The sequence below is a fragment of the Caretta caretta genome, chromosome 9, assembly GCF_965140235.1.
Source record: "Caretta caretta isolate rCarCar2 chromosome 9, rCarCar1.hap1, whole genome shotgun sequence".
Classification (NCBI taxonomy): domain Eukaryota; kingdom Metazoa; phylum Chordata; order Testudines; family Cheloniidae; genus Caretta; species Caretta caretta.
This window is the reverse complement of record NC_134214.1, coordinates 81,943,871-82,081,902: the sequence shown is the minus strand read 5'-3', so window position 1 is coordinate 82,081,902 and position 138,032 is coordinate 81,943,871. Positions and strand designations below refer to the sequence as shown.

Below are 138,032 nucleotides of genomic sequence, written 5' to 3'. Positions count from 1 at the left end.
GTTCCATGAAAGTGCCCTTACTCATGCAAAAGTTTCACAACCACTGAGAATCGTCCCAGACCCGCAACACTATGCGGTCCCACCAGTCTGTGCTTGTTTCCCGAGCCCAGAATCAGCGTTCCACTGCACGAACCTGCCCCATTAGCACTATGATGCCCACATTGCCAGGGCCCGTGCTTTGAGAGAAGTCTGTGTCCATGTCCTCATCACTCACGTCACCATGCTGACGTCGCCTACTTGCCCGGTATCGCTTTGCCAGGTTCTGGTGCTGCATATACCGCTGAATAATGTGCGTGGTGTTTAATGTGCTCCTAATTGCCAAAGTGATCTGAGCGGGCTCCATGCTTGCTGTGGTATGGCATCTGCACAGAAAAAAGGCACAGAATGATTGTCTGCCCTTGCTTTCACAGAGGGAGGGAGGGAACGGGGGCTTGACGATATGTACCCAGAACCACCCGCGACAATGTTTTAGCCCCATCAGGCACTGGGATTTCTACCCAGAATTCAAATGGGCAGCGGAGACTGCAGGAACTGTGGGATAGCCACCCACAGTGCAACGCTCCGGAAGTCGATGGTTGCCTTGGTACTGTGGACACACTCTGCCGACTACATGCACTTAGAGCATTTGTGTGGGGACACACACAATCAACTGTATAAAAACACTTTCTACAAAACTGACTTCTATAAATTAGACCTAATTTTGTAGTGTAGACATACCCTAAGACACTTAAGCCTTGTCCACACTACAAAAATTACCCATTGCTGACAACGGGTGTCACCAATGAGGGAGCTGAATTGGTCCTAAGCAGCCCTTTAGATGCAAATGTAGCCAACAACAAGGCATGCTAGATCCCTTTTCAGAAGCCTCCATTAAACAAGCCTTTGCTTGTTGGAGTTTCACTGAGGATGATTTTGGCTCAGTATCTGTGAGCCTAAAATGTTTTTGACAGACAGCCAAGCACCTGTTTTTACAAAGGGACTGTAAGATGTTTGGGATGGAGCTGTAACACACAAGTTTCCCACAGCAGGTGGGGGCTGGGTTGTGTGTTCGAAGCGGCTACTGGAAATAAAAACAGTTCAGGAAAGATTATCCTGAGGTGTAGCCACTTATTTGTCTCCCAACAAAGCATTAAACCATCGCAGAATTCCACACCCTTCTTGGCCACGTGTAAGACACAATGCATGTCTCATTTACAGTCCACTCTGACAGCCAGCATTTCTGACTGAATACTCTCCTATATTGGCAGGCACTGTTACCAAGTAACAGGCAACGATGACTCAAGGAACTGAGAGAAATCTCATAACAAATTGTTCCTTTAACAGCACTTCCAGTCACCTGTTACTGAACCTCTGCAGGGTTTTTTCTGTTCTCTTTAAGCCAGGAAATTCTATGTTTTATGGTTAGCTGATGTATGTTATGATGCTATCAGCGTGCTGTTATTGCCACACAGCCTGTTTTACTTGGTGCTGCTGAAAGATGCCAGATTGACAACCCTAGAGGTCCTCTGTTTATCCATGGAATAGGAACAGCTCAGACAAGGATGGTATAAGCTTCCCCCTTGCTGTCTCTCCAAAGTGCTACAGTTCTGACCTGAGTGAACTGCTTCTTTGCTCTACATCTCTGACCATCCTTATTAACAAGCATGATAATTGAAATGATAGCTCTGTAGTTCACTTCTGCAATCCCCACATCTTTGTGTACAGCAATATTCCAGCACTGCTTTGGAGGTGTGTACTATCTCCTCCTGTTTGTTTGCAAACACTTGTATTGTGATGCCAGAACGTGTTGAATTGCAGAGTGAATCACACATGCTGCTCAGTGTCTCAGGAACACTTGGGGCTTTGGGTTTCTTTATTATTATTATTATACTGTTTGTAAACATCTGCATAAAGATGATACTGAGATTTTTTTAATGTTCTAGAATGAGCTTTGCACTTTACAAAATTCATATTCTTATTCAATATTTGTATTACAGTAGTGTCCAGAGGCCTTGCTCAAGATCAGGGCCCCACTGTACTGGAAGCTCTTCAAATAAAGACATGGTCTCCGGCCTTGAAGAAATTACAGTTAAGATGACAAATGATATAGGAAGGGTGGGGGTAAAGGGCACAATCAAGCTTTTATAGACATAGCTACTGTGATCTCATCAGATCTCTTAAGCAATGTTAAGCTCTTTAATACGGGTATGGGAGCTTATCACGGAAAATCTAGGTAGGCTGTAGCAGGGGTGCTGGAACAATTTGTATAGTTGTGGTGCTGAGAGCCACTCAACCAAACTGTAAACCCTGTATCTGATGGAAATCACTTCAAGGCTGAGCAAACTTACTAAACCAATTTCTTCTGCGGTTGTCCGCAAATTGCTGCCAGCTACCAGACAATTTTCTCAGGTTTGTTTGTTGTTTGAAATTATTTGCCAATTTTTTTCTGCAGACTGAAGTATTTGCAAAGATTAGTTGCATGATCTTACATTGTATTATTTGAGAAACAGCAGGTTATCATGTAATTATCAATTATGGCCCTGATTTGCCTTTCACTTTGGACTCAATCCTGCAAGGGAAGTAAGTAGGAGAACTGGCAGGGGTTGTGACTGCTCTATTTGGTGGAAGGGTATGTTCGTTCACCCTTTGCCACAGAGGTTTAGAATCTTGGGGTACTTTTGGACCTGACCCTGCTCTTGGTAGCAACAGTGGCTCATATTGCTTTTTTACTTTTCTGCATTGCTGAGGGTTTGCAGCCTTCTCTTGATAAGGCTGGTCTCACCACAGATATAGAGATACCTTTGCATCTCCAGGTTGAACTGTTGCACTGAACTCTACTGGGGACAAAGACAGCTTGGAAGTTACAGCTATGCAAAGTGCAGTGGCCGACTTGCTTACGCGGAATGGGTCATCTATAAAGCAGTATATGGCATGGGACCTACCTCTTGTAGGGACCATCTTTTCCCCTTGAGTACCATTGCAACAGCAAAAGTCCACTGAAGAGCCCCCTCTAGTGGTCCGTAGAGGTGCACTCTTGAGGACTGGAGGCAGGGCATTTTCAGGAGGGGTTCCTGGCTGTGACATCCACTCCCTCTCAGAGCAGAATGCAAGGCACGTCTGCTAGTCTAGCATCGAGAATATAAACCATTGCTAGGTTAGTTACTATGATTGCCTAGGATGTTACAGGAAAGGGAGGTATTGGTGCTACCATTTGTGGGCAGTTTATTGTGTTCCAACCACAGCAGTGGGTGCATAAAAATTATTCTATCAGTCCAATATGGGAGCACTCTGGGGTCCTTTCAAACACGGATCTGTCTGATGAGACCGTTAAGCACTAGCAGATACTGTAGATAGTGGTTTGTCCTCTCACCAATGGTCCGACCCTGGAGCAGACTTAGCAGGTAGCAGAGTTGTCAACCAGGTGATTAGACTTGCCACACAAATGAGTTGTGCACACTGCCATACCCAGCAAATGAACCAAGAGCCCCGTGGTCCGTAAACAGTTGTTCTGCTGGACGGGAGGGGGCTACTCTCCTTGGCCAAACAGGGAGGTGCTGGCCTTTTCCTGAAGGTGCCCTAGGCATATCTCACAGAGACACATCTGTGAGCTCTCTCCTGGCTGGGGCGTTTGTAGTGCTATCTGAAGAGCTGCGCTACAGCAGTAACAAGCTTTGGCTTTACAGGGTCATCTTCCTGATCCGAGCACATCAGTCAATTCTCTCGTCACACAACTGACACAGGACTAGCTAAGCGGACAGCCATGAATAGAAACCTCTCTCCCTCCCCATAACCAACTTCCAGTCATTCTGGCCAACTCTCCTGGGACTCCAGTGTAAACGGACGTCGGAGGATGCACAGCAGACGTGCTCCGACCTGCTACCACAAGAGCCAGCGTTACCCACCTTTCCAATATGCCTGCTGAGAACAGGAGGTAATTACCGGCAGAGGGAAGAAAAACACTCAGCTAGTGCAACTGCTTTCACCGCTTTCACACTGGCTCTGGCAGACAGACTTCATTTACACTTTGCTCACACTGTCAACTATCTGTCACTTCACTTTCCCTTGTTTCTGCAGCTCTGTGCTGCCGTCTCTTTCTTTTCTGAGCAGCTCCTATCTGGGAAACATCACATTTGCTTTGTATAGATGTACAATCTGCAGCAGTTCAGCTGCCAGTCAGACCTGGGATGTATGGCTGTCTGTTAGCAGGGAGGAACATTGGAAGGGCCACGCTGGGTCTCACCATTAGTCCCTCTAGCTCAGCATCCTGGTGTCAGAGGGTGCTATGCCTCCAGCTTTAATTCAGTCTCTCTGTGAGCATCTCCTTTACTGGGCCAGGCCCTAGGCTTCCACTTTTTGCAAGGGTGAGACCTGCAGCTCCATTACCCTGAGACTGGGCTCTCTGGCTTCTGCACTCCTTTTTCTCACCATGGCTCTCCAATGAGTTCAAATGAGTTTAAACCCCAGGTAGAGACTTTACTCCTATGGAGAGCAATTCCACCAGCAGGTCTGTGTAGAAACGCACATCAGCCTTTTCAAAACAAGCCAGCATTTACTAGTCAACTGGAACACAGGATTCAAGGATCCCTAGGCTAGTCCAGAAAAGCACAACTTCACGGAGAGCCCATGTGGGCAGTGTCACCTGCCTTCTTCTCCAAAACCTCCCAGATTTCATCTCTCTCTGCCCTGGGCAACAGCCATCATGTCTCACAGTCTGCTCACACCCAGCCCTTTGACTCAAGTTGCAGCATGGTGCGCGTGTTCTGCTTCCCTTGGCTTCCATCATTAAATGTTAGTGTCCGATGTTTGGCCTCCAGTGTATCTCTGAGGCAACTGCTTTCATATGTGGACAGTTCTTGATAGCTCATTCATATGAGTGCAGATATCAATATCCTATCCATTATCTCAAGGTCCCAGAGGATAATCTAACTTCACACCCAGTGGATAACAATACCAAGCAAGTGGGGAAACTGAGTCACACATTATCCATTAAAAATATTATTAAAATGTACCAATTCTCCACACCGGGTATAGCCCTTCCTAGGGTCCTGATACTAATTGTCTCACTGGTGTCCTTTTTTACCTTCTTTTCCACTCATCACTTTTGTTGTTGATGAGAAAAGGGAGAAAAAAAACAGATTCCATTAAGTCTCCCTAGGACCTCCCTATTACTCATCTATTTTACCTGGAAGGTGATAAGGGCCAGATCTTGTCAGATTTAATGGGACTTAGGTGTTTAGGCACTTCAGAAAATCCCCCAAGATGCCTAGCTGCATCTTTAGCACCTAAATATCTTCTAAATGTGGCCCTAAAATATGAGGCTGATGGGTGGCAGTACAGTCCAGCCAGCCAACCTCAACTGTTGTATCCTGTTGAATTTAGCCTGTAATCTCTTTGGGAGAAAAGGATCGTCTCTTCACTTGTTAATGGGAAGCACCTAGCGTACTTTTGGGCTCTCAAAAGGAATAAAAATGTGTGGCTATGTAGGGGAGGAATGATGTGCTGGGGGGCTGGATACAGGATTTTGGTTTGATCCTGTTTCTAGTTATTGCATCTGTGCTCCATTTCCCCCAACAAGTGACGTTTCCATCCCAAGGAAATGTTTAGAGAAAGTTCTGAGCGACTGGGATGACACAGAATGGCTGCTTGCTCCTTGGCTGATTTGGCGAATGTGGGACGAGTGGGGAGGAGGGAAGTGTAGTCTACTCCTGTGCTATAGTTTTGGAAAATCTGCCTCCCTCTGTTGTAATCATTTCACTCATTCACCTGCAATCTCTGACACCACAGTGTGATTTCTCTGCTACGGAGTGAAACACACAGCCCTGTTACCTTGACTTACTGTTCTAAAAAAATGGAACTCAACTGGCAAATACATTAATAGCCATAGGTGTCCTCATGCTGATTGATGAGATGTCTGTGCCAGCGTGTCAACGTAATTGATCTCTGGGGGCAGATTCATAAATGTGCTTATGAAACTAGAATCATAAAAAATTTCTGCCGGGACAATGTGGCAGGTATTAAGGAGGAAGTCACAAAATCAGCTCAAGTAGCTGCTGCACAGATTCCCAGAGCCTTGTTTAATTTTGTTAAGTGAATTTTATGCCAGTGAAAGTTGCCATATTGACAGCACCAGACTGATGTCTTTGGCTTATCCACAGAACAGAGGCATCATGGACAAGGGCAATATAAGCATTCCCTGAACCATTAGACCTGGCTTGGACAGATATACCTCTAGGAAAAGGAAAGTAGTTCAACTGTTGGCCCCTGTACGGAGACAATGCCAGAACTGTGGTTGCCCGTGTAACCTTAATTCAGCCCCCTTGTGCATATGCATTATGATACAGTCTTAAATTGCATGATCACCTATTATTGTTTCCACAGAACCCCTGACTCATTCAGTACACAGGACAGACAGTGCTTGAATAATGAGCAGCTATTCAATAGGATTTCTCCTCATTGTTCAATGTGTGGCCCCAGGCTATATTTATGGCACACTACTCAGACCCTACTCTGAAGACAGAATTATGAACTTCCTCAGGGCCTTTTCTATGGTGCTCATCCCTATAGTATCTGAGTCCTTCATAAACATTAAGGAATGTCTCTTTACAACACCCCTGTGAGGTGAGGGAGTGGTATTATGCCTATTTTACAGATGGGAAACTAAGGCATGGAGAGATTAAGTATTCACTAATTTCAATTACCCCAAAGTATCCATTAATGTTGGGTGCCGAGTGTGAGACACCTAGGACCTGACTTTTCAGAGTACTAAGCATTATATAGCACTTTATATCCTCAAATCACAGCTTGCAACTGTCAGTGCTCAGCACTTCTGCAAATCAGATCCCTGGGTCTCAGGTAAGGTACCCTGAGAAGAGGAACACACAATTAGTTACACCTGTAAAAAGTTCGGTTTAGATGAGGACGTCTGTGACAGAGGAAGGGGTAGAATCCAGTTCTCCAGGGCAGCAGTTAATTGCCTTAACCTTGAAGCTATCCTTTCTCTTCCTGCAGTTCCCAGCCTCATTCACTACATACCTTCCATTTTTGGCAACAGATGAAGCAGGGGGTCTTACAGACAACAGCCTCCTTCAGTACACAACCCTGATCCATCCCCAGAGCAGATCTGGTTTGTGCACTGAATGAGGTACTTACAGGCTTTGGTACAATGTATGAAGGCGGGCCAAGCCTAGGGTATCTATACAAGTATACTTTTCCCCTGTAAATCAGAACATAGTGATCTTGACCTTTAAATGCACCACATGGTTGGAGATGGAACTGAAGCAAAACCCTCTGATCTGAGCACCCCTGAGCACCAAAGACAGCTCCAGACCCCAATCTTGAAGCCCAGGCCCACCTGCATAGCTAAGCTGGCCATTTGAACGGGAAAGTAAAAGTTTTGTCAGGTGTCTCTTTGCTACACGGTAGAGGCATATTTATTCTCTGGGCTGTTCAATCCATCCTTTTAAATAGCCAAGTACACTGGGCAGCCACCAGCCAATGCACAAGGGTGAAAGCGGGAAACAACAAACTTCACACAGCTGGCTTTTCAGCTTTGAAGGTCAGCTCTGAAAAGCAGCCTGCTGGAGATTCACACTGTAATATTCCAGACAGGCTACCATTGCTCTATTTTTAGCCTCCAAGCCCTCTTAAAACAACAACATCAACATAAAAACCTCACGTATTCTGTCAAAAAGAAAAGACCCAAAATATTTCAAATCTGCTGCATATCAATTCATAATGCACCTCCCATCCCTGGGCAAACAGTGAGTGAGACCCCAAGCCTTTTCCCCCGCAGTTTCAATGAGATCGCTCTGAATTCAGTTTGACAGCACACAGCAAAACATGACCAGTTATAGTGGCTGCACTGCAATCTCTCATCCAAAGGTATTAAAGCAGTGCAAAAGTTGGAAAGCAGGATGTAGAGATAGGCCCAAACCCACACCTTGGCTCCCAACAAACCAGAACTTCAAGGAACTCACTCTGTGGCTCTGGCTATCCTTAATAATATGTGAAATGGTGGGTCCCAGATTGCACACATTATATTTACCTAGGTTAGACAGCCCACTTCTGCGTCCATCTTGATAGCTACAACATGCTCCTCAGAACAGAGGCTGTATCTTCTTCCTTGTGCGCAGTGACAAGCTGTAATAAATAACAATGTGATGACAATAATGTGATGACTATGCTCACACGATAAATGGCATCTGATAAATTGCATTCATTGTCCCCTTGTGACTTCCTCACCTGTAGTTATCCCCACCTGTCGATCCCTCCCTCAGAGCACTCATAGCTTTCCAAACCCAGCAAACAGCAAAATGGACAAAGCAGAATTTCCCCAACAACCCTGACCTGGCAGAGGGGAGGTGGAGATCATGACCTAAGCGGTCATGCTCTCTAGCCTCAGGTTCCATGATGTTCTGATCAATTGCCATGCAGACAGGGACAAGATGACCTACTGCATGTCACTTCCAACCCCAGGGTGATGGGGAGGGGGTCAGTGCAAAAAGCTCACGCTGTTTATAAGAAAAGGCACATCTCTTTTGTCTTCTGAATGCCACCTGCAATTATGGTTTTTACAGCTACTGGAGGACATACACACAGCGCTGGCTGGGCTTTGCACACCAAATTGCATTATGCCAGCTGTGATGTTGTGTGACTGAAATATGACCATTTGTATCATTAATATTGCCACGGTTAGATAGTTGCAACAAATCTTGTACAAAATATGTCATGTAAGGTATCAATGGAAAAGTTACAATCTATCAAATATGATTATCCTATTTGTAGGTATGTATCATCTTTGTATCTAAAGTGATGAATATTGACTATGTACCAATATTTCCAATGTGTTTGCTCCTGGGGTAACGCCCACAAGGGAGTTTATATTCAGTCTAGCCAGCACATTGTGAATGAACCATTCAAGTCGATGGCCCCTTAAAGAACACAATAGGACATAGAAGAAGCTTGTCCCCTCCTAGTGAGCCTTCCTCTGGACATTTCAGCCAAAATTTGGGTAATGGCTGCTCCTGTGAGTCCTCAAAGCATGTAAGGGCATGTGACTTGCTCATGTGATCCTGGACTCCATCTTGTGCCTGTAATTTTCCATGAACTAAGATTGAGAGCACCCCCTCCACATGGGAGAAGGTATAAAGGACCTTGGACGCATCTCCATTTTACCTCTTCCCTGCTCTGATATCTGGACTATGGACTTACACTAAAAGGAGCATATTGACTATGGACTGAGGACCTTCCAATCTTTTGGAAATCACCAGAGACTTTACAAGCCAGCAGTCTGTAACATCAGTGCTGCAAACCTGATCCAAGAACTTTGCAATGATTGCAAGTATATGACTTCCTAAACCATTTTAACTCTCCTCTTCTTTTTGTTATAAATAAACCTTTAAATTTTAGTTACTAAAGGATTGGCAACAGCATGATTATTGGGTGAGATCTGAGTTATATATTGACTTGGCTATGTGGTTGATCTCTTGGGATTAGAGGACGCTATATGTGATGAAATTGGTTTTCAGTAACCACTCATCATACAGTCCAGTGTCTGGGTAGTAAAGCAGGAAGACTGCATTTTGGACTTCTTGTTAACTAGCGTGGTGAGACAGAAGTTTACTTTTGTTGCTGGTTTGGTATATTTTACGGAAGAATAATCACCAGTTTGGGGTGAATCTTCCCTATTTCTCAGCAGGCTGTCCTGAATCTGGTATTCTCAGCTGTGACCCACTGAGGCACAGTGACACCAGCACCTAAAACTCAAGGGCTATCAGGGACCTGAATCTTGAGAGCAGGAACTAGTGTGTATATCTCTATACTGTATTATCTGTATATATCTACTGTATTATCTATGTTTCTTTAAGAAAGCAAAATGAGACCAGCCCTTCACTCTGTTTACACGTGGTAAACTATCTGGAGAATGCCGGTGGCCCACCTACTGCCATGCTACCCATTCTGCTCCTTTATAATGCATCAGCTCAATAAAATCCCAGAGAATCAGAGAGGGAAAAGACCTAGTCAATACCTACCCATGGCCAATGTCAGACTGTTCCCCATTGTGCCTTTGCCAGGACTTTGTTCAGTCCACTTTTAAATGATGCAAAAGATGGGGACTCCACTGGAGAGACTGGGGCTAATAGCCTTCACTGCTAGGACTGTCTGAGCCAAATTTGTCTTTAATGCGGTTACACTAGAGACAAATTTGGCCCTCTCCCCTGCTGTCTAGCCTATATTTTCCTTTGCTTGGCTTCATCCCAATACTCTTAGTTATATCCCACCCATTCAAGACCACTACAAGCAATGCCCTTTCCTCACCAGTGTTTACACCCTTTGTACCCTTGTGTTCACTGCTCATACACAGCTTTCATTGTCACTCGACCACACTTTCTCTGTCAGGCAACATATGCTCACCTCTGCTGGGTGGCAGAGACAGGAGCAAATTGCAGCAGTCCAGTACCAAATGCAGTGAGGAGGCCACATGAAGGGTTAAGAGAGCTATGGAGTACATTGCCTAGGCTATATAGCTACCCGCATGCCTTCTGAACACCCCTAGGCTGCTCCCCCATCTTCCTACTCCTGGTCCTCTCCATTATGGCATCTGAGTCACCTTGGTACTCTCTCCCTTTCCCCTTCCACTCATATCCCATACCTCTGCCAGTCCCCATACTCCAAGGGACAGTGTGGTACAACAATGATTCTGCCAAAGTCACAGATCTTGCCCAAATCAGATTTCTGTGGATATTTAATGAGATAATGGGGTCTATATCACTCAGCTCCCTCCTTAGAAGTCATTCCCTCCAGCTCCTTAAATATCTGTGCTGATCTTCCCTCTCAAACCAGTATTGTTCTGGCACAATAGACAGCTTCAGAACATGTTCTCATCCGAGTCCCCCGCAGATCACTGGGGGGATCCTGCGATGGAAAGTGAGGCACTTATACTTGCGCCAAAGTGCAAAAGCATCATAGAAATACAACTGATGAAACTGATCATCTTTTTTTTTTTCCAGTTGTAGTCTCATCCATAATGGGAGCAGTTCATGTGACAGACAAAGTGCCAACATTCTCATCTCAAACACACGCACCAAGACAATGACCATTCTGCACACACTCCGACATCCTCAGCAGCAGCGAGTGCTGCTGTCTAAAGCACCCGGGTTTTCCCAGTGCCGTCATTGTTTCCTACATATTCAAAAGGGAAATAATGTAAAGTGTACTTCTCCTGCCTCCCCCTCAAAACTGTTCTCTCTGCCTCCCTGGAGAATGGAAATGGACCAGTCTGTAGAATATTTCATGGCACAATGGAGGCTGTGATATTTACCAGCTGAATGATCTGGTTAGATGGATAAAAATTCCAGGTGGACATGATTATTGTTGGGTTAGAACCCACGATATGTTTGTATATATAGTATACAAACTATATAGTATACAAAAATAAAAGCAGTCTTTGACCATAAGAGCACACAGGAAATCTCCATGATACTGCAAAATGCTGCCCAGCGGTGAACCTAAAGACACCGAGGAGAAATGGGTTTAGCACTTTTCAGCAGAGTTGATGGGCTTAAATTCAACTCAAAGAGCTGAACACCACAGCAATGTGGGAACAGATCCAAACTCTCTCAGGTGGGCTGGACCCAAAGCTCTAGCTCTTTTGGAAAGTTCAGATTTGACTTTCAACTGAAACTCAAAACATCTTTGCGGCCTCCAAATAGACATGGATTTTTCAAAATGGAGTGTCGTGGCTTTATTTTGATTTTGTGACAAAAATGGTAATGGCTGGTCATATGTTTGCATCTTCTGGGCTGAATGAGTCTTTGCATCCCTGTATGCAATCCACTGTGATTAGTCCAACTTGTTGGCTTCATTTTGAGTTTTGCCTTTGTGATCATGGGATCAACTGAACCTGAAACTCAAAACAATCCTCAAGGACTGGAATGTAAGGTGTTCTGAAATTGACAGAAGTCTGACAAGTTTTGTATGGCTGTGTTTCCGGCCTTGAAAATGACAGCTCTAGTCTCCTGGTTACTGGGAACTGCAGAAATCAAGGCACCAAGACTCAGTAGTAAGGGACATAACTATGATCATGGCTGCTTTTCACGATATCCACAAAGCCCTTTCTAAACTCCCACAGTCCTGTCCCAGACTACCCTGGCCTTAGTGTAAATCCCTAGGACATTGCAATCACATTACTGTATCTTTGTTATAATAGTGGCTACAATAGATACTCCTGAGGGTATTCTGTGCCAAAAAATTAAAAATTCTGCACACAATATTTTAAAATTCTGCAAATTTTATTTGTCAAATAAATGCAGCGGATCCAGCATGGCATTGGGGAGCATAGGCCACTGGCTGCACAGAGGTGGGAAATCACAGTGCAGCTTCCCCCAGGGACATGGACTCAGTGATGAAGCTGCACCTAACCCAGAAACACCCCAGGGCCCTGCCCCTCTGTGCTAAGTGTATGAGGTGTAAGCAGGCAGGCAGGCTCAGCAAGGCAGGATGCAAGGGCTTGGTGGGCTTGGAGAGGCTTGGTGTGGGTTGAGAAGGTTCTGTGTGGGGTAATCTGGGTGCGGGTGGCTCAGTTGGTGGTTCTGGTTGCAACACTACTGGGACTCTGCAGGGGGGTACAGGTGAAAGTGGTTGGGATTCAGTGGGGGGAGGGTGTCTAGATATGGGGGGTATAGAGCTCAGCAGGGGGGTCTGGGTGTGGGGGGCACAGTGATGGGGTCCAGATGCTGGGGGAGTGGGGCTCAGTGGGGTGGGGATCCAGGTGCCGCTGGTTGGGGCTCAGTATGGTGCAGATCTGGGTGCAGGTGGCTTGTCAGGGTGGTCCAGGGGGAGTGGGGCTCGTCAGGGGGGTTCTGGGTATGGGGGGGTGGAGCTCGGTTGGAGGATCTGGGTATGAGGGGGTCTGGATGGATGGGGGAGCAGCTCCCTGTACAGTGATCCCTTCCTCTGCAGCTGAGGAGCAATGGGTACAGGAAATGTGGGGGGGCAGGGCGGAATTTGCAGAACTTCCTACAGCCGATGGAGAAATCTGGGTGTGGGTCTGACACAGCCCCAGATGCCATGCAGGGGAAGAGGAAGTCCTGTCTTCCCCAGCCCAGACAGGATTAGCAGCTGAGCCCAGTGCAGGGTAGGAGCCACCAGCTGGGTCTTCCCCAGTCCCGCCCCCTGCCCCACAGTGATTTATCTCTCTGCTGACTGCCCTGGGCACCTGAAAAATACTGCTGGGGAGGGTCACATGACCGCTCTTGTGGCTTCCCTTTGCTTCCCCATCAGAAAGTCATTTTTCTGTGGGGAAGCAAAGAAATCTGAGGGGAACATAAATTCTGTGCATGTGCAGTGGTGCAGAATTCCCACAGGAGTAAATAGAGACTACCATTGGTGAAATCCTGACCTTATTGAAGTCAATGGAGCCAAGATTTCACCCTTTCACCCCAAGGCTTCTTAACACAGAATTTATTTATTTTTGTCACTACTTGCTGTAACTAGGAAGTAAATACTCTGAGCAGGAATAGAGAATATCTGTGATTGCATGCAAGGCCTGGCTCCTTTGACTGATCAATACCTTCCATACGTTAATTTGTATCTAAACTAAATCCCTAAGCTAGTACGGTGAGGAAACATCAAAATTGCATTTTAAAAAATGCCAAGCTTATACTATAAATACAGGAGATTCAGAGCTGAAGCATCACTTAGATCTTGACTCATGTCACTAGGGGCGAAGCAATTATTTAAAACTACATACATATAATCTCCATGTACCTACAAGGAACAGGATCCTCAGGCAATTGCTAATGGACAGAAAGACTGTTACCTCTAGGTTATCAGTACAAGGAGGTAGGTCCAGCTCCTCAAACAGACTCAGGCATCTAATTACCATTGAGGATCTGGGCCATAGTGACCAAGAGCCTCCGCCATCTGATGTCTTTTAAGTGTCTTATGTCCAATGGATTTTGGTGACTTCGCTCTGTCATTCAGTAGACAAACATCCACATCCACATCATCATAATCGGCACTCTTGGGCCTGCTTGATGCCTGGCTGAGCAGATGCCAAGTATGGCATGCATCATTGGGGATTGAATATGCTCCTTTCCCCCACCCCTCCCAGAGGTGGGCTCTCTTCTCATTGGGGTGGAATACAGTGATGCCTGGACTGTACCTGCTCTGTAGACAAACTGAGGACATGGGGCCGGAGTCTGATCTCAGCTACACTGGTACAAACTGCAGAGTAGCTTGTTTCACCTCAGCAGGGTTACTTTGGATTTTGGCCGATGTCTCTCAGACTAGAATCAGCCCCTTCAACTACAATCCTGTCAGTCTTGCCCTGTTTACCAGCACTGATTTTATGCACACACATGAGAAAAATGTGCATTATATCCTGTTCACTGATCAATTCTTTAATGTATTTATTAATTAAACTGAAGTCATTTGGTGAATTCAAAAGGTACTTCTGAAACCATTGAAACATCTCACTTTTGCTGCTTCTCATTCATACAAGACTGACGCCTTCCTGGAAGATCAGCTTTAGTCAAACTCAAGTGAATGGACTCAAAACAAGAGTAACTGAGTGAAACTCTATGGCCTGTGACATAGAATCATAGGACTGGAAGGGACCTGGAGAGATCATCTAGTCCCGTTCCCTGCACTCATAGCAGGACTAACTATTATCTAGACCAGTGGTTCCCAAACTAGAGTCGCCACTTGTTCAGGGAAAGCCCCTGGCGGGCCGGGCCAGTTTGTTTACCTGCCGCATCTGCAGGTTCAGCCAATCGCAGCTCCCACTGGCTGCGGTTCGCTGTGCCCAGCCAATGGGGGCTGCGGGAAGCGGCGGCCAGTACGTCCCACCCACCTTATAGTAGCTCCATCTAGGTTGCATTTCCCTAGTTTGTTTATGAGAAGGGCATCAGAAGCTTTACTAAAGTCAAGATATACCACGTCTACTGCTTCCCCCCATCCACAAGGCTTGTTACCCTGTCAAAGAAAGCTATCAGGTTGGTTTGACATAATTTGTTCTTGACAAATCCATGCTGACTGTTACTTATCACCTTATTATCTTCTAGATGTTTGCAAATTGATTGTTTGATTATTTGCTCCATTATCTTTCCGGGTACAGAAGTTAAGCTGACATACAGTTCAGCCTAGGTGACCTAATAGTCTCTCAAGCTTGGTGAAAACAAATAAACTTGAAGCCATGTCCCCCCGCACCCCCAATTACTTTTATACCAAACTTTAGCTTATATTTGTTAGTATGTATTTCTAGAAAGCTTTGACTCACAGGAGTTTATCATGAAAACAATCATGAATATCTTATTACAGACAGTAAAGTAATGCTCCTCATTCGTGATTGCAGAAGGTCTGTCATTAACACCCAGGCCTTTGAGAAAGAGGAAAGGATGTTACGCTTGTGATAATGCAATGCTTTTTCTTTTTATGGCTCTTCATTACCAGCCTCTCTCCCCTGATATAAAAAACTGGATTCTGATTCAGCTCTAATCAGTGAATGGCATCCTCACTGACTGCAGGGCAGGGGGAAATAGAAACAGTGCCGGTTGCCAGGTGTTTGTTACAGAGGAGGAAACAGCAAAGATGCTCTGTTTAAAGAAAACGTAGAGCCTGATTCCATTTTCAGTTATGCAATTTAAATCTGAAGGGACTCCACTGATTGCAATACATTTATTCCAGACTTATACCACTGTCACAGAAAGCAACATCTGGTTCAGGAGCTGTATTTTTCCTTTGTTTTGCCTGCTTTGACAATGCATCCTTTAAACCTTTCAATGAGTGGATGCTGATGGCTCCCTATCGGCATCCTTGGTATGACATAGACCACTCAGAAAGCCCTCCCAACCCTGAAGATCCACAGTAGAAAATCTTTTGGGATTGGCCTCTTCTTATTATTGTGTCCTGCTTGGTGAGTGTGCTCACTAGGGCTTAGCATGAAGCAAAAACCTGCCTTTGTGGAAGAGGAATGATGTTTCATTAAGAAACACGAAGTGTCAGCTAATGAACAGTCTAGGACACTGGGATGTCACTTCCTGGGCTCCCAGACACACTTGCGTGAGAACTGTATTGTAAAATAAATGAAGTGGAACACAGAAGCCAAATAAGAAAACTTAGGGAAGCATATAAGCATGGGGACAGGTTTATGAGCCTAGTCACATCCACCACTAATTAAGCCTGAAAAAAAGAGATCTCTCAGAACCAGCCCTCCATTAATTTTCATTGGTCCCTCGCTTCCTTTTTACTGCCAGACAACGTCAACCCAGCTTTATTTGTGAGCTGCCAGCACTGTCGAGGAGCTGCTTGCTGCCTTACTTCCTCTCAGACAGCACCGTTAGCAGTGTGGGCACATTGGGCATATCCTACCCAATTCAGATTCACAAAGGAGCCAAAAAGGGATTGGCTGATATAGGTGACAATTATAACTCTGGCTATCATAACAACAAACATTTTGGAAGGGATGCTAAACCTCCTGCCCCCGTGCTTAAGTCAATGTTTCAGTGCAATCAGGATGAGACCTGATGTGAGGGGCAGATTATTCTACATCTGCCTACTGGAGGGTTATCTGGTACTAGCCCTCATTGGAGACTGGGTACTGAACTAGATGGCCCCTGATCCAGTGCATTGCTTATGTTTTCTATGTTCCTATCCACAGCATGATCTCATTTAGACTAGTATAAAATCCCAGATAATCTCACCAAATTCAGTAGTCATCTCCAGTAGAAGCGCTCTTAGAATTAGGCCCTATCATTTCTGCATGCTGCAGTCAACAGACTCAGAGTGGCCCTTTTAATATGCCAATTTCAGGTCCCTTCTTAGAGTTCATCAGCCCCACTGATCTTTTTCCAACAACTGGGAGTTTACCAGCATCAGTTCCCTTGTTCTCACGTTCAATGATCCATCAGTTGTGCTGAGACTGGTGCCTTGAATGCCAAGAAGGACAAAGATTTTGGGAAAGTGGAGTGCAGTTAGAGCCAGGTTAAGGCAATACAAGGCCCACAGCACACTACGATCTTGAGTCTCCTGTAGTTCTGCACAAGGAATAATACTTTGCATGTATTTGATTAAATTCTGCCCTCATCTACATCAGTGCAACTGCATGAAAGTCAACTAGCTTGAACCAACGTAACAGAGACGCAGCATTTGGCCCAGAGAGTCCCTTTCGTCTGAAACTCCCAAAGCACTTTACAAACAGGAAATATTATTAATACCATTTTACAGATGGTGAAAACTAAGGTGCAGAGAAGTTAAGTGACTTATCAAAGAACAGAGGGAAAATTAATAGCAAATCTGGAGTAGCCTCCAGGTTCACCTGGCTCCTGTTTGCCTAATATAGCGCAGTATCCGTAATACAGCAGAGTTCACTGATGTAGTACTGTTTCTATCTCTCCTAGCCTTATGGGCATGAGCCCAAACTCAAACTGGAATTTATATGACAGATAAATCCATTTAAATATGAGCCTTTCTTATATTTTCAGCTCGTCAACAACCCAACATGTGAACCATTGATTGCACTCATAGGCATCAAGAAGATACTTACAAATTGGTGCAAACTGTGCCATAGGCTAGGTAACAGGTAGTTATTAGATAGTCAAAGGTGTCTGGATTTCCTATGCGGCAGAATGTACCTACTTCATGCATGCAACAGCAGTTTCTGACACATTGTCAAAAAGAAAAGGAGTACTTGTGGCACCTTAGAGACGAACCAATTTATTTGAGCATGAGCTCAATAATAATTGATAATAATAATAATTGGTTCGTCTCTAAGGTGCCACAAGTACTCCTTTTCTTTTTGCGAATACAGACTAACACGGCTGTTACTCTGAAACCTGACACATTGTCAGTTACACATTTGCAACATCTTTGCCAACAGACCTCACTTTTCCAAGCCATTCACTGGGGGAATCTGCCATCTCTGGATACATAAGAGCCTGGTGTTTGTGAAGTGAAAACTATATATGAGAGAACAATTTGCTTTATGCAGAACAGAGTGCAAAGGAGAAGAACCAACTCCCAAAGTCAGGAAGGCAAGGAGATTAAAACAGCAAGAGGTTACTGGAGGATCAGTCACGCTCTTCAGACTGCCTGAGCAGAACTTGTCTGTCCCTGCAGACCCCCTACACCAGGCACTGTCTTGCCCTTGCTACTCTCTCACGTCTCGCCTTTTCCCCATAAATGTATTCTTAGGGGAAATGTTTATTCTTATTAGCAAGGCAGAAGCTAGTTAACGACACCCTAGCATTAGTGTGATGGGAGTTGTCATACGGAATTGTTACAATTGCCAACAGATGACACCATTTTGTTGATGTTACCATTATTTGAAGAGAATGGTGAGAATTAGAAAAAGGAAGCTGCTAAGGGCAGGATTAGCTTCTGTGTAGCTTGGCTTTATGAAACATGGGAAAAGAATCAGTACTAGCTTCAAACCCTCTGATCCAATCCCCAGCTCACCATCCTATTTCAGGTCTTCCTTGAAGCATCTCATACTGACGACTGCTGGAGGCTGAATACCAGATCAATGGATCATTAGTTGGGTCCGATATGGCAAGCCCTCCATATGACAACTCAGTTCTCCAGGAGTAGAGTTACCACACCAGTGGAATGATGCTCCATGCTTCTATGAGTCTTGGAGCACCTTGCAAGTTATTTCCTTTCACAGGCAGCTTGCCTTACAAAGACACATGGAGAAGTCCGCTGGTAAAGAGATGGACAGCCTGCTACTTTACCTGTTGTGCCTGGGCATCAAGGGGTGGTGAGGGGGAAACTATATGAGAGATGGGATTAGAAAATTAGGATAACTGCTTACTGCTCAGCTCAAGAGTCTGGTAGTGGATTCACATTGGACACTGCAGCCAGAGTGCAAATGAATCTGACTACACTAGCGATTAATCCATTAGCTGAACCCCCTTTAAATACAATTCCCACACACAGGATCTAAACCTGGCTATTCTGAGTAATGTAGCTCAGGCCTGACCATTTACTGAACAGCTTTCCAACCTAGGATCCAAATCCGTAAAGTAATTAGGTGCCTAAATTGAAATCAATAGTAGACAGACATCTAAATACTTCTGAAGATCTGGGGCTAGGTCTCTACCCATGGGAACCAGAGTCATCAGCCTTTAGGCCACATTAGCATGAGCTCTGTTTAAATAATGGTTTACAGTGTTTTAGCAAGCAGTTTTACCCTTGTATAGACAAGGCATTTGTGACCAGACTTCACTAGAAGGACATATCTACCAACAGGGCACCTATCACCTTAACAACTTAACTTGTCCATCCCGTGCTTTGCTGCACATTGGGCTACCCGCATTTGCCATCCTTGCTTGTCAACTTCCCTTCTCTCCAAAGCTTCCCATTTAATGTTGACATGCTTGATGTCATTCAGTTGGCTATCACCCTGATAGCCAAACAGGATTTCATACATACACAGGCCTGGTCTACACTGGCAATTTTGCAGAAGTTTCCCGACATCACTCTAGTTCAGTTCTGCTACAGGTATCCAAAATGGGATGTTACTGGAAGATGCATGAGCTAGAAAGAACCCAGCTGCAGTTCCAAAGCTCAGTATGAGTTTATGGCAGTGAAAGTTAGAAAAACAACAATACATCTCTTTACTTGTAAACTAAGCAAATTCGATACGGGAGTTACCAAGAAACCAGAGCACCTCACAATGCCACCTCATTAAAGGGTGGCAGCATTGTTGAAGGCATGCAACTCAGCTGGAGCCCCTGTGGAAAATCTGGAGTGGAGTTTTGTATGGATTGTCTGAACTTCAGCTGTTCTTAAACCCTGATCAGAGACACGGATGGGATGCGGGGGAAAGAGAATCCATATGACTGGAAGGGGGTGAGATTCCACCACTGATAGGAGACTCTCAGAAGCTGCTGCAGCAATTTTATGACACCAGAAATCCCAGAACCTGAAGACAGTCGCTCAAAGAAGCAGCACTGGGCTTCCTTCCAGAAAGCTTCTCAAGCCCTTCATGTTATTTTTCACTGTGCTGAGATATAATTAGTTACAGTTCTTTAGTAACTGTCATTCACCAGCATGCTGGTTTTTCTTTCCTTCGGAATATGACTAACTCAGGAGTGATGATAAAGGCTTTGGTGGGAGGAGGAGGGGGAGGGGCATTCAGATGAAAACTTCAGGACCCACCTTTTATTTCATAGAAGAGTAAAACTTTGACAGTGTTTAAGAACCAGTTTCTGATTGGTGACGCATGCCTGGCAACCTCTGGCCACAGGAACAATTGCTGTACAATCTACAACAGGGGTTCTCGACCTTTTTCCTGCTGAGCCTCCCCTCAACATGCTATAAAAACTCCAAGGCCCAGCGGGGGGAGGGACACCTCGGGGCTCCTGGCCTGGTGGGGGTGTGACATTGCACTCCATATGCTTTATGAATATATGCTTATGAATGTAAATATGATGTAACTGGAATATGCTTTATGCAAAAGGTCTCTTGTAAGGTATCATTACAAAGCTTATAACACAAGTGTGTTCATCCTATTTGTTTGCATGTATTATTTCTATGTCTGGAGTTAGGCGAATAAGATATAAACTTGTATTACTGATGTAAACATATTAAGTGGAAGCCATTAAGGGTGCTCCAGAAACAAACAGTTGTAAATGGCCCTAGTTACTTGAAAGCCTTCCAGTGTACGTGTGGGCCAGCCCATGGAGAATGGAGTCTAGAGGTCTTACAGTGACATGTGACCATGTCACCTGATAATGAAATCCATCTTAAATCTGATACTTTTCCATTTAGAAGGAGGAGTGGAGACCCAGAGAGACAAAGATTTGTGCCTTGTGCCAAATCTATAAAAGGGGGTGGAGCAGGACAAAAGGAGCCAGTCATGAGAAAACCCCTGCTGACCACCTGAGATGTCTGCTGGAACTAACAAGGACTGTACCAGGGGAAAGGATGGGGCCCAGACTAGGAAGGAATCTAGTCTAGTCTATGAAAGAAGTTTATTGGAATATCTCTGAGGGTGAGATATTACCTATAATCAGTTTCTTAATGTATTAGGCTTAGACTTGCGTATTTTGCTTTGTGACTTACTTTGTTCTGTCTGTTATTACTTGAAATCACTTAAATCCTACTTTTTATACTTAATAAAATCACTTTTGTTTATTAATAAACCTAGAGTAAGTGTTTAATACTTGGGGAGCAAACAGCTGTGCATCTCTATCATTGTTATAGAGGGCAGACAATTTATGAGTTTACCCTGTATAAGCTTTATACAGATTTATTTGGGGTTTGGGTCCCATTGGGAACTGGTGTCTGGGTGCTGGAGAGGTAACCTACTGAGCTGTTTTTGGTTAAAGTCTGCAGCTTTCGGGGCCATGGCTGTGTTGCAGCAGGCTAGCGTGTCTGGCTCTACAAGGCAGGGTTCTGAAGTCCAAAGCTGGCAGGGAAAACAGGTTCAGAGGTAATTTCAGCACATCAGGTGACAGTCCCAAGGGGATTCCTATGACCGAGCCCATCACAGGGGGCCCTTGGGAATAGGCATAGTTTTACTTCTATTTGGTGTGGGGGCAAGGGCTGGTGGGGCTCGAGCCAGCTTCACACAGCGGGGTCCAGAGAGGGAGTGCCACCTCCACCCCCGACTCACTCAGGAACCACCCAGCCTGTTTGGGCTGTGGCGGGGGAGGGGTGCAACTAAAAAATATAACTCAAATGGGGGACTCAGTTCAAAAAGTTTTAAAAACTGCTCAGGGTGCAGGGAGGGGGTAGCCAGAGGTTGTGTGAAGTAAGGAGATAGCTAGGAGCTCTCTGCAGGCAGGGGAGTAGCTCAGGGTGCAGGCAGGGGATATCTAGGGGCTGTGTGAGAAGGGGGTAGCTCAGGGTGCAGGCGGGGGGTAGCTAGGGACTGTGTATGGGCTGGGGAAGCTCCCAGTGTGGCTCCCAGCTTCAACGTGTGGGAGGGGGCGCTAGGGCTCCCGGCTTCAGCCCCACACTGCTCCTGGCTTGGGGGCGAGGGGGGGATGTTTGTCGGCTTCAGCCCCATGCTGCTTCCAGCTTCGGGGGGGTGAGAGGACAGCTTTAGCCCTGTGCTGCTCCTGACTTTGGGGGGGCAGCTTCGGCCCCACGCCGCTCCCAGCTTTGGGGGGAGGAAGGGCACCGGCTTCAGGCCTGTGCCCCTCCAAGATTTAGGGCCGGGGCTCGGAGCACTGGCTTTCAGCCACAGGGCCCTGCAGCCTCCCTGAAAGGGCTCACAGACCCCCCAGGGAGCTGTGGGTCCCCGGTTGAGAACCGCTGATCTACAACACTGTCCAAATGTAGTTGCTTTGCTCCAGATACATAGATCCAAGGCAATGTAACTGGTCCTCCAAAAGAGCAGGGAGACTCACATTCATGCATGAGCGCTCTTACCATCCAATCCCAACTCACTGCGTCAGTATCAAAAAAAGGTTCTGGCTCTCCTTCTGGCAAGCGACAAGGATAGGAAGGGCTCTATCCCCAGGAGCCTGCTTTAAGGCACTCCTGAAGTTTGGTAGCACTTTCCCTATATCAGCCAAAGAGCCAGATACTATGGTAATGAGCACAGTGCAAATGTTAGGAAGACAGAGAAGATGAATGGTGTTTTGAGCCATAAAAGGATTAAACAACAAATGAATGTACTTTGTACCAAGTTCTGCTCTCTGTTACTTGGGAAGGCATATTTGGAGGGTGGAGGGGAAGAGTCCTATGGTTCTAGCTCACACTTAAATTACGCTTTCCAGGTCTACATAGCTGATCTCTAAATGTTCAACCTGAGAGGAGTTACAGCTGCTTGGCCCCTTTCAGGATCAGGTCCTCAAGCCAGGAAGATACTGATCTCCTAGGAGATCAGAGCCGGAGGAATCTCAAGAAGGAAGCAGGACTATGACTGCTTGTAAAAGCAGCACATTGTCCCCAGGGTCTGAGGTACAACCTCTCTGAGTTTGTGTCATGATGAATCTCTCCAATTTTCTTCACAAGCCAGTGTCCTCTGGGGAACAGGACCTAGCTAGGGAATCACTTCAAAAAACCTGGTGTAATGGCAAGGAAAGGGGGCAGAAATAAGACACAGAGCCTGGTGGGACCAGTCCTTGAAAAGGGAAGTGTTCAGAGCTTATAGATAAAGTTCAGGAGCGTGGATGGAAGAGGATGGAAAGGAGAGGAGGAAAATCTTCCGAAGATCTAGGAATCTTGGGGGGACAAGCCCGTACAGGGAGGAGCTTGGGGATACAGGCCCGTACAGTCCTAAGTGACTAAGCACAGTGCCTTGCATGGTACCCAAAACATGTTACCGATGGGTACCAGATTGGGAGCACTGGGCTTTTGCAAATTCTCCCAGTCTCATTTCAATGCATTTAGACATGCAGATAGTTTGTTACCTAACACAACTGCTTTTTAAACAGTTCCACAGACCTCTTAAGGGCCAGTCAGTTCAGTCTGAAGCTAAACCAGCCAGTTCTCTCTGCATGTTATTTCATGAACTCAAAGTCAAACATTGCATAATTAGTCCCAAAGCATTCCTCCCCCATTGTTCCAAAAGCCACCAAACTCCTAATAGCTGTTGACATCAGAAGACTGCAGCACTGAAAATTCACAGGCAAGCTGCAGACAACAAAAGAAAACCAAATAGAAAATACCCATTAAAAAGGATGCAGCAAAGCGGTCACCAAAATATTCAGAATGTTTGATGTCAGTTCGCTGCTTTTAAAAAAATATGTGGAAAATAAACAGCTGGACACCCCTGCATGATCACTAGAGTGACAGCAAACCACTCATTCTAGATTCCAGCTGTTGCAAAGAAGCTCCTCTAGACGGACCCACTTGGGAAAGCTCAGAAAGGAGCAGACGTGGAAATCAACTGCTCTGGCACAGACCTTATTTGCTGAGCATTGCAAACAGGTGACAAGGGGTGCTCTCATCCCCTCAAATTGTAAGGGCTGTGTCCATAGTGCTATCTTCCTACTAGCAGTGCTTTCATTCCCATTCACATGGATTCTTTTAATTACATAAAAGCACTGACATTTCAAACCTTGCTCCACTCTTGGGGAGGTTTCAATGGGAAGTTTCCATAGACACCTTCTTGTCAATCTGTTTGAAGCACTCCCCGTCCCCCTCTTCTATTTGGCACTTTCACTCCTTCATACAAATGCTCAGAGCAGTGCCCCTAAGGGAGCCTGAAATGCTTCCAGAAGAGTCCTTTTAATGCAGCAGGTTTCTTTTGGCTTGTCTCATTGCCAGCACTTCCTGTGAGTAGGGACACATCTCACGAGACACAGGAACAGCAGCTTTCTAATTACTGCCCTTTTAACTGCAACTCTCAATCCACAGAACAGCAGCCAAGAATTGAACTGTGGACTCCAGAGAACACTGAACTAGATCCCTTGATTTCAGAGTGATTTTTGAAGGGTTTTTGTTTTGCTTTAAAATATCTTACTTTTTAAAAAAAAAACTAAAATACCATGGTCTTCAAATCGCAGGCTGCAGCTCTTGCTGATCTCATTGGCTTTTTGTTTTCTAAGACTGTGGAGGATTGGAGATGTAGTAGGTGGCACTAGAGATACCATATAAGGGAAACCTGATTGACTGAGAAGGAAAGTGATGTTTATTCAGCCTTCTTGAAACACCTACTCAACTTGAACAGGAGAACGCTTGGGAGAAAAGTTGTCTTTGTTAAAGATCCAACAACCCCAGTCTCTTCGGCTGAGGACTGAGACAGCTCCCAATCTCTGCAGTTTTCAGCAAAAACAAAATGTGACACTCCAGATATTTCTAAGCCAACCCCCCCCCCCAAGAAAAACACAAGCAGGAAAATAAACCCTTTCAAATATATTTTTATATCAGGCTTCTCTCCACCCCTCTCATGATACAGCAGAGAAATAAGGGCAAAAGCTCAGTTTATCCCCTTGCTTAAACCCACTTTAGGGTCACCTTAGTGTATCTAAATTTTGTTTTCTCTGGATATTTCACACTTTGTGAATCCTCTGCTACCTCCCTATTCTGTCTCTAAAGCCCTCTTCCCTGTGACTCTCTGAAGTCCTTTTCCCTTCCTGCTTTTCTCTAACTTTCCTTGCCCTTGGCTAAGGATGGATTATCAATCTAGCTGAAGCTGGCCATCCACTCTGTATTTTCACTCTCACTTAGTATCTCATAAGAAGAGAGATGGCACTTAAACCCTTCCACCCACTTCTCTGTGGTAAAACAGTCATGTCTGATCACAGGACAATAAGAGACCACACAAGAAATACAGAAGTTGGTCCAATAAAAGATATTACCTCATCCACCTTGTCTCTGTAATGTAACTTCCTGTCATTTTCCCTCCAACCTATTGTCTTAGATTGTTCACACAGGACCAGATCCCAAGAGGTGCTGAGCATCTGCCATTGTATATTGCTATAACTAAGAACATTACATGGCAGGTGGTTTCCCACTTATTAGTACTTGATTCTCAGTTTTAGGTCTTATACATGAGTTATAACATACGGGGTCCCGCAGGGATCAGTTCTGGATTCGGTTCCATTCAATATCTTCATCAATTATTTAGATAATGGCATAGAGAGTACACTTATAAAGTTTGTGAACAAAATCAAGCTGGGAGGGGTTGCAAGTGCTTTGGAGGATAGGTTTATAATTCAAAATGATCTGGACAAACTGGAGAAATGGTCTGAAGTAAATAGGATGAAATTCAATATGAACAAATGCAAAGTACTCCATTTAGGAAGGAACAATCAGTTGCACACATACAAAATGGGAAATGACTGCCTAGGAAGGAGTGCTCCAGAAAGGGATCTGGGAGTCATAGTGGACCATAAGCTTTATATGAGTTAACAGTTTAACACTGTTGCTAAAAAAAAAAAAGCGAACATAATTCTGGGATGTATTAGCAGGAGTGTTGTAAGCAAGACACAAGAAGTAATTCTTACTCTCTACTCCACTCGGATTAGGCCTCAACTGGAGTATTGTGTCCAGTTCTGGGCACCACATTTCAGAAAGGATGTGGACAAATTGGAGAGAGTCCAGAGAGGAGTGACAAAAATTATTAAAGGTCTAGAAAACATGACCTATGAGGTAAGATAGAAAAAATTGGGTTTGTTTAGTCTGGAAAAGAGAAGACAGAGGTGACATGGTAACAGTTTTCAAGTATGTAAAAGGTTGTTACAAAGAGGAGGGAGAACATTTGTTTTTCTTAACCTCTGAGGATAGGACAAGAGGCAATGGGCTTAAATTGCAGCAAGGGAGGACAAGGTTGGACATTAAGAAAAACTTCCTAACTGTCCGGGTGCTTAAACACTGGAATAAATTGCCTAGGGAGGTTGTGGAATCTCCATCGCTGGAGATTTTTAAGAGCAGGTTAGACAAACACCTATCAGGGATGGTCTAGATAATACTTAGTCCTGCCATGAGTGCAGAGGATTGGACTAGATGACTTCTTGAGGTCCCTTCCAGTCCTATGATTCTATACCAGCTCTTCACTTCCTCCAATCATGACAAAAATTAACCCTCTAGCACCCATTACTACTTTTGGCAGCTTATTCCATTGCCTGTTTTTGTTGTCACCAACTTCGTATATATCTAATCCAAATTGCCCCTGTAGCAATTTACTTCAGTGGACTTCGTGCTTCAAGAATAAATTGGTCCCCATACTTTGAATAACCTTTTCAATACATAGGCAGTTCCTTAGAAACCTCATCTTTTCTTGCATAGAAAAGACAGAAAGTGCATTCAACAACATAGCAGTCAAACGCCCATGGCAGAGGCGCAAATGTTTCATTCCCTTATCACGTATCGTTAAGATGATGAGCAACATTCAGTAAAGACTGCCAGAATTTTTAAATCTATATGTCGAATCGCAGCTGAAGTGGCTCAGCTTTTTCATTTTTGCTCTGGACTGAAGTGATTCCAAACAAATTTTAAAAAATGATCTGGATTTTTTCCAAGCTGATGGCCTTTTGCTTTGAAAAATATTGTGACTCAAACTCAAAATGAACAGTTTAAAAAAAAAAATCATGTATTTGGAAACTGTTGCCAAGAATACTACTCAGTTCTCCCTCTCCCACCCCGTCCTATCTCCTGCAATTTGTTAAACCACTATTGTATGGAAAATGAGGGGCTCTTGGGTGAGAATGGAGAGAAAAATACTGAAAAAGCTTCATGCTTAAGCAATGTTTGAGCACTGTTGTATTTTAACTGAACTTGAATAGATATGGACAAAATTGTCTGCTTAGAATTGAAAGGCGCATTACAATTTAACCTTATCCCAGGTTCTCTCTGCAAACAAACATTCAAGCACAGAAATTTTGCTAGCATGAATACATGACAGAAACCATTTTAGCCAACACACCAGGGATTGACCTGCGGATATCCCAAGCTAAAAGCAAAAGCTGAGTTAAAGAGCCAAGACACTAACTGGGGCTGTAACAGACCCTCATCCTCTGCAGATTGGGCAGAGGAGGACCTATGGTGGGGAAGCCCAAAAGACACACACATCCCACAAGATTACAAATAATCATGAAAAACAAAATTATAAGCTTGACTGGTCAAATATGTACCCAAAGTGAAGTTCAAATTATATGTGACTCAGGTGGGCCCACAGATCATCAGGGACCCTTACTAACACTCGTGTGGTGTTTACTGCTCAAACCCCAAAGTTATGCATGACAATATTTTCCAGCATGGTTTTGCTATGACAGCTGTAGCAGTTTCTGGACAAGGATTTGGTAGCTAACTCTTTCCCTAACTTCATTAACAAAGAATGATTCAGGTGCCCAGTGGAAATTGCTGGCAGCTACTTAGTTATTTTATCTTATATTAAAAACTTAAAAATGATTTAGAACCACCAAAATATGCACATAACAAGCAGTTTGTATAACCATATGTTACTGTTGTCTTCCCACCTCCGTTTCCCCCCTCCTTGTTTTAGGATAAGATCTCTGGGATGAGGACCACTTTCTCCTATATTTTTGTACAATGCCTAGCATAACAGGGCCTCCACCTTGATTATGACCTCTTGATACTACCATAAGGAATAGAGATTACTGCACCAAACTAGTTTTATTCTAGGGTTTCTGAACCAGTTTACAACTGTGTTAAATTGTCAGTGTTTGAAAGTATCAAACATTGCCACATGCTCTCTGTTCAGTGTTTGTACAACACCTAGAACAGTGGGGCTCTGCTCCATGACTAGGGCTCCTAGGCATTACTGCAACAGAAATAGGTTATAGTATGGAGAGGGTACTAGGGTGCTTCCCTTCAAAGCATATATCAATGCCAACAACAGTTAGCTAAAGTAAACGGTTCAGAGTAAAGAACAAACAGTATTCATTTAAAGATCAAGTCACTTCCCTTTGCAAAATATTCAGTCTCTAAAGGAATAAGGAGAAAAATGTGTGAATCTTCATGTTCTTAACCCAAGCTGTTGTCCGGTACACAACTGCAATTACTCCACTAATACCATATATACCAGGGGTGGGCAAACTTTTTGGCCCAAGGGCCACATCTGGGTGGGGAAATTGCATGGCCATGAATGTAGGGCTGGGGCAGGGAATTGGGAGTGCGGGAGGGAGTGCGGGGTGTGGGAGGGCGTGCGGCAGAGGAGGGGTGCAAGGTGTTCAAGGGGGCTCAGGGAAGGGGGTTGGGGTGCAGGAGACGGTGCGGGCGGGGACTCAGGGCAAGGGTGCAGGATGCAAGAGGGGTGCGGCAGGGAGCTCAGGGCAGGGGGTTGGGGTGTGGGGTGCAGGAGGGGTTTGGGGTGCAGACTCTGGCCCGGCGCTGCTTACCTGGAGCAGCTCCGTGGTGGCAATGGCACACAGTGGGGCTAAGACAGGCTCCTTGCCTGCCCTGGCCCTGCGCCGCACCGCTCATGGAAGTGGCTGGCACCGTAGATTCATGGACACTGAGGTCAGAAGGGACCATTATGATCATCTAGTCTAGTCTGACCTGCTGCACAATGCAGGCCACAAAATTTCACCCACCCATTCCTCTGAAAAACCTCTCACCTATATCTGAGCTATTGAAGTCCTCAAATCACATCCCTGCGGCACCTGGGGGAGGGGGTGCAGAGGGCTCTGAGCACTGCCCACGCCTGCAGGTACCTCCCCCAAAGCTCCCATTGGCCATGATTCCCCACTCCCAGCCAATGGGAGCTGCAGGGGGTGGTGCCTTGAGGCAAGGGCAGTGCATGGAGCCCTTTGGCTCCCCTCCCCCAGGGTCCACAGGGATGTGGTGCCAGCCGCTTCCAGCAGCAGCACAGGGCCCGCGGTGCCACAAGGGTGGCAATCCTGCAGGCCAGATCCAAAGCCCTGAGGGGCCGGATCAGGCCCGCGGGCCGTACTTTGCCCACCCCTGATATATACTGTAAACCATAACTATTCAACTCCATTGCAGAGAAAAATCTAATCCCGTTTTACCACAGCACATATGAACCAAGCTCAAAACAAAGCCAACTGACTGTGTAGGTGGAAGCAAATTGCACAGAAAAAGGGAGGAAGCCTCCAGAAGTTAATAGTGCACAATAGCAAATGCTAGCACGAATTCATATTTAGAGCATTAATTACATTTCAGGGGGTTATTCCTTTCCCTGAATATCGAGGACTAGAGAAGAAGGTTTTACTTGTCTCACGGACCTTTATTATTCTATTTGCCTCCTTGTACCAGTCAAATCGGATCTGTTTTAAAGGCCTTCTAAACTGAGCTGGCATGGTCACTTCAAACTCTAGGGATGCTAACTAGAATGTTCCAAGTACAAATACTAATTCACAAACAACGTTCCTCGTGCGTAAACTCTGTGGGGCAGGTACTCGTGTGTATGAACACATTGTGGGATTTACTGGAATATCAACATAATAGTATGGTGTGGGGGTTCCTACCTGTCACAGTTTGCAGAGATAAATGGGCTACAGGACCAGAATCTGCCACTCTCTCACTGAGCACTAGTTTTTTTCCTGGAGGGAGCGGTCTCATTGAAGCGAACTGGATTACTTGAGGAGTAAACCACTATTGAGCATGAGTAAAAATGGCAGACTCTGACTCAGAGTTATTTCAGCAGAAGCGTATACTATAAAATCAAATCATGAACCTTTCAGACCTGAGCTTTATTTTGAGGTGATCAGATATTCATTTCTCATATTTGTTTCAGACTACAATGGACCAAATTCATCTTGGATGCAAACAGGTAAAATACCTATTGAAATCAGTGGACATTACCCCCACTTGTTCTAAAGTAAAATATGATTCCATTGCTTATTGCCAATATGTGACCTACTAAGATAAGGAAGGGAATTTATTCTGATTTTAAATTCTTTTTTTTTTTAAAAAGAACCTCTCTTACTTATATAATTTACTTATTTAGGTCCATATACTCTGATCTGTAAACTCTTACTTATGTGAGTAGTCCTTACTCACCAAGTTTTCCCTTTAAGTGAAGTGGGTTAACTCACATAGATGGCAAACTCTTCCGGGTAGGGACTTCATCTTTGGCCATTAAGCTCAAAACACATGTATGGCACCAGATAGATTTTTAATCTTTTCACTTGGGTTAACACCAGATTAGTAAAATGAAGTATTGAGCAGCTATGTCCTGCAAAGTCTACCTCAGACAAAGGATTCCTTTCATAGCCCTTCCATTTCCACAGTCATCCCTTCCAGTCTATGTGAATGAAGTCTAACAATTAAAGGACTGGGCGAAGCTGGAGATTCGTGGGTACTAGTTACCAACAAATATTCTCAGAAAATTAACGTGGAGAGAAGAAAAAACAAAAGGGGCCCTGTTCACTCTTGTCAAAACTAACCAATTACTTTTATTTTTTGTCTTCGAGTGATATTCACACCAATCAAGGAAAAACATTTGGGCCATGTGCATGTGAACATACATGACCTTTATTGGAGACAGGTAGGGTCATTAATTATACAGAAGTAACATCACACCATTCTCTTCCAATTTAATCCCATTTAGTTTCCTTATAAATCTGTAGCAAAAGTGCACTTTTAACAGTTCTTTTAATCTATAGTATATATTCTTTCAATATTCTCTCTCTCAAATCAGGTATTTTATTTGTAAAAATGTATCACCAGATATACAAAATACATGTATAGTGTTCTACATCACTTTTTTGTGTCGACTGTTTAGATTTGTTTTTTAAACTCAGTGCGCTCTCCTTTTTGCAAGAGTTACTGATGACAGATTTCTGTTAGTGTCACTATCCAGGGGCTCAGGGTTTTTCTGCGAACAAGGGGAGAGGACTGCTAACCAAGAGCAATTTTCACACAAGTAGGAACAACAAGATGACAAAAAAGATTTTACTGTTACTGATTAAATCTCTGAAAATGAGAGTACTTTGCATAATAAAAATCAGGAATTGACTGTCCATACATTTTCTTCTGGAGAAGGAGAGGTGGGAGGGGATGGAACTTGTACCCAATTGGAATATGCTAATATTTACTAACTTCCATTTTAAAAAGAAAGGAATTAATTGCTAACAGGAGGTTTCCAGTTGTGAAAGGGAACAACAGATAATGAGTACAGCCACCATAAAGGACTGCATGTATATGATGGGTCTTCATGAGGACAATATTTTGGTAAAAATATTCTATTTATCCCATACAAATCACAGAATTGCATAAATTAAATGTCCTCATAGATAACAATCACCAGTGCGTACTACGAAGTGCTGTACTAAGACCAACAAGGTAGAAGACAGCTTTGGTGTTATTTAACAAGATGAAGAAAGGAAAATATCAATTTCCACTCCTGGTTTAGAGCCAGCTATGACAAGCTTTGGCACTGTAACAGGACTTTTCAAAAAGAAAATTACAAAGGGTTTCAGAGATTTCTTATAAATTCCCTTTCATCTTTTCTTTCTAATTATCCTTGAGATTATACTATATACATTTGTAATGGACAGTTTCTTAAATTCAGTCTTCATAAGACAAATATACCTGTCCCCTGTTAAGCAAGGCCTATAGTGGCATATCAAACCAGAGAGCATTTTCAGGGGCAATGATTCACATGACAAAACTAATGTAACCAACCAGATGAAGAGGAACTCTTTGCAAGATAGTGTGTTAACCATTGTTTTTTGTTTTTCTTCCTTAATGGAAATTTCAAAGACTAGGAACAACTGGATTAGTTATGTAAATAATGCTTCCCTTGGTTAACTCTTCACAATTAGTGCTGCTTCTGTGTATTATCATAGGCAGATACGATCCTGCATCTGTTTACTATATACTGAATGAAATGCTGAACAGATCCTGTTTCAGAAGAGGGCACTTTTGGCGTATGCAATAGCTCCAAGAAATACTGTAACTTTAAACTTTCTATAACAACTTGTTGCAAGACATGCACTTTTAAAAGCTCAACTGCTTCTTTGCTTGAATTTGCAGCATTGTGGCTTTGAGAGTCAAACTTTTGCTTAAAAAATTAAAAAGTACAACAGATTAGGTTAAATGTGGGAAAAAAAATTACATCTTCTGGAGGGGGAATAGGATAGTAAAAGTTAAAAATATACAAAAAAGAGTGCTATTAGTGTTATCTAAAACCAAGATGATACATACTGAGGGATTTATAATGCTGCAGAAATAGCTTTGTGTCTACCTTTTTAAAAATTACAGACTTGACGTTTCCAGTGTTTTAGCACTGTACTGTTTCGCATGTCTGAGTCACCAAAAATATCCAGCAACTGGCTGCTGCTCATATCTCAAAATATGTGTTCAGCTGACACTGAATATTCAAATCATTCTGCTAAAATACAGAAAAACGACGATGACAGACTCCAAGGTATAGCCTCAGGCTGACACTGAATGGTAAAGAATTCCACAATGCTACTTTTAAAACCTTTCTTCAGTTCTTGAACAAATAAGCAGCCAGGTTTCAAGTAGAGGTAACCCAGATTTTGGAAGCTAGCAATGTAAAAAAAAAAGCCCAGAAAGAAAATCAGAGCAAAAGCTCTTCTTGTTACAGAAGACAGCACTCATCCTCCAAGAAATGGCAGAGGTAAACCTTTCTTCTCCCTGCTGGATCTCTCATGGTCCTACAGCAATGATGAGGAATTGTTTCTGCTGTCACTGATGTCCTACTTGGGACATAACCTTGATCCCTTTTTTCTTTTATTTGTACACATTTATCATTTCAGTTTTAGTCTCTTGACTGGTAGAAGAGGATATATCCGGATTCTGAGTTTTTGGAAATGTCTGATGTTAACCCATAGAATTCTTCAATGGCCTGGGCATCAATTTTCTGCAATTCAACAAGACATTCAGATTAGACCCACTCAAAATAACCAACACTGAGCACACACCTCCCTCCCCCAATGAAATACTATTTTCAGTTTAGTATATGGAAGAAGTTGACTGAAAGCTACCCAATATTAATACACCAAACATTTCTTCAATAGATTAAACTGCTTAATTTGGAGAAGATTAAATCAGGATAAATTGATAAGACTATCAGATCAAAAAAATAGTGCACTGTGAAGCTACAATGCACAAACAAGGGCTCTATGAAGGCCTGCTCTAAAAATTCAAGCTGACGTTCACCTTCAGCTCTTTCTACCAACTGGAGTCTCCAACTTCCCTTACCCAAAGCCATGCAGCCGGCATGCAGATGAAAAATAGTCTGCTATTAACATAGGAAAATATCTCCACCAGATAATAAGGAGTACACACAAAATTTTTAGTAAATTCAACAGGCAGTCTAAATGAACTGCTACCTCGCAAGAGGTTACTGGGGCTTCAAAAATGAAGAGAACTCCTGCACTATTGGTTACTAATCTGGATCACCTATCAATAATGTAACACACAATCACTATTTTCACATTAACTCTGTAAGAGTATACCACAAATGGAGCTTGCTCTCCCTGGGATCTAGTACAATGCTGACCAGTGTGATGTTGAGAACCTCATGAGTATTTAGACAGGGAAATAGCTTCTTTTCAATTCAGGCAGGAATACATTTCTTGTCTACACAATTTAAAATTGAGAGAAAATTACTGCAGGAAAGCACAGCCAGAAAAATTAGCTTGCATTTTGCTCTCAAAGCGGCGAGGCCTATGGTCATTATCTCTTGTGGGTGTGAGCTCCGCGGTTGTGGTCCGTCTTCTGAGAATGAGTCATTTCTCATTATTAGTCAATAATTTCATTGTTCCAGGGGAATGCAGCTGTCCTGAGAGGCCAGTGTCAGGAAAAGAAGTCTCAGGCAGCAAGAGCTAATCCCATGTAAGACTGAATTTGATTTGGCAGTCAATGGGGAGCCAGTACAGAGACTGAAACACTGAAATGAATGCTCATGACCTCTGTTGCTAAGCAGACAATGGTTCCTTTAGTATTTTAAAATGCCTTTAGGTCACATGATCCACCAGGATAAGAGGATGGCCTGAGGTGGGGAGCCAAGAGGAAATCAGTCTAGAGCGACTGAAGCTGTAATCTCCTCTACTATCCCCAAAATAGAAGATTTGGGAACCAGAGAGAAACTAAGAATAGGAAAGAATCGGTGGGTGACCTTTAATACTATCCCACACAGCAGCAAAGATGGCCTTGGGATACCACAGAACCAAGATTCTAGGTCCAAAGAAGAAACTTTGGGTGGAGGAAACAGGGAACATTCTCTGCTTGAACACACAGAGGAAGGCCCCAAGCTACAACTTGTGTAAGGAACCTCATTAACACCAAAATGGCTATTAGTACTGAATAGGCAGGAGGTACAGTCCTTGGTATGAAGGAGCCTCTCAGAATAGGTAACATCTTGGTTCTGAGCTCACAGATCCATATGGAATCAAATATTCAGGACAAAAACAGTGGCCTTTTCTTTTTTTCCTTTCTCTACACTTCAGTTCTGAGGGAGAGAGCAATGGCACTGAGGCATCACGGTACTTGGGCCAAAGGGAGTATTTCCCTCATCAGATCAGGGGTCTCTTGGGATTCAGACTTCCACATGGCATTAAGCAAGGAATAAAGGCTCAATGCCAACTCAAACATCATACTGAGCTGCTTTAAGGGTGTATCCAGAGCTGAGATTCCTGGTCCTTTTGAGCCCTCAGGGTTAAGGTAGCACAAAAGGCATTTTTCAGTATGTGCACCTCAGTGGGACACAGGCAGCATTACATATGCAGGGCTGTTCAGCACGTTTTCACATTACAATGGGCATCATTTGAAGCTGGTTACCTTGCCAGCTATCCTATGAAAATAAAAGGTGCCCAGTACAGAGAAACAATTCACACACAAATTAACTGCAACGACGTAACTACACTATTCTAGCTATAATTAAAAGCAGGAGAGTTTAGTAACAACCTAAAACACAGCAAACAGAAAGGCAGCTGGAGAAATCTAAAGGGACTCCAATTAGACATCCATCAGGAACTAGAGTATAGCACTGTAGCTCCATATATAATGTTCAGGCTGAATGATCAGTACCACAAGGGAACTTGCCTGCAGCTCCAACCACCAAAGCTTTCTAGAAGTTTCCAGTTAAGAAAATGCAAAGTGCACAGGCTGAACCAAGCATATAAATTTATACAGTTGATACCCAAAGAACCACCAATTTGTTCCTTAGTATGTTTATGTGCATGAGGAACAAATTGGTTCTCTGAATATTGCCTGCACAGATCCAGCAACTTCAGCAACTGTTCTGGTGGTCTACTGTGAAAGCACTAGTCATAAAAATGAAAGCTGCCTGTATGTGCACTCAATTTTGAAGAGAATGTACATTACCTACTTGATTAGGCCAGTACTTTTCTTTTTCCCCACCCACCTTATGAGCCTGGGGCAATACACACTTGGTAAGTTGCAAGAAAGATGCAACGAACACAACATGGAATTACAAAGGATATGATTTGAAACAAGACATGCATTATGTCGTGTGAAAATCCAAATTCCTCAAATGCATGCGTTTCAAAATGCTCTGAAGTTCTGGGGAGAAGTATACGGGACAAATAAGCGTATATTTTTCCAAAGTTCTTTTCCCAGAAAGCCTTGTATATGAATATTCAGGAAAGAAAGATCAGTCATTCTAACAGAAAAAATACTCACAAAAGCATATTCACCAACAGACTTAATATAATTATCTGGCAGCTCTGCAAACATTCTCTGCTGTTAATTTAACTTAAATACCAACTAGTTTACCATGAAATCAAGTCTATTTCCACTATCTAGCATTTTGAATATAACCTGGAAATATTCTTATAGATTCACTTATCCCACAAATATTTTTAAATTCTTTGATAGCATAGCTATATATCCTAACTCATTTCCACATTCACAGATTAACAAATTAGAAACAGAAAATAACTATTTGATTACCTTGTCTCCTCCCCCTTCCATAGCAGGATTGTTTTCCACCAATATACTCAAGAGTTTTGTCCAGCCTAGTTTTAAAGTAACAATCAGTTGATGTTTCCACCAATTCTCTTTGGGAGACTGTTCTACATCTTAACTAACCTGATATTAAGGGTTTTTTTGTTTTTTTTGTTTGGTTTTTTTTTTGCTTTGCTGTTGAACCTAAATTTTCTTTTATCATTTTCTGGTCCACCCAAAACAATACCTTTCCCTCCACAACATTTACAACTCTCAAATAATAGTAAGAGTTATTGCTCTCCCGAGTAACTATTAGCTATGCTACTAATTCGTTCTTTTCATCTTTCCTCATAATTTGGGGGAACCAATGTGGATAGACACTCTCCCCTCTATTCCATATAGACATTTACACTGTGCTGCATCACTTTTGGTTGCTACAATGTGACAGCTTGCCAAGCTAATAGCATAGAAAAGTGCATTTACCCATATTGCTTTCAAGTAATTTGGCTTTGTATATTATTCTATTTGAAGTCATTTGCCTTTGGTATTTGACATGTGACAGGTTTTCACATATACTGTAATAATACACTTTTACCTAAATAACTTTCATTTACCTGATATTTTACTTGAAACTTGAACCTTCACCCAAGCAAAAATAAAACACGACTCTTTCACTTTTATTGCATTTAGCAAATCTTCAGACTAGTAAAAGAAGAGTAAGCTGCTTCCAATGTACATTTCAGATCCAAAAAATCACAGCATTTATAACAAAAAGGTGACAAAGCTTTTTGAAGTCTTACATTATGAAACCAATAGAGACAAAAAGATTTATCCTCTGCTCTTTTACAACTTGGCAAAGCATGCACAGAGGCTTTGGAGTTATCTGTTAGCAGACTCAGGAAGACAACTTTCTTCACTTTATATGTGTTTCATACTTAGCAGGTTAAATCTCCAGGGCTTGAAAAGTCTACTTGCCCACTTGTCCCTGGTGTGCAGGGACTTCCCCTGGCAAATAATAAGGTCTATGCCTGCTACTTCTGCAGAATCTAAGCTTTATTTTTACAAATTACTTTTTCATGCCTCATGATTGTGAACATATCTTTCTGAATTTGACCTGATGAAGTATTGAGTTTCCTGCAGTTTCTCTGCGATGCTAAGCAGCAGCAACATGACGGGAAACCAAAATGGTCAGTTTCAGAGCTACAAATCAAAATCTTGTGGGGAGCAATGAAACTGACAATGATTTCAATTTCACTCTGTAGTTTCTTGGACAAGCTAGAGCAGCAGCAGCAAGGAGCAAAGCTTTTTACAGGAACAGAGGACTCACAAAAGGAAACGGGATGGGCAGAGCTGCAGACAGACCCTGTTCCTGCTGCAGCGTAGGTCACCCCATCTCACTAATCATTACAGTAGTCAGGATGATTCCCAAAAACACATTATTCGGGGCAGTGTTGCTGAATCTGGGGTTGGAGGGCATAGATGGGGAATGGACAGGAGAGACGTTGCTTTTCTGACAGAGGAGGGTGGGAGGGGAGTTTCAAGTTTAGCAGGCACCTATCAGTTAGAAGCAGATATGAAAGACAGTCATTGAGTGGAGTTTCTTGGTAGGAATATTCTACACTCTTCCCAGTGGGACTGGACTTCAACAGGACTTTCATGCCTGGACTTCACTTATGCCAAACATTTCCATCCCTAATTTTTCAACTGTGACTTTCAGAACATATGGGATAGAAACTTGTTTTAAATGAAAACTCTCATCCTGCAGAAACTGATGACAAAATCCCCTGCCCTGCAGCCGCCACTCTCCTCCCCCTAATATGGGAAGGCTTCCCACTTGCCAGGGGATTTTTCAACTGCTGAATCTCCAGCTTTACAAGAGCTACATTCTGTATTCCCAATCCTGAGGAGCACAGTGAAGATTCAAGAGAGAAACAACTCACACAGACTATACTATTTTCAGATCAGTGAGATTATGAGGTAAACAATAAAATTTCAGGTTACTTTAAAGCATGACTCAGGTAAGAAAAGTAAATGAAAATCTGGCATCTTTGGAGGAGACAAATCTACTCTGTGTGTCTTCTAGACCAAGCCAGCACACATGCAAGAGATTAAATTGTATTCTGTTCTTACTCATGGTTCAGTACAGTTGCCATCAGTGTTTTCAGACAGAGAAATTTTGCTTTGGTCCATAAAATGAGCAAATCTGACATGGAAGACGTTGACTAAGAATATATAACAACATGGCTATTTTATGGCCTCTTTAAAAACCATACGTTTTTAAAGGGATTACCTCAGTGCTACTACTAATCAGAGTTTGGACTTATTTTAAGGAGCGATCTAAAAAAGGCCAAGAGATAAACCTTCATGTTTTTACAATACAGCTCAATGGGATATGCAACAAAATGCTACCACATGTGTGTATATATTTTAGATACATATGCAAAACATTTTGTGGAGTATAAAATAAGTTTATTTTAGCTAAAGTATATCTAAATACTCTGCTAAAGATCAAAAATCCTATGGATATCTTCAGTATCTAACTACCCATGTGATCACAAGTTTCTGATTTTCTAACTCTTTCCACAGTTCTTGCTACCTGTCTGCAGCAAAAATCAAGAATCCTTCCTTTTACATACTCTTAACCTACAAAAGAAGATGAATGGGTGTTGAATTTAGTGTTGAGCTACAGCCACCAGAAATATTTAGGATCAAGCCGTTGACTCTAGAAAGCAAACTGGTCTCAAGAGCGAGCCTGAGATATGGGAAAAAATACCCTGGTGTTTTACATTCTTAACAGGACAGTTGTGGTTGTACCAAATAGATGTCATCCTCAGTCTTCTGTCAAATGACTAATGCAGCCCCTCAGTTGAGCACGGTTCTACAAGTCAATTATATATACACAAATCTGCTCAGAACTTGATGAGGATGCCCCATACACAGATTTTGTTACAAATCTTTCATGGATGCAAAATGAATTCCTAGATACTGAAATAGGATCCCTGCACATAGCTGGAAAATGGTACTGTCCATATTGTTTTCACAACATAAAAGCAATCTGTATACCTACCTCTACAATGTCGTCGTCAAACAGCAACCAAAAGCCATGGCTCTTCACTATGGTGATATAATGTCCACGGTTTGGACCGCTGTCAGGAAAAATGTCAAAGATTTATTACACTGATGCCTACATATGAAAAACGAAACATTTGTAAATAACTCAAGCTATTATAGGTGGAGCTGATAGTGTCACCTATGGTTAAGGTTCACCAATACTTTCCAGTGTAAGACCTTATTTTCAATTGCCTATAACTTTGCCCAACCTTAACAGTTTGCCAAAACCTTAACACGCTGGGTATCTACCTCAGATTTACTTAAAAATAAAGAAAATAAAATTTCACCAAAAATGGTTCCATACAATGGTTTGGGTGAGAAGCTTTAGGGTCTCTGCTCTGGAGCAAGGATTTGATATTTAGAAACAGGAATGTGCCGTTTGCGATTCTCATGAAAAAATGCCCACATCAGCCAAGTTACAAACCTTTGGGGGAAAAAAATCTTAGTTTGTGCTTGTTAGAGACCTGTTAGAGTTTGACAGCTACATTCTCTGAAGATTCCATCTGTGCTGAGCATGCTTCAGACCAGAGCTGCAGGCAGGCACTCAGCTAGACTTTCTGTGCCATTGCTGCTTCCTGTTGTTGTGGCACTATCACCAGAACCGAGTGCAGAGACACCCTCTCGTGTGTGCTCTCAGTACTCTCCTGTTGGAAGTGTGGTGGAGGAAGCTGCCAGATCCGAATGCAGCGGGGACCAGAGCCAGATCAGATGGGTAAGGGTTGCAAAGGAAGTAGATTGGGACAAGGAATTTTTGGAGTGTAATAATATACATTAGCACTAGGTAAGCCACCAACTGCTGACCTCAGACAGTGAGGGAGCAAGTTAAGGATAAAACAAGAAACTAAATTCTCACTTTTTCTGGCTTTATTTTGTGTTTAATTTAGGATCTGAATAACACAAAACATAAAATAACATAGCTTTTTTAAAGGACTTTACTGTGTATGGGGAAAGTGATTCTGTAGCCCCATTCAGTGTTATGAACTTACTGGATTAACAATTTCTGCTTTAGAATGAATGTGTAAATTAAAGTGAAGTTATCAAAGCAAAATATTTTAAACAGATGTTTTAAAAAAATCTAAAATATATAGAAAATAAATTTGTACCTGGTCTATCCTGATATGTTAAGTTCCAGCCTGATACAAGTTTACAATAGAGCTGTGGAACTGCTAAAAAAAGCCAGTGTTTACAAAACAGCAGCTCTAGAGCACAACTGGTGACCCCTTCAATAAGGCAAAGTCACACTAACCGCCATTTCTATATATCATTACTGAAAGCTGTATTTATGCTTATTGGAATGTGTGTCACAGATAGCAAACCTAGGAACTAGCCTTGCAGACTCACAAGAGAAAGTTTGCAGGATAGGATCCTTTTTTTTTACATCATCAATATGTTGTATGAAAATGTATTTCAGAACTATATCACAATCTCAGAACCATGTACAGCATAGACAGCATAAATAAATTCAACAGATACCGGCATGTGTTTGGTTTTGCTGGCTCTCTAATTTCGACACTGATCCTTTGGAAATATTCTATACACCTTATGCAAGATTTCCAACAAGTTAAGATTTACCCCCCACTCCAAAAAAACAAAGAACACATAATCCCCGACCATCCCATTCTAAAGCCTGGTCTAATCTGAAGCATAATATCAGCATAGCTTCAGGGTTGTAAAAAAACATACCTCAACCGACATATCTATACTGACATAACCCCCAGCATACACACAGTTATGTTGACCCAAATAGTCTTCTTTTGATGTAGCTAGCTTTGTTCGCAGAGGTGTCCCTACACCAACAGAAAAACCTCTTCTGTTGGTGTAGGCTGTGTCTACTCTACAGGGCTATCCTGGCCTAGCCATGCTAGTACAGTCTCAACATAGTGTAAACATATCCCATTTTTGACTTCTGTGAGTAACATTTTATCTTTTCTTACATAATGCAGTGTTTGCAATGGCTTTTCTATTTGCATCAAGTTTTTTATAAAAAATATTTGTTTTTCAATTATTTTAATTCGGTTTTAATCATGCTGGATCAAACCTGTGCAGCTGATTTAAAAAGCAGTATGCAATCTAACCACTTGGTGGCACCAGCATTTTTAAAAAAAATGTAATGATCTAGCAAGTCGCAACATACAAACTGATTCTATTTTGAGAACTTTATAAGAATTGCTTTATTTCATTTAGCTTTCCTGGAAGCTTTAGCATGTTTTAAAGCTATATAAAAAGAACAAGGCTGAGACTGTGCATACTGAATAGAAAAATAGGCTGAAAATATTTTCAAAAAAATGTTTAAATGTAAAAACATGTAAAAACCTTTTTATTCCTTCAGTTAATTAGCTTAGATGTTGCTGAGATTGTTCTACATTGTCAGCTGCTGCAGTGGTATTCAAATGTACATGAATGACCAGGTGAGTTAATTTTCATGGATCAGGTTTCAGAGTAGCAGCCCTGTTAGTCTGTATCCGCAAAAAGAACAGGAGGACTAGTGGCACCTTAGAGACTAACCAATTTATTTGAGCATGAGCTTTCGTGAGCTACAGCTCACTTCATCGGCTGCATTTTCATGGAAACTCATGTAAAACTCAGAAACATACCTGCCACAGTGAACTACTACAGCCACAAGGTCATACATTCTGTCAGGGTTTGTAGCATCTCCTGAAGTATTAAAGAGCCGAAGCTCCAAGGGAAAGACTACACGATAGGAGAGTTTGGTGTATCGATGCAGCTGGTCCATGTATTTGAACCTTTTTAAGTGCAGAGCTAGAATCATGGGCAACTTCTTCACTCTCATTCTGGACCATAAAATATATTAAACATAAAACATCACATTAGAAAATACCCCTTACATTAGATAAACCTTTTAAAAGAAAATAATTAGAATTTGTGTTTAAACGATTAAAAAAAGTTTAATCGTAAATTCAGTTTTAATGAAGATGATTTGTGAAGAGCTGCTTTTTATACAAGCATTTTGGTACAAGTGGGAAAGATTTATAGCACAACTGACATCCACATGCAAGACAGCTGCTTGCCTATGCTGAACAAATCAGCTTTCATCATATCAGGAAAGTGGAAAATGGAATAAACCTCTGTCCTTCAGGCCTGGCTTCTATTAACTAAGAAATGAAAAAAAATAGATTTTCTACAACATCTGTGGCTGAAGGGGAAAATGTTCTGGAGGCGTCAAACTGATTACAACTAACATGGAAAAAGGAGTGATGTCTGGTAGTTCTTTAGGGGACGAATGCGAAACTGACCATTTGGGATCTCCTCTGATTGTAGGAGCTGCTCCGAATTTATATTTTCCCTGACATTTCCCCACCTAGAATGTCAGTTATTCTGTGGTTTCAAAGAATTGCCATTGGATTAATATTGTAAATTTACTAGGGCTGTCAAGCGATTAAAAAAATTAAACACGATTAATCACACGATTTAAAAAAACTGCAATTGCGTGATTAATTGCGCTGCTAAACAATAATAGAATACCATTTATTTAAATATTTTTGGATGTTTTCTACATTTTAAAATATATTGGTTTCAATTACAACACAGAGTACAAAGTGTACAGTGCTCACTTTATATTTATTTTTGATTACAAATATTTGCACTGTAAAAAAAACAAAAGAAACAGTATTTTTGAATTCACCTTATGCAAGTAGTATAGTGCAATCTTTTTATCATGAAAGTTGATCTTAGAAATGTAGAATTATGTACAAAAAAACTGCATTCAAAAATAAAACCATGCAAAAACTTTAGAGCAGGGTGGGCAAACTTTTTGGCCCGAGGGCCATATCTGGGTACAGAAATTGTATGGTGGGCCATGATTGCTCATGAAATTGGGACTTGGGGTGCAGGAGGGGGTGAGGGCTCTGGTTGGGGGTGTGGTCTCTAGGGTGTGTCCAGAAATGAGAAGTTCAGGGTGCGGGAGGGGTCTCTAGGCTGGGATTGGGATGGGGGAGCAGGAGGGTGCTCGGGGCTGGGACCGAGGGCTTGGGAGGGCAGGAGGGGAAATCAGGGGTGGGGCATCGGGTTGGGGCATGGGAGGGGGTCAGGGGTGCAGGCTCTAGGGTGTGTTTACCTCAAGCAACTCCCAGAAGCAGCAGCATGTTCCCACTCTGGCTCCTACATGGAGGCACAATTCTGCATGCTGCCCCGTCCGCAGGCACCACCCCTGCAGCTCCCATTGGCCCAACAACCCATGTGGTTCCTGGCCAATGGGAGTTGAGGGGGTGGCACTTGGGGCAGGGGCAGCGTGCGGAACCCCCTGGCTGCCCCTATGCGTAGGAGCTGGAGTGGGGACATGCTGCTGCTTCTGGGAGCTGCGTGGAACGAGGCAAGCCCCCAACCCCGCTCCCCTGCTGGAGCAGGGCAAGCTCCGGACCCTGCTCCTCAACAGAGCTCAAGGGCCGGATTAAAATGTCTGGAGGGCCAGATGCGGCCCCCAGGCCGTAGTTTGCCCACCCCTGCTTTAGCGCCTACAAGTCCACTCAGTCCTACTTCAGCCAATCACTCAAATAAGTTTGGTGACAATTTGCAGGAGATAATGCTGTCCGCTTCTTGTTTACGTCACTTGAAAGTGAGAACAGGCATTCGCATGGCACTGTTGTAGCCAGCATCGCAAGATATTTACGTGCCAGATGCGCTAAAGATTCTTATGTCTCTTCATGCTTCAACCACCATTCCAGAGGACGTGTCCATGCTAATGACAGGTTCTGCTCGATAACTCGATCCAAAGCAGAGCGGACTGATGCACGTTCGTTTTCATCATCTGAGTCAGATGCCACCAGTAGAAGGTTGATTTTCTTTTTTGATGTTTGGGTTCTGTAGTTTCCACATCGGAGTGTTAATCTTTTAAGACTTCTGAAAGCATGCTCCACACCTTGTCTCTCTCATATTTTGGATGGCATTCAGATTCTTAAACCTTGGGTCAAGTGCTGTAGCTATTTTTAGAAATAACACGTTGGTACCTTCTTTGTGTTTTGTCAAATCTGCTGTGAAAGTGTTCTTAAGACGAACATGTGCTGGGTCATCTTCCGAGACTGCTATAACATGAAATATATGGCAGAATATGGGTAAAACAGAACAGGAGACATACAATTCTCCCTCAAGGAGTTCAGATTTTTGATTCAATTTGATTCAATTCAAATTTAATGAATGTATTTTTTTTAATGAGCGTCATCAGCATGGAAGCATGTCCTCTGGAATGGCGGCCGAGGCATGAAGGGGCATACGAATGTTTAGATTATCTAGCACGTAAATACCTTGCAACCACCTGCTACAAAAGTGCAATGCCATGCAAATATTTGCCTGTTCTCACCTTCAGGTAAATAAGAAGCAGGCAGCAGTATCTCCCATAAATGTAAACAAATTTGTTTTTTTTAGTGATTGGCTGAACAAGAAGTAGGACTGAGTGGATATGTAGGCTCTAAAGTTTTACACTGTTTTGTTTTTGAGTGCAGTTATATAACAAAAAAATAATCTACTTTTGTAAGTTACACTTTCACGATAAAGAGATTGCACTTCAGTACTTGTATGAGGTGAACTGAAAAATACGATTTCTTTTGTATATCATTTTTACAGTGCAAATATTTGTAATCAAAATAATATAAAGTGAGCACATTTCACTTTGTATGCTGTGTTGTAATAGAAATCAATATATTTAAAAATGAGAAAAACATCCAAAAATATTTAATAAATTTCAATTGGTATTCTATTGTTTAACAGTACGATTGTGATTAATTTTTTAAATCGCAATTCATTTTTTTGAGTTAATCACGTGAGTTAACTGTGATTAATCAACAGCTCTAAAATTTACACTAACATATGTCCCCACCAAGAGAGAACATTAACATTTTCCAGCATATCCTAACCTTACCTCTTCTGTGCTTCCTGTTTACTGCGACACTGCTCACAGTAATATTTATATTCACTGCATAAAGTCTCAGTATTACTGAACCCCCTGTGGAAGTTGAGAGCAAAAAAAAAAAATGAATTACAAACACGTGGGAACCTTAGTCAAAACCTCTACTTAACACTTTACTATCCTGCTGCTATCACAGAAAAGAAATATACCCCAGATGAAGATTTCTCTCTTAAAAAAATTTCAGAGTAACAGCCGTGTTAGTCTGTATTCGCAAAAAGAAAAGGAGTACTTGTGGCACCTTAGAGACTAACCAATTTATTTGAGCATAAATAAACTTGAGCATAAACTTGTCCCAGTCTCATGTTGTGGGATCTAAGATTCCAGCCAAAGAAATTTGGATATGGCTCCCTTCAGAACATGAACTGGCCAGTATCTGATCATCAGTCAGACCGAGAAGTAGAGTACACAGCAGTATATAGGCTGTCATGGGTTTTGGTTGTACAATTATCTAGTTCACACCTATTGTGTGATATTTGGGGACATGTACAAAAATTAAAACTCATTAACTCTGGCCATAATTTGCCCACAAAAGCACATAAGCACCCCCCAACTCACTCATCATTAGTGCCATTAGCAGCTATTAAAAAGCTGGGTCCAATGGATGCATCTTGCAAAGTGCTGGTTTGATAAGCTTGGGCTTTGACAGGCTATCAGAGAGTGAATTCTAAAGCAGAGAGCTGTTCAACAAGAATGCCCTGTTGCCTGCCCTCAGAAGCTCAAGCATTCTTTGGCAAAGAGCAGGAGCATTTCAGCAAAATGCAGCAGCAGGATGACAAAGTAAAAATGTTTTGAAAATAAACAGCAATACTTAGTTTTGAGAAACTCTGAACACATGACGTAGCATTAACAGCCTTAGAAGACACAATTAAATGGATAATTCTTATAGTTTTGGTAGACTTTCTGTATAACAGGATCTTGAGCAGAATTTATTAGTTTACGGTAAGCTTGGGTCCTAAACTGCTGCACAACTGAATACCTAAGTAGCCACTCCATTCAGAATGTGTGCAGATGTGTTTCTTTCAACCAGATTCCTTTTCATTTACCTTAGGCAGTGTGTAATTGATGTATTTTGTTCCACATCAACCGATAGGTCCAGGAAGTCCTCATCTTTGCTACTAACCTTAAAAAAAATAAATACTTCATTGCGGCTTGGAATCTGGCAGGTTTAGAATTGCTTCAAGTCCCTGAAATGGTACAGATGTGATTGCAAGTAGGAAGCTTCAGAATTTGACGAATGTATAAATGCAGTAAGAGGCCCTTTCCTGCACTACTCAAGAAATACTGTAACAATCTGAAGTGTAGTTACAGTCCAAAAAGAGACTATGTAAAAAAAGAACCTCCTTGTACAACAACTTCCCCGTGTGCCTGCAAGTCATATTTGCCTATTTTACTGAAAAACCAAGTTTTTGCCACTGACAGCACTCAGACAGCTAGACAGGCTTTAAATGGATTCTATTCTACTTTGTACAGCAATACAATTATCTGCCATATTTCACTCTTCAGGATATGAGAGACAGAAAGAGCTGGATTTTCAGATGCTGGGGTGAGTGATAAGGCCTGGCCATTAGGAAAACAATCTTTTGACTTGTGAGCCAATCACATTTAGTCTCAAAATCCCTCAGAAAGAGCCCCATTTGGTGCCATTTTTTAGAAGTCCCTTTTTAGAGCATAACAATAATTTAGATTTAAAATGCTGACTAGTATTTGGAGCTATTTGAAAAAATGTTGCTATCCAATATTATACTAATTTTTCTTTTCCTCCCAATGGGGCTTTCATGTTTGAAATACTGTTAAACCAATGATTACATGACTAAGTACAAATTCCCAGCCCAAAAGTGGTTCTTTCGGTTTCAGTCTTTTTGCTCCCTCCTTCATTCTCAACACAGTAATTATGGATTAACAACAAGAAATGTAATCTTTTGACTTGAAAACACGTGGTTAAAACACAAATTCATGAGTACCTTTCCCAGACTTGAAGAAGAGGTTTGTGTAGCTCAAAAGCTTCTCTCTCTCACCAACAGAAGATGGTCCAATAAAAGATATTACCTCACCTACCTAGCCTCTAACATCCTGACACCAACATGGTTACAACACCATTGCAAATTTAAGTATTGTAAGTAAACGGTGAGTAACTCTTGTGGAAACACAACATACACTATGACCGTCACAAGAAATTACAACAGGACAAAAAGGCGGCTCATATCAGCCAGGTGCAAACTGCTTTGGTGGAAATGGGGAGAGGGAAGGAAAGGACCCTGCATTTTTACTAAGGAACATACCTTCATGAGCATTAGTTTGAATGGACAGCTGATACAGTCATAAAATAGGTTAGGTTCAATTTTTAATCAGAAAATGTTCAATTTCATCTACCCTAATAAATGAAAAAATTTGTTTAGAACTAGGGAAAATGGTCCAGTGCCTTTTAAAATCAAATAAAGAGATGTTTTGTTTTTCAACATACAGCTTCACAGTTAAGACATCTGGTTTCGTTGGTTAGTGTTCCCTGGAAGATTTCATGGACCCATGTCAGATCAGTCTTGTCTCCTTCCTCACTCTCAATACTGCCATTCTGGAGTTTGCCATTCTGTTTCTCCTGTTTTTTCTCTTCTTGTAGTAAGTCAGCAATAGTGTTTAGTAGGTAGTTTAGGAATTCATGTGCATCTTGCTGCATATAATTATCAAATAACTCTGGAAAGGAAACAGAAAAGATTGGGAAGAATGAAAGAGCATAACAACAATGCTATTGTTAAAGCACAAACTTTATAAGGCCACTCTGCTCTTGTGAAGCACTGCATGTTCTTTTCTATAATTTTTACATTCTTTTAGCCACTGCTATTAGTTAACAGTATTTAACTCTCTAAATCATTTCAGTATACACTATGTTAAAGATGCTATACAGAACAGAGCTGTAATTATGTAGTTTTACGTAGTTCTAGCAACAGATGTTTTGGACTTCAGGTTACTCTCTCTTTTAGAAGGCAGCCTTCTAAAAATTAATTAAGCTCCTTAAGTTAAGGGCAGTTGGCCTGGCAAACATGTAAAATTGGCTTCGTAGATTGTTTTGGGGAGTGAGGGTAAGATGAGTAAATTCAGATGTGCTGCAAGGGACCACTGGTACATGAAGTCCAATATCTTACCTCACGAGGAAAATGAAAAAAATCCTATAACAGTAAATCAATGATATCTTTTCAAGCCAAATCAGAGATTGTAAATTAACATGCACAAAGGCTCTTCACAACTAGTCCTGGGAAATAACTACTGGATTCCCAATACAAAGAGAGAAACTGATTACCCATTACTTTTTTCCTGCCCTGAATACAGCAGAGAAAGAGGGCGAGAGTGACTTTAAGCCACCGCTGAGCTTCCCTAATCTGGCCCTCTCTATGTGTGTACCCAGTTCATTGTACAACTTAAAGCATTGCCAGTGATGCTCTAAGTTGTAATGGCTTGTTACAGATCTCTATACTGGCATTATACTAGCACAGAATAGCCAGGGCATCAAAAGCTCCCTACCCGCTGTGTGATTGGCCGACATCAGGATGGAATCACTAAATCAGATGGAAAACCCACCTAAAATAAAGATACTTTACAGGGACCATCTACACACTCTTTATACTACACAAGTGGTGAAAATTCGTACCACATAAATTGGGGCATGAACCTTTTAAAATCCAGTTAGTAAAACTTGCTAAATGTCAGTCCCTAGATACACTTGAAAAGAGCTCAGGTTACTTAAAAATGAGCAGCCTAATATCCTAATATTGAAATTTGATCAGGTACTTCAGTTATTAATTTACCATTTTCTTTCCTCAACCGGGAAATAAATTTCTTGGGTGGGATGACCCCCACCTTCTTCTTTTGTGTGGCAATGCTGTTGAAGAGATCAGAGAGGCACGTAAGGAGGCTTTCCTTCTTCCGGGGCTGGACCTTGTATGCCAAAACTTTTTCCCGAAACGGACGACAAAAATAAAGTGCCTGTAGGACTGAGTTGCAGTAGCAGGTATTGCCAAACTGGTTAAAACAGAACAAGAAATATTTCCATTATTACATCTGTTAAAAAGAAACTAACAAAGAGAGACTGGGGAAGCTAAGGACAAACAACAGAGGGGTACAAAAACTAATATGTAGAGAAATATTTTTATGAAATTAAAAAACTTCATAACTACTTTTCTAACTGAGACATTCCATCTGAAATGCTGGAAACCTAAATCACAGCAGCATGAGAACCAAAACGTGAACGACAGATCATGACAATTTCTTTGTCTGAACATAGCAAACTGCAACACAAAGTGTGAAAAATGAGATTTTTAAAATTTTGTCTATAGTTATATAATAAAGTAAGGTTTTCTGCATAAGATTTTTAGCATGATAGACCCATCCAAATTTTGGTGTTCTGAGCAATCACTTATTGCAAAGGTATTGATAACTCACATTTGTAATTCTGGCAAAGAAACAGACTAATGACCTTTCTAATTAAATATCCATGTTAACTAGAGAGGAAGCCTATTTTTATGGAAGATGTTACCAAGGGCCTTCTAAAAAAACTTTTTACTGTTATGAGCAGGTATCCTCAATAGTTATAGTGAGGAACATTCATAGTACTAGGAACATCTTACTAATAGAAAAAAGTAAAAGGAAACACTGAAAGGATACTTACTGAATTTGCATTCTTTACAACCGCAGGAGAGTTTTAAATGAAAACTATACAAAGGTTCATCAGTCAAGATATTTTTAAAAGTGACTTTTGGGACAGAACTTGATGAACCTTGAAGGGGCTTCATTTTCAGAAGCCCTTCCAAAGTGGCTCAATTTAGACATGCAAAAGCTAAGGCAACAGAGTCACTAGTCATTGTTTCAAATCTTGGCCATAATTCCCATCGGATGGGAGTAATTGAAAGTAAACATTAGATCGAACTGGTTTCAATCTTGGAAGCCCAGATAGTGTGTAAGTAAATTTTCTCAAACAAAGTTTCAATTACCACAATGCTTTATCAAAGACCCTCTCTAAAATAGACCAGAATTACAGTATCTGGGTAAATTAGGCCAAGCATCTTACAGCTTTTAGAAAACAATGATCAAGAATGGTACATATTAATGAATAATGAGTATGTGCTGTGGATCAAATGGGAAATTTTAGCATTGATTATATGACCTAAAGATCAAAAGATTATCCTATATTTCAGGGGATTGAACTAATACTAGCAGAGTTTCATCTGGATCTTAACACACACCAATTTAAAGGTGGCATGATTGACAAGAGCAGCAGCTGGGTGGAACAGATTCTCCATTATGGGTGCTGAAGCAGTATTGCTTTCTCTCATTTCTTATGTAACTATGTTAATATAATACCTTTATCAAACTTACCAAGGATCTGGATCAAAGCAGTTATCTTATCTGCAAGTTTTTTTCTGGTGGTAATTTAGTTAGTATTAAAATTCTATTTTATTTCACAAGCAACCACCATAGTTAATTTTATTGAGGGGAGGGCTATGTGTATGGGGGATAATCCAATGAACGTCTGCTAAGAGAAGGCTATTCCAGGGTTTGCCACAGGCAGGTAAAACTAGCGAGTGACAGCATGGTTATTAGTCCTGCACAGGCCTGAAGCTGCAGTCACTGATAGGTCTCTCAGTGGCACCTAAGCCCATAATGTGGACATAAGGAGCAAAATGACAGGATGGTAACTGGTAGCATCACTGTATCCCTTGTGATCAGTTCTATTACAGTATTGTAACAAGGTCACAATAGGTGGATTCAGATTTTATGTTTGCCTGTGTCAGATACCAATATGCCTTTTGAGACAAAAAGTAACACATTAAGTATTTCCTGTTTACAATGAAATATTGGCAAAAACACATGATGCAGAGATATCTAAGAGCAGCTGTTTTACATCTGCCATATCTGAAGGCTGTGTCATTAGAGGACAGGGCTGATGGTATGTAATGTCTAGAGGCGATGTGTCCCAGATTGCTTAACAAGGAGAAACACTTAAAACAGTGAAAAGTTAGATGCTTTTATACAATGACATGAAATAGTTCATTTTGGGTGGTTTGGTTCCTTCTGTTTATAGTAATCTGTGCAATTTATTTTATAATAACTGGATTATATAACATTGTTTGTTTGGCTTTTTTGAGTAACAATGATTTCAGGTCTGCCTGTCCCGAGGATATTCTTGTAAATGAGCTCTGCATCTCAAGAGCATTCTGGGTGAAATATTTTAAACAAACATAATTAACATACAAAAAAACCAATTGTAGAATACTGATAATCACATTAAGTGGTACTCTGGGAATATGGCTACAGTGTACACCAGAATTTTGTATAATTACTGTAGCAGAACAACTGCAAGTTAATAGTCAATTTTCTGGCTGAGAGAAATTTAAAATTTAATCCATGCAACTCAAAAGGTTACAGCCTTATCATCGTTACAGTTGCATTCACATCACTTTACATGGTACATGAAATGAGAAACAATGGTTCAAAATTGTTAGTTACATGATCAAAATAAATACACAAGCTGAACAAACATTTAATTTATGTTTATTCTTAGTCCATCTCTTTATTAATAACCTATAAGACTGAATAATCAGCACATTCATGAAATCTGTAGATACAAAATTGGCAAGTTCTGGCAACACCAATGATGACAGAGAAATAATGCAAGGGTACCTGGAAAGATTAGAAACGCTTGCAGAAAAGAAAAATGAAAATCTTTTGGAAGAATATTAGCTCATATATTTGGGGGGAAAATCCCCAAAACATATTTAATGGCAGGCAGGATCCTAGAAATTAGCTATACTGAAAGAACAGGATGTTAATAGTGGACTTGCTGTCCATTACTAACCTCCAGTTCTTTCAGCATTGCTAATTTCTGGGTTAGAGTGTTTATGCTGTGATATGGCAGCAAAAAGGTTAATGTGATTTTTGACGGTACACACAGAAGAATCAGGTCACAACGTGTGGAATTAATAGGTCCTGCGTATACAACTCTGGTGTGATTAACTGTGTTGCATCCAAAAGTGTGTTAGGTACTTTATAAGCACAAAAAAGCACATACCTCAAAGAGCTTGTATTAGAATCTCAAGGCCAAAAGTAATAAAAACACCAACAGTGAAGTCCTGGCCTCATTGAAATCCATAGCAAAACTTCTACTGACTTCAAGATGGCCAAGATATCACCTCAAGTGTACTGAAGAACCCAGCTACTGACCTTGCCCTCATTTGTATTACAGAGACCACTTTCCGAAATAAACATTACAATTATAACATTTATACTATACAATTTTAAATAAAATATCCTTTTCAGTTTGTTCATGTTGTGTAACAGCTCTTTATAAAGAAGCAACAGTGAAACTGACTAGACAGTCAATTTCCCCTATATGAGCCCACACAGCAACAGGAAAGTTGTTTGTGTTTTTTGAACAGGAAAATGTCATTGTATATCCACAAAAAATGACTAGAGGATTCAGGCCAGTAAATAACATGAAATTACTTTTAACTAATTTTTTTAAAAAATCAAAACACATGATTCATTCAGTTTAACAAATCTTGCTTAAAACAAAATATTTAGCTCAAACGCTATCTAATTAATTTAAAATAATTTTAAATTACCCATTTACAGAGAATTCCCAACAGATGGCACTTTGAGGATAGCAGCCTCTTAAAATTGAAAATGTTACAGTTTCACAATAGATTAAAATCTGCAGAGGTCAAAACCTGTTCTGCAAACCCTTTTAGGTGCTCCAGCTGCTTTCACACTTTACCAAGAGGGTTGAGAACAAGCAGAGGAAAAAACATGAGGTAGTGGGGAAGGAATTTTTGACAGAGAAGTAAAAATCCAAAAAAATTATCGAAGGAAACATATTTTGTCCTTTTGAATATTGCATGTGGCCGGTAAAAGGATTTTTCTCTACTTTTAGAAGGCAATTTTTTCTTCTTCAAACTATTTATCACTTTGGTATATATGCTACAACAGAACATGCCTTCCATATTTTCCCATTATGATACAAATCTCAAAACCATTGGAATGGCCATTAACACAACACTTAATGAAGATAATTCAGTGCGTTTAGATCAGGGGTGGGCAAACTTTTTGGCCCGAGGGCCACATCAGGGTGCGAAACTGTATGGAGCGCCGGGTAGGGAAGGCTGTGCCTCCCCAAACAGCCTGGCCCCCGCCCCCTATCCACCTCCTCCCACTTCCAGCCCCCGACTGCCCCCCTCAGAACCCTCCCCCGTCCAACCCCGCCCCGCTCCTTGTCCCCTGACCACCCCGTCCCAGGACCCCCGCCCCCAACTGCCCACCGGGACTCCACCCCCAATCTGAACCCTCCCCCCACTCCCCGTCCCCTGACTGCCCCCCCCAGAATCTCTGCCCTATCCAACTGCCCCCCGTTCCCCGTCCCCCGAACCTCCACCCATCCAACCGCCCCGTCTGCCCCCCAGAACTCCCTGCCCCTTACCCAACCCCCTGACTCAGGCCCCCTTACCATGCCGCTCAGAGCAGCATGTCTGGGAGCCGTGTTGCCTGGCTGGAGCCTGCCGTGCTGCCCTGCATGAGTGCGCAGCCCTGCCGCCCAGAGTGCTGGCAGCGCGCTGAGGCTGCGGGGAGAGGGGGAACAGCAGGGCAGGAGCTAGCCTCCCGGGCCTGGAGCTCAGGGTCCGGGCAGGACGGGCCCGTGGGCCGGATGTGGCCCGCGGGCCTTAGTTTGTCCACCTCTGGTTTAGATTGTTGAGTGTCTGACAACATGATCTGCTACGGACAAAGCAAAGATCAATTAAATCAAATGAGCTCACAATGTGCAGCTGGAGGCAAGCAATACTTTAAGTAACTATATTAGCACTATTCAGTACATTAGGTTGTTTCAGTTCTGACGTGAAATAAGTGTCTAAATGATCCACTAAGGGAAGAAGGGGGAAGTTTAATTTACTGTGAATGAAGTTAACCAGAGCCATATTTTCAACATGAAAAATGAACTATGTCCTGTGACAATTGTAAACATTTTACTTTTTTACATCATATTATTAATAAAAGGATGTGACAGATTGAATGTTACATTTACCTTCCTTATGTTTAGGATGTCAGATTAATGCTTCTGGATAAGTGATGGAATAATGTTGCACTCTTTTCACAATCCTTAATTTAGTTCTATCATTGCAAATTAGGCAATTTTTATGGCCTTACTGGCCTTAATCACACTGTAAACATGAAAACTGACTGAAGTTATGGCAAACAGTTGTTTTAAACAGGAGCTCTCATGCTGATGCAAGCCTGAAAAAAGTACATTTCTACACAAAGGGAATTGACTTAGCTGGTATTTTTCTGTATTCTCTGATCTTTCCTCAACAGGACTGTCCCCTCTAAGCCCATATGAAAAACATGAGATTTGAAAAGCAAACAGATTGTTTTGGTTTGAGTCTTTGGGACTAAGACCCACCAAAGTAACAGTTTAATATCTGATACTTCTTCTCTGTTGGAGGACCATACCCTGCTTTTATCTACCCTATGATCTTATGGGCTTTTCCAGCTTTAATTACTCTGATCCTATATTTAAAAGTGTGCCCAAGTATGAATGTCCCACAGAATTTTGTAATTATTAACATTTTCTATTTCACTACAGTTAACTTTTAAGATTAATCTTTTAGTTAAAAACAAAATTTAGCATGCATGTTACAGGATGTAGTGCTTAAATAGATTTCTACTTTGTGCCAGAACTACCCATGGATAAAGGTCTAAAAGAGAATCCTGTCCATTTCAGAAGAGGAGGACTGAAATAGAAAACAGCATTTTAAAAATAGTAAAGCAAATTCACTCACATTGACCAAGCCAAAATAATGTTCATTCACAGGAAACTGTTCAGGACCAATCTCTTTCTCCAAAGCAGAGGCATTGGCGCCCTGGGGAAAACAAAAACCCCCACATATGACTACTAGGAAAAAATTCTCTAAAAAAAAAAAAATCTGTAATATTCATGCCATTTCTGGTAAAACAAAGAGAGTGAGAATGGAACTGTTAATTAAAACATTTTATATTATACATAAAGGTGATGTGAATGTAGATGTGAAGTAATACTTTAAAATAATGCCCATCAGCTTGTAGCTTAGATTTCAGGGTTCAATTAATACAATTTTTTAAAATCTCTTTCCAGGATTCTTAAGAAGTTGTGGGATAAGACAGCTGGACCAGAGCTAGCTGTTAATGTAATAGGTCCCCTTTTATCAAAAATTAATTCAACATTAGACTATTTGTGCATTTCAGATTTTAAAGAAGGATGGCAAAGCAAGTTAATATGTACCTTAATGAAAAACAGATATTGAACTTTGCTATACAATCTTTTAGTGAGTCTAAAATTAAATTTCAACAATTTACAATTTTACAGAGAATTTATTGGACTCCTGCATACTAAGTCAAATGTTATCTATTCTACAAGACAGTGATGTGTGCTTGCAAGGCTGGAATCAACATGGTAATGAGACACATTTTTGTTCAAATGTTCGATTCTATATCATTTCTAGAAACTAACTACAAACTATAACACAACCTTAACAATGCTGGTGCAACTAACTCTAGCGTAGTAAGCTTCCAGCAGAGGTGCTGGGGAGCATGGCGGTGAAGAACAAAAACAATTTCTTAATGCTGGACAATGGAAAAGCAACATCTTTTTTGGTTTATGTAATTCTTGTAGCATTAATTTTAAAAATCAAAGAAACTTTAAAATTTAAACCAGAAATGTTGCTCATTTTCAATATTTCCAAAGATATTACAAATAGAAAAAAAGTATGTGAAAATTATTGAGTACTGACTGGTCTTTTTTTAAAATCAAACAGTTGCAGTTGCCATATTTTCATAACAAATTTTAAATTATTTTGAAAAAATGATTTTATAACATTTGAGAGTTTCAAGAGTGTAAAAATATAATTTATCCCTCCCTCTCCACCCCAATCCCTCAATGTACCTGCATGGACCTGCTTGTAGGAATAGGACCTAAAACGTTATTTGCAGTTAGCTGTACAACTCCTAAAAGAGCAACACAGTATGGACACTTCATTTAAATTCATTTCATATTATCAAGATATCATGCTTTCATCTTAAAAACTCCACTTTATAATACCCCACTATGGGTTTATATTTAAAAGAAGATACTGTCTTATCTTGAGGTGAACATCAAAACTACAAACTACTGATCAAACTGAGAGATTTTTGCACTTGAATCTATACAAAAATTTGCTAGAGAAAAAGAGAGTTTTTCCACACTCACTAAGGAGATCTCAGATTAGTCAGTCATCCAGGAAGGTCATTTAAATTTAGTGGAGCATGTGCTGTAAAAATAAACAAGGAACTCAAAATAAATTCGCTGTGTAGATGGATTAAAGAAAACAGACGGAAGGGCAGGAAGAATGGTAGGCAAGATGGGTGCCATGAGAGAAAATAGATCTTTGAGTGGAGGAGTGTGCTACAGGAAAGGAACAACATGTCTCCCTGAATCATCCATTGAAGAAGTCAAACTACTCAAGAAATTGGATTACCAGAAGACACTACCTATGAAAATGTATTTGAAGACTGCTGAATAATCTAGAATTGTGCCTATCAGTTGCCAGGTTCCAATTTCAAGTCTTCTGTTAGCCTCCTATTTATAGCTCAAACAGCATTTTAAGGCATCTGAATCACTAAAGAAGAGTGCTTTTCCATAGCTCTTTTTTTAATCTAAATATGCTTAGACATGCTTTGAGTACTTTTAATAATCTCATAAAATCTTTTCAATGCTGTTCCAGCTTTTTAAAATAAATGTAACTGAAAGTGCAACTTAAAATATTAAGTTAAAAAAAAACGATGTTAATGAAATTTGACATTTGCATAGTGGAAAATCATAAAAAATTAGCAAATACAAAAGGTGATGTTCCAGCAGAAATATTCATTTGGCTATTTTGCACATCCTTTAAGCTTTTGATATGTGATGAACAGTGATAAACTAAAAGTGGCCTGCAGAGGAGAAAAAAATTAGGATTGTACCTTTTTTGCATCTTTATGATGTATAAAAGAGCACAGAAAGGATTCTCACCCTGTAGCTTCCAAGGTTTTAGTTTCTGCTCATATTTTACATTAGAAATTCAATCTTTTCTGCTCTGTTGTTCTCGTAAAGCATTATTGAGAGCTGGAGAACAGGTAGGATTAAGACATTAGAAATCCTACAGCTCTGGTGAACAGTCTTTACACGGTGGGTATGTCTACATTGCAGGGACTAGACAAACATATCTACGCTATGGGAAATATACCAGTATAGCTACGGCACTGTAACTATGCTGGCATAATCTGCTAGCAAAGATGCCGGCTACGCTGATGTAAGGGATTTTTCTGTCAAGGTAGAACACCACCTCCCTGAGCAATGGTAGGTAAGTTGACAGAAGCACTCTTCCATCAACCTATTTGCACCTATACTGGGAGTCAGGTCAGCATAGCTGCATTGCTCATGGATGTGGATGTTTCACACCTCTGACTGACAAAGCTATGTCAACCAAAATTTTAAGTATAGACCAAGCCTAAATCACTGAAACCCTGAAGAAGAATTAAACAAAACAAAAAGTTTAAGTATACTATAGCTCAGCCTTGAAAAGTGCTATTCACCCATTTCCCCACAGTTAGTAATGTTTTTAATGAACAAGTAAATACTATAAGCATTTTTACTATCAATCACTAGGACAAATGATGGTAACTTTGTAAAGCTGATATGACTAGTTATAAAAGGTAGAAAACTTACTATAAAAAAAATCTAGTTTAACTAGAGGTAGCGAAACGCTGCAGTCAGATTTCTTATTTCAAATCTATAGGGAATGACCTAGATTGAAGAAATAGAAAGGAATCACAAAACATAAGAAGCAACATGATTTGTGATAAAATTTGGCTAATACATGGTTAAGAAGCTTAGACTTTGACAGATTTACAAATGATCCTCTTCATACACATGCCTGATAGATCTCTAAGGTCTTTACTGCAGGACAGAGATCCCGTCACTGAGAAACACACAGAGAAAATTAACTAGGTTACTGCTGAGGTGTCACAGCCCAAAATTTAATTCCAAAAACTCATCAGCAACAGTCCTAGGTAAAACCATGCCTATGGGACACCAAAATGTTTACACTAAAATCTTCAAAATGTTAGAGTGCAGAGCTACAATAGACAGACAAAGAAGGCTGAAGATTGTACAATAACCTGGGTCATGATGTTATTAAAATATGATGCTTCTGAAAAGCTGAAATGACAGAAACAGTCTATCCCTTTAATGCTCGGATTTCAGAGCAGAGATCATGTTGCCACTACTTCTAATAGTTTGCAAATTAATTCTACTGTTAGATGACAAATTGGACTGCTTAAAAGTAGCCAAATTTCTACAGCACACATTGTTTGTGGCATAATTGACCTCAATTAGCATAGCAATTTGCTACACATTTTTCAAAGAAATGCTCTTTAACATTATCAGATAAATTCAAATGCTACAAGTTTCAAACATCATAAAATTGTGCTAATCAGCTTTAAAAACGTAATCTGATGGAGCAAGCACATAGTCATGCTCACAATGGCAAACTGGGGAAGGGGGATGGAAGAGATCTCCCTGGCACTCTTCCCCCCTGCCCAACAAAAGAAAAACAACCTAGGTTGTGCAAAAGTTTAGAACTGTACTTTGAAAGAATAAGTAAAGAGGCAAGACTTCTGTTTTATTTTTAACTAGAGAGCTGCCTTAGGACAGACAAATATAATCTGTTAATGAAGAACAGTACCTGGTTTCCAAACGTAAGTGCTGGAATTAGGAAGCTCTTTACAATTCAAAATTGAACTAAAGGGTTAAAAGTGCAAAAAGTATTACTAACTCTTACCATAAATTGTCATTTGAGAAGTCATAACTGTTTGTGCTTGCAGTAAATCTACATAGTGGAAAGTGTTATATATTCCATATATAGACAGCAATACAATAGCTTTGAATTCTACGGTGATAAATACAGGAAGAGAATTTACATTTGACCGGATGGCAAGCTGTTTGCTGGAAAACCAACAGTGACTGTGTCACCTATAATGCAGACATGCAAGATTTTGGTTTACTTAACATACATGATTCAAGCTGTGTATGGGGGATTAGGTTTGAATAAGCTATTACCAGCAGGAGAGTAGGGTGGGGGTAGAGAAAACCTTTTGTAGTGATAAACACCCATTTTTTCATGATTTGTGTGTATAAAAACAAACATCTTCTGTATTTTCCACAGTATGCATCCGATGAAGTGAGCTGTAGCTCACGAAAGCTTATGCTCAAATAAATTGGTTAGTCTCTAAGGTGCCACTAGTACTCCTTTTCTTTTTGCAAATACAGACTAACACGGCTGCTACTCTGAATCACCTTAGTACTCAAAAGCCTACGGTTAAGCCTAGTTAAATCAGATTTAGGATCTTAACACTGGCAATTCACACGTATCATGTTACCTTTTAGAATAACATTTAATGAAAGCAAATACTTTTATTTAAATCTGGTTCTCCTTGCTTTTTGCACAGGAACTCTGTCTCCCACCTCTGTATCTCTCTCACTTCTCAGCAGGCTTGTATTTCAAAGTAACGCCTTTGTAGTATAAATAAAGCTGTTAGGTGTACAAGATTAGAACTGATTCATTATCTACCACCCCCAGGGACAAATTATTCCATCTATAAAGCTTCCAAAAGGTACATCCATGAGACTTAGAGTATGTCCATGGAAACTTGTAATATAAATACCTTATCCGTAAGAAACTGTTCTGACACAGTGGTTCAGAGAGGAAGTACTGTGTAACTTTCTATAGGTAGCTATTTGAGCAGAAACTAAACATCAATTATAAATTCACCCAGTCAGCATAAATCTTCCATCCGAAAGGCTGCCTGATTCTAAGAACACATCCTCATGGTTTTGACTAAAGTGGTGATACTATTTACACCACTTGACAATCAGAAACAATCCACACTCACTTGTGCCCAGCAATTTCTAGCATACTGCAAATCCTACGGAGCTCCAAGGAATGGTAACAATCTGTCCTGATTGAGACCTCCCCCATTCCATTCTATTCTGTTATAAGAGCACAAATATTGTCTTATGGTTGGATACAAAGCCCGCTGAAGTCAATGGAAATCTTTCAACTGACAGACTGGCTTTGGATCCAAAAATGGACATATAATATATGTGATGATAAAATTAATATGCTGCTCTGAATTTAAAAATTATTTTAACTTTGTTACCTTAGCAGAATGACACACGGTCATATATCCACTGTGTGTGTGGAATTATCCATGGAATCACTATTTTAAATTAACCAATTGAGCTTCCGTCTATTAAGAGTAATCTAGGGAGGAATAATTAAAGCCTTTGAATATATTATAAATAGGGCTGAAGTAGTGAAATTTTTGAAAATTATATATTTTTAAAACCTATGTACGTGTATATGTGTATATATATACACACACACCTAAACAAACTGGTGTGGGCTTTTTTTTTGTAGCTCTGAGAACATTGGGGTATTAGGCTGGAGAGGTTTCTGAAGGTGGATCTGACCTAGCCCTGGCCGCTCCTTGCAGGGGAAGAGGAAGTGCCTTCCTGCCCAGCTGGGACTAGCAGCTGGGTAGCAGCCACTGGCTGGGGCGTCTCCAGCCCTCCCCCGCAGTGATTTACCTCTCTGCTAGCTGCTCCTGACACCTAAAACCATGCACTCGCACTGCTGGGGAGCGACACATGATTGCTCTTGCGGCTTCCCTTTGCTTCCCCATCAGAAAATCATTTTTCTGCAGGGAAGCAAAGAAATCTATGGGGGACATGAATTCTGCATGCACACAATGGCACAGAATTCCCGCAGGAGTAATACCAATCGTGGTGTTATAGACCTCTGTCATATCCTCCCATAGTCATCTCTTTTTTCAAGCTGATCAGTTCCAGTCTTTTTAATCTCTCCTTGTATGGAAGCTGTTCCATACCCCTAATGAGTTTTTCTTGCCTTTCTCTATCCTTTTCCAATTCTAATATATCATTTTTGAGATGGGGTGACCAGAATTGCATGCAGTATTCAACATGTGGACATACCACGGATTTATATAGTGGGTTTAAAATATTTTTTGTCTTATGTCTCTTTCCTGCTGCACATTGAGCAGATATTTTCAGAGAACTAACCACAATAATGCAAAGATCTCTTTGAGTGGTAACAGCTATTTTAGAACCCATCATTTTATATTTATAGTTGAGATTTTTTCCAGCGTACATTACTTTGCATTTATCAACACTGAATTTCAACTGCTTTTTTGTTGCCCATTAACCTGGTTTTGTGAGATCCCTTTGTAACAGTTTACAGTAAGCTTTGGCCTTATCTATCTTAAGTAATTTAGTATCATCTGCAAACTTTGCCACCTCACAGTTTACACCTCTTTCCAGATTATGAGTATGTTCAACAGCACAGGTCTCAGTACAGATCTTTGCGGACCCTGTTATTTTCCTCTCTCCAGATACTCCATGATGGATTTCCAGATGTCAGTGCTCCTAAATCAGTTTTAAAGGCTCTCATGACTTCACAGGAAGTGGTACTTATTTACTGATGTACAACATGCAGTAATTTGGAATGGAACTGCCAGTAATTCACACACATTGATGATATTCTGCAATTTACTCCTGGGGAGATTTTGCGCCACTGCGCATGTGCAGAATTCATGTTCCCCACAGATTTCTTTGCTTCCCCACAGAAAAGTGTCTTTCTGATAGAGAAGCAAAGGGAAGCTGGAAGAGTGGTCATGCACTCCTCCCTCGCATTGCAGGTACATCGTTTCAGGAACCAGGAGCAGACAGCGGAGAGGTAAATCACCACAGGATTGGGGACACCTGAGCCGGTGGCTCTTACCCTGTGCCGGGATCAGCTGCTAGTCCTGTCTGAGCTGGAGGCAGGAGAGGATGGGGCTTCCTCTTCCCCTGCAAGAAGTGGCTAATGCTGTGTCAGATACCCTCCAGAAACCTCCCCTGACTACAGGAAGCTCAGCATCCTCCCTTGCTTCCTGCCCCATCACTCCTCAGATGCGGGGGGAGGGGTCAGTGTACGAGGAGCTGCTCCCCCATCCTCAAAACCCCCGTGCATCATAACCTCCCATACCTGGAACCCACCCCCCCGCCAAACCTCACCCTGTACATTCAGACCCTCCCCAGCCCTCAGACCTGAACCCCATCCCACTGAAACTCAACCCCTGTATCTGGAGCCCCCCCACATCCAGACCCCCACCCCACTGACCCCCAACTAGCTGCACCCAGACCCCCCACTCCCTCAGCATCCAGACCACCCACTAAGACCTCCACACCCAGACCCCCCGCTGAGCCCCAACCACCTTCACCTGGAAGCCCCTGCAGAGTCCCATTCCCCTTATACCTGGAACACCGCCTTCCCCCGAGCCTCTGTGCATCCAGATCCCCCCACACCTAGACTCCCTCACTGAGCCCCTTCACAGATCCAGATCCAGATCCCCTTCACAGATCCATCCAGATCCCCTCCCACACAGAATCCTCTCACCCCACACCTGGATCTCTCCACACTGAGCCCCTTCACACTTGGATCCTGCCTGCCCCACACCTGGTGCACCTAGTGCACAGGAGCAGGGGCCCAGAATATTCCTGGGGCAGGCCCAGCCCCTGTGCTGTGTCAGAGTCGGGTGCAGCCTCACCACTAAATCTGGGAAGGGAGGAGCTGCATGGTGATCTCCCATCTTCATGCAGCCAGTGGCCTGTGCTCCCCACTGCCATGCTTGAACCTCTGTCTTTATTTATTGACAAATAAAACTTGCAGAATTTTAAAATATTGTGCAAAGAATTTTTAATTTTTCAGTGCAGAATTCTCTCAGGAGTAGCAATTGTATGCAGTCCTAGAATAAGTCCTAAAGAGCCCACCTAAGGAGGAGGTATGAAAGAGACTGATGGATAAAATGATAGGAAATATAGAACCCTCTGTTCAGACTCAAACTTTCACAAATTTCAGGAAACCTTTGCTCATTTAAAATACGGCATTGTAAACTGATGACCTGATCAACCAGCCAGGGAAAGTGAACTCATGTCCCAAACAATGGCACAGTTCATGGTGTGCAAGGAGGAGAGGACATATATACCTTTACACTATGTTTACTACATCGTGACTACTCTAACTTCCACACTTGTAAGCAGAACAGGCAAGGAAGAGGCAGTAATACACAACACCACTTGAACCACCTCAGGTACATTTTGCTATTTTAATGGCTCTCCCTAATTACAACCCACTGTTTAAGCTGTCAGCATCTCATAGCACAATGTCAAAAAGGTTCTAATACACAAGTCAGTGAATGTTTCGAACAACAGATTCATATGCCACCCCAGTGTGAGTTTACCTAGGTTTCCCATGGTTCCCTTGGGTGAGGGTAATAGTGCTCCACTCCATGGAACAACCTAGGGGTTTGGATCCTTAAACCAGTGGCTAGCTTGAGAATAATGGGTATATCAAGATTCTACATGTTACAGAAGCATCCCTGTGGAGACCAAGGGATACAGTATAGCTTCCAAGGCTCCCTCAGGATCCACATTGCCAATCCTTGTTGACAAGTGCTTCAAAACCCCACCACCTGAAAGGGATGGTGCAACAGCACAAACTACAATTAGAAATACCCCGCTCCCCCTCAGGCAAGCATGCTAGAGAGAACAGCTACTCAACTCCATTGTTTTTCTCTGTCCCTATGTTGAGCTCTATAGCTCCCTGGGACTTCTGAGGTGTCTGGAGCCAAAAGAGAGAAAGTAACAGCTGCTGCTCTCCCTCCTATTTGAGTTCAACCACAGTTGCTAGCTTCTGTGCTTCACAGCAAAGGGAGCATGATGAGCAATGATCTGACTTACTAAAACACAAAATCAGAGTGTGTATCTCTATCTCAACTTATTTAGTTTGACATTGGCCAAGAAGATATGCATATTTTTATTTTTTCATATACCCAGAAAATCTTATGGCTTCACTTTATAAATCCAAATGGAACAAATGATGCTTTTATGTGAAAGCATGGAAAGCATGTTAACATTTAACATAATGATCCAATTACAGAGACTCAGCTGACCTTGAATAATTTACCAGATATCTACTAGCCACAGACCAATTCAAATGACTGGTGATGGACCACCAGAATCGTCCAGGGGCCTGTTGAGAAGCTCAGCCCAATCCCTGCTAATGGAAATAGGAAAAGAATTAGCATTGGTACAAGGTGATGTCTCTTGACCTTCTATGGGATTTCAACCTTCTTTCATGACAGCCTCTTGTAATATTAGAGGACTCCACCATGCCGACTTAGGCAACTGAAGGGAGTTTCTGTTCTTGCCCAGCACCAGTGGATCCATGAATCGAATCACATCACATTCACTGGCCTCACTTGCAAATCTCCACTTCACAGAAGCATGCAGGGAGGAATGCACAATGTAGAGAGCGCATGCATGTCCCTTACACAGGCTCCCCAGATTTCACCCACTGTAATAGATCTATGTGTTGCCAAGAGGCAATTACTAGATAAATCATATGCATCCCTTTGGAGCTGGGACTAAAACCCCAGCTCCAAAACTGCAAACTTCTACCCACTTGAGTTAAAGAAGTTCTCCCCAATTGGTGGCAATAGTTGGTTCCTTATCCATCTTTTTGGGCTAGCCACTACAGGGAGAGACATCACATGTGTAGAGCCAAACTAGACAGCACCACCAACTGCAAAGTAAAACTACACTCCCAGACTACAGAGGAGAAGCCTGGAGTCTTCCCTAAGAAAGGTGTGTACTGAAAGACGTCAGTCATCTTGTTAAACCACTTTGTGTTTTGGGGTTTTTTTACACCTCGGAATGGGAACTTCCACAAAGAAAAGGCTATTGCCAAGCCTGGCTTCAAATTCAAGTACTAATGGCAGTAGCATAAATCTTCCAGAAAGGACATACTATATGATTTGCCAAGAGTTACATACAGTTACAATTTTTTCTAAAAAGAGTAATATTTGTTAGTGTTAACTATCTAATCTCTGATCTTAGAGTGGGGCTAACTTTTTGTTTCCTTTAACTGAATTTTAAGTAAGACAAGTCACACAATTGGAAACAAAAGTCTGAGTTAAAAGTTGAACTATTTCCCCTCATTATTTACTATTTTATCCGTAGATGTTACCTTCCCCATAAAGTTACCAGTATAACAAAGTTTTAAAAATATGTCAGTGAAAATGCAACAAGACAATTCTAAAGCTTCACTGATGTGGATCGTGTGTGTGGCTCATATGGCAACTGACATGTTTATTTGCAAGTGAACTGCACAAAATGAATAGTAAAAATACTAATTTCATTTCTTGCAAGTTGTTTTCTATGCTCAGTATTCAGTCTTCTCTCGCACCAGTAATAAAGATAATAATTAGGCCCCATGCTGTACTGATCTGGGAGACAAAAATAGGACTACCATTAATGTGTATGCTGAATTTGTGTTCTCCAGGTGTGCCTTGCTAGCTTTGCAGAGCAATTAGATGAGGCTCTAGTGGGAAGTGGCCTTAATTAGCATACTGTGATACACCAACATTACTGTTAAGTCCTTGTTAAGACACATCACAGGAATCTGAAATAGGAAAAGTTCAGATCCCTGCTTCATCACTCATTGCTATACAAGTGTTCTGCTGCAGTTCTGTCAATGCAAAAGCTACAGATAAAGCAATAAAACAAGCTGATTTCTGATTCAAATGTTTCTGTGTTAAGGCTCAGTTTTATGACTAGCAGAGGGAGGAAGCTTTTCAGACTGGCTGTACTGCCAGGGCTAATGAATGTCCTATAATATCTTGTTTCTTTCCTTGAAGGCTGTAGCATATGATTTAACATAATTTTAGAGTTAGGTGCAGAGACAACTGGGACCATACCTGCTCAGGTATGAGATTTTAAAAAACTTCAGCACAAGATCCATGTGTTTGTCCAAGGGACATAAGGGGATGTAAGGAAATGTCACCAATATCCTCTCCCATACATTCTCCTAATAAGTATCACAGCCATTTACACAAAAATTAACCTCATGGAAAATGTGACAAAGACATCTGTTGGTAGGAAGGGAGTTAAAGTCAAGCAGGCCCAGCACAGATTTTGGCTATGGCCTATGGGTAAGGTTGCTGGTCTGTCATGGAGGTCACGGATTCCGTGACTTTCCATGACCTCTGTGACTTCTGCAGTGGCTGGCATGGCTGGCTCAGGGGCTGCACAAGTCGGCCAGCTCCTGGGCAAGCAGCAGTTTGGGTGTGTGGCAGGGGGCTCGGGGCAGGGGGTTGGGGTGCGAAGCAGCGCTTACCTGGGGGGGAGGCACAATCAAAGGCTGTTACAATACATGAAATATTTTCCTTACATCCATTTCTAATGTTTGCAATAACTGTAGTTGGCACAGGATGTTCTAAATTGTGAATGGGAAGGAGGGTGATCACACAGAGGAAGGAGGGTGTCCATGAGACACTTGAGATATGATCCACACTACAAAAAGTTTGTGATCCCTTTAAGGAGGGTGGTTTGGTTAGGACTGAAACTCAACAGTACAAAGACAGAATTTAAATGATCAATTTTAATCTTCTATTTGTTTATTTTAAAGAGGTTGTATTGTCCACTGGAATGAGACTGGGAGTCAGCAGCTCCAATCTGGGAGCTATACATCCTGGTTCTACCACAGACTCATTTGAGTGACTATGAGCAAGTCATAACTTCCTCATGCTTTAGTGTCCCAGTCTATAAAACATAGATAACACCACAGAAGTGTTGTGAGGATTGCCTATAGAGTACTTTGAAGATGTAAAACATGTGTCACATCATTAGACTCCTAAAGAAAAGTTAATTCCCAAACATACCTTGTTTAAGTAATTAAATAGTTTATTCAGAGTCATTTTCACATTATGGTAGAAGAGATTATAATATTTTGGATTTACTAGACATTAACTTAATCATCAAAGGTGTAAACTTCAGTATATTGGTTTGAATTAAATAAAACCACTGCAACCAGCATACTGTACTAATGTTTCTGTATTAGTTGAAAATAAAACTATAGGTGAACTTGACAATAAACTCAGCCAAGGCAAATCAAATAACTTTACATTTTTGTATCAATGTTTACCATGAAAAATGCCATAACACTTTATGCTGTGCATAAATTAGGGATCTTTAAGCAAGCAGTCCTCTCTGGGGCGAAGCAAAGCAGTCTGCACCAATAGCACCGCATAACGGTTTTTGTAGACGTGAAAAATAACTTCTCCGTCTGAAACAAAAATGAGCATTCAAATAGGCAGAATCTACCTCCCTAAAGTTGGAATTTGCTGAGGACACAAAGGGTTAACTACCTACTCTTGCAGAAAGTTGTACCTCAAGATGAACACTGATATAACATGGGCATCTGCGAGTCACTAATCTATTACACCAAACAAAAGCAAAACCAATCCAAAAATGCATGCTTGTGGCCATAGTTACCAAGAACAAACCACTGAATATTGGAAGCATGACCTGAAGTTGGCTGCATGATCACAGGATCACTCAACCTTACGTTTGCCCTCCTAATCCTCTTACTCTGATGCTCAGCCTGTTGAGCTGGGGAATTTGTCCAGAGTACTACCTGGGGCTGAGTCAATCACATGCAAGGTGGGCAGGGAATTCTTCATCAAACCCTGCATCAAAGCAACTATCCAACCACTTCCCATGACCTTATTTTCACTTGTGTTTACAGTGGGGAAACATAAGTGCATGCATGAACATGTGTACTTTTCTATGGACTTGTAAGGAGTTTTCAAAACCTGTAGCTGGGAGGTTTGTTCTAGAAAAACTAGTAGCAGAGATTACTCCGTTATATTTATACTTTTAATTAAATCAGGCTCTTAGCACTATAAGCCGGCAACCATACCACACAGTATGATCCAGGCAGATCTCAAGTTAAGGAAAATTGGGTAGTCAGCTCTTCAGGAGACCACCTCAAAACGCTGCAGGAAGCAGAACTGGCTAGTTGCTAGGAAAGAAGAGTGGTGCCAAGTCAATAGTGAATTGACATCCCAGGATCATGATGCTACTAAACTTACTGTCATTTGGATGCAATGGAAAATTGAGGTTCTGACCACTTCCTGGTTATTAAGATCTATATGAAGAACAAGATCATTGAGCTTGAACACCCTGATCAAATTCCAGTTCATATAATTATATCCTGCCAACCTCAATTCCAGCAGCTATTTCCATTGGATAAAAGATTTTTCTGCACGAAGAAGAGTTCTTAAATGTTGCAGAGTTATCGTGTGCTATTGTGTTACAGGTGCAACGTTTTGCAGCAGAGGCAACTGTGTTTAGTGGTAAATTAACTGGCGCACGATTCATGTATTAGTTTTAGTTTATTAAAGGCGCTGCATAAATGTAAAATCCTTAATTACTGTACAGTCTGATGAATCCTATAGTAATAATACATACAAAACTCATGCTACTCTTATTCAACACATTAACCTGAGTGAAGGTTTGCAAATTTATTTAGAACGATTATACTAGCTTATGGGAGCTTCCCTCTTGGGACTAATGATTGCAAATGCAAGTGTGAAGTTTGACATTCTCCAGTTCTCTTAGTCCATCCCTCCTCACTTTTAAACACTTTAAAAGGTTCATGTGGGATCAGGGCCTAAGCAACTACTCAAAGAACTGACAAACTGGTTGTTTAAAGGAGGCATGTTTCTTGAATTGTGGAACAAACTACTATTCAGATTTGGCCCCATTCCTAAACTGAGAACCACCATCATGTGGTGCACCAAGTCTCGTGGACTTCAGTGGTCTCTACATGGGAGCAGGTCTGTACTGGTGTGATTCTGGGCCTATGTTTGGGGAAATCTCTTTGGGCACGAAAAGGGAGGCCTGTACAGCCTTTCCTGTCCTAAGTATTTTTCATCAGAGCTATTATGTAGTGCCAGAGAAGTTTTCCTTCTACATAGTTTTCCTATTACACACCCCTTGTTTCATAAGGGTGTGTTTATAAACATGTCATCCCTGTATTTTGCATTATAAAAACTTTTTTTTAAAAATGCAAACTGTTGAAGGCAGGGACTGCACCTCCTAGTGTGGTTACAAAGCACCTTGCACACAGTGGGCGCACTCACAACCTAAATAAATAATAGTAACTATACAACGCTCTATACAGTGTTGGGGGGTGAGGCAGGAAGGGGATTATTCTAATAAAATGTTTTAATTCTTGATATCTACTCTGATAGAAATGGGTATCAGCTGGCTCCTGCAATAAGGGAAATTTTCCTAATACCAGGGAGAGTGCATGTGTGTGTGTGGGTGTCCTGATCCCTGCAAGGGACGATATCCCTTGGGGGTCAGGAGAAAGGACAGGGCACGCTCTCCAGGAGTGAACACTGGGGAAAGGGCACGGGGGGGGGGGGGGGGGTCTCTTGGCTCCCAGGGAGCTGGAGGCTCCAGGGTAAGGGGAGCCCTGGGGGAAGGGCAGCCCTTTGGGAGAGGGGAAGGGGAAATCTCCTGGACGCCAGAGACGTGGAGGCTCCAGGAGGAAGGGGCCTCATTAGCCGGTCGGGAGCCCTGGGGGAAAAGTGAAGGGATCTCATGGCCCCCAGGGAGGCGGCGGCGGGGACCCTGGGGGAAGGGCAGCCCTTTGGGAGGTGGAGGCTGCAGAAGGAAGGGCCCCTATTACGCCAGGCGGGGGTCCTGGGGAAGGGGAGCCCTGTGGGGGTCGGGAAGGGATCTCTTAGCCCCCAGGGAGGTGGCGGCTAAGGGAGGAAGGACCCCACCGCGCCAGGCCGGGGGCCCTGGCGGACATGAGTCTCCTGCCACCTGGGGAGAGAAGCCCTGGAGCGGTGCCTCCGGGGGCCCCCAGCCGCCGCCGCCGCCGCCCCGGCCCCACACTCACCATGGTACAGCTGGAGGCGAGTCTCCGGACTGTCATCAGTATTTCCATCCGCCCGACCCGGCCCCGGACCCCGCAGCCGCCCCCGCGGCCGCCGACGCCATGTTGGGACCCAGCCACCCAACTGACAGCGGCAGCCAGAGCCGCAGGTGGCGCACCAGCCAAAGAGGTCCGGGCGCTGCCGGTGCGGCAGCGAAACGGCGCCGGGTACCCGCGCTGCCCTGCCCGGAAGGCCCGCCCCCATCCGCCCTGCCCGCCCGGAGGTCACCCCTTCGCCTGGCGCGTGGGACCAGTCCCCCGCCTCCCGCCGCTGCTCTAGTCCCCGCGGTCCCGCCTGGCGGGGCAGCCGAGCCAGCAGCGGGAGCGGCCTGGAGCCGAGGCACAGGGCTGGATGTCAGTAGACGCCGGCTTTGCTCCTGGCCCTGCTGCTGAGGCCCGGGCTGCGCCCAGCAGTTACTGCGCCTTCCTTCCACATGGGAAGCGCCCCTGCTCCAGCGCTTTAGTGGTCTGGGGCGAGTCACTTAGCCCTGCTGTGCCTCAGTTTCCCCATCTGTAAAAATACCTACCTCACAGGTACCTACTGCGTAAGAAGGTGCTGTGAGTCCACTGAATGCATCCAATGAAGTGAATTGTAGCTCACGAAAGCTTATGCTCAAATAAATTGGTTAGTCTCTAAGGTGCCAGAAGTCCTCCTTTTCTTTTTGTGAATACAGACTAACACGGCTACTTCTCTGAAACCTGAGATATTATTAATCTCTGTGAAGTACTTTGAGATCCATGAGCAGAAGGTACTCAGGAAGAGTGTTCTTAATATTTATTAATTGTTCTGGCATAGTGCCCGTGCCCCGGGGCCCCCTTCAGGATCAACCTATTGAACTGTGCCTTGAACAAATGTAGAGAGAGACTCTGCGAGTTTACAGCTATGCATAATTATAAGGAGAGGCGTACATGTTCATGCCTCATGGGGTGGACATTTTTTGTCATGAAACTAAGAGGGGACATGAAGGACCTTATGGAAATTTCTTTATTAGGATTTTTTTTCTGTATGCTGGACAAGAGACCAGACCACCAACAAATTGGGTTTTAGAGATAGATTTGATTCGATAAAGAAGCTTGACAGTGATTTTGCATTAAGTAATTCTGTGCCCTTCTGCAGCATGTTTGTCTATCTCAGCAGAACTACAAAATGGATTCTTTTAGTGCACAGTTCTGTGAGTGATCACAATGGTCATTGTACATCAATGGGAAAAATCAGTAAATGCTATTGCAGCTTTGCCTGATGGCACATTGCATACCAGGGACATTGCCTGAGTTTATCTGGACAGTTAAGTTTTATATAGAATTATTTATCAAACCTAGAAATAATCTGATAACTTTTTATTAGCTACATGTGTAGTTCAGTTGAAAGGTACTGATTTATAATACTAAAGACTAGGAGTACTTCTGGCACCTTAGAGACTAACAAATTTATTTGAGCACAAGCTTTTGTGAGCTACAGCTCACTTCATCGGATGCTGTAGCTCATGAAAGCTTACGCTCAAATAAATTTGTTAGTCTCTAAGGTGCCACAAGTACTCCTTTTCTTTTTGCGAATACAGACTAACACGGCTGCTACTCTGAAACTTGTCAATCTTTTTAATGAGGCCCACAGGCTTCAGCTCTGGGTTGTTTGCCTGCAGCTATTTTCCCTCGTACATGTTGCATTTTCCATGTCATTTAGTACTTGCTCTCACGGGAGAACATTCAGTTATTTCAAAAGATAATACAGACATAAAAAAGGCTAAGTACTATTTTCAACATTCCCATAGAGAGTGAAGCAACTAAACTAGGAACAGGAAATTGACAATGAGATTAGCAGAAACTTTAACTAGTTTTTTTAATTAGTTCCCTCTCTCCTACACCAAAATAGAACAAAATCCTTACAAATATTTATTTTTAGTATGGTAGCATCTGGAGACATCCATCAGAATCAGAACTCCCATGTGCTAGGTAAAACATGGAATAAAAAGAACAGTCCTCTGAAATAGCATTTCCTGATGTAGCTAGGTCATACACCCTACTTTTACCCCTCCCTCCAAATCAAAAACAAAAAAATATATTTCCCACGAGTCAAAGTGAACGGCTGACCAGACAATGTAAGGGTTGTTTCATACATACACAGTATTTGATACTGTTCTATTGTTACATTTTCTTATATAATGCAAGAATATTTTTGTACATTTCACAATTACGCTAATTTTAAGCTACAGTGAGCAGAAAGATCACAAAAATGCCACTTTTGTTTAGTGCAGAAGCTCTGTATGGTATGAGAACTGGCCTTTGGGCTGCAGGGCTGTTACAAAGCACAAAGAAAGTCAAACAAAGCTATAAAGAGCAATCTATTGTTGTTTAAAATGTATTCAGAGTCAGAGGAGTTATACACAAACTGCCAGCAGCGAGTCTTGTCACAGCATCAGCTAAAGCCTACTACAAGTATATTTTCTCTTTTATTTAGCTTCTTTTCCCAAAAATGGCTCATCTGAATGTACCAGTCCAGAGACCGTTTGCTACAACTGAGGATGTACAGTGTATAAATTAACCGTTGTTATCAATACATTTTCAGGGAAGGCAGAATAGTCTTGTAGTTGAAACACAAGAATAGGAGACAGGTCTGACTCTAAGCCTGGTCACTGACTTGTGTTACCTTGAGCAGATCGTTTCACCTCTCTGTTCATCTGTCTCTCCCACCGTAAAATCTGCAAGGGTTAGTTAAAGTTTTAAAAGCACTTTGTCATCCTCATATAGAAGATATGCTAGAAATGCAAAATATTTTTTTAGGATGCTCCCTCCCTGAATGTGTTTGAGTGCCAAATAAAAGAAGTAAAAACACATATTTAAAGCTATAGCCAAAAGCAACATAGACTAGTAAATAAATATGTATGAAAGTTGGATCAGAAATAAATAACACAATCTCCCCACAACATGCACACACATAGAACTTGGGATGGGACCACCCTAAGGGTGTTTTGTGAAACATCTAGAACTTTTGAAAAAAGTTTTGAATTTTACTATACTTAGAGTTTTGCAAACATTTCCCCCCTTAATTTAAGCCATTGTTTTTCCAGGGAAAGTTTAATTAAAAACATGTTATCCTAGTCAAATGTAAACCCACTGTACACCAACATAATAAAGGTTTCAGAGGAACAGCCGTGTTAGTCTGTATTCGCAAAAAGAAAAGGAGTACTTGTGGCACCTTAGAGACTAACCAATTTATTTGAGCTGAAAGCTCATGCTCAAATAAATTGGTTAGTCTCTAAGGTGCCACAAGTACTCCTTTTCTTTTTGCAACATAATAAAGATCCTCTTGAAAAATAATTCTTACTCTGAGTTATACAATCCTAAATAGTGTGATATGGTTTCACTCAGTGAAATGCTATTTTGACAATCTATAAAATTGGATAAAGAGAAGATTAGGAAGCCTCAGGCTTTTGCTACATAGTTTAAAAGAACCATTTCAAGAATTTGATTCTAAAATTTAAGATTTTTATAGAAATGAGTTGGGGAAGGTTGTTGGGTTTTCAAAACATATTGAGAATAAAAATGTTTCATGATATATTTTTTAAAATTTCAACAAATATGTTCTGGAGAGGGAGTTCTGCATGGTTTTGGAAACTATAATGGTTAGAAACTCAAGAGCATTGTGACAGTGCATAAGAATCTGAAAGCAAAACTGATTAGAAACAGAAATTGATTGGTCTAGTTTGAGGATCCAACCTGAGTGAAATGATGTATTAATGGTGAAAAATAACCACAGGCCAGATTCTCGATTGTTTCACCAATTTTCCTCTACAGAGGATCTGTCTCTTACAGTTCTGTGTTTCTGAGCTGAATAGTTTAAGGTATAGTAACACAGGTCACAAATTTATTTTTAAGTATATAAATATATCTTGACAGTTTTGCTGTATATTGATCTTAAACAACCTTCCATGAAATTTGCCTAAGTGAGAGAGCAGGATAAATGGAGAAAGGGAACAAGGAACACTTTTGTCAGAGTAGCTGGCATTTCTATCACAAGACCATCACAATGTTTCTGCTATTATGTACTGAAATCAGTTGTTGTGCCTTCCTTTAGGACTTCTAAATAGGTATATGTTCTTCTATCAGCATTTTTGCTTATACACAACATCCCTTGTGACATTGCTAACTTATTTGGCCTTTTCCCTGTGGTGACACTCTTTTGGCCTCCCAGTGGTTTGGCATATATTGCCTTATTTGTATATTACTCATCTACATATGCTTTCAATAGCTAATGACAACAAAGGCGCCTTCATCCTTTAATTAGTATCTTCCAGTGGAAGACAGGCACAAGAAGACAGCTTTACCAGTTGATCACAAGAGTTCCTCAAATCAAGCTTTTTTAATATATTCAGACTTTTGCTTAGTAACACATTTAGAACTGAATTATTACTTGATCAATATATTCAATCAGAATTCCACTGCCCCTCCCCAATAAATGTGGCCTGTTCCCACAAAACTTCTGTGAAATTGGAGCAATTTTGAAATTAACTTTCTTGTGCCATATTTTTCATCATTTGATGTTTGAGAACTTGCTTTCAGATTGTCACTCTTAGAAATTTGGAAACTGTGGCGAGAGGACCCATGCCCCAAAAGCTACATGGTCTGGTGCTTATTCATAGGACTGGGAATCAGCTGTTCCTCCTGGGTTCTATTCCCACCTCTGGAAGTGACTATAATAGTTTACAAAGCAATAAAACTTGGCCCTCACATAGCAATTCAATACAAGTGTTATTTAGTGAGTAATTATTAGCAGCCTCATTTTACAAAGGGAGAAACCGAAGCTTCCTAAGTCACTTGACTCCTGTGCCTATTTTCCTAGACCACTGTGAACCAAGGCCAGATTTCAAAAGCATAGCGTCCAATATGCACTCAGCATGCTGAGCTCTTTTGAAAATGGGAAACGGAGCTCTTTTGACAACTTGGCTGTAGTGCACTGAGAATAGGATTGGCAGTCTGGAGACCCGAGGCCTGATTTTCCGTTCTGCTACATTAGTTTTCTGTCACCATCATACTCTTGATCTTAAAACCTACTCTAGGGGGAACTCAGAGCCATGCTGTGACTGAAAGATGCTGCAAGACCCTGAATTCCCTGGGTATAAGGAGCAGACCCAGAATAGCCAGCTCTGTACCCTTTTCTCTTACAGGAGGCTCCAGTGCAAAAGGTGTGGCAGGGACAGGAGAGGATAGTGGCTGGTGTATTCCCAAATCCGGCTGGCTCATCACCCACACACAGATCTTTGTAACAATGGAACACATTAAGGCTGCCCTAATGTACACTGGAGCCTGCCTTGCACCATCACTCCCTGGGCTGGGCACAGCAGCACAGTAGGGGTGTATGTAGGCCTTTTCTGACTCTAGGGTTGACAGTCCATCACCAGCACTAAATTCACTTTAAAATGTCCAAAAGGACAGTTGTGACCTAGCACAATGCTGACACACATACCCACACAGTCTAAGTACAGACTCATTGCATTGTTACACTGTTGACCAATGACCTATTTAAAAAATATAAAGCAACTATCAACAAATGATTCTCCCCTTGAACAATAAGAATGAAAAGTATTGACATTATTTGTGTCATCTAATAACTTACGAACACCCAAAGGTATTGCTTTCTGAGAGGCTGCAAAATACAATCTAAAACTGCTTAAATCCTCATTATAATGCAGAGGAATGTCCATCAGCTCAAGCTCTCTTAAACAAGTGTGTCACCTGTACACAACAGATCAGAATGGAAGGCAGAGAAAACTGGGTCCAATTGAAAGTAAAAAGGGAATTCAGATAGGCAGAACAGAATTATTCAAACTACAATTTCACCAGGACAGTTCAGGGTGGCCATATCTTGCTGAAACAACCACCATGACGATTAAAAAAATTGAAGGATGTGTTTTCAGCTCAGAGCCAAGGTACAGCACGTAGAACAGGCAGCGAGAAAAGATAAAGCAACAGACTGATCATGGTTCATAGGAGGCACACACTTTATGCCCTCTCTAGTGGAATGTCACGTTTTGACTTCTGATTGGCCAAGGAATGCAGGAGTCAGTTTTCACTGGAGTTGAACAGAAAGTTTCCCTCCGCTTTGCAAAGTCGCTGTCTGAGCAGAATCGTCGGAAAGAAGAGGCCAGCTGCTCTGATATTTCCCTAAAAAGCTACTTAAATGAAATGAGAGGACTTATCCATCCAAGGATTTACAGCCTAGAAAAGAAGCAAAGAAGTTTTTTTTTCCCTTTTCTCTCCCTACTCCCAGTAGAGCTGATCAGATCTCAGTTCTGGCATGCGTCTCATCTCTCAGAATACTATGTCACAGTATTCTACTAACTTTCTCTTGCTTCCCATACCCGAGTATCCTGTCTTAGATTGTGTGCCCAACAAAATCATCAAGCTTGTTGTACTTGGTGGCAGTAACGTTGGCAAGACAGGTAAGTCCACAGGGCTTTGATTGTATTTACAATGTAACTGTATTTACATTTTATGGTCAGATTGACCAGAGTCTGTATATGCTCCAGACTGTAATTGTTGTATAGGTTTAATTACCACTTTAAAAAATGCTCAGAATTTTCAATGAGATGGATCAGATCATCCAATATATGTAGTTCAAAAGTGAGGTGGCATGATCAAGTGGGTAGGACATTGAGTAGATGTCCAGAGTCCTGCATTAAATTCTCAGCGTTACCACTGACCTACTGTATGATCTTGTACAAGTCACTTCACTGTGTCTCAGTTTCCCCATCTGAAAAATGGGACTAATGATACTTGCCTTCGTGGTATGTACCACTTTGAAATCTATGGATAAAAAAAGTATTATTTTCCACATATTTTTCTATGATTTGGGGTGGGGACAAGGAAGAGAGAGAAATTGAGTTTAGTTTAGAAATTTAGTTTTTGTATGTGTGGATTGTGATTTTAGTAGGAACAGACTTTGTTTTACTATATCTGAGGTCCCGCTTCCACTTAGTAAAATTTAAGCAGTCCCCTTTTATAGAAATTTAAAGTAGCTCATTGAAGATAGTGGCATAGCTGCATAGTTAAACAGCTGACTAGACAGGGCTGCATTTCAGTGGTGGGTGTAATAATCTTTAAAAATGGAGTCTGTGGGAATGCTGCGTGCAGATAGGGCTTGCAGAATCAGACCCTTCATTGTTTGTCAGTTGATTAATTTTGCCAACTATTTGGGATGAAAGGCACTATAGAAATAAGATGCTGTTACTGTAAAAAAAAATACCACAGTTCTTCTCAGAAAGAGATCAAGAGACAGCAAAATGTTTTCCAAGCTTTCTAGCCCTAGGATCTTTGAAACCATCAGAAATTAAGATGAGCAAGAAGTTCCCACTTGCTGCAGATTGATCACTTGCACAGCACATGCAAAAAGAAAAGGAGTACTCCTTTTCTTTTTGCGAATACAGACTAACACGGCTGTTACTCTGAAAACAGCACATGCAGTTTGTCCATTGGATAAAATGAATAGATTCACAGATTTGAGGCCAGAAGGGACCACTAGATCATCCATTCTGATCTCTGATATCCATAGACCAGGTCTTAAACTTGGTACTGTGAACCATTGTAGTATTGTAAGAATTTGCTTTGTTTTAGTTCATCAAATTATTTTAAGCTCAAAGGGTAGCTTGTGATAGCTTCATTGACATTCACATTACTCTATGAGTAGCCTGATTAAAATCAATGGGACAACTCATGAGACAGGGTGCTGGCAACCCAGAGTAATGGTATCATACTCCGGCCCCAAATCATTTCCTATGTGGGCAAAAATGGAGCCATATGCCCAGAGTAATATGTGAACAAAGTTTATCTTGGTGCTACACTAAGTCAGCTAGTAAGACGTTACATGCATTCTGCAAAGGCTGATATTGACTCAGATTAAAGGCCCATATTTTTTCCTTGTTTTACAGCCCTGGTTGTGCGCTTTCTCACTAAAAGATTTATTGGAGACTATGAGGCCAATACTGGTGAGTCTACTTCCTTGTGCGGCATTACAGATAGATTCCTTTTCCAATCACTGTGTATTACAAGAAAGTGAAGCAGTTAGATGCCCATGAGGTGCATATTTCCAGTTAATTGCCTCAGGCTATGAAAACAATAAATCAAAGGCTCGTTATTTACGATCCTTTTAGTCAGTATTATTTCCACTCTGATGGAAAAGGTTCAGAGGGAAAGATTGGCTTGGGGACATACCTACATTAAAGGCAGAATCAAGGAATGTTTCATGTATAAATTGAACAATAGAGGCCAAATGCTACCCTGCCTGTGCAACCGCAGTGAAGTCAATGGGATTTCACTAGAGTGTAAGAGTCATCCCAGAATTTTGTCCTATGTGTTTGCTTTTTTCAGTGACTTTAGTGTTGATGTAGAATGCTAGATTGAAGTCCTCTGTACCCAGGACAGGTACAGTGGTAATAGAAGCTTTCCCCACTTTGCCTTGCTATTTTGTCCAGTCCTGACCCACAGGGAACATCTCAGAGCAGGGACGGCTAACCTGTGGCTCTGAAGTCACATGTGGCTCTCCAGAAGTTTAATATGCGGCTCCTTGTGTAGGCACCAACTCTGGGGCTGGAGCTACAGGCGCCAACTTTCCAATGTGCCAGGGGGTGCTCACCGCTCAACCCCTGGTTCTGCCACAGACCCTGTCCCCACTCCACCCCTTTCCGACACCTCCCCTGAGCCTGCCATGCCCTTGCTCCTCTGCCCCCCACCCCCGAGCCTCCTGCGTGCCATGAAATAGCCGATCGGGAGGGAAGGGGAGGTGCTGATTGGTGGGGTTGGGGGTGGGCGGGTGGGAGACTCTGGGAGTGGAGTGGGGGTGCGGATGGGGGGCTGCTGACATATTACTGAGCTCTTTGGAAATGTATATTGATAAATTCTGGCTCTTTCTCGGGCTCAGGCTGGCCACCCTTGTCTCAGAGGGTATGATGCTGTGACCTATTTACTCCACACCCTCTCTGCGCACCAGGACACCCATTGTATTAGCAGGGTCTGTAAAGTGGATACCTGTGCACTAGGAACTGTACTGAGACCAGTTAACTCATCTCACATGTAGGCCACCTAACAGCTATGGGTGAACTATCAAGCTGGGCTGGATTCAAACCAGTGATTTTGTAATTGTTTTGCTTTGGGAGATACATGTTGAGTTGAGAAGGAAGAGTCAGAAATAGGGATGGTAGAGAACCAGAGGTCTTTGATCTACTCTGCCTGTCTGGTGAGTGATGGTCTGGAAGCTTTTACTGACTGCCCCCTTCCATTGACCCTAAATAAACCTTGACAGTTCAGTCTTTGTACTGCTTCTCTTTCTTTTCCTCCACCTTTCCTGCAAGACACTGTCAATCAAGCTAGATTTCTAAGTTTCACAATGGATTGCTACCAGACACATTGCTAAGAACTGCATGTTTTTTTTCCATTAAGCTACCAGCCCTACAGCCATACTGGATCAGAAACAAATATGCTAAAGATAAGAAACAGGTGTTAGTAAATCTGTGATCACATGACTATGCTTCTCCTGCGGCTGGATATAAGGCAGAACACTGTCAGCATTTGGAAGTACCTGTACTTTTTCCTGTGATATATTACAGAGTAGGAATAGCATATTGGCTGGTCTTGGTTCAGGGGTTAGGTATCTCCCCATAAAACAGCACAATCTTTTCCAGCTTAACATCTGACACATTTTCATAGGGCTCACAGAAAAGTTATTCATGCAGTGCAGTCAGGTTTAAAATGTACTATTTTAATGCTGGATTCAAATGCAGTGAACTTTGCCATAGTGAATGTCCTCATATTCTAAACGTTTCTATGAGCTCAGATATTTTTCCATTGGAACAAATATACCTGCTTCTGTGAACCAAATTTTAGAGACATTTCTCACAGGGATGATATATCGTTTTAAACTAAGGTTCACATGCACCACAGTCGGCGCTTATTGGCTTGCTCATAAGTAATCTGAATTGAGTTCATGGCCTATTGAGTCCTTGGCGAGTCAACTCCCTGCTTTCCCCTGGAGGGGATTCCTCCAGGTCAGAGTTGAAACATATTGCCTAGGCAGTAGCAGTGAAGCTTGTACTGGGACAGTATGTACACTGAACAGTGCCGCACTGACAGCTGTTGAGACTGTAGTTCTCTGTTTAGCCATGTTTAACAGGGGCTCTCACCTCTCGAGTGCCTCCTGCTGCTGTGTGCGGTACCGCAGTCCTTTTCCTGCTCCTGGTGTCCCATAGGTTGTTGGCCTCACTTGGCATGTTGTCAGTGGCTTGGCCCTCCAGCCAAATCACAAAGTCCAAATGAATTCCTTCTGGGGTAGTAAAGAGTCCAGTAAATGAAACAGTCTCTTTGCCCTCGCTAGCGTCTTCAGTCCAGCTCTGGGCCCTTTAACTTCAGCCCTTCACTCGGGCTTCCCAATGAGACTTGTCCTCTACTCAGGGTTTACATCACTTGGCCTGGGAACCCAGGCCCACCCACTACTCCAGGTTCTGATCCTGGGACCCTATGCACAGCAGCCATGTACTACTCACTTCAATTCGTTGCTGCTATTTCATTGAGCCTCTTCCCACCTGGCCCCCTTATCTTCATCCCTGACCGCAGGGTTAAAGTTCTCAGGTCCTCTCTCTCCCCCAGCTTAAGCAAATGCAGCCAGAACCACACTCTGGTTGTTCCTTGAGCTCCTGTGGCCAGAGAAGAGTCCCCTGCCTTGCTCCTCTGGTCCCAGCCAGAAACTGCTCTGCTAAGGCCTGGCACCTCCTGATTAGCTGCTTCTGTGCAGCCTCTGTAGGCAGGCTTGGAGGACCCACCTTTGTTGCTCCTTTACTGAGGCTTAGTGTAGTAGAACCAGAACTTAGTGTAGTAGGGCCTTTAGCATGCGGCCACAAAGGGCCTGTCCTACCATGTCACTTGTCTTATGTTTTATAGCTAAACAAAGAGGACATCAGTTTCCAAACTGTCATTATGTCAACCATGGATACTTCATAAACCCCAAACCTAAGCTTTCTTTATGTTGTTGGACCTGCAATACAAAAACAAATATAGTTCAAACCCAACATCTCCATTGTCTTGATCAAAGTTGGGCCAAGCCTAGAAACTTTTATCCAGCCCTCATGCTCTGAACCTTAGTGATCTGGATAAAATGGAACCTGGATACATGCTATCCCTACTTTGGGGGTTTCAGAACCATAGTCTGACTGATGAGATTCTGCAGACCCATAATAATAACCTAAACTCTCTAATCTTAATGCATGGTTGTGTGCTCCATTTACAATACTGTATGTATTTGGCATACTTTTCCTTGCACTTACAGTAGAAATCCATGGAAAACAGCTCACTCCTTTTACAGTGAATTCCCTGATTCACTTGTGATTACAAGCACTTCCAATCTGCATTATAGAAGAGTGCTACTCTATGTGGAATCAATGGCTTATTTTAAGTGGGCACAGAAATCCCATTCAGGTTGTCCTCTCTCATTCCAAAAGAAGTAGCAGATCATTAGGAAGAAGTCATCTATCAGAAAGAAGAACAGATATTCCTCAGTAATGTGAGTCACAGGAGAAATCGTAGGCCAGTATTTGCAACCATTGAAAATGGATTCTGGATTTGAAACTGTTGTGTTGCTCTTTGAACATGTCACATAAAATAATCTGGCCTGATTGTTCCATGGGTGAAGTAGTTTATAAAGAATTTAATTTAATTTTTAATAAAGAGTTTAAAAATGAAGAATTTAGATATAGCCCAAGGTGGTGGAAACACCCAGTCAAGGAACATATATAATACCATGTTACTTGGGCAACCAATCACACAAATTCACCCCTGTGTAAAGGGCTAGCCTGGGACCTATGTACCATATAATTCCCAGGACTCAGGACTAGAATATTCTGATTTTGACTGGATTTACTTTTTTTTCTCCGTTACATGTACTGTCTCTAATTATCTTACTTATTTATCAGGTGCCTTGTATTCAAGAAAATTCACCATAGATGGAGAGCAGATCTCCTTACAGGTGCAGGATACACCCTTTGTCTCATTGGAGGTAAAATGTCTGCTCAATGGATTTATGCTTCAGAATACAGTGGGTGCCTTTTGTTCATTGCCAGCTCTTTGGTCTCCCCTATACGTAACTCTTGTCATTAGCAGATGTGCCCGAACTAGAACCCCAAATGTGGACATCCCAACTCAGATGGCCTCTGCCCTGCCTCACCTACTCCTTTAAGTCAGGCTCCTTTCAAGTTAAATCAAGGCCAAAAGAAATGACTTAGTGCAGCCCAAGCTTAAACTGAGGAATAAAGCTGCAGGGTTAGCTTGGTTCAACCAAGTCTTTGCTTAATCTAATTGCTGGCCAGGAGTTCCTGTCCCTGGATGAGCAGAAGGAACTCTCAACTGTTCAGAGGCCAATCTGGCTGCTCAGGTCAGACCCTCCTTTCCCAGAGCAAATCTCTCTTCCTTCTGAGGGACAGTCTTTATAGTAGCTGTAGAAATCTCCAGTTGGGGGCCTTCTTAGTATCTGCATTAAACCACTCCTTACTTCTCAGGTGCATGAGGTGGATAAGCTCCATCACACCAACCCCCCACCAGCTTTCAGGGTGTTCTCGTTATAATTCCTGGCTATGGACCTCTCCATAAAAGAGCAGTGCTAAACTGACTCTATTTTTTTGGAGCTGGTTTGGAAGCAGACCAAAATGGTGGAAATTTCACAGAAGCATCAAATTTTGTGATATTTTCCCCTCGAATGGTGGAACTCTCACAAGAGCAACTGTTTTCATGAAGTTTCTAAGATTTAGGGCCAAAATTAAGTGCATTTTCATCAACACTGAACCCAAATTCCAGGTTTGGTTTTTCCTTGAAACCAAATCCAAACCCAGATTTAATTTACCATATATCTGAATCCAAACACCATTATCAACCTCCTCCTCTCTCATGTCAAACCTGAAAAGGTTTGAAGATCCTGTTTAGTTTAGATATGCACCTGAAAATACAGATACTTCTCTGTATCCTGGCTGAGTTATCCCATCATGAGTTTGCAGAGCTGGGCAGGAAATCTCTTGTAATCCAGGATTCCATCTGAGTTTTCTTTGATCACTATAAATTAGTTTAACTGAAAAGCCAAAAGTCCCAACCAATCGTGTCCCATGCCTTTTTAGAATGGGGGTGGTGGGTGGGTGAGATGGAGGAACATACATCCTAGTCATCATTCATTCTGAATGCTACCATCATCCACACTGACAAAAGGAAGGCAGGGAAACCTCCAGAACCCTTTACAAAATGTTTTGGAAACTTAGTCAGATTTTGTGGGGAGAAATTAAAAAAAAAATTCTCTTTTTATAAACAACTATTTTTCCAAGGAAATTTTATTTAAAAACCACATGTTTTTCTCATGAAGCAGAAGTCTGTGCTATGCAAACAATATTCTATTTTGAAAGGAATTCTTACCCTGCTTGTAAGGCTTCCAGAGGAATAAAACAAGAATTAAAATGCATGCAGAAGCCCAGATCTCACATTTTTGCTAGCGCCAAACAGAACTTGACCTTTCTAAGTTTTGAGTTCAGTTGAACCCATGATTTTAGTGGTTTTGAAATTTAGTAAAAGAAGCTCTCCTATCAAGGACACAAGGTACAGAATGACATCAATTGCCAAGTATAGTCTTTCCCTCTATTTGTAAAAATACAGCAGAGAATCAAAAAGGTACGTTGTAGTCTGAAGCCCTAACTAAAAGCCCTATCATTTTCAGAGGATGAAATTCACCTCTGTGCAGAGGCCCAGCATATGGCTTATGTGCCACTTACACCCTCAAAATAATGCTTAAGTGGGAATTAACTGGTACTAGCTCTCTGCACAGGTGTGACTATCACCCAGAGACCCTGTTGACAGAAATTAGGCACTGTAACTAGGGAAGCATGATAAATACATAATAAAGGGAATCCACCTTTCATTCTATCCTGGGAGTGGAGGAAGCATGAAGGAGGTCCACTCCCCTTCCTTTCTCTCCAGATATAAAATCATTTTTCAGATTTCACTATTTTGACTCGACACTGACCCGAGTTTTGATTTCTGGAACCAAGGCCGAACTTTGCAGCATTCAGAAGTGTTACCTCTGAGGTTTGGAGTCAGCACTATTTCTAATTTAATGATGGGAGGCTTCATTTCCTTTGTCCCAGTGAAAGCCCTACACTGTTTCAATAATTCCCACAAAAGCTTTTTACCTTGGGTCTGTGTTTGCACCAAATGGTGTAATTGAAGTGATTTCAAGGGCTCATTTCTGAATTGAGCCATCAAAAGGATGTTTGACTAGGTTGTGTTCATGTGTTTTCTAAGGAGATCCTTGAACGACAATGAGTCACTTGCACTCTGACATCTGTGTGCTGTGATTTCTGGAGAGAGTCATGTGGAGTTACTCAGAATTCTAACAACATCAGAAATGTTAATGTTTAAAAAAAAACAGAAGCAGACAGATAACTGGGTTTGTTAAATGATTAATTGCTACTTGAAATATCCATAGCCAGTGACTGTGTGTAGTTTTTAATTCGTAAGGAGACATGTCTGTAAACAAACTAGCTTATTAGTCTTCTATTTTTGTGAATAAAACATTCCACTGAGGATTATCACATCTATCTTACTGCTGGCTGGGCCCAGCCATTGTAACTGAGAACTTCTGCTCGGGAAAGCTGCATTCATCTGTTCCAAAGAAGTTTTCAAATCCTTGTTTATAGCAACTAGTTCTTTTCCCTGCTAAAACGAGTTAGCTGGTGAAAGGGGCCTGGTGATACAAAGAAGGGCTACTTATATACAGATCAGTTACAGTAACCATGCAAGCTTCCCCTCTCCCCACACACTGCCCTGCCAATGTGTTGACCTGGGGCACCAGAGAGTTCACGCACCTTAACCTTTGAACTGACAGTGAATATATCTATTCATTCTAGGTGTGACTGTAATGTTTGTGAGGTTGGACACCTGTTCGGCAGGAACTGGATTGAGACCCAGCAGCTCATTTCACATAAATAGAGGTCACTTGTTATATCCTGAGAGTTGCATTCCATGTGGAAATGATCCATGAGTATCTCAATTCTTTAATGGCTTAGGGGGCTGCTGTACCAATGATATAGCCTTACTGCTGTGTGCATCCCACAGCACCACTAATGAGAAAAATCCAAACACAGCATGGGATCAAGTGTGATGGCACTGTGAGATGGAAGAGATGAGGTGTTATTAGATTTTTTGAGCCACTGCCTCCAATGTCTGTGGTCTAAACTAAAGAAAAAATTTTCAAAGGTACAAAGGGCAATTAGGGACCCAATTCCCATTGAAAGTTAGGCCCCCAACTCCCATTTGTACCTTTGAGAAATCTCCCCCTAAAGCAAAGATTGCTCTTTTAGTTTTGCCTACAGTATTCCTCCTGCTGTCTGATCAGTTATTACATAATACATTTAAGCCATCATTTTCAACCCCAAGTGCCTGAAGTTAGGCTCCTAAACCCATATTTAGGTGCCTAAATAAAGTGATCAATTTGGGGCAAGTGCTGAGCACCCACAAACCCCACTGAAACCAATGGGAGCTGCACATGCTCGGCACCTTTGAAAAATCAGACCACTTTTATTTAAGTGCTTGAATGTGGATTTAGGAGCCAACCTTAGACAGCCAGGGTTTAATATTTTGTCCTTTTCTCCTATTTTCTTGTTGTTGAATCTGACAAGTTAAATATCTGTCAAAAAAACTGCTGATGATTTTTCCTGGTGTTTCATGCTAGAGAAAAAAAGAAACCAAATTACCATATGAATGGTCGATATGATAGAACAATGTTTTAGTAATGGGGAAGGGGTCTGAGAGGTTGCTGAAGTTCAATTTTAATTTAGGGTGATTAGATTTTGGGTCTGTCCTACAGGTTTCACTTAGCCAATTAGCTCATGGATTATTTTTATGCCAGTTTATTCTGGACAAATGTATTCATACTGGGCCATTCAATAATTTGATAAGACTCCCAGAATTTCATTTGGCAAAAGATGTTGGGCCAGACATTGCAAGATGCTGAGCATCCCCTGGTTAGGTTCCAGAGGTTCCAAGAGACTTTAATTCCCTCTGACGTTAGTGGAGACTGAAGGTGCTTAGTACCTTGTAGGATCTGATCTAGAGTGAAAGAAGTTACAAGGACTTGTATGTTGTTTCAAAGAGCCTATAATATTGGCAGAAACATTTCTTATCAGACCAAGCCTGCCAGATAAGAACATGCAATGCTAATCTCCCTGTCTAATTGAATAAAATCCCAGCAAAGATATTAAAAGTAATCGATTAGTCTAAAAAAACCTCATACTTAGAAATGAACTGATCACAACTCAGGCCAAAAAGTAACACATCAGCTTCCTTTGCATTCTTCCCCTGGTGATTGTTATTCCTGTCCTGATTAGGAGCAATGATGTTATAACACCTGATATGGGCACTCTTGGACTGTGCAGACATGACAAAAAGACAGCCTAACAGTAATCAGAAATCCATCGCCTCCTGGAGAAAGTAATCAGTGTTCAGGCCACCATTTATTTTCAGCTCCAGTGAACAATCACTTGCAGTAGATTACTTTTTCTAAAAAAAACTTTTAGTCTGAATATCTGGAGAAACTTACAGATGGTAAGATCCATCAGACAGTGGAAAAGTCTCCTCAGGAAAATGGTAGAAATCCCATCCTTGGAGACATTAAACGCTGGACCGGAAAAGGCACTAAAGAAGGTACTGTAGGGAACAATCCTTCCCTTGGATAAGTGGGGCTAGACTAGATGACCTGACAGTTTTTTTCTGTCTAACTTTCTGGCTCTAACCTTGATGATTCCATTTATCACCCCTGATAACGAGGGGAGGGGTGCTGAATACTGATTCAATAAATACAAAATCCATTTGAACGAAGCATCAATGTTCTGACCATTTTTTAACCACTGAACAACAGCCTGGTCTCCACTCCATTATCTGTGCTGCCAGATCCTATTCATATTCCATTGACATATCATGGTATTTCATTCTAGATCTGGTACATTCAACAGCAGTCAGAGTTGCCTTTTGCTCTGTATTCGTGTCAGATTAAGTAGCAGCAATGTGATGAAATGGAGCAATTGCCTGCTCCCAGTGCTGTATGATCACTTGCTGCTGCCCTGTCCGATGGTAGCTTTTTTTGCTTCTTACTGTCTGTTTTCTAATCTCTCATCTCTTGGTTTTGATGGCAGGATGATAATGACAGTATTTGCTGCCAGGAGCAAATAAACCGTTCAATCTACTGGGCGGATGGTTTTGTATTTGTTTACTCCATCACGGACTACGATAGCTACCGGGTCATCCGACCCCTGTACCAGCACATTCGCAAGATCCACCCCAACGCCAACATCCCCCTGCTTCTGATGGCCAACAAAGGAGACCTGCTGCGAGCCAGGCAGGTGTCCTCCAGAGAAGGGCTTCAACTGGCCAATGAGCTGGGTGGCACTTACTGCGAAGTGTCAGCCCGGGAGAACTGTGAGGGGGTACATGAGGCCTTCCAGCAACTTTGCCAGGAGGTGGGCAGGATGATTGGAAGCTGCAATGGGGAAAAACGGAGAGGGCTCCACCTCATCCGGCCCAAGTCTCCAAACATGCAAGACTTAAAGAGACGTTTGAAACAGGCACTGTCTTCCAAAGGGAAATCTGCCACTACACTTTGACATAGCTGACAGCTAGTTCAAAAAGCAAGCAAGCAAGCTGATATTTATGTCTTTATTTCCTCAAAATTCAATAGACACATTGGTTAAACACAAAGATCTCAGTTAAACATCCTCTGTTTCCTTCAGCAAAAGGACCTATAGAATGGGTATTTCTGAGCAAGAATTTGGAAACTGTTTAAAACGATAACGTGTCAAAAGCTATGCACTTTTTAAAAGGGGGACACCGTCAAGTAGTTTATGCCTAAAATTTAGGTTTTATTAATAAGAAAAGATTTTTAAAATCCTAGAGAAGTGAAGAGAAATGTCTTGGGTTTTTGTTTTGGGATGTAAATATTCCCAAACACAAACATTAAGGAGCTAAAGCATGATAACAGGAGAATGAAACTGACTATATACAGAAAGTGAAACTCCACTAGACTACTTTCCCTATCCTGTGCTAGCTAAGTGAAATTCAAAAAGCAAACAAATAGAAATGGTGAAAACTAAGTGAGATTCAAATTAGATACTTTAAATTACGCTATAAAGTTATTAATAACAATGGGAATGATTTTTTCAAATATGATTTTTATCATTACAGTGCCTTTTTAAAGGGAGTGTAAAAAATGACAGTTCTCTGATTTTTTTATTTTTATTATTACAAGTAACACCTGGGTTGACTGTAACTGAAAGTATGGAGGAAAAAGATATGTTTCTCTTATTTTTTTTCAGTTTGTTTACTTTGACAGCACTCTTTAGTTAGTTTCACTACAGTCTGCTTCCCCCATTTTTATGTGTGTCTTCACATGGCAACAGGAGAGAAAAAAACATCAAAAAAGATAGAGAAGTGTGATTGGGCTGGCAGCAGCTCATTGCGTTGTGTCTTGGCATGCGCATCTCGCAGTATAACCTTCATCACGTGATTTTTTTAAAATAGGATCTTAGTTTTGTTAGCGTTGTTTGTAGAAAAAAAAGTTTAACTGTATAAATAAAGTTAATTAACCCTCAGAGCAATTCCCACAAAGCCCACTCAGCAGCTGAGCCAATCTTATTGCCTGCAGTTGGTTTGAATATGATTGTGTGTGTGTGTGTATACAACATAAATCCACAAGGCCATACAGGTGTTGTGTCATTAGTTGTGCATTGTATGCAGAAGCAGCCTATAAGTGGAGGTGGACCAAACCACAAAACAGTAATCCTGTTCCAAACTTTCAGAGAACTCGGGAGTTGCCAGGTTAGGGATTTGGGTGGGGTTGATCCTTGTACAAGAAATTATTATTCTGAGTTGACTAAGGGAATAAATAGATATTTCTGTGAGGTACAATACAATCCTGATGCTTTTACATGCACAGGCCTGCAGCAGGAGTTAATGATTTGAAGGTAACTGTTATGGATTAATCCAAGAATACAGTGACTCATCTGTCTTCAGTGCTTCACACAAACATATTTAAGAGGAGATTTATGTTGCATTTTTTATAAGACAGTATCAATGAGGGCTGGACAGCCTAAGATACTTTTGCAACACTATTTGGTTAGAAGTAACTTCACTAAGAAAACCATAGCTCCATTCTTACTCAGCACACAGCTTCTTATATGCATAGTTGAAGCAAGAGATTAATGGACAAGCAGTGCTAGGTGGCCAAGGCTGAGCTGGTATGTGAGCTGAAAGTCTTTTTTTATTAATTATTATTATTATTACTTTAATAAACAAGGCTATTTATCCATCCCCAACTGCTCCACAGACTTGTGGGAGGTTGGGCAAGTCTCTTAACTTCTCTCTGCCTCAGTTTCCTCATCTGTAAAATAAGAATAAGGATATTTACCCACCTTTGCAAAGTATTATTGGATCAATACATGAAAAACACAAGGTAATTGTTTCCATTTACAATAGAGATGGTTTTAAACCACAACACCCAGGACCCCAAAGCTGAGGGCTGTTGGCATCCAGGATTTAGATACAGAGGATGTTAATGCTGGGAACCACATAGAAAATTCAGAACTTGATTTCAAAAACCCTCTACATTTCAAAGGGGTTTGTATTCAGTATTTTGGTTCAGGCCCATCTCTAGCTTATGGCATTTTTGCTGAGTTATGTGAGCTTCAGTCTTATCCAGAGTTCTGATGTGAACTGGAACCTGTTAAAGAGACCTTGTTAGCATGGTCCCCATAACTTCTCCCAGATGCATATCAAATGGATTGTGAAGGGAGAAGAAAATCAGATGATCATCTCCCTCTGCGTGTGATTCATGTCAGGTCTGGAATGAGAGGGAAACAGTCCATTTCCGAGACACCAAACCAAACCAAACAAACTTAGTCTATTATCTGGAATGGCCAACTGATTGCCAAAAAGGGCCAATCGAAAGATATTGTGAAATTGCCAAGCCGATGATGGCAATTGGATTTCCTTACATCCAATGTCAAGGTTGGAGATGGTGGATCAAATTCAGACTTGCCACAAGCAACTGCAATTCCATTGACTTCGTTGGAGGAGCAGCTACATATGCTAGATCTGAATTTGGCCCTGGAGCTGCTGAATGTCGGTGGCACACATGCTAGTTCAGGGGTGGCCAACCTGAGCCTGAGAAGGAGCCAGAATTTACCAATGTACATTGCCAAAGAGCCACAGTAATACGTCAGCAGTGCCCCCATCAGCTCCCCCCAGCCCCGCTCCCAGCGCCTCCCACCCACCAGCAGACCTGCCGATCAATACCTCCCCCTCCCAATCAGCTGTTTTGTGGCGTGCAGGAGGCTCTGGGGGCGGAGAGGAGCGAGGGCATGGCAGGTTTGGGGAGGGGACGGGAAGGCGTGGAGTAGAGGCAGGGCCTGTGGCAGAGCCAGGAGTTGAGCAGTGAGCACCCCCCGGCACATTGGAAAGTTGGCGCCTGTAGCTGCAGCCCCAGAGTCGGTGCCTATACAAGGAGCTGCATATTAACTTCTGAAGAGCTGCATGTGGCTCCGGAGCCACAAGTTGGCCACCCCTGTGCTAGTTCCTAGCCTCCCATGCATTTTTAGGCAGTTCTTAACCTCATTCATTGATAGCTATTTTTGTGGATGGCACGGGTGAGCTGTCTACATGAAAGTTAAACATCCCATGTTTCATTTAAAATTCACTGAACCCCAGATGCTGGAGCTGGAGCTGGAAAAGACCATCCAGTCCTTCTCCACTGGAGCCAGTCCAGGCTTGTCCCCTACAGCACTTTTCCTAGTGCTTCATTCAGTCTAGTTTTAAAAGTTCCAAGTGAGGGAAATTCCACAGCTTCTTTGGGAGACTACTCACAACCTAGAGACTGAATTTTTCAGCCTAATTTTTCCCTTTCTCGACCTTCTCCATGTACACATTTCAACCAGTTTAGTTAAACCAGTGCAATCTCTTGTGCAGACACTCATATTTTGGTTTAAGAGTAGCTGATTGCAGTTTAAAACCTAGTCCAAAAGGATTTAAATTAATCCCAAAGAACCCTGCTTTAAACCAAAATAGGAGTGTCCACTTAGCCTTTTGCTCTGATTTAAGTAACCCAGTTTACAATCACACCTTGAGTTAAACCAATGGAATTCTGCATGTACACAAGCCCTTAGATTCACCCCATCTCTCCTAGTTGCTCTCACTCCCATGGGCCAGCTTAACAGTTCCTCACCCTGCTTTGTGCTCAGAGCATTCAGCTCAATTACATCCCAATCTCTTGCTTAGTCAGTGTTTAGCTAGACCTGTTTTGTTCTCAGACATCTCAGACCCTGATTATTTTAGTTGATCTTCTCTGATTTCCCTCCAATTTATCAGGAAGGTTCTATTTTGTAAGCTGCTGTGCACGCTACTGAAGAGCACAGAACAGCTGTTGAATTAAAATACACAGTCCCCGCTCTGCCAGATTCTTAAAGATTTTGGGATTGTTGGATTATGGAAAGGGCTCTCCAAAACTCAGTTCTACTCTCCTTTCAGCCATTAATCTCCTTAGTGATGGGTTCAAACAATCTGTTACAAAGTAACACAGTTTATCTTAATTAAAGTGTATCAGTGTGGGTTCCTGTAGAGAGAGAAAAACAAAATGTGAAGCAGATAGATGAGCTGACAGGCTTGGTAAACACCTCGGAGCTGATTTATCTGAGAGCAGTTAGACCAATCCTTCTTTCTTCACAAAATATTTTTTCACATTTTCCATTTTATCCAAATAGGTTTCAAGTCAAAGCCTCTGGATCTCGTCTCACAGGGGACACTTACTGTTTACTCCACAGCAAGCTGAGGGGAAGCTGCACATTTTCTAAGTTTGATGGGTGAAAAGTATATATGCCTTGAGTGCTGTTACAGTGAATGACTGTAGAGACTGTTCCTATGGACACTGTGTGTTTTTCTCACTCTGGGCAATAATACAAAATGCTAGCAAGCTGTAGCTGGTCATTTTGGAAAGATATGAGTTTTGCTTACTGGATCTGGAGGACAAACTGTACTTTGTTGCTTAGAGAGTTCACTAGATAAATGGGGGTTGTGCCTTTTCAGACACAGTCTTTGAACTCTCACAAAGAGCTGAATTATGTCATGCTTGACTGTGATCCAGGTTTCCAGTAATTTACTGTGTTCCACACTGTTATTTCACTTTAAAATTCCTAAGATCCTGCTACATCATGCTGAAAAGGGTCGAGAATTTTTGAGTAGCACATTAAAGTGGAACCCCCCCTACACAAACATACACACACTTTTAAAGGAATATTGTAACTAATCTGTCAGGGTTATTGTTTTACTGCACACCAGAGTCATTCAGCACTTGATGATGACTGTAAGGATAGAACTCACAGCTTCCTGCTCTGTAAGCACAGGCCCCTGTCACCTGACCTGAAAGAACCTCCATTATTTGTCAGCAGAATGGATTCTATCACAGAGGGTTGAACAGTTCTGTTTCCATCCAGTAGAGGAGGGGACCACCCCCCTGCCCTACACCCCTCCCCTTCCCTCTCCCCCCAATATGCTGCCATGTATATTTTCATTTTACATAAAGGAAAGCCTGTCAAACTTTTCCTAAAACATCTGGAAAGGGAAGAGGCACAAGAAAGTGTGTTTCCAAGTTGATCCTGGGGAATCCGGAGTCCAGGGGGAGAAGGCAATGGATTGTGATGAAAGGTGAATTATCCGATTGGATGGAGGTTACTAGTAGAGTTCCTCAAGGACTGGTCTTGAGACCAATCTTTTATTAATGACCTTGGCACAAAAAGTAGGAGTGTGCTAATGAAATTTGCTGATGATACAAAGTTTGGAGGCATTTTCAATACAGAAGAGGATCAGAATATTAAACAAGCAGATCTGGATGACTTTGAAGACTGGAGCGACAAAAATGGGATGGAATTCAATAGTGCAAAGTCATGCACTTGGGGTCTAACAATATGAATTTCTGCTACAAGTTGGGGGCTCATCAGTTGGAAGTGACAGAGGACAAGAGAGACCTGGGTGTATGAGTCAATTACAGGATGACTATGAGTCACCGACATGATCTAGCTGTGAAAAAGGCAAATGCAATCCTAGGATGTAGGGGTGAGGCATATTCAGTAGAGATAGAGAAGTATTAATGCCACTGCACAAAGCACTGGTGAAACCTCATTTGGAATACTGTTCTGATCACCTATGCTCAAGAAAGGTGAATTTAAACTAGAATAGGTGCAGAAAAAAGCTACTAGGATGATCAGGGGAACAGACGGCATATCTTATGAGAGGAGACTGGAAGAGCTTAGCTTGTTTAGTCTAGAAGGCTAAGAGAGGATATGATTGAGTAAATACCAGGGAAGGTGAAGAGATATTTAAGTTAAAGGCAATGCTGGTACAAGAACAAATGGATATAAACCAGCCATGAACAAATTCCGTCTGGAAACTAGAAGAGAGTTTCTAACCATCAGTGGGTAGAGGTTCTGGAACACCCTCCCAATAGGAATTGTGGAGGCAAACAACTTTATTTGTTTTAAGAGGGAGCTGAACAAATTTATGAGTGTTATTGTAGGACAGGGTTCCTTGTGATGGTGGGGGGCAGGGCTCATCAGCCCTAGGGCTTACTTCTGATTTATGTCTTAAGTTCCTAAAAAATCATGTTTCAGGATTTCAATTGACCACCTGCAGGGGCTAGGAAGGGGTCTTTTCTCCCCAATGTATTCTGTTTGGGTTTTTTTAAACTCCTTCCTCTGAAGCATCAGGGACAGCCACGACAAATTGAACAAGGAGGGCCAGGACTCTGAGTTGGCATGGAGCATTCTCTCTCTCAAGTGCTTGGCTAGTGTTTCTTGCTCACATGCTCAGAGTCTAACTGATTGCCCTATAGGGGTTGGGAAGGAATTTTCCCATAAGTCTGATTGGCAGTGATCTTGGGGGGTTTTGCCTTCCTCAGCAGAAGGTGGGTGCAGATCACTTGCCAGGATTATCTGGGTATATCTCACTTAATCTCCAATGAGGAGGCCTTGGGTACTGGTGAACTTGGTCCATCCTATTCTCTGTGTGGAACACATAACAGCCTAGTCTCCTGTGGGCTGTAATACTTTGGTCTAATTTCAGTGTTGGGTTTAGTGTGCAGGTATGTTGGTGGCCTGTGATATACAGAAAGTTAGACTAGATTATCTGGTGGTCCCTTCTAGCCTTAAACTCTATGACCCCGTGTTTTTCCTGTAGCTAAACTATTGTGTGCCCTGATTCCATCAGCTTTAGACACCAACTAGTGTTAGGCAACCTTGGTATTTGGAAGAGACACATCCAAAGTGCAGAAAGCAGTGCTGTTGGTCATTGATCATGTAAGCAGTATTTGCTGTGTGTCAGTACTGAAGCAGTGTCTCATTGGGTTGCTAGGGGGTGCTGTGCTTTGCTCCTGAGGGCACTGTCTTTCCAGGGCCATCCTTACCCATATGCAAACTACGCAGCTGCGTAGGGCACCAGGAAATTTGTGGGTCCCCCAGCTGGCTGAGCTGGCCAGGAAAGCTGCCTCCACCCCCACTCCACCCCTTCCCCTGAGCTCTGTCTCAGGGGACTGCAGCAGGGGTCGGGCGTGCCCTGCACTCACCGGGCGGTGGGAAGTAGAGCGACCTGGCCCCAACCCACTCCGCTCTGCCAGCGAGTGCTGGGGGGCGGTTCCCCCTGTCCCCCAAGTCCCAAGGCTGTGAGCCAGAGGAGCAGAGTGGTGCGGGTTGGGGCCGGGTCACTCCACTTCCCACTGCCCTGTGAGTGTGGGGTCGGACCCATCCTGCAATCACCGGGTGGCAGGAAGTGGAGCGACCCAGCCCCAACGTGCTCTGCTCTGCCGGCTCGTGCTGGGGGGCAGTTTCCCCCCTGCCCCCCAAGCCTGCTCCTGCCACACCACATTGTGGTGCCCTCCCCCTTTCCCCCACAGAGGGGGCTGCGGAGGGCACCACAATGTTTAAGGATGGCCCTGTGTCTTTCTGATTAAATGTAAAACCAAAGTTCTGGCCTCAGCTGATCATTCAAGATCCCCAGACATACCACCCACAAAGCAGCAGCATTAATTCTAGTATCCTAGCCACATTCCAACTCAGGCAGTTGTTCACCTCAAACTATCCTTCACTTCCTGTCCAAAAAGGTTGCAGCAGTGCTGCTGTGATCTATCAGATATTTGTATGAGTCCACTGCTGTGGTAACTGAGAGTACATATGTCACTGGTCAGTGAAACAATTCCTATATATCCTTTTAACTGCCAAGAGCCAAATACACAGTTTAATATTGCCACTGCCAGAGCTAATACCACCACCATCATCCTGAGCAGATCAGTGAGCAGCATTCCTCACTCTGTGTTTGAGGTTATATTCGTGCTATTGAATCTGATTCTGAAGAGTGTAACCTACACAAAAGATCACCCTTTATTTGGCAACTTCCTTTATTTAGAGACCACTCTAAAAGAACCCCCAATGTACTGAGTACCATTCTGCTCCACATTTATTAAACAATCCATCGTGATTTATCGATCAGCTGATTTTTGTTAGGTCTTTGAGTGGTGCTTTCGATGGCTTTCACTGTACTTTGTTTTAAAGTATGAGGGTTTTTTAAAACAAAACAAAACAAATCCCTGCTGTGCTGATGATTAAGAATGGCAGTTTTATCTATTTTCTGTTTTTAAATTTAATCTTTTTCCCATGTGAACTTTTGTGCTGGGCGAGGATGACAGCCCTGAAGTCATGTCTTTATACACATGGCAATGCAAGCTTCCCCCACACTCTACTATGCCTCAACCCTGACTTGGAAGAAGCATCATTAGGAGTCAGAGGATATTTTCTGTTTTCATTTCCCAATCAATCAGTCCTTGGCCTCTCTACTTTGGCTTGTCAGCAAGAGAACTGGTTAGTTATTTCTGATTAAGAAAGTGCCTGTGTTCACCATCCAGTTAGACACAATTTACCATTAGTCTTTAAAACTCAGAATTGTCTAGAATTCTCAGGGAGGAAGTCAGAGGGTTAAATATTTTTCAAATGGGCCTTTTAATCAAGAATCACGTAATGTGGAATGAATGTTTCAACTCAAACTGTTTTCTCGCTATGCCAGTTTCATAGTGCGAGGTCAAAACTGGGGGAGCTACTAAACTAATAGAAACACACACACAAAAATCCAAAGGATAGTTTCTCAGGAACAATTTCAGCCCTGCTGGAAGAGTGTGTGTAACTTTAAGAACTTCCTGCTCCGAACTGGCTCCATATATCTCATGTGTGCGTGCTGCTGCTCTGGGCACTGTTCCCACGCTATATTGCAAAATACTCCTTGAGTTTCTCATGGAGTTTCTGCCTGGACATAAACTGCAGCTTTGATTCCAGGTGGATGTGCTAATGTATATTACATATTCAGGATATTGGGGTCACTGTTGATTATGCTTGTTTTTCTGGCATGCATAGATTTCTTTCCTATTCTATCTGATTCATTTACAATACCAAAGGACTCTCAGTGCTGCAATAAAAATGAAACAAATTTAGAAAAGCCATGCCCATGACATTTCAAATTACTTTGATTATTTTAAACAAACCTGATCTCTGACTACTCCTTACATAAAGAGACCCTGAACTATTTCTAGATAATCTGAAGACCTTCCTATAAGGGGTTGTAATCAGTCAGTCAGTCATGCCAACTGACGTTATTTGTAAAACCATATTTCTACATTTTAATGACCAATGTGTTAGTGTCTGTATGTTATTCTTCTTGTTCCTTTCTACTTCCTCAGACAATTTCAGTTGTTCTCAGTGCAGAGGTGAACAGATACCACCCTGATGACTGCAGCAGCATGGATAGATTAGGCAGATTACCCTAATGATATGAATATTAAATCCCACCTCTTTCCACTGAACAGAAACAAATGGAAGGAGGGAATCAACATACAACTTCTCTTGCTCAACACTACTTGCCCCTGTCTCTGACTGTGCATGCTCAAACAAGTTGTATGAAACAAACAAAGTCTCTTCATAGCAGGAAATTCTTATGACCTCTCGGTCAGGACATTTTGTCATCAGGAGACAAATAATTTAGATTTTAGATCTAAATAACTGGACATTTTTGACATCTACTGTCATGAGCTTTGGACTGGTGAATGACAAAACCAGATCAGCTCAATAGGAACATAGCTTTTCAGTGGGCAGATGGACAGGTGTGATGTTCAACAGAGTAGTTCAACATAGACACTGGAGTGAAACAGGGCTGTATTTCATTTCTGCTGTTGTTTGGCATTGCCAAAGTCTGAATAATGAACAAGTGTATTAGCAACTGACACTGGTATTGCATGGTTAGATGGCAAAGGCTAGGAGACCTAGACTTTGCTAATGATATTGCATTGTAAAGAATAAAATTGTCAGACACATAGAAGAACATAAATTATTGTGCAAAAGTCAACATGGTTTCTGTAAATGGAGATCATGTCTTAGTAATCTATTAGAGTTCTTTGAGGGGATCAACAAACGTGCGGGCAAGGGGGATCCAGTGGACATAATGTACTTAGATTTCCTGAAAGCCTTTGACAAGGTCTTACGTAAATTAAGTTGTCATTGGATAAGAGGGAAGATCCTTTCATGGATTGAGAACTGGTTAAAAGACAGGGAACAAAGGGTAGGAATAAATGGTGAATTTTCAGAATGGAGGGGGGTAACTAGTGGTGTTCCCCAAGGGTCAGTACTAGGACCAATCCTATTCAACTTATTCATAAATGATCTGAAGAAAGGGGTAAACAGTGAGGCGGCAAAGTTTGCAGATGATACTAAACTGCTCAAGATAGTTAAGACTAAAGCAGACTGTGAAGAACTTCAAAAAGATCTCATAAAACTAAGTGATTGGGAAACAAAATGGCAATTGAAATTTAATGTGGATAAATGGAAAGTAATGCACATTGGAAAAAATAACCTCAACTATACATACAATATGATGGGGGCTAATTTAGCTGAAACTAATCAGGAGAAAGATCTTGGAGTCATCATGGATAGTTCTCTGAAGACATCCATGCACTGTGCAGCGACAGTCAAAAAAGCAAATGGGATGTTAGGAATCATTAAAAAAGGGAGCGAGAATAAGACAGATAATATCTTATTGCCCTTATATAAATCCATGGTACGCCCACATCTTGAATAATGCGTACAGATGTGGTCCCCTCATCTCAAAAAAGATATACTGGCATTAGAAAAGGTTCATAAAAGGGCAACTAAAACGATTAGGGGTTTGGAACAGATCCCATATGAGGAGAGATTAAAGAGGCTAGGACTTTACAGTTTGGAAAAGAGGAGACTAAGGAGGGATATTATAGAGTATATAAAATCATGAGTGGTGTGGAGAAAGTGAATAAGGAAAAATTATTTATTTGTTCCCATAATATAAGAACTAGGGGCCACCAAATGAAATTAATGGGTAGCAGGTTTAAAACAAATAAAAGGAAGTTCTTCTTCACTCAGCACACAGTCAACCTGTGGAACTCCTTGCCTGAGGCGGTTGTGAAGGCTAGGACCATAACAGGGTTTAAAAGAGAACTGGATAAATTCATGGAGGTTAAGTCAATTAATAGCTATTAGCCAGGATGGGTAAGGAATGGTGTCCCTAGCCTCTGTTTGTCAGAGGGTGGAGATGGATGGCAGGAGAGAGATCACTTGATCATTACTTGTTAGGTTCACTCCCTCTGGGGCATCTGGCATTGGCCACTGTCGGTAGATAGGATCCTGGGCTGGATGGACCTTTGGTATGACCCAGAATGGCCATTCTTATGTTCTTATTGTGGAGCAACACTCTTGAAAAGTTACAAACAAATGTGATGGCTGGGCTGTGGGCAGCCAGACCTAATGGTCAGAGCCAGAGTCCACAGTCACAAGTCAGGAGTCAGCTGGGTCAGGGTACCCGGAGATCAGAACCACCAGTCAGGAACCAGAGTCAGGCTGAGTCAGGATACCAGGGAGTCAGAGCCAGGAGACAAACTGGAGGTCAGGAACCACAAGTCAGATGCCAGAAGTCAAGCCTGGAGTCGGATGGCACACAATCCAGAGCAGGGTGGAGCTCAGCTTTTAAACAGCTTCCTGTTCCTACTGCTGGCTTAAGTAGGGCCTGTGAGCCAATCTGCTGCTCTGCCACTCTGCCAATAGGACCTCAGCAGCAGAGCCTCAAACTTGGGCTGGACTTTGTAGGTCCTAGGTAAGCAGCTGTCAGTATGCTGCCAGATGGAGGGTCAGAGCTTGACTGTTCTTACAGACCTAGGTTTGAGACCCATGGATCATGACACAAAGACAGAGAACCTGAGAAAAACAGCAGAGCTCAAAATTAGTAATGCTAAAACAACATCTTTGAAACCCAGAAGTTAAGCAATAACATCACATTAGAAGGCAAAAATATCATGAAAGTAGAACAATTCATCTACCTGGGCATTTTAACAGGGTAAATACTGAAAAACAAAATCTGACTGTTCAATAGCATTTTGAAATTAATTTGCTTTAGCCTCCTGAAGCCTCTTTTGCCTTCACTTTCCAAGAACAGCTGAGTGATTGCGTTTTACTGGTACAAAAGTGCATGGAAGGGTTAAATAAGCAGCTTTCCAGGGAAGAACTGTTTTATTGTGCTGTATTTGTACATCGCCTAGCACAACAAGGTCTGGGTCCCTTGGCTGAGGTTCTGAGGTGCTACCACAATACAAATAATAACTAATGACAACATCAAAGCAGTGCACAAGGATTCACACAGAGAATTTTAGATTTGTGCTGGAAATACTTGTGCACACAACCACTTGGAGAACAGAAACTATGCCATGTGTTTTTTTCTAACCAATGACGATTAACCAAATCCAGCCTCAACATTCACAGAGAACTGCTTAGCATCAATTCAGAAATAGATGGCAAAATAATTAAAATTCCTAATGCTTTTGAATAGCAACCAAGGTAGAGAGTATAATCTCATCATGGATATTGGATGAGCAAAACCAAGGCTAAATTCACCGGCTAATCATCTACTGACTTCTAATTCCAAACAACGTCTAATTAAAGCTTTTTTGTCATAAGCATGGTTTGACTTCTCTATTTTGGAGGGAAGCTCCCATCAGGCCAATGGAGCTGTGTGTGGGGGAGTGGGGGGAAATTCTGCATCTGCCTGAGGCTTTCAGTTTTGGGGGGGCAATGTCCCCTTTCCTCCCACAAACTGCACCCATGCTTTTTGACATGGATAACCTCTGCAATTGCTGGTAGCAGGCTGCACTGTCAACTGGAGAAATGACAGACATAGTGTACTGCAAACAGCTACGCTCACCGTAATTTATCATAACATCAGTGGCAGCAGAAGCACCGCTGAGTACACCCAGAAATCCAGGTTTGGAAAAGAGCTAACACGTTAAAATAAACTGGTTGCTATAGTCCAGTTATTTAATAGGACATAAAAACAATTCAAGAGACCCTGGTGCAACCAGCTGTGGAAAACTTAGGTCATATTATTTAAGATCAGTGCTGCTTCTGTGTTATCTCTTTAATTTATATTTCTCTCTGTGTGTTCTACTGATGTTATTAATAACGATGACAGCTACATAAAATCAAGATCTTTGATGCCGAGGAGTTTTTCCTCCTTCTACTGATGCTCAAGCTAACCATTTTATTCTCAGTTTAGGGTGCCATTATTACGTATGAGGTAACAACCAGAAAGTGAAACCAACTATAACCAGGAAGTATAACTGATCAGTCTAGTTTCCCAATCCCAGTTGTGTGAATTACTAAAAAAAGGAAACTAAACAGCATAAATCTAGCACCAGCTTAATCAAATCAAATTAAAATAACCCATAAGAATGTGGAACATGATGTAGACAAGGTAAAAGCAAGTAACTTCATCACTTCATATGGTGTAAGCCTCCTTCCCTTCTACTCCCACTACTCTTCTTGCCTTATGCCATGCCTTTATTAATTCTAGCACAGTGATACTCAGACTGAGGCTCACAAGTGGCTCTTTAACATGTCTCCTGTGGCTCTTTGCAGCACATATTAAAACACTGTGCTTTTACTAGGATACTTTTACTATGTTCTTAACTAATTGTAGTTGATAAAATAATAATACTTGATCAGTCTTTTTGCTGTGAGAATAATATACATATACACACACACACACACACTAAATATTTCCCATCTTACTGTTTAAATATGAATATATAGTACTATAGTAAATTAAACAATGAATTCACACTGCTGTAGCTCTTTTGGGTAATGTTGATCACTAATTTGGCTCCTGAACCACTGAGGTCTGAATATCTCTGCTCTAGCATCTCAACACCTGTCTGTGTGTTGTCCCCTTGACTCCAGTGGGGCTGATTGTGGTAGTAAGTGTTTGAAGAATCAGGCCATTAGACCTTAATTTCAATTCTAAATTGCAGTTTAAGAGGGGGAAGGAAGGAAAAAGCTAAAACACAATGTTATAGACCTCAGTTTAAGCTAAAGCAGAGCAGCCACAGGGCTGCTCAAATTTATATTCCCCAATTGTTCCCTGATAAATTCTTATCAACCACTTTAAAATATTCTTCGAAGGGAAGGCTTGTATAGAGGGGTGTGCCTTGCATTGAGCTCTAAGACAAGACTTCAAGATGGATGTCTAAAGTTAGGTTCCTAAGCCCACATTCAGGAACCACTGAGCCCAAGTCCAGTTCTATATGATGAGACAGCTATTAGGGTAGCACCATAATAAATAGCAGAGCATGAAGGGTACATACTGTACATATCTGATCAACTTGGCTCTGGAACACAGGGACAAAGAGGGTCATAAAGTCTGCATATGTTGGGTTTATAAGCTGAAGTTCTCCATCTCCAGACATTACCCAGAGGGAGGGAGGATTGTTCTGCAACCTTGAATCAGACAGAAAGGATTAGGGGTCGGTGTGCCAGCCACTGATAACACACACGAAGCCGAGCCCAGCTGCTTGAACTATGACATAGTAGAACATTTTTCATTGATTCCCCTGGTGACAAAAGCCATGATATAAAAATGAAAACCTTTTAATGTATTTTAAGCCAAGAAGCAAAAGACCTCTAGATTTTTCATGAGCAGAGACATCTGCCTTTAATTAATCCTTGTGTACCAGTAGGTGTCATTGCCGATTTGAGTGGGAATGTATGTACATGTACACGCATAGCCGAAATTTCTGATCAGTTCTGCGTATTACTCCAGACCCTTCAAAGTTTACTTTAACCTCTCTGATTATCTTGCTCTCAAACTGACCCTGACCTCTGCATTCTGATCATTGTTCATGCTTAGGGCTCAGGAGCTTGGTAAATTTCACGTGACTGACTATAAACTGTCCATTAGAGGGTGCTCAAAGCTCAGAGTGACTTCTGTCAATTCAGGTTTCAGAGTAACAGCCGTGTTAGTCTGTATTCGCAAAAAGAAAAGGAGTACTTGTGGACCTTAGAGACTAACCAATTTATTTGAGCATAAGCTTTCATGAGCTACAACTCACTTCATCGGCTGCATACTGTGGAAAATACAGAAGATGTTTTTATACAAACAAACCATGAAAAAATGGGTGTATATCACTACAAAAGGTTTCGGTTCCAAAATGGAATCAGCATATGGATATTATACTACTTCTAGGCAAAGTGCAGGCAATGTGCCCAATGATGAGCTAAAATTGCTAAGGTGCATATTGCCTCCATCACCATTGCCATTTTCAGTTGCTGCCAGACCACTGCTCAGTAAAGGTGTCTTCAGAGCACAGGCCTTCTCTTGTTTGAGGCATCAGGCCTCAGTTGTAAGTGTCTAGGACAATTTTAAAAAACACTATATTTTCCTTTCTCTTTACTAAACACAGATTTTGTTGTTCCTGGGAGCTAATGTGCTATCCATTGAGGGGCAAATGCCACCCACTGCAGAAGTTTTTTCATGAAAGACCTCTCTCACCATTTAAGCCCTTAAAACAGGCCTATGCAATGCAGAATTTTGTGCATCCTCTGAACTGCAGCGAATGCCACCCTAAATAATAATTTCAATTTATGCTTGTGGCCCCAGTGCATAAAACCTTAACATACATCTACTACAATATAAAGTTCATTACTATCTGCCTGTGACCACGGGATCTGAACCTCCAGGCCTTTTTCACATGAATAGTCTAATGACAGCAATGAAACTACTTATATGAGTAAAGGTAGGAGGAGGAAGCCCCTTAGAATTGGTAACAGCTGTTGGCTTAACATCCTTATTGACTTAAATCTTCTCCTATTTAATTCATCTAATCTTTCTCCAGACACCCACCACAAACACTGAGCCTCAGCTCTGACAAGGAAGGATCATTTTTTCAGGATGGGATTGAAAGTTAGTCTCTGTGGGCCTGACTTTCAGAAATGCAGCTCCTAGTGAAGTCAAGTAGAGGTAGAGTTGTGAGTGCTCAGTACCTCTGAAAGTCATCCCCCATGCTAATGCAACCGCTCCTAAGGGCCTGGAGCTATTCGATTTTGTGGGGCCCCTGTATACAAGTCTTTTTCCTAATTTAAAACAAAATTATCAAAATTATGGCATTGAGGCTATTAACGTTATACTAAACTTGCCTTTTAATTAACATAAAGCCTTTTTGTGCTTACATTTCAGTCTTAAAACATGTAGAATATAGTTAAGTTAATTCAAAATAGCCTACTTCTTACCGTAAAACAGCTGTTATATTAGCTTTTCCTGGGAGGGAGTCTGGGTGCAGGAGGGGGCTCCAGGCTGGGGTGGGGTGCAGGAGAGGGTGAGGGGTGCGGGCTCTGGCCGGGAGGCGCTTACCACAGGTAGCTCCTGGCTGGCAGCGCAGCAGGGCTCAGGCAGGCTGCCTGCCTGCATGCCGTCACCCCATGCTGCTCCCGGAAGCGGCTGGCTGCTGGCACATTTCTGCGCACCCCTGCGGTGAGAGGGACAGCGTGTTTCAGTGCGCTGCACATGCCCGCAAGCACCACGCCTGCAGCTCCCATTGGCCAGTTCCCAGCCAACGGGAGCTGCAGGGATCGTGCTGGAGGTGGGGACAGCGTGTGGCACCGCCTTCCCCCCTCACCCTGCCGCTTCTGGGAGCAGCATGGGGCCACAGCATGCAGGCAGCCTGCCTGACCCCTGCTGTTCTGGGGACCCTCCTAGCCTGGGGCCATGGGCTGCAGCCCCTAAAGCCCCTGCATTAATCTGGCCCTGCTTGGCTCCCCAGCTGAGAGTCAATCACGGGGACAATTTGTTGCTGTGATTTTTATGACACAGATACCTGTATAGATCCCTCCTCCCCCTGCAAGCCATATCACATAAGCCTAAGAATCAATGAATGATAAATTTCAGTTTTAAGAAAATCTAGTTAATTCAGAATCATTTATGAAATGTAGAAAATCTTTTCAAGGTTTTTTCAGCATCAGGGTTTTTATAATACATATATCTTACTACAGCTTTACAGTGTTGTTGAAGCCATGTTGGGTCCCAAGATATGGGAGAGGCAAGCTAGGTGGGGTGATATCTTTTATTGGACCTTCTGTTGGTGAAATTTGAAAGCTTTTGGGCTACACAGAGTTCCTGAAGAAGAGCACCCACTTTCTCTCTAAAACTTTACAGACAATAAAAGAGATAATAAACTATTTACATAATACACAGGATATAAAATCCTCCTCTGATTAACTAGAGCCAAGTATGATCCCTTTGTCCCTGAAATTCTTTTATTCATTCCACATTGTAGCCTTACTGATATAGCCAAACAGAACTCTCCTCCCACTTACCCCTATAATTTTCCACTTGGAAATGTTTTCTCTTGTTGCACTTTGATTCCATGGAATTCTACAACACTTTTAGGCCGAAGTCCATGACTTGAGTGAACCAATTCCTTGGCAGGGATACAACTCACTAATACATTCTTGGCTTAAAGTAACAAGGTCCATGTAACCCTCTGCAGTTCCACATCTCTAATTCCAGAAGCTGCTAGGGAATGAAAAGGATCCAGGAGTCTAAGTCAAGGCTCTCTACAGCTCTGCAAACCCCAAAGGCTGGTTAAAGGTAGTCTTTTCCAATATAATGATGGATTTTCACAATGATAATTATATTATCATTACAATTCTCCCAGTAGCAGAACCCTGTGGCATCTTGGATAGTGGGAGAAGAGCAACATGTGTTATCCCACCTACTTGAATTGCCAGATGTGGTGGGGCGGTCACCCCCCCGAGAAAAGGGCTGGAACAAGCCTTTTGAGGCTGCGTAGACCAGCAGCCAATCAATAAAGGTCTTTGGAGAGCCAATCAGGGGAAGGAAAAGGCAGCCAATCAGAGCAGGGCGAAGCCCTATATAAAGGTGGTCTAGCAGAGAAGAAGGCAGTCTCTCTCTGACTAGTGAGGGAGAAGGCAGGCTCCTGAAGCAAGAAAGGAGCCAGCACCTTGGACAGAGCAGTGCTAGGCAGGCTTGGGGGAGCGAGCCCCAGCCCGGCTGCAGACCCTGCTACAAAGGGCTGAGAAGATGCACAGGGCCATAGGGGAAGTGGCCCAGGGAAGAATAGGTGGACAAGAGGGGAATGAAGGAGGGCAGAAAGAGGCTGCCGCTAGAGGGTCCCTGGGTCGGGACCCAGAGTAGAGGGCGGGCCTGAGTTCCCCCCCTTCCCCTGCACCTGGCTATGGAAGACAGTGGCCAATACGGACTGCAACTTGCCCCTGAGCTAAGGGGCTAGACTCTGGGTTGTGGTTGGCCACTGAGACAGGTGTGAATCCCAAAGACTGCTATTACCCGCCCCCTGTCTCCCCTGGAAGGGGGTGAGTCTGGAGTAGTGGGCACTGCTGGAGGGCAGTGTCCTGAAGTGAATGCCGCTGAGCAGGAAGCAACGTGGGTCACAGGGCAGCAGAATGGGCAAGACACCATGTGCTGAGGACGCTCTGCAGCAGACAGAGCTAATTCCTGGAACAACCAGTGGGAGGCGCCAGTGGTGGTGAGTCTTGACCCCATCACACCAGATTTTTGAAATGCAGTCACTAAACCGAGCCTTATGAAAGGTTCCAAGTTCCACAAACTGGCTCTCAAAGGACAAAAAAAATCCCCACAAAAACCATGGCCTAGATCAACCAAAATGCCCCAACCACCTGTTTTGTGGCACCAGTTAGGCAAAAATAAGTTTCTCTTTGTAGCACACACTCTCTTACAGACATGGATAGCAATTTTAAGTTTAGTTTTGATGTATAAGGCTTTGCAGAGGCGATATGGGAGGCAGTGCAGTCCAGTGGACAGAACACTAGACTGGAAGTCAGGAGATCTGTGGATTATAGTTGCTCTCACACTTACTTGCCGTGTGACCTCTAGCAAGTCACTTTGCCTCTCTGTTAAATGGGGATGATACTTATCCTTCTTTGTAAATCCCCTTAAGATCTATGGGTAGAAACAGCTATAAGATTCAAATATGAGCTGGAAAATCAGTTTGAGAGCCATCCCTTTGTCAGTCAGCCTGGTCTAAATCTGTTGTTACCAAGCAACTTTACCTTGAAAGCACTGGCGCAGTGTTTGTCTGTGAAGTGGTCAAACTTGGAAGTGCCATAAAGAATCATAATATGGAACAGAACTGTGCAAAGCAAGCAGGATCTACCAGAAGGTTAGTTAGCATGCGCAGTGAGAGCAGTGATGCCAGGAATAAGGAAGAAGATGGGTGTTGAGGAAGATCAAGCTGGACTGGTAGTGGGGAACCAGAGCAGAGTGAAAAAAGATGAATAATTCAAGGAGAGGGATGGGGGTGAGAGAGGAGGCAGCAAAGCCACAGAGCTCTGGATGAGGCTGACTTTGTAGCTAGATAACAGCCGGAAGGGGTCCATGTTGCACTAGAAGGTTTCAATATGCTGCCTCCTTAATACTTCAGTCCCTACATGTTCCATAGAACAATGCCAGGGAGTGAGCACCAGTTTGGGAATCAAACCCAGTTCTCCTTCTCCCAAATGGTAGTGAGGAAGTGTAAAGAGGGTGTGTTGAGAGTGGGGTCTTCCTCTTGTACTATGACATGTAAGCAAATGTCTCTTGAGTAAAGAACTCTCCCTCTGGGAATCTCACACACTGAACTCTTCATTACCACTGTCCCTTAGTGGGTAAAATAAAAACTGGTCCATTATGTGTCAAGAACCCACTACTGTTTTTGAGTGCAATTATGTAACAAAAAATTTCTACATTTGTAAGTTACACTTTCATGATAAAGCAATTGCACTACAGTACTTGTATGCGGTGAATTAAAAAATACCATTTCTTTTATCATTTTTACAGTGCAAATATTTATAATGAAAAATAATAATATAAAGTGAGCACTGTACACTTTGTATTCTGTGGTGTAATAGAAAAAAATCTACAATATTTAATAAATTTCAATTGGTATTCTATTGTTTAACAGTGCAATTAATCGTGATTAATTTTTTTAATCGTGATTAATTTTGAGTGAATCGCGTGAGTTAACTGCAATTAATCAACAGCCCTAAAATAGATACAAATTGAACACAATGTTTTATTGCTATATTTACAATTTTTATGCTGACAGCAGGAGCCCTGCTGTCTGGGGCAAACAGCCAGAGCCCTGCCCATTCTCCCAATTATCTGAATTTTTTTATTATCTGATCTGGCCCTGGTCCCAATTAGATCAGATAATCGGGTTCCACTGTACATGTTTTTATTTTTTCACACAATGTAAAAACGAAAGATTCTCTGTAAAAACACAAATTCTGCATTTTTTCCATATTTTTTTCCATGGCAAACGGATTTGTAGGCTCCTTGGTGATGAGACTGACTCTATCAAATTGAATCCTGCAGGAAATTCTGTGGGGTGCGGGAAAAGGGTCACAAAAACATGTCAGTCAATAAATTAGAGGGCTTCCACACCCCACCCAACCACCCTCTTACATCTCAGCAGTGGCAACTCTCCTTCTCCCTGTGGATGGTTTGATCACTTTGGAGCTTATGTCTGCCCAGCAGGAGCACTTCCAATGCTGCAGTGAAAATGAGGATCTTGGCCACCTTCCTTCTGTTGCGGCTGTGCACAGCTGTAAAGATAGCCCTGTCCCATGTTCCCGAGTGTAACTCCACTGATTTCTCCTGGTTTTACTTCTGATTTACACTGGTGTGCATAAGGTAAGAATCAGGCACGCACTTGTCCAAAATAAAGGACAGTCCAAAATCCCATAGATTCCAATGGGAGCATTGCCTGAGTATTTGCTACCAGATCTGCCTCCGCTGCACAGCAAGATAAATCTCAGTTTAGTTGGACTGCTTTCATTATTGCTAGGGACAGGTGAGGCAATGAGGGAAACAAACACCTGTTGCAAGACTTTTATCCAAAAGTGAAACTAAACCAAATGGTTTTCTGAGATTTAAAAAGTTAATAACTTTCCTTCTTCCCCATTATGTTTAATTTTCTCTTTCTCCCAAACATTCAGGATTCAGCTGCAGCAAGAAAGCAGAAGCACTGAAATACTGTAAGGAAGATTTTTTTTTTTTGCAGACCAGTTTTTCAGACCCAGTAGGAGTTCACTTGAATTGTATGAGTGTTAGTAGGAGATGACATTGGTACACTAAACATATAGGTCCAAATACTGGGGAATAGCGTGAAGACAGTTTAAAAAGCTTTTGCTCTGCATTTAAAATATTACAGGGCTGAGGGATGGAATTCTTGGCCGCAACAAGCCAGACTTCCAGAAAGGTTACTATGGAGTAGAGCTGGACGAATACTTTATTTTTCGGTTTGGTGGCAGTTCTGAAAGATCAAGGGGGAAAACAAATCAGTGTGGGTTGAACTAAATCTAAAATATGTTGGGATTTTTGGTGAACCAATGAAGTCTGTTTCAGAACAGGGATTTGAAGCTAGGTCTTCTGCATTTTTTGTCAAATAAACTATTTATCTGAAAAATTTCACCTAGCTGTACTATAGATCATGTAGGAGTAGTGGACATGAACCCTCGATAGCAAGTGTGAAAAATTGTGATGAGGGGTGGGGAGGAGGGTAATAGTTGCCCATGTAAGACAGAGCCTCTAATATCGGGATGTCTGGTCACACAAGCTGCTGAAGGGTTTTGGCCCCTTGTATCCTAGTCTGATGACAACTCCCATGCTACCCCCATTGGAAATCTACACAGACAACTGCCATGGAGTGTTGCAGTCTTCCTGCGTGGTCTCCACTGATGTTGCCACCTACACAGATGATGCGGGCTGGCTTTTGATGGGAATGCAGGATGTGGGAGTTGACCCAGAGCAGGTTTGGGCCTGATTCTGCCTTGCCCCGCGCCTTGTGTAGTCATTTATACCAATGTAAAGTGAGTGCAAAATGTTAACAAATCAGAATGGTAACATGTTACACCCACTTTGCTCGGGTGCAAATAGCTACACATGGTGCAGGACAATAAACTTGAGTGCTGAGTACCATGTTCACTTGATCTGATGCAGCTCAATCTCTCAAATTGTTTGAATTTTTGATCTATGAAAAGGGGAGAAAGTTGAGGGCACCAGAGATGAGCCAAAGCCTTCACATTCTAGGAGATTCTGATTTAGCTGGATTCTAACTATTTAATATTCATATTATAGTAGCACCCAAAAGTCCTAGTCAGGATCAGGCCCCCACTATGTCATGAGCAAATCCTACAAAACCAAATAACAAAGTATAAACTCTCCTTATCCCTTCTACCAACCAGTGAACAAAAACAGCATCAACATGTTTAGAATGAAAAAAAAATTAACCAACCCTGCAATCTGCAAGGAAAAAAATCCGTAACATTTTTACCATGCAAATAAAGCATTTACCATATCTGCAGAGAGGTAGGAAGAACAGTTTCTCTCTAAAGAACAACGCATAGCAGTATGATTGTTGATATATAAAAAAGAACCACAACAAAAGAGCAATGCAGCATAAAGAGGCAATTATTTCCTTTTTCCTTTGAAAGGCTATTAGTTCAAATAATGAGCAGTTGTTACTCGCTGTGGTGGGTGTATGCACGGGGTTGGGAATAATCAAGATCAGTTTCAGTGAGCGCCTCTTCGTATCTATCAACTGATACATATTAGGATGGGTCAGCACTGGAGCTATAGTGCTGAGCATAGCTGCCTTAATGCAACTGACCCTGATCCAGTTCTTGGCCAAGACACAGTGAATTTCCTTCTTCATTAGGCTTTTAGCTATTCTGGGTCTGGGCTGTCTTTATCTGTGTCTTGTAATGCACTGAGAACATTGTTGGGGCTTTACAAATAATAAATGATAATGGGTGAAATCATGGACAATTATAATAATAATTGACCATAGGAAAAATTCCACTGACTGACTTAACAGGGACTGGATTTCACCCAATATTTCTTAGAGGTAAGTCGAAACCAGAAACTCCAGATCTGGGCCAAAATTTAATGTCTCCGGAATTATCAGAATTGACATCCCAAATTCAAATACTTATGAAATAGGCAATTTGAAATCTGGATCCCAACCCGAACATTCCCAAATTTGAGATGTTTGGATTCTGCCCATTATAGAGAGATTCAAACTCAAACTTGGATCTGAACCTAGATTTTCAATCTGGATCGAGTTTTTCATCCAGGTCCATCTCCAGTATTTATATCCATCTTTTAAAAATCTTAAAATACAGTCAGACATTTGCTATGTCTATTTTTTTAGGTGTGAGTGGGTCCAGTTTAGGAAGCTACATTTTGTGGGTATAGGAATATTAGAGTTAAGGCGGGATTTGCTACTAATTAAGAGCACATAAGCCAGGGGTGGGAAAAACTACGGCCTGCTGGCTGGATCCAGCCCCTAGGATTGCCCCCTGTGGTGCTGCAGGCCCCGCACTGCTCTCAGGAGCAGCCGGCACCACGTCCCTGCGGCCAGGGTGGGCCCCGGGCAGAGGGCTCCGTGAGTTGCCCCTGCCTCCAGGCACCGCCCCCCACAGCTCCCACTGGCCAGGAACGGGGAACAGCGGCCAATGGGAGCTTCGGGGGAGGTATCCCATGTGTGGCAAGGGCAGTGCACAGAGCCCTGTGGCTCCCCACCCCCGAGGGGCCACGCAGGGACGTGGTTCCGGCCGCTTCCTGGAGCGGCACAGCGTGGGGCCAGGGCAGGCAGGCAGGGAGCCTGCCCTGGCCCCGGTGTGTGCCGTTGCTACCCCGGAGTCGCTATAGGTAAGTGGCGCTGGGCCGGAGCCCGAACCCTTCCTGCACCCCGCCCCGCAACTCCCTGCCCTGAGCCCCCTGCCTGCACCTTGCACCCCAGCTCCCTGCCCTGAGCCCTGTCACACCCCAACCCCCTGCCCTGAGCTCCCTCCTGCAGTTCTCACCCCTCCTGCACCCCCAACTCCCTGGCCTGAGCCCACTGCTGCACCCTGCACCCCCATGCACCCCAAGCCCCTGCTCTGAACCCCCTGTTGCACTCTGCACCCCTCCTGCACCCCAATCCCTTTCCCTGAGCCCCTTCATACACCCCGCACCCCTCCTCTGCCCCAATCCCTTGCCCTGAGCCCATTCCTGCACACTGCACCCCCTCCCACACCCCAACCTCTTGCCTTGGCCCTGCGTACAGTTTCCCCACCCAGATGTGGCCCTCAGCCCAAAAAGTTTGCCCACTCCTGACATAAGCACTGGTTAGGGATATTTGTTCACCCAAGAAAAATGAGGATTTACTAGCTGGACATTGGTGTGCATTTTCTATAAGTGCATTGCAGTTCACAGTTGAAGTCCACAGATCCTCAGCTTATGGTGATTTGGAAAATTAGGGTTTCACATGTGGGGGACTGTCTCAAATGCAACCATGAATTTTCCCCACAGCTATTACTGATGTCGAGGCCCTCTACATTTCTGTTTTTGCACCACCTCCATACAAAGTAGTCAGAGTTCTTTGTTTCTAGAATCCTTCTTAGTTGCCATGGAAATTATCACCATGTCCCTAAGTATAGGATTACGATTTCATAACAAACAACAGGAAATGGAGGGAGAGTACTTTCGCCTAAACAGATATTTTCAGTCACCTGGGTAAGGAAAACAAAAAGTTCCAAATAGTATTTTGGCACCCTTAAAGGCCCACAGTTACGGATTTTACATTATAGCCTCTGTCCGTTCTCTAAAGAAGGAAAGACATGCACAGCTAGCAATCTCAATAAAAGCATGTGTTTTGCAGAACTCAGAACAGAGCAGCGTAAAGCAGCGCTGTCATGAAATTCAGCTGTGAGTGGCCAACCTACCTCAAACTCGACCTGTAGTATTTCATCCTTAGTGTCATACATTGAAGTCTGGATAAAGAAGGCGAAGAGTACGTTAATATTACTGATCATTTAGACCCCAATACTGCAAATTACTCCACATGTGAGGATCCCAGTGTCTGTGTGGAGTTCCACTGAAGTCCATGGGGGCTTGGCTGTGCATTGTAACTTGTAGACTAAATCATTGCCTGTTGTGCTGACTGTTTCTCATTGTTTCCTTGTATTCTCTCATCGGTTGTCTCTTGTCTTATACTTACATTGTAAGCTTCTTGGGCCAGGAACTGGTTTTGGGTTTTTTTACATCATGTTTGTACAGCACCTAGCACAATGGGGTCATGGTCCACAACTGGGAAGGGTGGGGGTCATGGTCCACAACTGGGAAGGGTAGGCTCTATGGTAATAAATGCAATTATAATAATAATAATTAATGGGATCATGGCCTTAAATAGGACTTTTAGTGCAGCAGTGAAAATAGACAGAAACAGGAGGGGGAACTCTCTCCACTAAAGCAGACTGAAAATTTTCACACAGAACTTTTTTCAGTGAAAAATCAGATTCAGGTTGATCAAAACATTTCATGAATTCATGCTAAATTCACCAAATTGGTTTGGTCTACCCCTTCCCACGGGCCCCGCCCCCCAAATTCCAAAAGTCAAAAAGTTTGATTTTTTTTAATTCAAAAATGACTTTTCATTTCCAATTTTAGTTCAGCTTTATTTTTAAATGGCATTAAAAACCTCAGAAATGAAACAAAACATTTCATTTTTGGTCAGATGAAATGCTTCATTCACCAAAAAAATGTGAAAGGCTTTTGTTTTAAGTTTGACCTGAAATTTTAGTATTATTTCTTTCTTTATTATTTTTTGATTTAGTCAGTACACTGAAAAAATCAATTATTCATAAAGCTCTGCTTACCACACCAGCCAAGGAGCTGAGATAGCACAGTTTACTTAAGCAAGGGAGAGCTTTTATCGGAGGATGGAGAGATGCCCCTCCCCAACTTTAACCCCTGTATTTGTTTGCCAGGCATTTGACATGTGAAGAATAAGATGAGGCTTCTGCTACAAGGAGCTTACAATGCACAGGCCAGTTGATACCCTAGTAATGAACTAAATTCAAAACCCTCAGTTCTGGGCCACATTTCAGTTGCTATACGCCTCCAGCAGCATCAAGGGACTGGAACCTAGGCAAGTCTTCCCACAGGGGAATCTCCTTAACAGGGGTAGGTTCCCCTACCTGCATAGGATAACACATTTCTGTGCAGCCTTCAGCATAAGTACTTGTCCAGGGGCATGAGGAGGCTTGGCCAGAGCAAAATGTGCATTGGATGGAGCAATCCCCTGGGCGTGGAGTGGCCTGTAGCTGGCCATTTAAGGCTACCATAACTTAAAACATTTCATTGGGTACTCTAAATTGTGCCAGTGGTTCAGCAGAGCTCGGAATTCAGAGAACGTACAGGTGGGTTAGAGTCATCTATGCTCACCCCCCACCAGGGCTGCTCTTCTGAGACATAGCTCAACACTGGGAGTAAAAAGTTATGACATATTTAATTCACAAAAGCACTGTAGATGTCGCATGCCTACCTGAGCTGTCTAGAATGAAAAATTATGTTGAAATGAACATTACTGCAAAATTTCTGGTATTTTCCCAGTTGAGTCACAAATAATAAACAAACAAACATAGTGGGAACAGAACCTGCAGTTCTCCATGCGTGGAACTCCCATGAGAGCATAGACAGAACTGACATTTCTGATATTTCTAAGGTAAAAAACAATTAGGAAATCTAAAACTTAGAAAAATAATACAAGAACCATTCTTTGTACATCAGAAAGGTGTTATTGTTTTCTTTTTTTATAGTAACCTATAAGCTGGAACAGTATAACAGCTGCTGATATTGAACTGAATTCACTATTTATTCAGAGTATTCATTAGTAGCAACTATAACGCTGTGACACTAGAGAAAAGACCTCTGTAAAATTTCATGCAAAAATTTTCACTATTTTTTTATTAAATGATGAAATGCAAAAACATGAAGATTTCAATGTCAAATATCATAATTTGAGTTCCAAACTTTGAATATCTGAGTACTTTTTACTTAGCAATGGCCTTGTTTAAAAAAAAAAAATATCTCTGCACGTTCTGACTGGTTTTGCCTTCCATCATGATTTCATCCCTTCTGGTAGTAATAGCAGCCACTTAACTGTAGAGGGCAGAGCCTGACAACATTTGGGAATGTAGCAACAAAATCACTAGCTGGCTTTTGATTTAATTATGGTATTAAAACTGGGAAAGGTAGGTGTAGGGCATATTTCAAGAGCATCACTAATATGGAAGCATAACAACACCCCTCTAATGAACTAATATTTTTCCCTTGATGACAAATACTTTAGATCAGTGTTTCCCAAACTGTGGGGGGCCCATTCCCGGAGAGACATGAAGGACAAGTTGGGGTGACTAGTCTCTCTTTTAAAACAAGACTATTTATATGACATTCCCTAATACAGATAATTTTCTACAAAGAACATATTATACATGGAAAGAACTAGGATAACAAGGAAAAATAAGTCCTGAGGGTTTCAGTAGACTTCAAGTAGATGGTGTCTCTTTAGATCAGTGGTTCCCAAACTAGGGTCACCACTTGTTCAGGAAAAGCCCCTGGCGGGCTGGGCCGGTTTGTTTACCTGCCATGTCCGCAGGTTCGGCCAATCGCGGCTCCCACTGGCCGCGGTTCACCACTCCAGGTCAAAGGGGGTTCTGGGAAGGGCGGCCCTCAGCCTGTGCCACTTCCTGCAGCCCCCATTGGCTGAGAACGACGAACCGCGGACAATGGGAGCCGTGATCAGCTGAACCTGCAGATGCGGCAGGTAAACAAACCGGCTTGGCCCGCCAGGGGCTTTCCCTGAACAAGTGGCGCCCCTAGTTTGGGAACCACTGCTTTAGATCATTTCCTTAGGCCACAGAGCAAAGCACTGGCAGAATTGGGGTTATTAGAATTTAGAAGTGACAAGCACTCACTCAATCACTTAAACTACACCGCCATTCCACCGTAAGTGCGCTTGTGTGCACACGTGTGGATAGTGTGTGTATGAATGTGTATAAGTGATGGGAAAAAGTCCAAAGCTATTAGATCATAAATAATAAACTCACTCAAACAGCACTTGTGTAAACTGGTTCAGAAGAAAACCCAGAGTCCTAATCCGCTTCTCAGAAACCTACAAGTGTTTTCCATCTGCCCCTCCCCTCCATAAAATTATAAACAATGCAGCTATTGCCCTCTCTGCCCACAATGCCATTCATAAACCTGTATTTATGAGTCCCACATGAAGGAAGAGGAGGCATGTTTTAAACTTCATTCCACTGTAAGGAAGAATCTCAATACCAGAGGGTGAGACTGGCCTGCACCAGCTCTCCCACTTCAAAGAATCTCTGGACTCCCTGTCGGACAGTTACCACAGCTATGCCAACCAGATTGTGCTGGTTTCAAAAGAAAGAGGAAATCTCCATGAACACAACCCCACACACAAATATGACTGAAGAAATGTAGAGAGGAAAAAGAACACTCATTCCCTCTCATTCCACCCCACACCTAGGCCTGATAATGGTGCCAGCTCACAAGAAGCTGCAGCTTTGGGCTTCGAGAGTCTTTGAAGATTCAGATGGCCGGTTAAAGGCCTGCACAGAAGGAGGACCAGGGAAAGACAAACAAGCCTCAAAGGCACACACACACACACCCTCTCTACCCAGATCTGACATGGTTCCTTGGCCGCATCAAAAGAGAGCAGGCCTGTTTGATATTCACTTTTCCTCCTTGAATTTGGGAACGTGTAAACAGAACACTGGGCCAGCAGTCTTGAGCTGAATGAATGAGCTGCAGAGGGAAGTGGGGGTGGCTCAAGTCACAGCTGGCCCTGGCTGTTCTCAAAGGGGAAGCCTATCTAGTGTTGACCTCTGGAGATCAAACAACAGATACAGCCCCTTTGAGACTCTGTGCCTATATACATCTGGTACATTCCTGGCCTGGCACAAAGATACTGTATGGAATTTCATTCCAGAGTCTTCTTCATTATGGTATTGCCATGATTTTCTTGTGAGTCTCACAATATTTGGTGTTTCTCTTAATAGCCTGGGTCCTGGAGACCTGCATCTCTATGAGAATTCCAGCCTTCACTTGAAAAGAGTAAGTTTTAGCCGTCATGGAGAAAAAGCTTGAAACATGACTCCTAATGGCTCAAAAATCAGAAAGCAAATAAAAAGAACCCAATGTTTATTATTTTTAAGCCAATCATGATTTTTAAACACATCTCATGATTTTTTGGGAGCCTGAATCATGGGTTTTGAATGCTTGCAGTTAGCAACTTTGTCATTATTTACACTGCAAATTCTTAAAAAGACATGCTTTCAAAAACTCTCATGCTCCAAGCCATAAGCCAATCACTACCTGATTGGAAATAGGGAAAAACTTCTTCCTAAAATAGGTTATTTTGTAATTGTCCATTATGGGGTTTTTTTGGACCTTACCGAAAGCACTTTGCATGGACCACTGTTGGAGACAGAAAACCAGACTAAACGAACCACTGGTCTGATGGTTTAGCAATTCCTATGGTCCTAAAGTGTCTGGCACAGAAATGTGTGATCCTCAGAAGGTTTGAGAATCAATGCAGTTCAAATAAACACCCAACATTCACTTGTTTATTTAAAGTGTCTTTGAACTATTCCAAACTTGTGTGTCTTAGAAACCAGGCTGGAAATCTCATAAAAACAACATTTTTCATTTTTTTGCAATAGGTTGGCTTCCAGCTGGAACCAAGAAGTGCAGAGCACTATATGGCAAGGGAAAATTATGCCTACTTCTAGAACCACAGAATAGGTTTGAATGAAATTCTGGGACAAAAATCCAGTTTGTTCCTATTTTATCTGAAGATATTCTCCCATCTTCAGTTTGACATTTTATAATTTCTGAACTCCCGCAGTGATAATTTCACTTCTATGGAAAAACTTGGGGCATTTTATTTTTGTAGCCATACTGATGCTTGATGTACATTTGCTTCACGAATCCTAAACGGGCAAGAAGGGATAGGAGTTGTGCTATGAAGACGAACATTTTCCATTAGTCATGTTCTATCTAGTCACCATCCCAAAGCTGCTGCTCAGCACATCAGGGCTGGTTCTTTGCATGATGCAATGGAGCCACATTAGCAATGTAAAGATTATAGCTGGATGAAGCTAGTTGTCCATAGAGATCAACTGAGGAAGCAATGTTTAGATTCAGAACTGAGTTAGGTTTAGAATCAAATTCAAGTTCTTATGAAGGCTGAACCAAACCTAGGGTTCAGATTAAATGTCTGGGAAATCTTGCAAGATGTTGTCATGAGAACGCAACCCAAAATGATGGAAGTAAAGCTAGATCTCCTGCTTTGCAGAGATTTCTACCATCCTGCATTGACCCTTTCTGGCAAAATAAACCACATACAGTGGATTTGACTCTGAAGATTTGAATTTGTGAAATACTTTTCTTCCTACGCTGACTCCCCCTTCTGAAATTTAGGTGGGGTTGGAGCGGAGTTTCCAGACCTACCTCTAGTTATATTAACCACAGCAACTTGTGCAGACAAGACTTTACGCAGTGGGAGGAGGATGCATAGAAATGGGAGAGCTAAAGACTTGCCGCCTGTATGAGCTCAAACCTCTTCTCCTTGCTTTATCACAGCACTTTATTTTAAAAGGAATCATGCAGTTGAAAGGTCAGGTCAGTCTGCAGCTGGGTATGAAAGGCTTTTCCAGCACAGCATGAAAATGTTCCAGTGGTAAGTGAGTGGCTGGGTGGAGATGGCCTCTGCATTGCCCTTCTGCAGCTATTGTTCGGCACCTTGTCTGAATAGGTTTGGAAGCCTCCTCCCTGAGAAGCCACTCCTTTCTCCTCTACTGTACTTATACCTCCCACACTTTCATGTTTTGTACTGCAGAGAGCTGTTGCTTCCCAGCCAGGGTCAGCACAAGGTCATGACTCCTGACGTGAGGTTAATGTAGTTGTAACTAACAACATGAATCTTTGCAGTTAAGTGAATATTCCACTCCCCCCTCTGCCCCTCCCCCACTTTTCTGTCTCAGGAGGGGAACCTGAATTAGACTTATTCATTGTAAGGGATTTAGGGCTATTTTTTCAGACCACTTAGGCAATATATGGTACAGTCAAGTACACCTAAAAATTGCCAAATGCTTAACATAAAATAGTGATTTAACACTTAGTCCCCATATAGCCTCCACAATGTTTTCCCCAGGAATTAAAATCAGAGGGGGTGTTCAAATATACAGGGTAGGGGGTTGGAAAATTAGTAAATTGGCAACACTGGGTTGACCACTGAGGGGGGGAGGAGATGGGAGAATTGGAGGGGGGTAGGGAAATCCCCCCTCCAACAATTTCAAGGCACATTAAAAAGGCAGGTGAGCATTTTTATCCCCGTTTTACAGGAGGGAAAACTGAAGTGCAGAGACCTCTAAGACAAATATTAAATATATTGTAACTGAGAAGAGTGTCAAAATATGACCCTGACCTGACTGTTTGTCCTATGGATGTGGACAGCAACAGAAGAGTATTAGCCCAGTTTAATCCTATCACCTTTTTCCTCTTGCAAAGATTTTTTTAAAGGGGAAAAACTTGTGCTCTATTTATTAATTATTAATATTATGATCTATTTGTATTGTGGTTTGCCAAAAGCAACATTTTAATCAAAAACTCATTTTTTAAACAAAAACAATTTTTCAAAGATTAAAACGTTGGAGGTTTTGGTTGAAAAATGAAAGAATTTTCACAGGAAATTGGGGGGAAGAAATGTCCTGTGAAAAATGATAGCTGGAGCTAATAAAAAATGCCTAAAAACCCCTGGAAAATGTGTTGTAGGGAATAGCTCTGCACTGGCTGGTTAACCTGATAGGTCTTTTCCAGTTCTAATTTCTGTAACTCCAAGGAAGGAACTTTAGTTCTTCTGTAGCTGTCCAGCTTTAGTGAGCCCAGGATGCTCAGAGCACATATTAGCATCATAATGGGATACAAGGCCTGTGTGGATATCTGCATACAAGTGGGAAGAAAGCAGTGGTTAGAAGGATGGGGTGGAGAAATCATGGAGACTGTCTGCTTGGCTAATGACACAGCTTTGTCTGTGTCTCTCTGAATCCTGAAAGAGGTCACAGAATGGGTGTTTATGATGAAGCCCCCTTAATCTGATGGGATTCTTTTGATGTCTACTGGAATTGACCACTGGGTTTACAAAGTACAATTAAAGACAGATAAAGCCCTAGCATTTAGAAAACAAATAAAATTAATCAGATTAGAACACCCATCACCTTGGAAAACAACAAGACTTGTTCTGTGGAGTGATCCCTCGGTCAGAAGCCTGTGACACTATGGCCCAATTTTCCCCTTAGATCCTGTTTTCCCCAAGCACACATTTGGTGAAAGGGGACAGAGGCTAAGGAAGATTAGACTGAATAGCTGTGTATATGGATCAGTACAGCAAAGCTAATACAACCATGTAAACCAAAGCAAATTAGTTTGCCTTCAGAACTGAGCTGGGAAAATGTAAGCCTCTCTTGACTGCAGTACTTATATAGCTGATATAAAAACTGATTCAACATTGTACCAAATCTGTGACTACCTAGTGCTTCACCTGTGTGCTGAACATTATGACTTCTCAGAATTTCACAATTATACCAGGGAAAGAACTGAACTCTTACTTCTATAAAAGCACCTCTGACGTGAGCTAAAGGAAGAGCTTTGTTAGCTGTTAGCAGTATAGGGCCTATGACACATGTGCAGGTTAGATCTTTAGTTGCAAAAATATATTGTGACTGAGCATTCACAGCCAATCTTGGCCAAAAGGAACAAACCCATTGGGGCAAATTCATCTCCGGTGTAACTATTATTTTGGCCCGTAGGAGGGCTACTCACCAAAGTAATTAACCCTCTAATTGCTGTATTCATTCCCCGTGCAGAGCACACACATAATGTTTTCCTTATGACATACACAGCATAGGACACCTCCTGGCAGGGTCAAGATAATGATTTACAGAACTCCAAGCTGCCAAGGACAGAAAAGCAACTCAGGCTGTGTTGCTTTCTACTGCGACCCAATTCCTGGGTAAGCTGCTGAGGCCACTGAAGAGTCCCCAAAAGCATGAGTGCTGCCTTGCTTGTGTTTCAGGCCGCCAAAGGAATGTTTGAGGAGGACAGTAGACAAACTAGATGAACTAAGTTACTCCCCTCCTACCCTCTGTATCAACCCAAAGTGCCATTTTGGGGTCTGTTTTCTATGATGCCAGCTGAGCAGTGGCTTTAATACTCTGGAAGGGCCTGATGTTTTATGGTCACCAGAGGCAGCCAGATTTTTCTCCAGAAGATCATTGCTAAACCAGCTTTAAAAGAGCCATCATAGTTTCATGTGGAATTTTATGGCCCTCAACAGCTGCCCAGCTATAGAGCAGCTCACTAAATGTGTGTGCCAGGACCCAACGTAGGCAGCTGGTTTCCATGTGCTGCAGACACACAGACAGCAGGCAAGTGATAGACAACAGAGCAATTAGCTGTCCAAAGGAACTGGAATGTTCTTTCTTTAAAAATGTGTGGCATGGTGTTCTTGAAAGTGAATGGTTAAAGCCAGACACAGGGCAAGCGGATGCCAGGATCATTTCCAGCCCCACTCCCTTGGCTCTGCCAATGAACCCCAGTCTTGGCCTGCAGCCCCTCCTTTCACCTACTCTTTCAGTCAGGAGTAAATTAAAACTAAACAGGGCCTGGATCCACCAGCCTCATACCCCCTCTCGCCCTGAACTCTTCCTCACTGCCTTCCTTCTGCAAGATAAATTCCTCTTCTCTGTCTAGCCACCTCACCCCCAGATAGACTGCAAAAACTATTTCTTTTACACTGCTTCAGGCCATATTGTTCCTCACAGCCTCCAAGAAGTGGTCTCTTGATCACTCCCACCTCCAAGTCCTTGATTGTCCTGCAAGGTAAGGTAACCCAGTCTACACTAGCAGGCAGCCAGCACCCTTCAGCTATGGCCTACAGCACAGCCTTTGATTCACTACTGTACCCAAAACCCTTCTGCCAGCAGAGCCAGTATCCCAGGGTATCCACCCCAATCCCAGTCTTGGGTTGGGTCTCTACACAGCTCTGCCAGTGTACCTCTTTCCTTATCTAAATTCCTGACCCTATTCTTCCAGTTCAGGAAGCCCTAGAGTACACAGCTGTGAGAAACCATCCTGAACTTTCTGGAGGAAGTAGAGTGTGAGCAAGGTGTAACAAAATAGGTCTTTTCCAGCTGTAATTTCTACGATGCCATGAAACTGATTTTATTTATAACCTATGCCAGGATTTGGATCAAGATCTACTAGAGTGAAAACCCCGAGCACTAGCCCTAACGTCACTTGCAGACCCCAACATTAACAATACTTTCATTATGAACAGTATCTTTCCCACTGAAATATGCAGGTCACTTCACTAGACCCCTGTGAACTGGTATTTTGAAACACATTTTAATTTAGATAATTTAGATTAGATTATAATGAAGAGATAAATTGTCACCAGATCTCTGGCTGAAAAGGGGAACAGTTTGCCATAGTGAATGCCTAAAAATTTTAAAAGAAATATAAAAATGTTACTGATGGAATGAATTTCCAAGGTAAATATTTGGGCATAAGGAAGACTCAGACATGTGCTACTGGAATGTGCATTACAAGATCAACAGCTGGGCAAGAGTTTAGTTCTTGAGAATTCCAGCAGAGGCCGCCATTACTTTGAACTTCTGCTGAGTTGATGTGGCTCAGGAGGAAAAGAGAACTAACTTCTGCTTTTCCCATGTGATAATTAGCAGCAGAAGAATAGAGGGACTTTTAGAGACCAGAAAATTGTTGAAAAGAAAAGAACCCATAGCTGCTTATGACTTTGCTGTCCTTGAAGTTCTTCATTATACGTAGCTGTGGGTAAGTGTAGGAAGGAAAAGAAAACAAAAAAACCAAATCAAACTGTAAATGTTGGCAAATGGTTTTTGACGGCAGGGGCTGTGTAGATTGTCTCCAAAGAACTGGTCTTTGACTCTTACTCCCCAACTTTGAGTGCCCTAGGTCATATGTAGTGAAAGCAACCGGATAGACGAAACTATCTTATCTTACACAATAGACCCTGTACTGGTTTAATTAAATTGGTATAGTTAAACCCCCAACTGTGGATGCATTTATACCAGTATAAATGTGCTTATACTAACATAGCTAATTCCCATATGAGAAGGGGAATACGTATATGTGTGTGTATAAGTACATTTATACTGGTATCACTACATCTTCACTAGAGGTTGTACCAGTGTAACTATATTGACTAACGAAAAAATGACCCCAACCTGAGATATTTATACTGGTACAAAAACTGTGTTTAGACCAGGGCTTAGTCTCCAGGAGACTGGAGAAAGTATTGGTGTAGGAGGTGAAAACTCGTAAACTCCTGAAAACTGTGATAGAAGAGAACAGTGAGGGAAGCTGACATTGCAGTTATTTTACGCTCTGTATCTCCACCATGCTGGAGTTTAGCTGCTAGAAGCAGAGGGACCTTGCCTTCATGTAGTGTAATCTGACTATCCAGCATGAACATTATAGAGGAGCCCCTCTTTTACTCCGTTTGACTCATATTAGGACAGATGCCTGGTCTTCTCCTGGGCCTGCTTGAGGCACTGCTGTGCCATGGCATAATTTTGATACTGTCAGTCACACAGAGAACACGCACACCTTGCAGATGCAGAACCGGGTTCTGAGGTGCTTTGTTGAGGATGCTGTTCAATGCTGTTCTGAAGCAACTTCAAAGAAAATCCTTAACTGAAAGCAGCAAAATTTATTACATCATGTACTAGTTGGAAAGGAGAGCAAGGACATATCTCCAAATCCCTCTGGGGACAGCTGGATGTCCCTTATTACAGAAAGCTGTCCTCTCTTTGCCACACCATCATCTTCCTTGCCCCAAACTTTTTAACTGGTTTTCCTATGGATGGGGCAAACGTGTGTTGGGATCAATGCGCCTTCCCACAATGTCATGACACAAAGGTGCAACATCATCCAGTCATAAATCCAAAAAGAAATTTGGTCCCTCTCAGTCCCACAAATTAGCTGTATAGGAAAAGGGAATTTCACTATATATGTTTCACAACCCTGACCCAGATAAATACTACTATGACTCTTACATACCCTGTGCCTTGTTTTTCAGCCTAGATGCCAAATTTATTCCTGGTATAACTTCCATGACATCCTTAGAGTCACATCACTGGTAAATTTAACCCCAATTGGCCTAGACTGGAACATTGCCTTGCAAACTCTTCAAAATATTCCTCAGATAAGCAGCCCTTTCCCAAGCAGAGATGAGATGCTTCCAAAAGCCTTCTTTCTGCGAGAAGGTGAGAAGATTGCTGAATCAAATCAATCCTTCTCTCCCTCATATATGTACCAAAAGGATCTGCAAACACTCAGCCAGTGTAAATGAAAGCAGAATCAGCCCTTTCATGTTCCATTCCTGGATCTATCAGACTATCAATGTAGTGCTGCAAAAGTCACTTGTGACCTCTATGTGCTTCAGTTTCCCAATCTGTAAAATGAAAATCATAAGTAGGGGAGTGCTGTGAGGCTTCACTGATGTCTGCACAGTACTTTCAGGTGCTCAGATGAAAGGGGCTGGAAAACTGCAAAGTGTTGTTATAGATTAGGGAGGGAAACTTGGTAATGTGATTATCAGCTGTGTGCAACTTTCTTGCACAATGAGGAATGTAGTTAGACCAGCTATCAAAATGTGTTCTATGGGCTGTGAGTCTAAAAGGAAAGTGTCTTCAACCGCTTGAAAAGAGTATGTGTTGTGTGTATCTGTGCATGCACATGCCTGTAAGAGAGTGACAAGAGGATACACACATCCATAAAGCTGCACCTAGAAGGGGAATTATTGCCTTTTTAAGAGACTCTTCTTGTAATTTTTAAATTAATATATATCAGTGTAATAATACCAAGTAAATCCCATGTAACAAACTCTCCAGTTTGGATGTCCCTGACAGATGGACAAACAGAGCTGACTGTAGCTTTTTTAAAAGAATCATTAAGTTGAAAGCTGCAGATCGAAGAAGCGTTTAGCAGTTAGGTAAGGAGGATAATGGCACTGGAAATAAGGGTGAAATTCTGCTCTCAGTAACAACAGAATAACTGGAGTAAATCAGTTAGAGATCAGAGTTTGACCCTGAATGACCAATGGATAGCATCTCCGGAACATGCGGCTGTTAACCAAATCTCCTCCAAGGAGTATCAACAGCATGAATATCATAATTCTTATGAAATGATGAAGGTTCCATCTTTCAACCATGGGTGTAGGTGAGGATATGCCATGACCCAGAGAGTGGTTTTAATTTTGAGGGGCAACAGGTTATTTGTTGGTTTTTTTAATTAATTAATGCCCAGCTATATGACTGTCTGCTTGCACCTGTTGTCTTAATAATCATATTAGCGCAAAATCAACAGGAATTTTGCTGAGTACAGACTTAGAGATTTGTCCCATTATATGCACTAGTGCATCTAATTTGAGAAAGAGGGACATTGTCAATAGGAGTGGTAGGTGCTCAGTACCTCTGGTTCATGTATGATTGCCAAAATTGTCTGCTAAGTTCCAGTTGCAGAATTAGGGCAGAACAAATTATTCACAATTAGGAAGATGGAAAATATAGCTTCTTTTTTCTGCTTGCAGAATATCCATAACTCGCTGTTAGAACTTATTTAAGAAAATTTCTTCATATTTCATAAATATATTAAATTTAAGCACTGTTGTTTCTTTATGATGGGTCAAATAAGTCACACAGCATTGCCTCTGCTCCCTGATTGGATGAATATCCAATCACTTGTTTTGAAAACTAGTAAGTAGAAATATAAAGTTTTGTTTCTGCAATATTTGTGTCAGTAAAAATTGATGACTTGAATGTTCATGAAAAGTGAACACAAAAATTGCTAAAGAAATTATGATGGAGTGGGATGTGACCATGTCAAACTGTGAACTCCATTTTGTATTGTAACCTCCATTTTGGGTTTGGACATCCTTCTTATGTTGGTGCTGAACATATGCCTCCAAGGCAGTTTGCTGTAATACATTCCAGACAGGTGCTTGGCCCAGGAAAGGTGCTTGACATCTAGCTAAATTATTATGACTGAAAAGTCATCACGGAGCAATGTAGGACATCAACTTTGATTGTTTCAACAGCTGGTCCAACCCCATGGAGCAATCGACTTGCTACACAGAAACCTGACTGGGGAAGGGCTTGGAATTTTTCAGCCTGGGCTCATGGCAAAAAAAAGTGAAAGAGACGATTTAACAAAGGATTTGGTGCTTCTCTCCGATGGGAGGACCTCCACTGCCACATGGAAGAACTGTCTGGAGAGAGACAGAAGACAGGAGGGACTCTGCCTAGCCTGAAGCCTGACAAGACCTCGGATTAATAGAAGGGGTGAGATCTGACAGCAGGGGAGGTGGGATGTAGGAGTGTTTGCTATTTTACAAAGATCTGTAACTCTCTAGTGATTTTTAAGAGTAAAGTTTCTGTGGTTAAGAAATTCCTTTGCTAAGCCTGTATTCCTTGCCATCCTTCCACTATGTTCCCTCAGGGATTAAACTAAGAAACTCAGGGTGACCACAGCCAAAGTAGAACTTTAAGGGAGCATATGAAAGCAACTAGAGGGGCCTGGGGAGGTCTGAGGCACAAGTTCAGGAGTCCGGGACCAGCAGGACTGTGGAGTCTCATATCCCAAGGAATTAGTCTGATCCTGGGAGTGTGCCTTGCAGAGCCAGAGCTTGGAACAGTGACCTGTCTCTTCCTAGACCCCATTGGCTTAGAAGCACATGGAATTCAGTGGTGAGTCCACTGGCAACAGACTGGTAATGGTTCAAAGAGAAACTGGGCCAGATTGTGACAAAATTCATTTAAAAACTTGAGTAAATAGTCTTATAAATTGCTTTGCATTATTTTCCCAGCTCTAATAAATAATAATAATAATGAGGCTTTACACTTCTATCATGTACCCCATCCAAGAATCTCCAAGTGCTTTGCAAATACTAACATAGTGTTCCATGAAAGTAGGGGAGTACCATCATCCATCCCCATTTTACAGATTCTGGGACACAAATAGCTCTGCCCAAGATCATGCAACACATCTATGTCAAAGCAGGGAATGGAACCCTAATTTTCTATCACTCCTGTGTGTTAGCCACAACACTATTCTTTCCCTGTATCGCTAGTGAAGTTGTAAGAGGCATAAAGATAAATTCCATCTCTCCTGGGAGAATTTGCAGGTCTTTTAACTGAAAGTTAGCAAAATTAAACTTTTGACTTGGAAATGGAACAAATTTGACCTGGAGTCAGTGAGAGGCAAGTAACACTGAACCACACAATCGCTTTTTCAGAGCATCACTTGTCAGGGTACAAGTGGACTTTCAATGGCTACACCCTTTATTCCTTTACTATCTCTCAAGAGATGTTACAGAATGAACTTTTATTAGATTATCTTGTTAATATATAATCCTATTTACTGGATATCCAGCTGCAGCACATATCATTTACCAGCGGGATCTAAGTTTTCCTCTTGACTTTTCCTTTTTATGTTGCAGGCTGAAGGAATGTGTCACTTACCAGAAATGTGTCACTTCATCTACATAGTGTTCTGAAGAATAATTGGCTGGGTGTAACCAACCTAGTGTGGGACTGGCACCATGGTAAATTTTTCCCTGCTGAGCCTTGCAGCCAGCTCTCATGCATCTTTTCAAATCTTCCCAATCTGTGCAGCTATTATTATAATTAATTATTATTTATGACTCTGCCACAAGTGTACTAGCCACTTTTAGTAGTTACAAACCACAGCACAAATGGCCAAAATCCAAAGTGGGTACTTCCATTCTATCTAATGTCCCTGGACAGTAGGATGCTTCTTCACTTGCTGTCCTAACGTGTTGTGGAATGTTGCTGTATGTTAGCATCTCCCACCCCAGAGATGGCTGTATTTCACTGGACAGTGGAGAAATTCCTGTGAATACATTTTCTATGTATTCAAAGTGCTTTGGGACAGGGGTGTAATGAAGGGGAGGGGCCATACACTCCCTCCCCACCCTTGGCCAGCTCTGAGCAGAGACCCAGTAGATGCCACCTTTTTCCCAGCTGTGCCTGAGACAGTAGTGGCCCCTTGGCTGGGGACACACCACCCACACAGGAGGTAACAGGTTGGGTTGCCCAGTAGAGAAGCCTCTGCCAGAGTCCCTGTGCTGCAGTCTGGGAAGGGAGGTCTGGCACTTCCCTGAGCCTGCTGCCCGGCAGGACAGCAGTGGAAGGGGGCTGCAGCCTGGATTCTGGGACTTGCTATAGGGAGTGGGAGCGCTTGGGGCCCGCAGGGCTGCGTGGTACCTCCCCCTGCACTTTCTATGCATTGCCATGGTACCAGAGGCGTGGGATTGGCACATCTCAGAGCTTTCGTCCCTGGCTGCAACTCCGCAAACCTGCCTGCAACTGTATCTGCCCTCTGCGAGCTGTGCACCAAGCTAAGCCATGCCCATGTGGCACCCTGTGCTCTACTATCTTCTCCATCCTGGGACAGGTGCCCTTCTGGAGAGGAGTCCTCTCTCTGGGTCTCCTCCTCAGGAGAATGGTGGTTGCACCCTGCTTTCGGATCTGTTGGGATGAAAGACCCATTATCTCCTCCACAAATCAGTTGATGAAGAATTGGAGGGTGTAACCTACCTGTTCAAGAAGACATATAGGCCCCTTTGTGGTTTCTAGGATCTTCATTTTTGTACCTTAATTATTTCTTACATAGCTATCAAAATACAATCATCCCTTGATGATAGCTAACTTTTCTTCATAAGATTTGACACAGTAATTACTTGGATTCATCTGTGCACAATGCGATTTATGATAGGAGAATATCACATCCGTATAGTTGGAGGACTCTTAACTACAGTCATAAAGAACTGCTATTTTGAAGACGCTGTTCTTCTAAGGTGGTATTCACCAACTAAGTCTCTGGTTTAGTTTCCTGATTGTAAAATGTCTTTTTAGCAAACAAAAAGTGCCATTGTGTGTGGCCAAACAGAAAACAGACACCCTTTGTTCTGTAAATAATCTGTCTGAAATTCAAATTACCCAAGCAGTACATCCTGTGGCACTGGAAAGAGGCTGGTGTTTATGATCACTCACAGAGCATCCACTAACATTCAGAGAGGTCAAAGTGAATGGCAGCTGCAAATCCACAAACTGAAGTCAAGGGGATACTCTAGATTTACACTGATGTAGCTGAAAGTAGAATTTGGCCCATCGCTACCCTGAAATCATGTGCAAGACCTGAACACAAATCCAGAAATATCACTCCATGCGTTAGACTCCAAGGCCCTGATATACTCATTGCCCAGGCTGCCAGACGTCAGTGGTGATTAAGTTTGCCTGAAGTGGGGGATATAGTGGTGCAAATTGGATATAGTGGTGTCTGCAACTCCTGCTCCATAAGAGAAACTGAAGTCAGCTGGTACAGTCTCAAACTGGACAGGGGACACTTGTGATTTTTAGGGCCTCGGGATGGGGGAAAACCTCTTGTTGGGGAGAGGAGCAGGAAATCACCCAGTGAGTACCCCTCCCTTCTGTGCCTGCTGTCAGAGAAGCAGATAGAGCAGCCTATGATTTGCAGAGTCTACAAAAAGAGCAGGAACCAAACTAGCCTTTTGTTTGCTTACATTGAAGGCCAGTCCCAGCAGCTAGTTTCATAAAGAAATTTCAGCCCAAGCAGCAAAACATTCACTGGTTCAGGGACTCTGGGGTCTAATACTGTACACTCACAATGCTCATTTTAAAAAATTTAACAGAATTAGTTTTGTATGATTTACAACAGATAAGGCTAGGGATCAAATTCTTTCTGCCTTTACTTCCTATATAACCCTTTGTGTCATTCTGTCAATTATACAGAATGCACCCACCAAATATTTGGAAGAATTTCCAGTTATGAAAGCTATGTATGCATTTCCTCATCCATCTTTTGGAGGAATAAGGAAATGAGCACAAAGCAGGTGGAACTGGCATATAAGAGCAACATGTATCTGCCTCTTGAGAAAGATAACTACATTTGAAGAGGTTTATAAACTGGCCAGCTTTTGGTTACCCATCTAGAGTCTGATTTTCAGAAGTACTAACCACTCCCAGTACCAGCAGAAGTCAATGGGAACTGCAGTGCTCATCGTCTCACAGAAGCAGGCCCTTAGCATTGACCCACTCGCACCATAATATGATAACTTTCATAACCCAGACACATCCTGGGTAATCAATTAATAAGAATCAATTTTTGATATAACAGTAGTAGTTCACTGGGGCATCATTACACAGATTACATTCCTGAATTTGGTTCAAATATAGTTAATGACAGCTAATATATATGGAAATGGGAGAAAGGCAATGGATGCTATTTTCTGAATGCTTAGGCGACACTGTGCTAAATACCTCTTTATTTTAAGGAAAGTTAAGGGTGCTTAGCACTGCACAAGTCCTAAATATGTAAAAATAGCAGCATTATAGGCCAAAGACTGGGGCCATTGAAATCACTGTGCAAACTCGCATATACTTCATAAATATTCATTAAAAAGCAGTTGCTACATTTGAAGAGTAAGCATCACTTAAAAATTACAAAAGAGCCATCAAAATTATTCACTGGAGTAAGCTAAGGAAGGATATAGTGCAAGCTAATCATTTTACACTCCTCAGTTTTTATAATTAAGTGTATAAGTGCTTACAGCAAAAATTACAGTTTCCTCCTCCACTGAGAAAAGCCAGATGGATTCCTCTGCTGAGAGAAGGCAGATGTCCTTTATCTACCAACACATAGTTTTCTATAAACAGAGGATAAATCCATGTACTTCTAATGAAAACACTTTAAAGCCCTATCAACCCAAATACTCCAGCACTATTAATAACTAATGCAATATAATATTAACAATAAAAATCATAATAGAAGTTGGAGATGGAAAAGGTATTGTAGTCATCTCTGGCCAATGCAAGATGATTTTCTATGTTAACCTTTCTAGTGTTTTGTCCACTCTACTTTTAAGTGTCTCAAGCAAAAAGGCTTCTACTACTTCCTTCCCCCAAAAGTGACTGCATTTCACAGAAGCTGTATGTACTGTACCTAGAGCTAATTTGTAGCAAATCTGTAATAAAACAGTGCAAAATGAACAAGGTTGCAGCACTAGCTGAAAGAATAAATCTGACCAACATATGTGTGACTCTGGATTAATCAAATCAGCAGTGTCTACATTCACGTGTGCTTTTATCAGTATCTTTTTTTTCCACTTTCTATTAAAGCCACCTAATTGTAATTTCTTGGGACAATCCCCACTCCGCACTTGTGAGAACCATTTTTATTTGAAGCTTGTTTACATTCTTCTAGTGTGGGATTGGATGGAAGTTTGGGTTTCCTTGTGATGAAATATCAAAGTTGGGACCTAAATGATTGCCTCGTTGTATATTCCCACAAGATGATGATAGGAAAACTTCAGGTTAATTAAACTAATCATTAAACCTTTGGGAGATCTGACTTTGCTTCTCCCTTCAATTTGGCTATTTTTCCCACTCCTCCCAATATACTTTATCTATTTTATTCTTCTGTTTTGAATTTCACTAAATTGTTTTTTAAATCTCCCCATGAAATACTGTATCCATGTGAAGGATTATTATAAACATTCCATTACCATGCAAATAGATTTGGTTCCTTATAAATATATCTGATCCTCTTTACACCATGAAGAGCCAAATCCAATCCTGATGTAATCAGGTGATCATTGCACCTGGTTACATGAGGGCTAAATTTGGTCCATAATCTTTTTGTTTGTAGCATCACAGCTGTCAGCATGGAAATTATTATGATGTCACAAATGGAGGATTATGACTATAGATGGGGAGCCAGGAGCCAGAGCAGATTTGTTCTTTAAAGATTTCTTAAAGAATTCTGATTTTTAATATAGTCGATGGTATGAGGGAATGGAGACCAACAAGTGGTTGCAAGACCAGGCCAATGAGGAAGATAAGCAGATGAGCAGGTTCTGTTTGATCATGATTTATGTAGGGACAGAGTTGCTGAAGTAAAATGGATTGCCTTCGCTGCAGAGTTAAATTATAACTTGAGTGTTGTCCCTAACTTGAGTCTCATCCTCATATAAAAACCCTCAAGTCAGGTGGGGTGGTGCTTCTAATCATAGGCACTGACTTCCTCTCTACCCAAGGGGTTCTCAGTCTCTGCTTTGCCCCAGGCCCTGCCCCCATCCCGCCCCATCTCTTCCTGCCCTTGCTCTGCCCCATCCGCAACCCCACTCCACCCTTCTCCCAAGGCCATACCCCTGCCCTCCTCTTTCCAATCCACCTCTTTCTGCTCCCTCCCCAGAGCATGCCTCGTCCCTGCTCCTCCCCCTCCCTCCCAGCGCCTCCTGCAGGCCGCAGAACAGCTGATCTGCGGCGGACGGGAGGAGCTGGGAGGGAGGGAGGGGGAGAAGTTGATCAGCAGGGCTGCTGGCGGGGTAGAGGCACTGGGTGGGGGGGAACTGGCTACTTGTGGGTGCTAAGCACCAGCTAATTTTTTCTGTGGATGCTCCAGCCCTGGAGCACCCACAGAGTCTGCGCCTATGATTCTAATTCAAGTTGGCTGGTCCATCATTGGTTGTAGACTACAGCTCCAGTTACCACAACTCATCAGTGGCTAGCACATCACCCACGCCGTTTCCTGCAGTCCCCATTGGCCAGGAACGGTGAACCACAGCCAGTGGGAGCTGTGGGGCTCCGTGCCTGTGGACGCTCCAGATAAACAAAGTGGCCCAGCGACTTTACCCTGCCAGCAGCTTTACTCTGAGGGGCTGGGTGCCAAAGGTTGCCAACCCCTGCACTAATACAATCACTCTGTGCAGTAATCCAATTACTCTGTGCAGTTTGAGTGTTATTTTGCAGAGTGGCCGCTCTCACTCAAGCTATGCTAACTTGAGAGGAATTAACTCAAACATAGATAACAGGTTAACTCAGGGCATGGCTATACTGGAAACTTCAAAGTGCTGTCACGGGAGCGCTTCTGCAGCAGCGCTTTGAAGTGTTGAGTGTGGTCGCACGCAAGTGCTGGGAGAGAGCACTCCCAGCACTCCTGGTAATCCACCTCCATGAGGGGATTAGCTCCGAGCGCTGAGAGAGCAGCTCCCAGCGCTTGGAGCCTGTTTACACTAGCACTTTAAAGCTCTCTGACTTGCTGCGCTGGGGGGGGGGGGTAGGGGGGGGTAGGGGGGTGATTTTTCACACCCCTGAGCCAGCAAGTAAGAGAACTATAAAATGTAAGTGTAGCCACGCCCTCAGTAATGAAGACATAGCCACAGTGGGACCAGTTCCCACAATGAACAACAAGTGATCATGACTCAGCAGAACATGCTTATTCCAAAATCAAACCAAACAAAATTCCAGCATACATATCACTGCGTCTTCAGTATCTAGGATCAGATTGTCCACTGTATGGAAAATGGGTCCTATAGCAGATACAAATTTCCATGGAGTTCCCACTAATGGAAGTTCCCAATGGCTTATTTCCAAAGAGTTGGTCCCACATGGAACTTCACAGGGGTTTGTCCTCGTAAACCCCTAAATCCACCCTCATACAACTGCATATATTTCATGAGATCTGTGAAAGCCAAGGTAACCCTCATCATTGGAGGTTTGTAAGAACAGGTTAGACAAACACCTCTTAGAGATGGTGTGACCTAGCGAACTGTTGATGCCAACTGGCAGAGGACACAGGAGATGCATAGGGTTTTACAGTGATCCCTTGGGTCAGACATATGCATAATAGTTCACCAAAGGGTGGCATGTGAAGTCTCTACCAAGAGAGCCAGTAGCCCAGCGGCCATCATAATCATTATGAAATATGTGTACAGATAATATTTAAGAAGTTATGTATCTCTACTGAAAATGATGTTCTTAAAGTCTTGGAGTTAAGGCAGGTCATCAGCAGGTGACATACTTCAGACATGTTCCTTTCAGGCATGAGGTAACAGATGCTTATCTCCCTGTCTGGTCGCATGTGTATTGTCTGCCTCACAATGGAGGCCTATTTGTATACTGAGCCAGGTGCCAACCAAAAGGTTGCAAAATTTACGTGAGAGAAAAATGTACAGGAAGACACTCAACAGCAGGGGATTGTCTTGTTTATGAATCAAAACAAAGGAGGGGACCTGTATATCTTGGAAGGCAAAGGAACACACTTGTCCTTCACCTGGGAGTCAAGTTGATAGTGTGTTGGTCTCATGAAAGGATGATCACAGTCAAAGCCTTGCTGTAAAATGCTGCAGGGAGTTTGCAGGTCTACAAGACATGAGAATATCTAGTTACTCAAGTTTAGGTTCTAGACAGGGGTTCTCACAACAAATTTTTTGGTGGCCTCAGAGTGTGGCCACCAGCTCTTGCTGGTGACCGCTATGACAATTTTTCCAAAAAACTTAATTAATTTTAGGAAAAACAAATAAATATGCAAATATACCTGTCCAAATCATTGTAATTTATTTATATAGGGTGGGTTTTCTTTCTTTTTTTTTGCAGATTCAAAAATAACAACAATGTACAGTTGTCCCTATTCTTTACTGGACCTAAACAGAATAGAAACACAAATAAGGTGTTTTGCATGTTCTTGTCTTTTTTGTTATTGTTTCTTTTGCTTTTTTGGTTTTTGGTTGTTGTTGTTTTTTTAATAGAATTGCTAGCTAGTAAGTCCCCTTTTGTGAAAAGTGGTATTTGTATGTTTATTAATATCACTTTTCACAGCAACAAACTTGTTAGCTAGCTGGGAGGCAGTGAAAAGTGATATTAACAAACATACAAATATCACTTTTCACAGTAGACTTAGCCCTGGCAAGCTGGGGGACAAATTAAGCCTTGGATGGAGAGGTGGGTAGGGAGGCATTGGGGGCCAGGGGTGATGGGGTGGATGGATCAGGGGCCGGGGGAGGCAGCAGGGGCCAGAGGCAATGGGGGAGGTGAGCCTGAAGCCCAGTGGCCAGAACCTGCTACCACATGGCCGAGGCTTGCCACCTGCCACCCCAGGGCTGAAGCCAGAAGCCTGAGCCCCACTGCCCACAGGAATGTGGAGAACTCATACCGGTTGTCTGCTCCTCCAGCATTTGTGGCTCCAGAGGGGGGCACGGTCCAACCCCTACTTGCAGACCCAGTGGAGAGGCCAATGCTTTGCCCCCCAATCACTGCCCAGGCAGCTGTGGCCACAAGAAAAGCCTCATTCGAGAACTGCTGTTCTAGAATATGTGTTATGATTTTATTTTATATGTAACTATTTGTTTCCAATATATCTACTTGTTATTATTTGAACCTCTTTGCTTTGTTTAACAAACTTATACCTGATTTCACTATAAACATCTAAGTGTTGTGTGTTAAGTGGAATGGTGATCTGAGGTGGAATTAGTTAGCTGGGTGTATTGTTTCTTTAGAAGCACTGAATCTGTGAATACTGCGAGTATCCAGTGGACCAGGGGCTGGACACTCAAGGGAGACACTGGGAGGGCACAAGAGCTGGAGCATGCCTATTGCTGACCTGTAAAGTAACAGTGGGGCTGACAATGCCTAGAGAGGAGTGCTTGCATTGGCCACGGCTAGCGGAGTTGGGAAGCTGAGCCATGGCAAACACAGACAAAGCCCTGGTCTACACTATGGGGTTAGGTCGAATTTAGTCGTGTTAGGTCGATTTTAAAATTAATGCGTCCACAAAACCAACCCCGTTCTGTCAACCTAAGGGGCTCTTAAAATCAACGTCTTTACTCCGCCCCGGCCAGGGGAGTAGTGCTAAAATCGACCTTGCTGGGTCGAATTTGGGGTAGTGCAGACGCAATTCGACAGTATTGGCCTCCGGGAGCTATCCCAGAGTGCTCCAATGTGATGGCTCTGGACAGCACTTTGAACTCCAATGCACTAGCCAGGTACACAGTAAAAGCCCTGGGAAATTTTGAATTTCATTTCCTGTTTGGTCAGCGTGGCGAGCTCAGCAGCACAGGTGACCATGCAGACGCTCCAGAATTGCAAACAAGCTCCAGCATGGACCAAAAGGGAGACACTGGATCTGATTGCTGTATGGGGAGAAGAATCTGTGCAGGCCGAACTCCGATCAAAAAGAAGAAATGCTAATATATATGCCAAAATCGCACAGGGCATGGTGGAGAAAGGCTACAACAGGGACACACAACATTGCCGCGTGAAAGTTAAGGAGGTCAGGCAAGCCTACCAAAAGACAAAGGGGGCAAACGGTCGCTCCGGGTCAGAGCCCCATACATGCTGCTTCTATGATCAGCTGCACGGCATTCTAGGGGGGGACCCTACCACTACCCCACCACTGTCCGGGGACACCTGTAAGGGGGGAGTCTCACGCAACAGGGCAGAGGATTTCGTAGATGAGGAAGAGGAGGAGGAGGAGAATGCGCAGCAGGCAAGCGGTGAATCCATTCTACCTGGCAGCCAAGACCTTTTCATCATCCTGGAGCCAATACCCTCCCAAGGCGGGATCCCCGACCCTGAAGCTGGAGAAGGCAGCTCTGGTGAGTGCACATTTGTAACTACAGTACAGGGTTTAAAAGCAATAGTGTTTAATGTTTGATTTGCCCTGAAGAGTTGGGATGCATTTGCAGCCAGTACAGCTATTGGAAAAGTCTGTTAACGTGTCTGGGGATGGAGCAGGAATCCTCCAGGAACATCTCCATGAAGCTCTCCTGGAGGTACTCTGAAAGCCTTTGCAGAAGGTTTCTGGGGAGGGCTGCCTTATTTCGTCCTCCACGGTAGGACGCTTTACCATGACAAGCCAGTAGCAAGTATTCTGGAATCATTGCAGCACAAAGCATGGCAGCGAATGGTCCTGGGTTTTGGTCACATTCAAGCAACATTTGGTCTTTATCTTTCTGTGTTAGCCTCAGGAGAGAGAGATCATTCACCGTCACCTGGTTGAAATAGGGGAATTTTTGTAAGGGAACAGTAAAAGGACCCCGTTCATGCTGGGTTATTTGCACTTGGCTAAAAGAGATCATCCAGGAGAATAGCCACGCGGTGGGGGAGGGGTGAAGGGATCATCCCAGAGAATAGCCATGAGGTGGGGGGTGAGGGGGGGAGAGGTGTGTGCTGCACATTCACCTGAAAACCACAGACCCTCCTTTTTTCTGAAACCCAACCAGCATTGCTTGCTATGGGAAAGGAGGATGCTGCAGTTTGAAACCATTCCCACATGTTATGACAGCGGAAGAAGCCAACCCCACATACCAAAAGGCTTACCATGGCTGCCCGGAAACCAAATTCTGTTGCCCAGCCATGTGTGATGTGTCACCATACTGGCAGGAGCTCAATATAAAAGGCAAAATGTGCTTTAGGTACAAGGTCGCATGTGCTGTGAATTGCTTGATTCACTGTGAAAGAGTCTCCCTTTTGTTCTCAGAAATGTACCATCTTAAATTTTACTCTCCCTTTTTATCTTCCCCCAGGTGCAAATGTTTCTATGTTCCCCCTATCATCTCCATCCCTGAGGTTATCGCAGATTAGAAGGCAAAAAAAACGCACTCGCGATGACATGTTTTCAGAGTTCATGCAGTCCTCCTGCACTGATAGAGCACAGCTTAATGCATGGAGGCATTCAGTGGCAGAGGCCAGGAAAGCATTAAGTGAGCATGAAGAGCAGAGGCAGGAGGCGATGCTGAGCCTAATGGGGGAGCAAACGGACATGATGAAGCATCTGTTGGAGCTGCAGGAAAGCCAACAAGAGCACAGACCCCCGCTGCATCCATTGTATAACTGCCTGCCCTCCTCCCCAAGTTCCAAATCCTCCTCACCCAGACACCCAAGAACGCGGGGTGGAGAGGCTCCAGGTACCCAGCCACTCCACTCCAGAGGATGGCCCAAGCAACAGAAGGCTGTCATTCAAACAGTTTTGATTTGTAGTGTGGCTACAATAAGCAATGTGGCTTTGTCCTTCCCTCCTCCTGCACCCCACCGCACCCCACCCGGGCTACCTTGTCAGTTATCTCACTTTTTTTTTAATTAATAAAGAAAGAATGCATGGTTTCAAAACAATAGTTACTTTATTTCCTTGCCAGCTGTGGTCGAAGTGAGGAGGGTGGTTGGCTTACAGGGAATTAAAATCAACAAAGGGGGCGGGTTTGCAGCAAGAAGAAAAACACACACAGCTGTCACACCGTAGCCTGGCCAGTCATGAAACTGGTTTTCAAAGCCTCTCTGATGCGCAGCATGCCTAGCTGTGCTCTTCTAATTGCCCTGGTGTCTGGCTGCTCAAAATCGGCTGCCCGGCGATTTGCCTCAACCTCCCACCCTGCCATAAACATCTCCTCCTTACTCTCAGATATTATGGAGCACACAGCAAGCAACAATAACAATGGGAATGTTGGTTGCGCTGAGGTCTAACCTAGTCAGCTAACAGCGCCAGCAAGCTTTTAAACGTCCAAAGGCACATTCTACCACCATTCTGCA

The 138,032-nt window shown here is 42.4% G+C and overlaps 2 protein-coding genes across 4 annotated transcripts; one reads left to right on the top strand and one right to left on the bottom strand.

Annotated features, from left to right (window-relative positions):
• Positions 1–30,815: 30,815 nt before the first annotated feature.
• Positions 30,816–70,372, bottom strand: LOC125642470 (ubiquitin carboxyl-terminal hydrolase 12). 2 transcript variants are annotated; one of them, XM_048863894.2, is made up of 10 exons: positions 70,177–70,372; positions 55,090–55,170; positions 49,072–49,285; positions 47,736–47,962; positions 46,318–46,394; positions 45,227–45,310; positions 41,949–42,146; positions 39,311–39,389; positions 36,250–36,314; positions 33,079–33,193 (listed from the first exon to the last, which is right to left on the bottom strand). In XM_048863894.2, exons 1-9 carry the CDS (start codon positions 70,222–70,224, stop codon positions 36,297–36,299), a joined length of 1,026 nt encoding a protein of 341 aa, XP_048719851.1. In that variant the 5' UTR covers positions 70,225–70,372; the 3' UTR covers positions 33,079–33,193; positions 36,250–36,296. The 2 variants fall into 2 exon arrangements, with proteins under 2 accessions (XP_048719848.1, XP_048719851.1); XM_048863891.2 differs by lacking the exon at positions 36,250–36,314 and having other exon boundaries at positions 30,816–33,193.
• Positions 70,373–76,210: 5,838 nt separating this feature from the next.
• Positions 76,211–88,973, top strand: LOC125642967 (ras-like protein family member 11A-like). Of its 2 annotated transcripts, none has more exons than XM_075132482.1 (4): positions 76,211–76,649; positions 78,135–78,191; positions 82,164–82,285; positions 87,414–88,973. In XM_075132482.1, the coding sequence occupies exons 1-4, from the start codon at positions 76,505–76,507 to the stop codon at positions 87,879–87,881; spliced, it is 792 nt and encodes a 263-aa protein (XP_074988583.1). In that variant the 5' UTR covers positions 76,211–76,504; the 3' UTR covers positions 87,882–88,973. The 2 variants fall into 2 exon arrangements, with proteins under 2 accessions (XP_074988583.1, XP_048720937.1); XM_048864980.2 differs by having other exon boundaries at positions 76,216–76,649; positions 82,164–82,246.
• The last annotated feature ends 49,059 nt before the right edge of the window (positions 88,974–138,032 follow it).

What these genes read in the sequence shown, in the direction of transcription:
- LOC125642967 (XM_075132482.1), top strand. Translation starts at nt 76,505, where the DNA reads ATGCGTCTCATCTCTCAGAATACTATGTCACAGTATTCTACTAACTTT. An exon ending in CAGTAACGTTGGCAAGACAG is followed by an intron (nt 76,650 to 78,134) that starts GTAAGTCCACAG and finishes CTTGTTTTACAG; the next exon opens with CCCTGGTTGTGCGCTTTCTC. An exon ending in GATTTATGCTTCAGAATACA is followed by an intron (nt 82,286 to 87,413) that starts GTGGGTGCCTTT and finishes TTTTGATGGCAG; the next exon opens with GATGATAATGACAGTATTTG.
- LOC125642470 (XM_048863891.2), bottom strand. Translation starts at nt 70,224, where the DNA reads ATGGAAATACTGATGACAGTCCGGAGACTCGCCTCCAGCTGTACCATG. An exon ending in ATTATTTTGGCTTGGTCAAT is followed by an intron (nt 49,286 to 55,089) that starts GTGAGTGAATTT and finishes TGTTTTAACCAG; the next exon opens with TTTGGCAATACCTGCTACTG. An exon ending in TCAATTACACACTGCCTAAG is followed by an intron (nt 45,311 to 46,317) that starts GTAAATGAAAAG and finishes CAACTTCCACAG; the next exon opens with GGGGTTCAGTAATACTGAGA.